At 39.9% G+C, this 144,179-nt stretch overlaps 3 protein-coding genes across 4 annotated transcripts; 1 reads left to right on the top strand and 2 right to left on the bottom strand.

The window, feature by feature from the left end:
- On the bottom strand, positions 1,149-9,718 carry PRPF38B (pre-mRNA processing factor 38B). 2 transcript variants are annotated; one of them, XM_013962575.2, is made up of 6 exons: positions 9,167-9,718; positions 6,239-6,307; positions 5,808-5,959; positions 5,667-5,727; positions 3,430-3,653; positions 1,149-3,181 (listed from the first exon to the last, which is right to left on the bottom strand). In XM_013962575.2, the coding sequence occupies exons 1-6, from the start codon at positions 9,440-9,442 to the stop codon at positions 2,332-2,334; spliced, it is 1,632 nt and encodes a 543-aa protein (XP_013818029.1). In that variant the 5' UTR covers positions 9,443-9,718; the 3' UTR covers positions 1,149-2,331. The 2 variants fall into 2 exon arrangements, with proteins under 2 accessions (XP_013818029.1, XP_017901332.1); XM_018045843.1 differs by lacking the exon at positions 9,167-9,718 and adding an exon at positions 8,697-8,994.
- HENMT1 (HEN1 methyltransferase homolog 1) lies at positions 27,083-38,003 on the top strand. The gene is made up of 8 exons (XM_005678010.3): positions 27,083-27,188; positions 27,974-28,042; positions 30,530-30,658; positions 33,336-33,448; positions 34,284-34,418; positions 36,021-36,200; positions 36,736-36,910; positions 37,425-38,003. Exons 2-8 carry the CDS (start codon positions 28,037-28,039, stop codon positions 37,833-37,835), a joined length of 1,149 nt encoding a protein of 382 aa, XP_005678067.2. The 5' UTR covers positions 27,083-27,188; positions 27,974-28,036; the 3' UTR covers positions 37,836-38,003.
- FAM102B (family with sequence similarity 102 member B) lies at positions 53,111-125,763 on the bottom strand. The gene is made up of 11 exons (XM_018045842.1): positions 125,520-125,763; positions 89,275-89,395; positions 83,135-83,164; positions 78,953-79,069; positions 72,920-72,966; positions 64,175-64,278; positions 60,513-60,608; positions 60,235-60,424; positions 60,011-60,138; positions 58,724-58,793; positions 53,111-53,232 (listed from the first exon to the last, which is right to left on the bottom strand). The coding sequence occupies exons 1-11, from the start codon at positions 125,657-125,659 to the stop codon at positions 53,190-53,192; spliced, it is 1,086 nt and encodes a 361-aa protein (XP_017901331.1). The 5' UTR covers positions 125,660-125,763; the 3' UTR covers positions 53,111-53,189.

Genomic DNA, 144,179 nt, shown 5'->3' with positions numbered 1-144,179 from the left:
GATAATACATGGAAAAGTGAAATCATTTTAGTAAATTGAGGAAACTGCATGGAGGCTGCTAATTATATTAAGCTCTATCAAAAGCTTTTTAATAAGTTTTCTCAAAAATTGCAAGAAACAATCCTGAGATGTCTTTCAGAGTCGCTTGTTTTCAGCCTTTTTGAAAGCTATTCTCCAAATTAAGTCATGCATATGTCTGGCATTAATTAGTATTATTTACATGTTCTCCTATATATCAAAATGCTCAAAAGCAAAATGACAGGAAACTAAATGCAGTGATACTTTCACTTCTATTTGTAATAAATTCTTCCCATGTTTTGCCAAAATACACCACCAAATTAACTATATTCAAAGGAGTAGCACCATCCATTTAGGTATGCTAAGTATTTGTTAAATCTATTGGCTTTCTTCAGGAAGTTTTCTACCTATCTAGTGTTCATTCACTTGACACTCAGCTTAAAAGATCATTGAAAAAAAAAAAAAAAGAAAAAAAAAAAAAAAAAAAAGATCATTGAATATTCTACTTTTAAAAGAAAGTATTTTCTTAGAATTCGTTCCATTTAATGAGATTTTTCTGAAGTTAAGTAAGTACAAATGTTAGTTAAGCCCACATATGAAGAACTCTGCCAAATGTACTCCTTTGTCCCATTTAATGTTTTTTTTTGCAAGGTGGCATCTGAGTGCCCATCTCACTGGCCAATATGAAGTGAGAGAAACAAATGTTAACATGGTCAGTTAATTCTGTCAGAAGACTCCCTTATAGTCCTGTCAATGACTGAACTTTGGGCCTCTGTTATAAGAATTGGAAGAGTTATTTTTAAAAGCTCTTTCAAGTCCAAATTTTAAATGATTCTAATATATAACCTAATTGTAAAGTCCTGCAATAAGGACCTCTGATGCGAAACTAATTATTCAAACCAAAAAACCACCTATTGATGCAGTAACACCCAAGGATAAAGGGAACTGTTATTAAGAACTCTAGCAAACATTGCTCGCCATCATGTATGTCTAATTCCATCTACACATTTAAAATTTACTTGTCATTTGGGCGCTAAGATATCCTTCTGCTCAAAGTATGACTCTACTAACATTGTATCTATTTCCACAATAAAAAATACTTAACAAAAGGGGGAAGCCAACACCCAGGATAAAGGATTTAATCCAGTAATTTATTCCACACTCATGATCGTTCTCTGTAATCAGAATACAAGTCATAAGAACAATCTATCAAATAATTTGCTGATAATCTTAAATAATGCAGCAAAGCATTACTTTTAATACTTCTCTCTTGTAGATTAAGTTTAAAAACTCAAACAGCAATCTTCATTTTCAATAAAAAAAGTTTTGAATTTAAAAAAAGGACACTATATCAAGCTGTTTCATAATTTAAGTATTTTCCATTTATAAAAACACTTTGGAAGCTTGAGGCTTATACCCATTTCTCTACTCACCTGCCCCACCCTCTCCCAATCTCACGTTAGTATAGGGTTGCTGCAAGAATGCTAGGCTTTAGACATTAATCTCTCCTTTAATATAGTACTTTAAAATCTGAAAAATTCAAGAAAAAGATTACATGTCATGTATTTTCTTCAAATAAAAAAGGAAAACTAAGTGAATTAATTTTAGGCATACTAACAGTGTCCCTTTGAGGTAGAATGCTAAAAGGACTTTTGATCAAATCACAGCCTAATTGAAACCTCTGCATCAGAAACTAACTTCTCATAAATTCTCTCTAAAGTTAACTGTAGAGACTATTAGGTTTAACATATTAACAAGAGCCTTCCAAGACAATATACAGTGGGCAAGAATGTTAATCCTAAAGCTGCTGCCTTCATGTACACTGAAAGCATGTAGTTCTCCTATAATAGACATCCTAGATCCATTTTCAAAGTCTTTAGCATTCTATTACGAAAAGCACAGCCATGCTAACTTCAGTACACAAACCATAATCCCACACCTACAAAACAAAAATAGAATTAGTGGCAGTTTATTGCCTTATACAAATTTAACCAACATGGCAACCATGCCAAAGGAATTAAAACATTTTCAGGACATATGTACAGACTGTACATCTCAAAAACAGTTGAACAATAAAATGCAAGAACAATCTGTGCATCATGTATCAAACTCAACAATTGGGTGAAGACATCAATGCAATAAATGGGATTACAAAGGCACTTCCCTACACAAAAGAGGAAATGAAAATGCAGCCTACAGGGAGCTTGAAGAGTGCGTAACTACTGCACAACCTCAACTTGGGAGGAAAAAGAAAAAGCAGATTTAATCCAACGTTTATAGGATTCAATGTGATCCACTTTTACAAAAAAACTGTCACACAGTCTCCTCCTTGTCTTTATGTTGTTTTTCTTGGCTCTCTGTTTCTATGCTTTGGCTCCTTCGGCGATCACGTTTGTCAGACTGGTCCTTGCTATCGCTGTGATCTCGTTTGTGGGAACGTTCTTTGCTTCCGCTGCGCTTCCTAGATTTTTCTTTGCTGGGGCTATGTTCTCGTTTTCTTTTCTCAACACTGTCAGTTCTTCCTTGACTGCCACTTCTACTTCGTTTGTTTGATTTTTCTTTACTGTCATTTTTATGTTTACTTGATTTCTCTTTGCTCCTGCTTCTACTTCGTTTCCCTGCGTTTCTACTTCTACTCCTACTTCTATGTTTTCTTTCTCTGCTTCTACTTCTACTATGTTTTCTCTCTTTCTTGGAATCTTTTTTGTCATCTCTGTGTCGCCTGTCATCTTTGTCTTCTTTATGTTTCTTTTCTTCTACCTCACCCCTACTTCTCCGCTCCTTGGACCGTTCTCGTGATCGCTCCTTTTCTCGGTCATTACCTCTTTCCTTATCATAGTCACGGTCTCGTCTTCTGCCTCTCTCGTTTTCTTTCTCTCTTTCCCGATCCCTGTCCCTTCTATCCCCTTTCCTATCACGACTCCGACTACGGCTTCTATGTCTTTCCCTACTCCTGCTATGTCTGCGTTCTAGCCCCCGATCAATACTCCGGGATCTTCGCCTTTCTTTCTCCCTTTCTTTGGCTTCACGCTCTAGTCGCTGGCGTTCTTTCTCTCTTTCTAATTCTCGGTCAAAACTAGAAGACCCATGGCCTTCTCGATGATGGCTTCTACTTCTGGATCTTCTCGGGGACCTTCGTGGACTCAGTGATCTCCTTGGAGACCTAATATTCAGGAAAAAAGAGGAAGGGGAGAAAAAAACTTGAATAAAACATAAGCGTTACACATCAAGAATAATTCAAGCAAAATATCTGCCTGTTCTCATTTACAGATGCATAATTTGTTGAACATGCCCTTAAGGGTAGAAAATGGGGGAAAGATGACAAATTATATGTAAGAATGTGATACTAATTTCCAAGAACTTTTGCATAAAGCACATTTTAAAGCTGCAGTAACTCAAGGGTTACATTACCTTGAGCGTCTGCGCTCAGCATGTCTGTCTATTTCCTCAGTGCCTTCCTTTCCGTCCTTCTTGATTTTCCTTGGCCTGGTTTTAATCTGTTGATCAATATTTTTCTGAACCGGAACCGGAATTCTCGGAAACAAAGTAGAAAACCACTCCAGTTTTGTGAGAAAAGATCGCAGCATTTCACCAATGGTCATTACGCAGCCTCCACCAGCCTTCACATCTAGGTCCTACAGAAACACAAAAGATATCCTGGCCGTCAAAAAATTTATCTCAATAAATATAAGAATACTATAAAAAATATAACCATCTTTGGAATCTCAAATACAAAAAAATTCTAACAAAAATTTCAGTTTGTGTACCTTTCTAATCTGGTAATGAATGATACACAGAAATATCTGGGCTCAGTGTGTGCATGCAGGTGAGAACAAACCCTGCAACCTCATGGACAGAAAGAGAAGTGACCTCTCTCAGCTAAAAAAGAATATGAAACACCCCCTTACATTACTAGACTATTTGGAACAATCAAATTTACATTCCACATACCTACTAACTATACATTTTATTTCTGTGGACACGTTTGCATACATTGTTCCTAGCAGCGTAACCTAGCTACATATGAACTACTTTAAATAGTTCCTGTCTACAGATTATCTTTTAACAGCTCTAATATAAAATGAAGCCCTAATAAAACTGGAAGCAATAGCAAACCAACTGCCATGAAGCAGTGAGGTTTCTAATTTAGAGTTACGTAGAAAATAAATAAATAAACAAATAATTGGAAACGCATAATCCATGATGACCATTGTCTCTGAAAAGGGTCATTACCGCATGAAGGCCTTCTTGCTATGCCCTCTCACAGCTCAGGACATGTTAGTCAGCTATTGTCAGTCCCAAACCTATAGTGCAAGCACACAAGGAAAGTGAGATTTGTTATCTAAACAGGAAAACAAGAGCTAAAGGTAAAACTGCTTGCACTCACACACATTTAAGTGTTCAGATATACAGTATTTCCAAATATAATCGCTGCAGATATCTAAGGAAGAAAACAATAAGTTAGCTGAAATAGAAAGCCTCAGATTTGTAAATACAATAAAAAACAGATTAAACAGAAGCATTCAGAAACAAACCTAATATCAATTTATGAAGTGGGACATGCTTTTTAAATATAGAAAGGAGAAGCACCCGAGCCTGAAAAATCTTATCTAAAAGGAAAAAACGATTGTGATTTATCATCTAACACACTTTTGGCCTCTTCTGAGATAATAAACAGACTGTAAATAGACTTTTTACCAAAAAAAAAAAAAGTACAGAGAAAAATTCTCCATGTCTATATGAGTAAGATTTATTTAGTTGTGCGTGTAGTAATAAAAACACACCAGAAAAATTTCCATTAGGACTATCCTTTAATACAACCAATTCTTTGGATACATTTTAAATAGGGCTACTAAAACACCACTCAGTTTTCTTTATGAACCTTAAAGTGTAATAGTGGGGACAGATGTATGGACAACAGTGATCATTATTAAGATCCTTCTGTGATCTTGGACTTTAATACATGTATGATTTAAATCTGACACAGTAATGTATTCCAAAGTACTTTCTGAACATATGTAACAAGTTCAACCTTAAGCTTGAATGCTAAGTTTTACATTAAAAAAAAAAATCTGAACTACTAAAGAGAGGTTTCTTTCTGTAAACATGTATAGTAAGAGTTAGAAAGTTGGGACTGCAATAGTCTGATCACCTTGAACAAGTTATCTAAACCCTCACCCTATTTAAATTCCACTCAGCTCTAAAATTCTGCATTTCTATACAAATGGAAATATTCCTATTTGGAGGAAATTATAGGGTAAAAATCCGAAAAGTCCCAGAATATATATATAAAAAAGCAATAATCACTATTTCTATGTGCATGTCTTACCACCTCAATCTTGAGCATGGCCAACTAAAAAGTCACTATCAACTGTACAAGTCAAGATCAATACACAGAACACAACTAGGAAGAGAAAACTCAATAGTTAGCAAAATAAATCTAAAAATTTGAAAACAAGACTTTAAAAAATTTAACCTAAGACATATAAAATCCACCCTAATTTTAGTAACAGGACATTAATTCCAAAAGTATGTGAGTGAATAAATTTAGGTACAGAAAATTCTGGAAGATGTTAAATCATCAATAAGTAAAAAATATTTTAAAAGGATAATCAGAAGAAAATTAATTATTACCCTTGTTGACATACCTCTTCATCATCAAGGAAGGATTCAAACCAGTCCCACAGATCTGTAGGGGGCTGTGTGTACCTAGAATCACAAAAGACTGATTAAGCTTAGGTCAATTAAAATAAGATATTTATTGAAAATGTAGAGAAACGTATGCTCACCTTATATACATAAATCCAAGGGCTCTAATATATGGAGAGTCTGTGTGTGTTATAAGACCCATCACTTGCTTGCGAGTTAATTTCAGAGTAAATAATTTGTATAACAGGCAAAAAGCTGTAGAAACAATTCCTCCTGTTCCAACACCTCGAACCTTTAAGGGAAAGAATTAAGACAGTGGTAAAGTAATTAACAGAGATACTTAATACCAACTGATTAATCCTATTAGCTATTAATACAAGATACAATCCAGAACTGAGAACAGACCATTAAAAAAAAAACCTTTTCTAACCCCAGGGAACACTTGACTTTAGATTTTTAAAAACATAAACTAACTGTAACTTGGTATGTAATTGACAAACTTTTAGTTTTCCAAACATAAACTTAGTTATTAGACACAGAAAAACTGAAAAATGCACGTACTTCTACTTACCCCTCCGCACATCCCTGTTTGGCCAGCTGTTTTCCTGCTTCCTTTCTCCCATGGTTCAACATGCGTGACCTGAAAATAGAAAAGAGAAACACAACAAACATTCATGCTTTGAATTTTTAAAAAATGATTCAAGTAAACCCCAATCCATAACAGAGCAGCTCTTCTAAAAGTTTGGAAGTTGGGCATTTTGACATGATGTATATATTTCGTTTACATACATTTTAAAGTATGTAAACCATCTCTGAAAACTGCTTAGATATTTCAAATAGCACCAATAAAGCAACCTTAGGGTTTAACAAAACCTCAACAACTTTACACAGCAGAAATCCCATTAAACTAGCTTTGTAGGGAGCAGATACAGGTGGAGATATGAAATTTCTAGTCTTACACACTTAAAAATTGATAATCAATTTTGTATTATGAATTACTTAAAAAATAAAAATCCTCATTTTAAAATGGATTTAAAGCCCCAACTTAAAGCAGAAAGTATTAACAAAGTTTAAGTATTTATTAAAAAAAAAAAACTTTAAAATACCCTTAATATTCCAATTTTGTGGTGATTTAAAATTCCACATTATAAAATAAAGAAAAAACAAAGTGTGCTAAAGTAGTAACAAATTACTTCTGAAGCAAAATCATCAAACTTGATATTTACACATTTTTTTAAAACCATGATCAAGCATTATGTTCATTTCTGACTAAAGATGAAATTACAAAGGCCAAACTGAATTCCAATAAAAATACAGATTAAAAAAAAAATTACAAAGGCCATACCTACACATAGATTATTCTAGTTACTGTATATTTTCAGCCTGATTATATGAACCAATTCAACTCCCCCCCCCCAAATATAAACTGGGTCAAAAACAGTAAGTATAACTTGCATTGTCAAGTATATTCAAAGATACAGATCTTTGCTAAAGTGGGGCACCCTATAAAAACAATATATTTCACCTAAAAACAGCAAAGAAAGATTAGCTGTACAACAGATAGAACAAAGGTGTTTTGAAAAAATAAGATCCGTATTAGTTTAACTTGAAACAAAACCAAATGGTTTTGAAATCCTGTTCTTTTACTACATATTTCTGAAATTTTACTTCCACCCATCCATTATTACATGAAATAGTCCTTGTCAACGTCTCAGACAGAAAAGCATGCATTTAAATGTAAACACTACACTATTTTGCTCAGTGGACTAAGCTGCACTGCTTTAGAGTTTTATTTCCTTCCCCCACCTTGCTGTGAAGAGATGTTTCAATTCCTTAAAGGCTAACCAAAGGGGTGGATGTCATACAAAATAGACTTACAAAATAGGAAGCCTATATATTTCAACGATTATTTGATCTGGATAACAAAACCCGAGTCTTCAATTTTATAACTAAATTTAAATAAATTGTAGTAGAATCTTAAGTGTTTCAAGACACAGTATGTAAAATTTGAAAGCAAACTTTTCCCTCAATCCTATTAACATTTGCCTAGGTTATTAAACAGAACCTGCCACAAAGAGCAGGAACCCGATCTCAACTGAATAAGGGTTAAATATTCACCACATTGTATCCACAATGAAAAAGGCCTTACCTTAAAAAAAAAAAAATCTAGTTCACAGTATTACAATTACTTACAATATTAAAAGTACACAGAAATTTCAGTTTACTTTATATACCCAAAGTTGAATTATATTCTCAAAATAAGATCTCCTATCAAAACCAACTGGTATCTCAAAATCCTTTAATAAGCTATTCACTTATAAGGGGAAAAGGTGGACAAAACGTAACCTGAAGGCAAATAAAGAAAATGTCCTCTCTTACCACCTCTACAGATATGTTCAGGTCAGGGAAGATAACTTTATGTGGTCTGTCAAGTGGTTTTTAGCAGTCAATACAGACAAAACGTATTATGTCAGATGTCTTAGTTTAAGTTTTTAAAGACCTTTAAGATTAACTGATATTCTTTAATAGTATAAGTTTATCTTAGGAGGCCTGGAAGATAATTTTTAAAAACTACATAATTTTAGGTAAATGGAGAAAGCCTACCAAATTCGTGAGGAAAAGACCAAAACCAATGGTCAAAAAAAAAAAAAAATCTAAGTAGCCGTTCATTTAACCAGGGAAATGCATTTATGGCGATTGAGCATGATTAATAATGCATACCTCTACCTGCGACCCTGGGCTGCTCCGAGCCTCGCTGCAAGACTGAGTCAATCCTGCTAACGAAACAAGAACTGAGACAAGAGTGCAGTGAGGAGGCGCCAGGTGAGCTCCCCAGCACAGCCAAGCCAGCACCGACCCTGCCGCAGAAGCCCAGGGCCCAGATAATTCTAAATAAGCCCAACGCACAGGTGACTGAAACCACTCACTCCTGACCTCCTGCTGCTAAAATTTCCAGGCCTTCGGTACATCTTTTCCACTTGCACCTCTCCACCCTCGACCCTCCCACTCCACCCGACACACACACTGACCATTTCCCTGTCCGGATCGGATAGTGAATACCAACAACACGAGGCCAACAATGAAGTCAATACACGAACTGGCCCGGGGTGAGCGGGAGAAGCACCAACAAGTTGGCGCTGAGCAGATCCACGTCAAAAGAAAGAAATTTAAACTGTAAACTGGAGAGGCTTCAGTTACTCGTTTCTCCTCTCCCCCAGTCCTCCCGTCCCAACTCCCCCCAGGGGCGGGCAGGAGGTCGGGGGAAGAGAGAGATCAATGGCGGCGGGCTCTCCCGGCCCTAAAAATCTGAAAAGGAAATGAGAGGGCGGCCCCAGTTTGACCCCTCCCTGGCGAACTACAAGCCACAGCTCCCCCTCCGTTCAACCTTTCCTCAGCTACAGATCATCAGACCTCGAGGGCCGCCTCCGCCCGTTTCCTCCATACCCCTTCCTCGGAACTTAACATCCCCCCCACCCCGCCAAGTCTAGTCGCTTCGTACCTTAAAGTAGATCTCGTCCACCACCTCGTGGTAGGTCTTGAGCTCGTACAGCTGCACTTTAAAGTAAGGCGACGACAGGATATTGGTCAAGATCATGGGGTTGAGGTTCATAGTCTTTTCGTTGCCCCACAGCGGCAGCACATTGCCCTGCTTGCCCGAGACTGCCGGCTTGGTGGTGCCGCCGCTGCCGCACTGCTGCTGCTGCTGGGCTGCGGCCGCTGCCGCCTGGTGCTGCGGCTGCGAGTTGCCTGTCAGCGCCGGGCTGTTGTTAGCCATGTTGCGGCGGAAGGAAGAAGGGAGGGAGAAGGGAGGGGGAGGCGGCCAAGCTCGATCTCGCTCTTCGGGACAACGGTCCGGGACCCTACTCCATGGAACACCGTCGAAGAGGGGGCCGCCTCGCTGTCCCTCAGCTGGGTGAGGGAGGGCAACCGGAACGTAAGAGACGGACCCCTGGTCGAGAGCAGACGCCGAATCGCGGGCCTCGAGAACTCCAAGCAGACACCGAGCCGGCGGCCTGGGAGCGCGCTCTCTTCCGCCAACTGCCCCTGGGAGCAAGATGGCGGCCCCGGCGGATATGACGCAACACGCCCCAGAATTCCAAGCTTAGCCGACGGCCAATCAGAGACGCCCAGGTGGGCTCGAGATTCCTCTTCCTAGTTCCGCGAGTTCGGCGCACACTGCGGTCGCGGCGGTGGCCTCTACTGCCCACCTCTTAGGAGACTTTAAACACTGGGGATTTGGTGGCCAGGGGAGGGGGTTGTCGGTTTGATCTGTATGTTGGACTGCGGCCCGGGTTTCTCCTTTCGGAAGCTGAGCGGGAAGGCGTTCGGAGGGCTGTGTGCTTGCAAATTCGTGACTTGATTCCTGTGGAGCCTCTTGGGTTCCCAGTTTTCGTATTCTCCGATAGGACCGCATTCATTCATGTGATACCGACGCAAAGTCGTCCGCCAGGCTGTAGTGTCTGGCCGGAGGTCTTATTATTGGAACCTAAATTTATTCAACAGTAAGGTCGAGATAACATTTCAGTGGACTGTTAAAAAAAAAAAAGGCATTTTTGCTTTAAAAGAGCTGCTGTACCTGTAGCGCCGTTTTGTTACGTGACTTCTATTTGAGTACTTCCATTCTGCCGATGCACTCTTGACTGGGGGAGGAAGAGGTGGAAGAAGCTGCTGGGTGTGAAAATGAGTCAGAGTCTCAGCTTTCAAAAGCTACTGTTAACCTAGAGAAGATTTATGGTGTTTGGGAGCTAAGAGAAGGCGAAAAAAGGCAGTAAAATTTGTGCAACTATTCATGAACTGGGCAGTTTTATAATCAGTAGCCTGAGTATCCATAGAAGCAAGGAAGATCAAGCTCAGTAGGGGGTAGTCTGGCCGACCGAGGGCAGGAAATACACTTATGGGGGAGTAACGACTGGATAGGAATTGGACCACAAAAGTGCCTGGAATCCCGAGATGAAACATTAGGAATTTAATGGCATTTAAACCCAAGGTTACAGCTATGACTCCAAAGTCACCTTCGATGCTAATATGCCAAATAGTCTCAGGTTCCAGTTCATTCTTAACAGTGTTGCCAGAGTCATCCTTCGAAAAGTGCCGCACTCCTTACTCAAAACCTTGGATGCTCAGTGTTATCCTAATTGCCAAAATCCAAGGACATTTTCCATTCTCCATCCTATTTGATATCTCATTGTGACACTTTATCATTTAGTCTTGCCTAGAAACTTGAAGTAGGAAGTTTGAAGGTGGGTTTTTTTTCTTTTTAAGTATTTAAACTTTTTATTATCGGAATATAGACTATTAAAACTGTCTCCTTTCAGGTGAACATTGAAGGGACTCAGCCATACATATACACGTATCCACTCTCCCTCAAACTCCCCTCCCATCCGGGCTGCCACAGAACATTGAGCCGAGTTCCTTGTGCTATAAAGTAGATCCTTAGTGGTTATCCATCTTAAATGTAGCAGTGTGTATATGTCCATGCCAAGCTCCCTAACTGTTCTTACCCCCTATTCTTACCCCCACCCCAAGCTTAAGTTGGTTCTCTGTGAGTCTGTTTCCTAAGTTCATTTGTATTTCTTTTTAGATTCCATATATAAGGGATGTCACATATTTTTCCTTCTCTGTCTGACTTAATTGGAGATCTTAAGTTCAGTGGCTTAGACACAGAGGAGGGGAAAAGGATAAGACAGAAACTTTGGGAAAAATCCACACTTGGATGAAGTTGAACCAGTAGGAGATAGTGGTATGACAATGCAAGGAAAGATGAATGAGAAATGAATGATTATAGTGATTAATATTTAGAGCTGAACAGTATGTAGGTGATCATCCTGTCTAGTTCCTTTATTTATACTGGAGAACTAAAGCTTTTAGAAGTGGTTTTTAACTTCTTAGTAGATCTTGTTTTTCATTAGTATAGACTTACTTCCCAAGGAAAATAGATGATTCTAAATTTTAATGAATTAGTTTTTTAAAAAAATATTTATTTTTATTTGTTTGGCTGCATAGAGTCTTAGTTGTGGCACGTGGGAACTAGTTCCCTTACCAGGGATCAAACCCAGCGCCCCTGTATTGGGAGCACAGAGTCAGCCACTGGACCACCAGGGAATTCCCTGAATTACTGTTAAAAATAGCAGGAAAAAAATTTTGAACCCAGTTCTTCCTTTATGTGTATTTTTTTTGCCTTGATAATAAGTTTATTAAGTTTACTCAGTGACATTAATTGCCAAATCCTACTAAATGCTTAAATCTTTTAAAAATTCATTCACCTCTAGACTTTGAGTGAAAAGCTTAGTAGAGAGATTGAAGTTTGATGTCAAAGTTTCAGTGGCATCAAACTAAGTATTAATATCAAATCAGGTATTAGGATAAAGTGCTTGAGATATTCAGTGAATCCCTAAAACAGCCTGAATGTATAACTATTACCCCCATTTAAAGTTATATTTAACTTAGGAATACTACACTGCACATAGATAAAGCTGGGAAGTTTGGTTTGCTTCATTTTGATACATGTACACTTATTGTCTTAGTCTTTGCAGGCTATAAAAAAAATCACAGACTGAGTAACTTATTAACAACAAAAATTTATTTTTTACAGTTCTGGAGTTCTGGAGAGTCCAAGGCCAAGGGGAAACTCTCTTCCTGCTTCATGGTTGGCCCCTTCTAGCTATGTAATCACAAGATTGAAGTGATGTGGAAGTTCTCTGAGATTTCGAAGAGCACCAACCCCCATTTGTGAGGGCTCCTCCCTCATGATTTAAGTACTTCTCAAAGGCTCCACCTTCTAATACCATCATCTTTGGGGATTAGGGCTTCAAATTCTAACTTCAAGGGTTAGAACTTTGAGAGGGACCCTTAGGTCTATCTCAGTACCCATTAAACCATCATCACAATCAAGGTAAAAATCATACATCACCCCAAAAGTTCTCTTGTGTCCTTTTGTAATCCAGTCTCTCCCTCCATCTCCATTCCTAGCAATCACCTGTCAATATAGATTAGTTTGCATTTTCTTGAATTATAATAAATACAATCATATACTAGGTTCCCTTTTTACCTGGCTTCTTTGTCTTGAAATAATTTTCATATTCATCCTTATTGCTTGTATCAGTTGTATGTGTGCTTGTTTTATTTTTTTACTGTGTAGTATTCCATGGTATGGAATTCCTACTATTTGTTTACTCAGTTATCTGCTGGTGGGCATGTGGATTTCTAATTTTTGTCTATTACAAATAAAGTCACTATGACTATGAACATTTGTGTACTAGTCTTTGTGTAGATGTTTTTCTCTTGGTGAATACCTAGATGTAAGACTGACTGAGTCATATGATAGGTATATGTTTAACTTTTTAAGAAACAGCCAAACTGTTTTGCGAGGTGACTAATATTTTACATTCACAGCAGCAAAGTCTGGGAGTTCCAGTTGCCCCATAAACTCATCAACACTTAGTATGAGGATTTTTTTTTCTTTAATTTTAGTCATTCTAAAGGGTGTGCAGTAGTATCTCACTGTGGGTTTAATTTACACTTCCCTTATGACTGATGATGTTCAACATCATTTCAGGTACTTACCAGCATTCATATACCTTCTGTTGTGAAGTTAACTTCAAATCTTTTGCCCATTTATTTATGTGGGTGGTTGTCTTATTGAGTTGGAAGATTTTTGTTTTACATGGTCTGGATAGAAATCCTTTGAAACATGCGTTGCAAGGATTTTCAGTCTGTTTCCTGCCTTTTAATTTTGCTAATGGTGTCTTTCAAATACTTTTTTATCTTAATGAAGTCCAAGTTACCAAATTTTTGTTTTGCTGATGATTTGTGCTTTTTTTGTTCTAAGCACTTCTATCTTTAAGACTGAAACGACTCTCTCATGTTTCCTAAAAGTTTTATAATTTGAGAATTGATACTTAGGTTTGTGATCCATTTTGAGTTAATTTTTGCCTATGGTGTAAGGTAGAGTTGATTTTCTTTCTTCTTTTTTTTTACATGGCTATTTAATTGATCCAGCATCATTTGTTTGTTTAAAAAAATTTTTTTTTAAATTTTATTTTTACTTTATTTTACTTTACAATACTGTATTGGTTTTGCCATACATTGACATGAATCCACCATGGGTGTATACAAGCTCTCAATCCTGAATCCCCCTCCCACCTCCCACCCCATATCATCTCTCTGGATCATCCCCGTGCACCAGCCCCAAGCATTCTGTATCCTGTATCGAACATAGACTGGCACTTCGTTTCTTACATGATAGTATACATGTTTCAATGCCATTCTCCCAAATCACCCCACCCTCTCCCTCTCCCTCAGAGTCCAAAAGTCCATTCTATACATCTGTGTCTCTTTCAGCATCATTTGTTGAAAAGACTTGTTTCCCTGTTGAATTGCTTTAGCATCTTTCTCAAAAATCAACTGACCCATCATGTATAAATTTACTTTTGAACTCTACTGTGTTCCATTGATCTATCTTTTCGCCAAAACCAAACTACCTTGATCACTGCAGCTTTATAGTAGGTTTTGAAATCAAGTAGGTTAGGTCTTCCAACTTCATTCTTTCTTTTAAAAATTGCTTTGGTTACTCTAGGGCCTTTGTGTTTCCATCAATTACTTAAAAAAGAAAAAAAAGTCTGGCATGTGGAAGGTGTTTGATAAACATGTATCATTTATGAACAATAATTTAAAAAATTGCCAAATGTAACTAAACATAATATTTTGAAGATTTTATTGTTCAAAACAAACTACAAAAACAACCACCACAGTTCTAAAGTAACAAAAGAAGCCATTGACTAAAGTACCCAAGAATAAAAATCCGATACTACCGGTAGGTTGTTATAGTCAAAAGTGTTAGACAAAGCTATCCCTGTTTCCTTGGTTATGACTTCAAGGTACTGAATCAGATGAAGTATGAATTGAGATTTAAGAATTATTAGGTTTGGGGAAAAATAGATACATGTATATGTATGGCTGAGCCCCTTCGCAGTTCGCCTGAAACTACCACAACATTGTTAACTGGCTATAACCCAATACAAAATAAAAATTTTAAAGTTTGGGAAAAAAAAATTAAAAGAATTATCAGGTGTTAGTAGAACCTGTCAATCGTTTCACAATAAACATAAGTCAAACCATTCTACTATATGCCTTAAACTTACACAGTGATGTGTATCAATTATTTTTCAACAAATTGAGTGAATAAAACAATTCCTGATCCGGGAAGATCCCACATGCTGCGGAGCGATGAAGCCCATGTGCCACGACTATTGAGCCTGTGCTCTAGAACCAGGAGGCTGCAACTACTGCGCCCATATGTGCCACAGACACTGAAGCCCGTGTGCCCCAGGGCCCATGCTCCACAACAGGGGAAGTCACCGCAACGAGAAGCCTGTGCACCACAACGAGAGTAGCCCCCACTCACCACAACCAGAGAAAAGCCCTCGGAGAAACGAAGTACCAGCACAGCCAAAAATAAATAAAAATTATAAAAATAAATAAACTGACTGCTTGCAACACATCTGACACCAAGCGTTAGCGGTTCCCCCACAAACCAACCAATTTTTCATCTCTTTGTACACTATGTGTCCTACAATTTAATTGCAGTCCTGACACTAATTACTTAGAGTTAGCACATACTGCACAGGTCAAGGGCTCAGTCCCGCATGACTTCCCAATTTAGGCATCAGTCACAAGTAGTGGTGAATGAGAGCAGGACCCTGTAGGGCTCTCCAGCTGCAAGTCCTTTCTGTGCCCCTTGTTTCTTGTTTGTAGAAAATAGGCTTCATTCAACCTCCCTGACCTTCCCAGAGTTCCTATCACCGCTCACAGAACTCAGAGAAACACTTTGCTTATTACTACAAAGGATATTATTAAGGAATAGCCAGATGAAGAAGTGCATAGGGTGAGGCTTAGAAGGACCTCAGTGCAGAAGCTTCTATCCCAGTGGAGTTTGGGGTACATCAGCATACAGATGCATGGCTGTCTTCATCAATCTGGAAGATCTCTGAACTCCATTACTTAGAGGTTTTGTGAGGTTCTGTTATTGATACATTGGGATGCTTGATTGAATCATAAGCCAAGGAGGTCAGAAAGAAAGAAAGTGAAGTTGCTCAGTCGTGTCTGACTCTTTGCTATCCCATGGACTGTAGCCCACCAGGCTCCTCCGTCCATGGGATTTTCCAGGCAAGAATACTGGAGCGGGTTGCCATTTTCGTCTCCAGGGGAGGAGGTCAGGATAGGGCCGAAAGTTTCAACCTTCTAATTACCTCATTTGGTTTATCTGGCAACCAGTTTGTATCTGAAGCTATCTAAGGGCCCAACCAGAATCACCTTGCTAGTATATAAATGATACTCACCAAACAAACAAACAAACAAACAAACAAACCCTCATCATTCTAGAGATTTGAAGGATCTTATAAGCTCTTGTTGGGAGTTCCCTGGTGGCCTAATGCTTAGGATTCTGGGCTTTTACTGCTGTGGCCTGGGTTCAATCTCTGGTTGGGGAACTGAGATCTTACAAGTACTGCAGCATGGCCCAAAAAAGAAAAAACAAGAAGCTCTTATTTTTGGAACTGAGGACTAAGAACCAAATATTATAACAAAAGATGCTCCTATTACTCCTATCACTCAGGAAATTAACAAGGGTTTTAGAAGTTCTAGTGCTAAGAACTGAAGACAAAGACCAACATACATATTTCTCAATGACACGGAGTTAACTGACTTCCTGGATTGTCCTCACATTTATTGAAGACTTTGAATTAGGCTTACTCTCCAAGTGGAACCAATAATTTATTAATTTGTTTCTTCAACAAATTAATAAATTATTGGTTCCACTTGGAGAGTGGAATGATGAAGTGGGATGCTGCTGTAAGAAAAGGATAGTCAGTTGTTAAGAACACAAACTCTGGGGCTTCCCTGGGGGCTCAGTGGTAAAGAATCTGCCTGCCAATGCAGGGGATACAGATTCAATCCCTGCCACCTGCAGCGAAGTTACGATCAAGTTACAATGCTATAACAAAACTCCTTTCAGATCTATCTATTTGTTTATATGAATGAGGTTTTTAGCACTTACATATATAAGTAGAAAAAAAAAATAGCAGGAATTCCCTGGTGGTCCAGGGGTTAGGACTTGGTGCTTCCACTGTGGTAGCCAAGGTTCAATCCCCGGTCACTGGGGAACTAAGAGCCTTCAAACTGCACAGAATCGCAGAATAAAGTATAGTATTGATATTATGCTGTGATTCATCTTTTTTATTTTTATTTTTTGCCTTGCTGCACAGGATCTTAGTTTCCTGACCAGGGACTGAATCCATGTCCCCTTCAGTGGAAGCCTGGAGTCTTAACCATTGGACCACAAGGGAAGGACACACGGGAATCAGCAATATTCATAAACAGCTATATGTACTAACTGTTTAAAAAGATATATCTTATTAAAAGATGTAGTTCTCATAAAATGTTACTTTCATGTTTAATAATCACATCAATATTTATAGTATGTGCCATTTTGATCAATTGTGCATTAATAGTGGCTCAGATGGTTAAGAATCTGACTGCAATGTGGGAGATCTGGGAAGATCCTCTGGAGAAGGGAACAGCAACCCACTCCAGTATTCTTGCCTGGAGAATTCCATGGACAGAGGAGCCTGGTGGGCTACAGTCCATGGGGTCGCAAAGAGTCGGACACGACTGAGCGACTAACACACTTTCAGTAACTGTTGAAAACAGTCATATAGAAGAAAAACATTAACACTTAGAGCTTTATAATCCTAGGAAATGACATTATTTTCTTTAACATATAGATTTATTTAGAGAGAAGTATGATAAAGTGATCACTAGAAGATGTGTGAACATAAATATGTCATTTGGAAAAAATTTTATAAGTAGAATGAAAATACTGGATAAAGGAGGAGTGATATAAAATTTCTTACTTCATATGGAGCTTTTTCATCTTTTTTTTTTAATTGCAGGATAATTGCAATGTTTTGGTGGTCTCTGCCGTACATCAACGTGAATCAGTCATAATCATATATACATCCCCTCTCTCTTGAGCCTCCCCCAACCCCATTCCACCCCTCTAGGCCATGACAGAGCGCCAGGGGGCTCCCTGTGTTTTACAGCAGCTTCTTGTTGGTTACCTATTTTTCACATCAGAATGTATACATGTAATGTTACTTTCTCAATTTGACCTGCCCTCTCCTTCTCCCACTGTGTCCACTAGTCTGTTTTCTACGTCTGTGTCTCCATTTCTTCTCTGTAAATAGGTTTCTCAGTACTATTTTTCTAGATTCCATATATATGCATTAATATACGATTTCTCTTTCTGACTTCACTCTGTACACTAGGCTCTAAGTTCATCCACCTCATTAGAACTGACTCAGATGCATTCATTTCTATGGCTGAGTCATATTCAACCACAGCTTCTTTGTCCATTCACCTGTCAGTGGACATCTAGGTTGCTTCCATGTCCCGGCTTTTGTAAATATACTGCAGTGAACACTGGGGTGTGTGTGTCTTTTAGAATTGCGGTTTTCTCAGGGTATATCTCAGTAGTGGGATTGCTGGTTCATATGGTAGTTTTATTTCTAGTTTGTTAAGGAATCTCCATACTGTTCTCCATAGTGGCTGTACCAATTTACATTCCCACTTCATGTCTTCTTAAAATGGCTATTGTATCAGTTAGCTACAGTATTAAATTTCATTGAATACTTTTTAAAAAATTTTATTTCTTGGTAGCACTGCACAGTATGTTAGTTCCCTGACCAGGGATTGAACCCATGACCCTTGTAGTGGAAGCACAGAGTCTTAACCACTGGACCACCAGGTAAGTACCACACTGAATACTTTTTAAAAAGCAGTGTAAATATTATTTTCAAACATCAATATTTATACTACATAGCAAATTAGATCCATTACAAACACTTAAGCATTTGGTGAAAATTTTGACATCAGTTAAAAAATGTGTGAATAGAGAACAAGTAGACAAGCCACAAACTGGGAGAAAATACCAGACATATATGATAAAGGACTTTTATCCAAAATATACAAACAATGAAAAATTCAGCAAGAAAATTAACAAGCTGATTTAAAAATGAGCAAAAGACCTAAGGTGTCTACCTTGCCAAAGAAAATATTGCTTCCCTGGTGGTTCAGTGGTAAAGAATCTGCCTAACAATGCAGGAGACACGGGATCAATCCCTGTGTGAAGAAGATCCCCTGGAGAAGGAAATGGCAACCTACTTCCGTATTCTTGCTTGGGAAGTCCCTTCACAGAGGAGCCTGGTGGGCTATCTACTGTCCAGGTCACAAAAGAGTTGGCTATGACTTAGTGGCTAAACAACAACAACAAAGAAAACATACAGATGGCCAGTAAAAATATGAAGGTCTTCCCCGGGAGTTCTGTGGTTAAGACTCTGAGCTTCCATTGCAGGGGGTGCAGGTTTGATCCCTGATCAGGGAATTAAGATCCCACATTCCATATAGTGTGGCCAGAAGTAAAAAAATAAATAAGCATATGAAAAGATGTTCAACATTATGTTTTTAGGAAATCCCACTATACACTTACTAGAGAGACCTAAATTCAGAACACTGACAACACCAAATGCTGATGGGATGAGAAGCGGAAACTCTCATTCATTGTTGATGGAAAGGCAAATGTTATAGCCACTCTGGAAGACAGTTTGGCAATTTCTTACAAAACTAAACATAATTAAGGATTCTGATTACCCTTTGCAATGTGTGTCGGGTGGATATTTCTCCACACCATCAAGCAATGCTCAAGACACCAACTGGGTGTCCTACAGTTCAAGTTAACTTTGACAAGGATCTACCTGGAGATTATGTCAGACCCCATAGGTTAAGGGCTCCTACAAGTCTGCCCAGCCCTTCCTCTCAGTTAGACATTGGTCACCAGTCTAGGTTGTTCCCTGTGCTGCTGCTTCTTTTAACATTCATTTCTTTACTTGGCTGCTCTAGGTCTTAGTTGCAACATGCGGGAAATTTTAATTGGGATATGTGGGATCTAGTTCCCCAGCCAGGGATCAAACCTGGGCACTCTACACTGGGAACATGGAGTCTTAGCCACTGGACCACCAGGGAAGTCCCTGATAACTCCCCAGTCATTTATTTCATGTTAGACACCCATACCTGGTGGAATAGTCAAGCCATAACAGAGGACCTCTATGTTTCTTTTTCACTCAAAACAGTACTTGGTCCAAAATAGGCACAACTGTACATACTTATCAAATAGATAATCTTAGTTATTTCTCCTTTTCCAACTGAAAAAAAAGTTGACAGAGAGGGTAAGTAAATTTCCAAAATTTAGAGCGTAATAGTCAAATTAGGATTTTAGGTCTATTTGACTTAAAACTCATCCTGAAAATGTATAACATGTCCTGTATCTCAGTGACACTTAGAATCTAGTGGAGGAAGCTAAGATTAGGTATGTTGAGAAAATGAGATGACAAAGAGTAAGCTACAATATTGGCTGTGGGAAGGAACAGATGCAACTGACAGCTTGAAAGGGTCAAGATTTGGTGATTGTCCAAATGTGCGAAGGGTGGGAATGAATAGAGCCAAGGATGATGATCAGGCTTTGAGAGAGTAGAAGACCAGGAGAATGATGAAACAGGAAAATTTGGAGCAGGAACTGGAGCTGGATATGAGAATTCAATTTTATTAATGAACCACCAGCAGGCTAGGCAAAAACTCTAAATCCAGGAATCCTATACAAATCATCTATTAATTTCTAAAAAAAATTTCTTTAAATGTTTCAAATTGTGGTAAAATATACATAAAATTACCATTTATTTGATTTAGGTAATTTTTTTGGCCACACCATGAAGCATGTGGAACTTTCCTGACCAGCCATCAGGAAAATCTATGCCTTTTGCAGTGCAAGCATGGAGGCTTAACCACTGGACCACGAGGGAAGTCCAAAATTGACCGTTTTAAAGTGTATATTAATAGTTCAGACGCATGAAGTACATTAATATTGTTGTGCAACCATCCCCATCATCTGTCTATAGAATTTCTCCATCATTCCAAATTGAAACCCATTAAACAGTAACTCCCAATTCCCTCTCCCAGCCCCTGGCAACTAGTATTCTCTTAGGTAGTTAGTCAGACATGACTGAGTCCCTGCCCAAGCCTGGATGGGGTCATCTTTCCATCCCCCACCTGGACACTGGTGATCAGAATATGCCCAGAGATCCTTCCTTTATTTAGTCAAGGACTGCTGAGTTTCCAGCCTTGTCAGGACCAAGCTAGATAAAACTTGACAGCATAGGCTGGTGCAGGCCCACCAAGACCTAAAAGGTGACTCAAAGTAACCTGGAGTTCATTATGCCATATTTATAATAAATGAGCAATGCAGCTTTTGCATTACTCGCCCCTCCCCCCCCAACACACACACACACAAACACACACACACACACACACACACACACACCCATGGGTTTCACTTGGGTGCTTATGGGTAAGTGCATGCACACGAGGAGGAAAATTATATAACCTAAAGCTGTCAATCAACTTGCCAGTCAAATGATGCAGGACCCAGGGAGGGACTTTCCACCACTCTGAAAAACCAACCTACCCCCATTGTGAGGCTGCTTCTGGTTTCCAGACAGCCGGCTCTTAGCTTTTCTTGGGAGAGTACTTCCACTTTGCCAATAAAACTCTTGCTCCTGAAGACTGTCTGAGTCTCTCATCTGAATTTTTTCCCTTGAGAGAAGAACCAAAGATATCATCGTTCCACTGGTGAGACTTCTACTTCCTGTCTCTATGAATTTGACTATTGTAGATATCCTGTATAAATGGAATCCTACCAAAGAGGAGGAAATTAACTTTTCCCTTACCTTTTTGAGTTCTTGCCTGAGATTCCTTGTAATAAAAGATGGATTAACAAGAGAAAAACAGATAGAAGCTTATTAACATATATCTAGGAAGAATGAGTTACTGAGAAGGCCCAAGCTACCATCTTACATAATGTCTTCAGTAAAGATAAAGGAAAGATACTGGGGTGGTGGTGAGAAGAGCCCAGTTATGGGAGGTCACCAGGAAAAGCATGGTAACAGGCGTAATGTTTGTTTTATAGATTTAAATCAGTATCTTCTTTCTCCAGTAAGATTTCAAGCAATTTAGTCATCTTTCTCTGCCAGATAGAGGGAGATACTCTGATAAATGAAGATTTCCTTTATAAACATATATTTCCATTTCAAAAGGAGATGCAGTCTTCTGCATCTGCTGTTTCTTTATTTTTTTAATTTTAATTTTTTAAAAGGACCATCAGCCTTTTCTTTCTTTTTAAAATATTACTTATTTGGTTGTGCCGGTCTTAGTTTTGGCACGTGGGATCTTTACTTGCAGCACGGGGTCTTTAGTTATGGCATGTGAGATCTTTAGTTGCAGCATGCAAACTCTTAGTTTAGGCACGTGGGATTAGTTCCTTGACCAGAGATGGAACATAGGTTCCCTGGACCACCAGGGAAGTCTCTGTCTGCTATTTCTTTAAACAATCAGCTAAAAACAGTCCTTATGTCAAAGAGGCACATTTTGGGGAGCCATTTCTGCTATCCTGCATTTGCACCTTCCCTGAGAAGTTTCTGCCTTTGAAACAGCCCCAGAAGATGATTTGGTACATTGCTCCATTTCTCATTGAATTAACCTCTTTATCCTGAGAATAGGTCAGCTAAATTAAAGTGTGCTATCTAATGTCAGGAGGCAGTGATGCAGGTTGGCTTCCAAAGTCACACCTATATGGTACAAGCAATCATGTATTCAGTAAGAGGCATTACCACAGAAACAGAAGAAAAACAAAGTTAATGGTTAGAAGAGAATATAAACAAAAATTTTGAGTCTAGGGAGCAGTTAGTCAAGATTTCTAGATGGTGGGCTTGAAGTGTCTTCAGAGTAAGTAGAGGCAGCAGTAATCTGATAGATTTTCCTGTTATCTTTGGTTGATGTCAGGTGTTCTAGTGAAATATCTGAGTGGGCCACAGAGCAAAAAGCACAAAGTTGGTCTGGATGTGAGATGTTGTGGCAATTTCTCTGAAGTTTATCTCAAGTCATCCAGCTTCAGCTTTGAGAAAATGGTAGTTTTTGTCTTTATGATTTCAAGTAACAAGAGTGGGAAAAATGTGGAAATGTTAGTTTAGTGACAGTTATTGGTGAAAACTAGAAGAATTCAGGATTCAGTCTAATTTGCAGGTAGATAACAAAACCTCTTGGCAGGAAAGCAATGACAAACCTACAGTGTACTGAAAAGCAGAGACATTACTCTGCTGACAAAGGTCTGTATAGTCAAGGCTATGGTCTTTCCAGTGGTCATGTACAGTTGTGAGAGCTGGACTGTAAAGAAGGCAGAACGCCAAAGAATTGATGCCTTTGAACTGTGATGCTGGAGAAGGCTCCTGAAAGTCCCTTGGACAGCAAGGAGATCAAACCAATCAATCTTAAGGGAGATCAACCCTGAATATTCACTGGAAGGATTAATGCTAAAGCTGAAGCTCTAGTATTTTTGTCATCTTGCGAACAGACAACTCATTAGAAAAGTTCCTGATGCTGGGAAAGATCAGGGGCAGAAGGAGAAAAGGGCATCAGAGGATAAGATTACTGGACAGCATCACTGATGCAGTGAACATGAACTTGGGCAAACTCCAGGAGAAGGTGAGGGACAGGGAGGCCTGGTGTGCTACATGCAGTCCATGGCATCGCAAAGAGTTGGACACGACTGGGTGACTGAACAACAACAACACAACCTCAAAGGCAATGAACAGGACTAGCATCCAGTATCCACAAATCCAGTTCTATTGAAGATTATTTTTCCTCCCCCACCCACAATACAATATTTGTCCTTCTGTGACCACCCTATTTCACTTAGCATAATGTTTTCCAGATTCATCTACGTAGTAACATGTCAGAATCATTCCTTGTAAAGGATATATATGCCACTTTTGTTTCTTCATTTATCCATTCACGGGCATTTGGGTTGTTTCTACCTTTTGCTATTTTGAATAACGCTGCTGTGAACATTGGTGTAAAAATATTCATTCCAGGCTCTGCTTTCAATTCTGTTGGGTGCATAAAGTTAATAGATAAACTGAGGCATGCTGGAATTTTTAAGATTTTGATCAAACAATAAAAAAGAATTTCAGCAAACATCAGTTAAAATCTGGTCGCTCCTAATCACTGTCAGGAACTAGAGGAAAGGCTTTTATAGGAAAGATGCCAAAGCAAGGCAGGAAACTACTTGACTGGATACCACTTGTCGACAAAGAAATGCAGAAGGGTGCAATAAGAAGAGTTCATTTGGGGTCTTAGGAATTACAACTCAGGAGACACAGATTTTGGTAAAACCCAGTATTTGGGGGAAGAGAAAGTCAAGGGTGTATAAAGGCAAAAGCCACAAGGTTGTTAAAGTTGCCTGCCAAAAACTATGACTGACTGGACACAAAAAAGGAAATATTTGTCTTTAAGGGATATCTTGTAAGGCGTTCTTTCAGGGTAGAGGTTCAATAAGTATCTTGAGTTTTAGAACACTGGGCAGATGGTCTGGATGCTTGAATTAAGAGAGTGAAGGGAAGTGAAAGTTGCTCAGTCGTGCCCGACTCTTTGCAATCCCACAGACTGTACAGTCCATGGGATTCTCCAGGCCAAAATACTGGAGTGGGTAGCCTATTCCTTCCACAGGGAATCTTCCCGACCCAGGAATTGAACCGGTGTCTCCTGCATTGCAGGCGGATTCTTTACCAACTGAGCTATCAGGGAAGCCCTGAATTAAGAGAGTAAGTGGTGCTAAGTTCAGACTCTACCTAGGCTCACATGTGCATGAGTCACACTTCTTTAGCGGTCTTCTGGCTCCGTTTTAGAGAGCTTAGCAATATCTATTCCATTTTGTTTTTTGCTTCAACAAGCTTAATCTGAAATATCAATAACCTCAGATATGCAGATAACACCACCCTTATGGCAGAAAGTGAAGAGGAACTAAAAGCCTCTTGATGAAAGTGAAAGGGGAGAGTGAAAAAGTTGGCTTAAAGCTCAACATTCAGAAAACGAAGATCATGGCATCTGGTCACATCACTTCATGGGAAATAGATGGGGAAACAGTGGAAACAGTGTCAGACTTTATTTTGGGGGGCTCCAAAATCACTGCAGATGGTGATTGCAGCCATGAAATTAAAAGACGCTTACTCCTTGGAAGGAGAGTTATGACCAATCTAGACAGTATATTCAAAAGCAGAGACATTACTTTGCCGACGAAGGTCTGTCTAGTCAAGGCTATGGTTTTTCCTGTGGTCATGTATGGATGTGAGAGTTGGACTGTGAAGAAGGCTGAGCACCAAAGAATTGATGCTTTTGAACTGCGGTGTTGGAGAAGACTCTTGAGAGTCCCTTGGACTGCAAGGAGATCCAACCAGTCCATTCTGAAGGAGACCAGCCCTGGGATTTCTTTGGAAGGAATGATGCTAAAGCTGAAACTCCAGTACTTTGGCCACCTCATGCGAAGAGTTGACTCATTGGAAAGACTTTGATGCTGGGAGGGATTGGGGGCAGGGAGGAGAAGGGGACGACAGGATGAGATGGCTAGATGGTATCACTGACTCGATGGACGTGAGTCTGAGTGAACTCCAGGAGTTGGTGATGGACAGGGAGGCCTGGCGTGCTGCGATTCACCGGTCGACTGAGCAACTGAACTGAACTGAACTGATGCCTTATTTGGGAAAGGCTTCTTGCTTATGATTGGTTGTCCTTAGGTTTCCATTACTCTCCCCCACTGTGGGCTAGCCAGCCGTGTGTAGGATCTTAACTCCCCACACTAGGGATGGAATCCATGCCCTCTGCATTGGGAGCTTAAAGTTTCACATACTGAACGGCCAGGGAAGTCCCTAGGTTTCCATTTCTTAACACTGAGACATTTGCATGCTTCAGTTTTGTTTATACAGGCTTTGCAGGGCATTAGAGCCACCTCAGTCCAACAGCTCCCTTATTTAATTGATTTAAAAATGCACAGACGTGGAATTAACTTACTCATGTTTAAGATCCTGTTTAGATTATATATTCTGTAATAGGGCATATGCTCCTTCAAGGAAGGCTGTTGGTTAAAACTCTTGTTTCCTAGAGCCAACAGGAACCTGCTGAAGCTTACCTTAAGTTATAAACTTTTCCATACGAGGCTAGAATCCTCAAAATGTCAAAAATAAAAACTGTGCAATGTATCTTTGTGATACCCCGAAGGGGTCAGCATTGTGCTTTGCATATAGTAGGTGTTAACTGTTTGAAAATATATTATTTCCCAATATATTATTTATGATGTACTAATGGGTAATCTTTACCAACTGAGCTACCGGGGAGTGGCTCAGAGGTTAAAGCGTCTGCCTCCAATGCAGGAGACCTGGGTTCGATCCCTGGGTTGGGAAGATCCCCTGGTGAAGGAAATGGCAACCCACTCCAGTATTCTTGCCTGGAGAATCCCATGGACTGAGGAGCCCGGTGGGTTGCAGTCCATGGGGTCACAAAGAGTCAGACACGACTGAGTGACTTTACTTTACTTACTAATGGGTAATTAATTTATTAGTAAAATCAGATCGAGTCTCAAAATAGGACTAAATTCCTCTCCCAACCGCAAAGGCAGCTTCGTTTCTCCTCTCCTCTTTAAGGTTTTCTCTCACATATTAGAAAGAAATAACTGTTGAGGTGTTAGGTTGAATCTCTGCAAGGGAAAGGGCAGACGATAAAGCAACTTTTCTAAGAGGTCAGACACTTGTGTCCCCAGCATGCGGTAGTTACCAGTTGGAGGTTTGCGGACTAAGGTGTCAAGGCTTTTCTGAGTTCAGATGTTACCGACAGAGCTTTAGGCAGCCCACGGTCCCCTTTAAGGTCCTTGTGGATTGTTCTGGGGATGGGAGTGTTGGCCGATTCAGACGCGAGCGGCTGCTGGGCTCGCGCTCAGCCCGGTCGCTCCTCTTGGCACCTTCCATTGGCCGGGACCGTTTTCGGCTCTTTGCCGCGCACGGGGAGAGCCACGAAGCCAACAGCCGCCGGAGCCCGGCGTCCTGCTCGCGGCCCCGGACACGCCGAGCGAGGTGCCGCCTCGGGCCAACAGTCGCGGCTCCTGGCCGGCTGGGGCGGGTCGCAGCTGCTCGCGAGGGGGGATGTGGCAGGGGCCGTGGTCCCCCCGCCAATGTGCGGATGGAGACTTAAGACATGGCTCTGGGGCATGAGCCACAGAGGCGGTTAAAAGACACAAACCTGATGTCTTGGAGCTAGGAGCCTAGAGGAAAGGAGCTGAATCCGGAGCTGGGCTCCGGACACCTCGGGCGGAGGAGTAGGGAGTCCCCGAGGCTGTGCCCGCGGCGCAAGTGTGGGCGGAGCAGGTGTGGCGGGGGGGGGGGGGTGGGGGGCGGGTAAAGTCACGTGGTGAGACCGCGCGTGCGCCAGTGTCAAGGGCCGGGCCCGGAGATAAATGCGGCCGCCGCTTTGAGGCACCCGCTCTTCTCCGCAATGTCCGCAGGTTGGCCGCGCGCGGAGGTGCTTTTTACAGAAAGGTAATAGTTGCATCCACTCATGCTCTCTTGAGGAGGGTTTCCGAGTTACGATTTAGAGAATAACTCAAGTTAGGAGATCGATGTGTCTACATTTTAGACTGAGTTCTAGTTGATAGAGGCAGATGTGCCATAGAGAACTAAAGATGTAAAATTCAAGGCCAATAGTGAATTGGGTATGTGCAGGAGCATATATACTTCCCTTGTGGCTCAGCTGGTCAAGACTCTCCCTGCAATGCGGGAGACCTTGGCTCAATCCCTGGGTTGGGAAGATGCCCTGGAGAAGGGAAAGGCTACCCACTCCAGTATTCTGGCCTGGAGAATTGCATGGACTGTATAGTCCATGGGGTGGGTCGCAGAGAGTCGGACACGACTGAGTGACTTTCACGTAGGACACTTTTCTCTTTAAATTTCATTTTGACCGCGTGTGAAAGAGTAGTTGAAAGCAATTTGAGTGACGTTGAGGGCTTTAATGAAATAGTCACAACTGATAGAATTGTTCAGTTTTAATCAAACTGATAGTAAAAGGAAAGAATAGGTGTTATTGCGTGTTTGGTGGAGCGGAAGGTTACTTCGGCTGCCGTACTTTCTTTGCTATTGCCTGAAGCAGTGCTTCCCGGATACATTCTTTGGGTTAAATGATACTTTAATGTGGATTAAAAGTAAAGAGAAGGGAGAAACCTCGCTTTCTTCCTTCCCAATGACCTAGGCAGCAGCTACTTAGTCCAGCTTTTGCTCTGCAAAAACTGATACACTGTATTTACAGCCTAGTCATTGCTGATTCCTAGGGGTTGAAGGAGACAGCTGCACTTCTGTTTCAACGAAACTTGAAAAGAGTGGAGGAAGACAACATGGAGGTGAGGCTTGCCCTCGTGCCCTGCTGTGTGACTCTGAAGAGTCATCCCCATGATACACTGTCGGGTACATTCCTCCCTCGCCAACCCTGGGATGCAGGTTCTAGGACACTTGCGTGCACACTAAAATTCCTCGGATGCCCAAGTCCTTTTTGTAAAATGGTTGTAATTCACATGGTTATTGAGTACTTAGGATGTGGCTTTAACAACTGAAGAAGGGAACTTTAGTAGACTTTAAAATTAATTAAAAGTATTTCATTATTGGAAAAAATGGAAGTATGTTTGGAATAACTTGGGTATGTGAATCTTTTGACATTCAAATACAGATAAGGCATTTCTGATTTTATCTTGAAATATTTCAGATATATTAGTTAATTATACCTTAAAACTATTAAAAATAGGCTATGAGAAGTTTGCATATTTGCATATTTTTTTGAACAGCAATGCTCTAGTGCATTTTGGATTCCTTTATAAGACTGTATATACAAGTCAAGAAGCAACAGAACTGGACATGGAACAACTGATTGGTTCAAAATTGAGAAAGGAGTATGACAAGACTGTATATTGTTATACCTCTCTTATTTAACTTCTATACAGAGTACATCAGGTGAAATTCCTACCTGGATAAATCAGAAGCTGGAATCAAGATCAGTGGGAGAAACAGCAACAGTCTCAGATAGACAGATGATACCACTCTAATGGCAGAGAGAGAAGAGGAACTAAAGATCCTCTTGATGCGGGTGAAAGAGGGGAGTGAAAAAGTTGGCTTGAAACTCAACATTCAAAACACTAAGATCATGGCATGTGGTCCTGTCACTTCATGGCAAATAGAAGGGGAAAAAGTGGAAGCAGTGACGGAATTTTATTTTCTTGGGCTCCAAAATTACTGCAGATGGTGACTGCAGCCATAAAACTAAAAGATGCTTGCTCCTTGGAAGAAAAGCTATGACAAACCTAGACAGTGTATTAAAAAGCAGAGACAAAGGTCTTAATAGTCAAAGCTATGGTTTTTCCAGTAGTCATACAGATGTGAGAGTTGGACCATAAAGAAGGCCGAGCACCAAAGAACTGAGGCTTTTGAATTGTGGTGCTGCAGAAGACGCTTGAGAATCCCTTGAACTGCAAGGAGATCAGAGCAGTCAATCCTAAAGGAAATCAGTCCTGAATATTCATTGGAAGGACTAATGCTGAAGCTGAAACTCCAATACTTTGGCCACCTGATAGAGCTGACTCATTGAAAAAGACCCTGTTGTTGGGAAAGATTGAAGGCAAGATTGAAGGCAAAAGGAGAAAGGTGCAGCAGAGGATGAGATGGTTAGAAAGCATCACTGACTCAGTGGATATGATTTTGAATTTGAGCAAACTCTAGGAGTTAATGAAGGACGGGGAGCCTGACATGCTACAGTTCATGGGATTGCAAAGAGTCAGACATGACTTAGCGACTAAAAAACACCAACAATAATTTAGGAACAACAGTAACAGTAGTTATGGATTAATCATGACATTATTTTGTAATGGGAGTCATGTCAAGGAAATTTTGACATTTGTAAAAGGAAAACTACTTAGGACTATTGCAGTAAGAGCATTGCTTTAGGGGAGAGAGGTGGGGCCCAACCCTATGCAATAGATAGCTGGGGATATATAGCATGTAAGCAGAGTAAGGGAATCAGTGGATGGAAAAGAGAGGAGAACCTCATCAAGGATATGGGGTTCATGCTAAACCTATTTGATAGGACTCTGAAGGTGGCCCAGTGTGATCACATATTGAGGTGGGGCATGAAGTGTGTGATCAGATATCACGTGTGGGTGACTTAGCAGGATACCTGCTAAAACTGTGGCAGGCCAGCCAAAGACAGGACAAGGTTCAGGAAGGTGTAGTCAAAAGAGGGCAGAGTCTAACTTCAGTTTGGTTAAGGAGAGTCTGTCAGTTACAGACAGTTTCTAGCCTCCTAACCACCTGGACCCCAGGGCTTCCCTGGTGTTTCAGTGGTAAAGAATCTGCCTGCCAGCGCAGGATACGCAGGTTCAATCCCTAGGTCCGGAAGATCGCCTGGAGAAAGAAGTGGTAACCCACTCCAGTATTCTTGCCTGGAGAATTCCATGGACAGAGGAGCCTGGTGGGCTAGAGTTGGACACGACTTAGCATGTATGCACTAGCTGGACCCCGGGCCTTGCAGTTCAGTGTGGCTAGGACACTTATTGTTTTATTAAATGAATTCATAAGTAATTTTCCCTTCAGCTGACCCAGAGTTATAGGGGGCATTAAAGTCAGATAATAATTTGAAAGACATGAAAGGAGGCTTAGATGAAATGAAGTGTGGAGGAAGTACAGTGCCACCTAATCTTAGCATTTGAGGTGATTCAAGGGCCTGTGTATTCTATGAAGTGGTTGGGGGAAATAAAACTTTTCTCTTATTTAATTCCTAAAGTCATGCATGATTAGAACACTTACCTTTTTTGTTGTTGTTGTTGTTATTTATAAACTTTCAGTGCAGTAGTGTGGTTGATGGAAACGTTGAAGAAGTTCCCAGTAAGAAGGTAATTAAATTTAATCCTCCATTATACAAACAACGTTACCAATTCGTTAAAAATTTAGTGGAGCAACATCAACCCAAGAAGGTAGGTATTTCTCTTTCCAGATATTTGCTAATAATGCCTTCTGTAATGCTTTGTCGAATAAAAATATCTTAATAAGGACCTAGCCAGTAAGCAGAGGCTATACAAAAGGACTTTTGCAAGGAGGGAAAGGGTTTGCAATAGGGAGAGCATCTGTCTTCATGGGCAAAAAGGAATTTTCTTAGAGAGGAGGGTGAGGAGAAGTCAGATAAAAGAGTGGTGTAATTGGATAGTGGAAGGTGTGAACCCTGAAACCAGCCTATTACCTGGGAGCAGTCTTGGCTAAATGCAATCCAATGTTCAGGGGCCTGGAGGGAGGAGAGAATTTCGGGACAAGTAGTCAAGGTAATCATTCTAAGCAAAGAATGGGAACACTAGGCAACATCTGTGAGTGTGGGCAAGATGGTACCTTCTGAAAACTTTTTGTGGAGACACAAAGCATGGGGGATAGGCACACAGAGCTCAGGTAAAATTCAACATTGCAAGTTTCAGATGTGAAGGAGATCTTGACATTTTACCACTGGATGTGATCTTCACGTGGTTCACATTTCTAGAGCATTTAGTCCGCACATCAGGTAGACAAGTCTTGTGGACATAGATACTGTGGTTCTTTTTAACTAAATAATGGTGGGGGGAGGCAAGGAGCACTTGGCATCCATCTGCTTTCCCTTTATAGCAGAGGTATGTGATCAGTGTTGGCCCTGGATTCTGTCTTGGTAACACTTCCCTTCTGTGGCAGTGTTTGGATTCTGTTTTAAAAAAAATATTTTATTTATAGATTTGGCTGTTCCAGGTCTGTCTTAGTTGCAGCATATGGGATCCAGTTCCCTGATCAGGGACCGAATCTGGGTTCCCTGCATTTGGGAGCGTGGAGTCTTAGTCACTGGACCACCAGGGAAGTCCAGTGTTTGGATTTCACAGGACCAGGGAAACTGCTAGCTCAGTGAACATCTGAAGTCTGTAGGGCCAGTTATAGGCTAAAGGATGAGTGACTTCTTAAGAAAATGGTAGCTTCTCTCATGAATTAAGTTAACCTCTACAGACTTCTCTCTGCTAGGTGGTTTACAGTTAGTGATAGGGCTCATATATAGTTAGTACAGTTTCATCTCTATTCTTTCTTTATACTATTCAGTTCAGTTCAGTCGCTCAGTCGTGTCTGACTCTTTGCGACCCCATGAATTGCAGCTTGCCAGGCCTCCCTGTCCATCACCATCTCCCGGAGTTCACTCAGACTCACATCCATCGAGTCCGTGATGCCATTCAGCCATCTCATCCTGGGTCGTCCCCTTCTCCTCCTGCCCCCAATCCCTTCCAGCATCAATGACCCTTTTCCAATGAGTCAACTCTTCGCATGAGGTGGCCAGAGTACTGGAGCTTCAGCTTTAGCATCACTCCTTCCAAAGAAGTCCCAGGGTTGATCTCCTTCAGAATGGACTGGTTGGATCTCCTTGCAGTCCAAGGGACTCTCAAGAGTCTTCTCCAACACCACAGTTCAAAAGCATCAATTCTTCGGTGCTCAGCCTTCTTCACAGTCCAACTCTCACATCCATACATGACCACAGGAAAAACCATAGCCTTGACTAGATGGACCTTAGTAGGCAAAGTAATGTCTCTGCTTTTGAATATACTGTCTAGGTTGGTCATAACTTTCCTTTCAACGAGTAAGCATCTTTTAATTTCAGGCTGCTATACTATTTAAAAATTAGTGCAGCTCAGTGCTTCTGTGATATGCTTTCTGTAGTTAAGATTTTCCTTTTTCATTTCTGTGTTCCCCTTCTCCCACCATTCCATAAATGTGCCTGCCTCAAAGAGGAAAGTTAGTGAATAATCATGGGTGCAACTCAGATAGTGTATCTTTTTGGGTATAGGTACTTTTAAGTGTTTGTCATGAGTTATCTTCATTTGCCCTTTTCATAAGTAGAGTTCAGAAATATATAGATAACTCTCTGTGGTTAATGAAGACTATTGTGTGATTAAGAAAGTCAGATATGATAAAAATCTTAAGAAGGTATGTGAATATAAATTAAGGGGATTAGATCAACAGATTAGACTATATCCTAGTATGTTTGGTCAGTATCCTTTTTTAAATCTTGAAGCTTCTCAGAGGCACAGACCCCTCTTGGAACACTTGCCTGTCATAGGTGCTGTTCCTATGCCAGGCCCCTAGAATTTTCCTTGAAAACTGAATTAGTTTATTTATTTCTAATTATTTGGTTTTGCTTGCGCTGGGTCTTCACTTCTGCGTGGGCTTCTCATTCGGGTGGCTTCTCTTGTTGCAGAACGCAGGCTCTAGACTGCGGGTTTAATAATTGTGGTGCATGGGCTTAGTTGCCCCTGTGGCATGTGGAATCTTCCCAGACCAGGGATCAAATCTGTGTCCCCTGCATTGGCAGGCCGGTTCTTAACCATTGGACCACCAGGGAACTCCATGAATTAGTTTGTTGTCCAAACACTATGTTAGGTCTTGGGAAGTTAGCAGGAACCTATTTTTTCCCCCCAGGTTTTCAATGTATCAGGTTAATTTCCTTTTTATTTTTCTACCAAAAAGATATGTAATTTTTCTATCAAAAAGATATTATGTAGTTTTTCTGGTACCCACCTCTTTCTGGGAAAAAAATGCTTGATCATATGTGATTTCTGGCTATAATGTCTTTGAAATAACATTCTTTCTCATCTACAGGTTGCAGACTTGGGGTGTGGTGATGTTTGCCTCTTAGCGATCTTAAAATACCAAAAGTGCATTGAAGAGCTTGTTGGAGTAGATATCAATGAGGGGAGACTTAAGTGGAATGGGTAATACTGAATTCTCTAAAATAATTATGCATTAATCTAAAACTAGTAGTAGTGGCACTATTAATTATAGTTAGATGAAGTGTTTTTTTTTCTTGGCCACGCCATGCAGTTATGGGATCTTAGTTCCCTGCCCAGGAAAGTTTGGAGTCCTAACCAATGGATTGCCAGGGAATTCCCAGATGAAGTGTTTACTTACACCAGCTCTATACAGCTTGTTTAAAAGAAGGCACTATGAGAGCTGCAGGCTCACCAAATAATGCCTTTACCATGACACTAATTGGTTGTATGTTGAGAATAATACCTAGAAGTTCTGTTCACCTATGTAGAAAGTATAGCCTCAATTCAGTAATTAAAGCCATCAAAGCACTGCAAATTCAGTTTCAAATGGCAAAGTCCAATGCTGAACACCAAGATAACATAGCAAAGGATTTAAATTGCCACAGCACTGGGGCAGAGGCCCAAGGCCTCCTTCAGTTTGAATGAGTTGCTTGGTCATATATGACTTCCACAGATCCTTTTAAGAATGTTTTTCTTCTAAAGAACAAAAAATTGAAAATCACTGATCCAAAGTGAGGAGAGAGAACCAAAAGTATTAATAATGAGAGCAATATCAAATATAAAAATCTTGTTCTCATCGGCCATTTAATGCCCCATGAGAGAGGAAGTTACCTAGGACCTTGTGCTTAATACAGCAATTCATGGAAATGGGCTATGTCAGACTTAACCAGTGTAGGCAGGAGATAATTGATCAGAGGATCAGAGTTTCTGTAGCTGGTAAGATATTCTAAATAGATTATATGTGTTCAAGTGTTCCTTCTGCAATAATGCTTTGCAGGTCAAGGCTGTCCCCATGTGTAGGGGATCATCTGGATCCCCGAGAGCTGGATTTAGCGATTACCTTGTATCATGGCTCTGTTTTAGAGAAAGACTGTCGTTTGCTCGGATTTGACTTGGCAGCATGTATTGAATTGTAAGTATGAAACTGGTTCTTACTATATACATTCATTTGAAAAATGTGAATTAATCAGTTCCAGTAAAGTTAGTATCCTAAATATTTGTCATAATCTGAGTTATTTGTGGAGAAGATTGCTTGTCACTTGGGCCTAGGTTTTCACTGGCTTTTTGTTTGGAGATGACTTTAAGTTTATAGGTTAAGATAGAAAATGTATATAGTACCATGAACACCCATCTCCTTTATCCTGATTCACAGGTGAACATTTTCCGTATTTTTTTTATCTAGTGTAAATGTGCTCTCTTGTTTCCCTCAGTCTCCCTCTCCCTCCACACATTTTTTTTTCTAAACCATGTAAGTGTAGGTTTTAATCTTTGCCCCTAATAAATTCAGTATTAAATAGCCAGTTCCCTTTTTGTTATTGGTGGTGCCTCATGGCTTGCAGGATTTTAGTTTTCTGAGTGCAAGCACCGAGTCCTAACCACTGGATCACCAGGAAGTTCCATGGTTCTCTTTATTTTTAATAGGAGTATTTTTCAGCTTTGGCTCTTAATGATTAGATTCCTGGAATACAGTAGAGCTCTGTATTTGGGTCCTCAGGTCATTCCATCTGGAGGCACTAATGTCTGTTTGTCCCTGGGGAGGTTAATTTTGATCTCTCCAGTCAAAATCTCTCCAGTGTGTTTGTGCTGCTTAGCTGTATAATTACTGCCTTCCAGCCCCAAATAAGCAGCGTGGAGACTGCACACCATGCACATATCTTGTTACTCATCCATATTTCCCCCCTAAACTTGCCTATAATATATGGTGGTAAATGTTTTTTTGTGGTTTCAGCAGTTCTCTGGATTTACTAGTCAGGAGCCCTCCCACCTCAGTTATTTATCATCAGTGTGAACTCATGAAGTCCTGTTGTTTTTTTTTTAATGGATTGTGACTAACTTTATTTTATTACTCAGATCTTCCCATGATTGGTCAACAGCAGTGGAGGGGTCCTTTCAAGCTGGCATCTGTGTCCTTGTGATATGTCTGTGTCCTTGTGATATATTACTTCCTGTTATAACAAGATGTACCAGACTGGTTGTCTACTTTTCCTTCCTAATCTGCCATTTCTGGTTTCTTTTAATGGGAAATGGTATTCAGAAACTAAAATATATCTCTAAATGACCTTTTAATAGTAGTTGAGTGTCTTATTCTAGGGTCAGTTTTTCTACTATTGTGTCCAGATTTCCAGTGTTTTAACGTGTTCTGTAGAGCAGAGTGTTTTTATTTCTTTTGTATTTCCTATTGCCTGGCATACAGTAGGTGCCTAATGTTTGAAATGACTGACGGAGAACATTAGAACATTGGTTGAAGAGCAAGGCGCAGTGATTAGTGTCATCCATGTGTAGCCTGGGTTTGAATGTCATTTATAAGATTGAATATTCCATTGTATATATCAGTTTGCTTATCCATCATTTGCTTATTTTTAACTGCCTTTTGGCTATTGTGAAAGACATCAAACCATGTTTGTCTTATCTGGTCTGAGAGGTCCATGGTTAGACATTGTTTTGCTAAATCACTTAGGGAGCTACTTGCAAATGAAGCTAGGTTTCATTATATCTTTCTCATTGACCACTTTAGAATAGAACATTTTGATTCAGAAGATCTGGCGAAGTTTCCTGAAGTTGTCTTTGGGTACATGTCTCCAGCCATGATTGTCATCAGCACACCAAATTCTGAATTCAATTCCCTGTTTCCATGTGCAGTCTTTAGAGATTCAGATCACAAATTTGAGTGGAGCAGAATGCAGTTTCAGACCTGGTGAGTTCTTACGTGTCTTTTTTGTGTGTGTGACTACACTGGAGTTTTAAACCATATGAAATCTTAGTATCTACGGTTACCATAATAAGTTATTTCTTACTTTACTCCAATAAAATTGATTCCCAGAATGCAACTTAGCATATAATCACGAAGGAACTACCACATTTGGGCATTTATTTTCTCTGTTGAGTGGAAAGTGTGTGGGCACTGGTGCCTTTCATGTGAAGGTATCGGGAGCTATCTCCCAGAATGGCGTGACAGATGGTCATGTTCTGGCAAAACTGCAAACCCAAATAGGAGCTGGGATTATAGCCCTTCTGGTTTCCTTGTCCCTGCACACTGTTCCATATTCTTACAGTTACTGGGAGACTGACACTCATTGCCTTAATGCTCTTTGCAGAAATAAGCAAACCCAGTGATACGGCCTTACGTGATGTAGGAATTGCAGTTTATTTTAACTTGTAATTTTTATATTCTTCTAGAAATGGTTGCTTTAGTTTAGAAAATCATCTTTTCTCTTTGTTTTGACTTTTAGGGCTTTAGATGTGGCCAGTCGCTACAATTACTCAGTGGAGTTTACTGGTGTGGGGGAACCACCTACAGGAGCTGAGGATGTTGGCTATTGTACCCAGATAGGGGTCTTCCGGAAAAAAGCAGAAGCAGCTGAAATGGCTGTTTTGGAGCATCATGGAGAACATGTTTATGAAGTTGTGAGTGTTCTTTGTATTCTCAGAGCAAGTTCATTTACTGGGATGGCGAGATGAGTCCCCTCTAGAGAGAAGTGTGAATGAGTTTTTTTGAGGAGAATCCCATGTCCCATGATCTCTCAAAGCATGTTACAGAGATGATCTCCTGGTGTCTTGGAAATACTTCTCCAGCAACTGCATACTCCATGCCCCCAACTTTGTCATCTGTTAGGAAAGAAGGAAAACAGCAGCAGTTTCTGTGTAGCTTGATTCAGGACATGACTTGAAATTGAGTCTTCAGGCTTGTCAGACCCATTTTGTTTGAGGAGGTGTGTATGGTAAAGAATATATTGAAGAATATCTATATGCCAGGAATTTTTGACCCTCATAATTGGGACATTGACAATAGGTAAGGTTTGACATGTTCATATGCTTAATTATATATACAGTTAATTCTGATGTGCTAAAAAGTTACTAGTGGTTTTGAAAGTTTTTCTTCTATTCCAAGTGTTTTTTTTTTTTTTTTTTGCTCCTTCAGGTTTATACAACCTCATACCCAAGTTTACAGCAAATAAATTACCGTAGACGTGTGGTGATTTATCTAGTGTACCGAGAAGTGAGCAGATTGAGACGGAAATACCAAGTGAGCTTGAGACAGGATGAACTGGAGGCTGAGTTCGTAGCCTCTGGCAACCAGACAGGAAAATTCACCTCAGGCCTTCCAGTTCCAGTACTCACTGAAGATGACAAAGCCATGGAGATGGCTCCCCAACCTTTCTGTATTGAAGATAAGTTTTACGTACCCCTGCAAAGAATCATTGCTTATCCCAGGCTGGGGCACTTATGCGGTAACGTAGAGAAGCTGAGAGAGTTCCTTGGTGACATGATTGAACTGAACTGTGATGGTTCTGCGGTGAAGGTTGACTTGAACGATTGTAGTGACTTTTGAGCCATCCTTACTTCCTGAAATTCAGGATCTGTGCAATAATTGGGCTCATTTAGAATTTAAACGTTGTGCAGTCATAACTGAGGTAGCTTTTCATTTTAAAATCACCTAACGTGTATGGTTTTTGGTGTGTGTGTGTTGAATGTTGATATTAAAGAGTTTTAAAGAAAACTGAATTATCCAGTAGTGTTTAAAACCTTTTTCCAGGGGGTTCAGTTCAGTTCAGTTGCTCAGTTGTGTCTGACTCATTGCGACCCCATGAATCGCAGCATGCCAAGCCTCCCTGTCCATCACCAGCTCCCAGAGTTCACTCAGACTCACATCCATCGAGTCAGTGATGCCATCCAGCCATCTCATCCTCTGTCGTCCCCTTCTCCTCCTGCCCCCAATCCCTCCCAGCATCACAGTCTTTTCCAATGAGTCAACTCTTTGCATGAGGTGGCCAAAGTATTGGAGTTTCAGCTTTAGCAATATTTCTTTCAAAGAAATCCCAGGGCTGATCTCCTTCAGAATGGACTGGTTGGATCTCCTTGCAGTCCAAGGGACTCTCAAGAGTCTTCTTCAACACCACAGTTCAAAAGCATCAATTCTTCGGTGTTCAGCCTTCTTCACAGTCCAGCTCTCACATCCATACATGACCACAGGAAAAACCATAGCCTTGACTAGATGGACCTTAGTCGGCAAAGTAATATCTCTGCTTTTGAATATGCTGTCTAGGTTGGTCATAACTTTTCTTCCAAAGAGTAAGCATCTTTGAATTTCATGGCTGCAGTCACAATCTGCAGTGATTTTGGAGCCCAAGAAAATAAAGTCTGACACTGTTTCCAATGTTTCCCCATCTATTTCCCATGAGGTGATGGGACCGGATGCCATGATCTTCGTTTTCTGAATGTTGAGCTTTAAGCCAACTTTTTCACTCTCCTCTTTCACTTTCATCAAAGAGGCTTTTTAGTTCTTCTTCACTTTCTGCCATAACGGTGGTGTCATCTGCATATCTGAGGTGATTGATATTTCTCCTGGCAATCTTGATTCCAGCTTGTGTTTCTTCCGCCCAGCATTTCTCATGATACACTCTGCATATAAGTTAAATAAGCAGGGTGACAATATACAGCCTTGATGTACTCCTTTTCCTATTTGGAAGCAGTCTGTTGTTCCATATCCAGTTCTAACTGTTGCTTCCTGACCTGCATACAGGTTTCTGAAGAGGTAGGTCAGGTGGTCTGGTATCTTTCAGAATTTTCCACAGATTATTGTGATTCACACAGTCAAAGGCTTTGGCATAGTCAATAAAGCAGAAATAGATGTTTTTCTGGAACTCTCTTGCTTTTTCCATGATCCAGCGGATGTTGGCAATTTGATCTCTGGTTTCTGTGCCTTTTCTAAAACCAGCTTGAACATCAGGAAGTTCATGGTTCATGTATTGCTGAAGCCTGGCTTGGAGAATTTTGAGCATTACTTTACTAGCATGTGAGATGAGCACAATTGTGTGGTAGTTTGAGCATTCTTTGGCATTGCCTTTCTTTGGGATTGGAATGAAAACTGACCTTTTCCAGTCCTGTGGCCACTGCTGAGTTTTCCAAATTTGCTGGCAAATTGAGTGCAGCACTTTCACAGCATCATCTTTCAGGATTTGAAATAGCTCCACTGGAATTCCATCACCTCCACTAGCTTTGTTCGTAGTGATGCTTCCTAAGGCCCACTTGACTTCACATTCCAGGATGTCTGGCTCTAGATGAGTGATCACACCATCGTGATTATCCAGGTCATGAAGATCTTTTTTGTACAGTTCTTCTGTGTATTCTTGCCACCTCTTTTTAATATCTTCTGCTTCTGTTAGGTCCATACCATTTCTGTCCTTTATCGAGCCCATCTTTGCATGAAATGTTCCCTTGGTATCTCTAATTTTCTTGAAGAGATCTCTAGTCTTTCCCATTCTGTTGTTTTCCTCTATTTCTTTGCATTCATTCCTGAGGAAGGCTTTCTTATCTCTTCTTGCTGTTCTTTGGAACTCTGCATTCAGATGCTTATATCTTTCCTTTTCTACTTTGCTTTTTGCCTCTCTTCTTTTCACAGCTATTTGTAAGGCCTCCCCAGACAGCCATTTTGCTTTTTTGCATTTCTTTTCCATGGGGATGGTCTTGATCTCTGTCTCCTGTACAATGTCACTAACCTCATTCCATAGTTCATCAGGCACTCTATCTATCAGATCTAGGCCTTGAAATCTATTTCTCACTTCCACTGTCTAATCATAAGGGATTTGATTTAGGTCATACCTGAATGGTCTCGCGATTTTCCCTACTTTCTTCAGTTTAAGTCTGAATTTGGTAATAAGGAGTTCATGATCTGAGCCACAGTCAGCTCCTGGTCTTGTTTTTGTTGACTGTATAGAGCTTCTCCATCTTTGGCTGCAAAGAATATAATCAATCTGATTTCGGTGTTGACCATCTGGTGATGTCCATGTGTAGAGTTTTCTCTTGTGTTGTTGGAAGAGGGTATTTGCTATGACCGGTGCATTTTCTTGGCAAAACTTTATTAGTCTTTGCCCTGCTTCATTCCGCATTCCAAGGCCAAATTTGCCTGTTACTCCAGGTGTTTCTTGACTTCCTACTTTTGCATTCCAGTCCCCTGTAATGAAAAGGACATCTTCTTTGGGTGTTAGTTCTAAAAGCTCTTGTAGGTCTTCATAGAACCGTTCAACTTCAACTTCTTCAGCGTTACTGGTTGGGGCATAGACTTGGATTACTGTGATATTGAATGGTTTGCCTTGGAAATGAAGAGAGATCATTCTGTCATTTTTGAGATTGCATCCAAGTACTGCATTTCAGACTCTTTTGTTGACCATGATGGCTACTCCATTTCTTCTGAGGGATTCCTGCCTGCAGTAGTAGATATAATGGTCATCTGAGTTAAATTCACCCATTCCAGCCCATTTTAGTTTGCCTATTCCTAGAATGTCGACTTTCACCCTTGCCATCTCTTGTTTGACCACTTCCAATTTGTTTTGATTCATGGACCTGACATTCCAGGTTCCTATGCAATATTGCTCTTTACAGCATTGGACCTTGCTTCTATCACCAGTCACATCCACAGCTGGGTATTGTTTTTGCTTTGGCTCTATCCCTTCATTCTTTCTGGAGTTATTTCTCCACTGATCTCCAGTAGCATATTGGGCACCTACTTACCTGGGGAGTTCCTTTTTCATATCCTATAACTTTGCCTTTTCATACTGTTCACGGGGTTCTCAAGGCAAGAATACTGAAGTGGTTTGCCATTCCCTTCTCCAGTGGACCACATTCTGTCAGACCTCTCCACCATGACCCGCCCATCTTGGGTTGCCCCGTGGGCGTGGCTTAGTTTCATTGAGTTAGACAAGGCTGTGGTCCTAGTGTGATTAGATTGACTAGTTTTCTGTGATTATGATTTCAGTGTGTCTGCCCTCTGATGCCCTCTTGGAATACCTACCATCTTACTTGGGTTTCTCTTATCTTGGGTGTGGGGTATCTCTTCATGGCTGCTCCAGCAAAGCGCAGCCGCTGCTCCTTACCTTGGACGAGGGGTATCTCCTCACCGCCGCCCTTCCTGACCTTCAACGTGGGATAGCTCTTCTAGGCCTTCCTGCGCCCGCGCAGCCACTGCTCCTTGGACGTCAGGTCGCTCCTCCCGGGTGCTGCCCCTGGCCTCGGATGTGGGGTAGCTCCTCTCGGCCGCCGCCCCTGGCCTTGGACGCGGGGTAGCTCTTCTTGGCCTTTCCTGCGCTGTCGCAGCCTGGCACTCTCGGCCACTGCCCCTGACCTCGGATATGGGGTAACTCCTCTTAGTGCACTGGTCGCAGCCGCCCACACTGGGTGAAGTAGCTTTAAAACCTCTCCCTCCTTTGGGCTTAATTCTAACCCGTGATACTTAGCCTAAAACGCATATACAACAGGAATGCAGGTATTTGAGAGAACAAAACCTCAACAGTCAAAATATTTGCCCATGGTTTCTGAGTTTCGCTCTCTGGAGCTTACTAGCTGGGATTGAGGGGGTAGCAGCAGTAGGAGAAAGAGAAATAGTTTCTTGTATTGGGCTTCCCTGGTGGCTCAGATGGTAAAGAATCTGCCTGCAGTGCAGGGAACCCTGGTTCGACTCCTGAATTTGGAAGATCCCCTGGAGAGGGGAATGGCTATCCACTCTAGTATCTTTGCCTGGAGAGTTCCCTGGACAGAGGAGTCTGGTGGGCTGTAGTCCATGGGGTCACAAAATTGGATACGTACGTAATAAGGAAAAAAGTTGTCTAAGTGAGACATTTTTTTCTAAAGCATAGGAGTGCAGAGCTTAGCCAACCAAGAGACTGCTGTACCACACACGGACCCCTGTGCAAGCATATGTCCATCTTGCCCTTCCACTGTACTTCATGTGCACCCTGGGGACAAAGATATTTGAGCTTTAGCTACCACTCGGCAGGTTCCAAACCAGTGAAAAAGAAAAGGGAAGGGACAGAGGGCACGTGCCAGCTGTCTGGTAAGGTTTTTTGCACTGCTCCTGATTCTTGGCCAGATGGAAGTCTCATGGCCAGGCCTTACAGCAAGGGATGCTGGGAAGTGGAGCCTTTTATTTTGGGATGCCATGTGCCCATGTGGTAGGCTTCTGCCAAGGAACTAGGGGGACAAGGGACATTGTGGCAACCTGCCAAAGCTGGAATGTCCTGAAACAAGCTGTGGCTAGGCAGACTGGGTACCTGGGAAGGGCTTCCTTGCGGGGGAGGGGGAAGGCTGTAATTCTCAAGCTGAGTTTAGAACGGTTAATAATAAGATGGAAAATGGATTTGGTGGGAGATGGTGAGTAAAAAAAAGGGATTCTGGGAGAGAACAGTATTAATTAGACTGTTCTATCAGATCCCCTCTGTGTACTTAACACTGATTTTACTCCCGGAGGCATGCAATCTAGACTTTGCACCCCTACCCTGCCCAAAGGGCCCTCTGTCCTCACCTTTCTAGGCCTATGCAGCTTTCTAGGGTTTCTTCTCATTTCTCTTCTGTTAGAGCCAAGATCTTCTAGCCAAGACTCCAAAAATCTACTTTGTTCAGGCTTAAATCACCTCCCAGAAGTGTTTAAATGCCCATGACTGCTGTGGGTGATGTTCCCCACAGCTCCCCCACTTCTCTGTGGCTCCTATACTTGCCTTCTTGATTTGTCTTTACCTCCGTATCTTGATACAAGCCTTTATTTGCATGTTGAATTGTTCTAAGTTGGGGGTCAGCAAATATTCCTCTGGGGACAGAGTAACTTTCAGTGTTGCAACGTACAACTGCATGAGTTGACTGGAAAAGTGAACACAATAATTCTACATGTCTTTCTACATGTCTTCCTGAGACCAAATAATTAAATGTCTGACTTAAAGAAAACAGCACTGGCAACCCTACTTGTATCTGTATATGTGATGAGTTGCATGGTACCTTGCCAGGTTCTAAGTGTCTGTGATACCCATGGAGTGTGGGTACCTGCTGAGATGCAGTATAGTCTCCTCCAGGCTCTCCTCTGTTACTCTTGCCTCCTGCTTGCTTTACAGTCATGCCCAAGGGCAGCCCTCAGCTCACTGGAAACCAGCTCCCCAGGGTGCAGTGCTGGAAGGCCTGTGGCTTTTCCTGACTCCCAAGGATAATTTGCTAGGAGGTTTCTGAAAGTGAAAGTGAGGCCCCTCCCTCCACGGGATTCTCCAGGAAAGAGTACTGGAGTGGGTTGCTATTTCCTTCTCCAACCTCTCAGGAGGTTTCTGAGAAGTGACATAATCTTATCTGAAATTTGACAATCATGTCTTGCTCCCTCCCCTCCCGATTTGTGGGCTGCATATTAGTAGGCAGTTTGGTGAAGTGTTTTATATAATTTAAAAATCTTTTCATTGATGGAATTTAAAGTAAACTTCATACAATTTTTTTTTTTTTGGCTATGTTGCATAGCTTGTGGGATCTTGGTTCCCTGACCAGGGATAGAACCTAGGACCTCAGCAGTGAGAGCGCAGAGCTCTAACCACTGGACCACTAGGGCATTTCCTAAACTTATTGACTTTAAACTTTATAAACTTGAAAATTTTTCCTAGTGCCTGCCTTTGGAAACACCGCTGGGAACCTGCTTCCTCTGAAATTCATTGCTTTTCTAAGACAGTCCACTATTCCTTAGAGAAGTCCAGTGGATAAAATATCTTCTGATATCAATTATTTCATATAAATGGTATTATATGTTTTTGATGCAGCTTTATCATTAGTAATACAAAATTCATTTTCATCTATTTTTATCCCATTCTTTTTAATGACTATATATGCTTTTTAATAAAGTGGAAATAGTACTGCAAGTTCATTTTGAAACCTAGACTGCTTATAAAGGTGTAAAGAAGAAATCCCTCAACAGTTTGCGCCCAGCCTTTTCATTTCACTCCCTAGAAAACTATTAAAGGTTTTTTTTTCCCCATTAAATTTAAGTACAAGTAAATTCCAGTTTTGGAAAGACTAGTGGCCTTTTAGTGGGGGCAGGTTTTTTTTCTCCTAGGAAAACCATTTGAATGGGTCACAGTTTTGTAACTGTGAAGGCCTTAAGAATAGCAAACTTTGCTCCCGGAATTCAAGTACACTATATGACAGTGAAAAAGGTTGTTCTGTAGGAGAAAGAGTTTTATTTGCAGATTTGCTTGGGAAGTTACCACTACTGCCACCATCATGGCCCACCCACCAGGTTAGATTGAAATTTATGGTACTCGGTATTAGCTGGAACTTACCGGCCCTTGTTCTGAGTGAAATTTGCCTGTAATTCCTATTTGCATGGTCTGGGCAACTCCAAAACCCCTTTAAGAATTTCTGCACAGCTCACAGCACTCCCTTGTAGTGCAGTTGAGATGTGAAACTGAGCCCCTTCAGTGTCTCAAGACATTCCACACAGCCCCAGTCTCAGCACCCTTCCCTTAGCTTCTCACCTCTTCACCCCTTTCCTTCCTAACCCCCCTGTCTATAGCATACCCAGCAGGTCAGCTCTCTTTAAACTGCTCTCAAGCCTCGGGGGCTCATTTCTGTCAGGAAGTTATTCCAAATGAAAGTAATTTCTTTGATTAGAGTTTGGGTACCAACAAAATCACCTCATTATAGCTGGTACTGTGGAGACAGCCAAGCAGCTGTAGGCTGGAGGCCAGGGATAGTGTCGCCAGCAGTGCCGTGGCGGAGTCTTAGTAGATTATACTTTCATGGAGCATGCAGGTGTTAACTATGGTCAACATGGTTTATTATTGAATGTGGATATCTTTGGGGATATCCAGAAGTAGGGAATATTTAAGAGTAATGGTAAGATCTAGCAAGCCAGCTGGTAGGAGCTGGAAGTCAAGTTTCTACAGTAAATGTTAATTTCACTTCTTTTGCAACTAGTTTTGATGCCACCATTACCCTAAGTTATATACCTGTCTCAACTGTCAATGGCCTCTACCCGTTTGCCTGTTGGGTTCTAAGTTCCTGTTAAACTGTATGTACTCTGTGCCAGCATTGCTCCCTATTCCATTTCATCCTGTAATATATGCTGTGACCAGACCTGAAACTAGTCAAAGTCTGGTCATTCTGTTCTTTCCTGGAAGTGCTGCATTGCTTCCTATTTCCACACCTCATCCCACACTCAGATATTTTGCCTTCATTGAATTGGCTATGTTTTCCCATGCCATGTCTTTGTCTAGCCTTGTCCCTCTGGAATCCCTTTATCATGCTGACCTCCCAGTCTTTTCTAGGAGGAATCATGTCATTGAACTTACTGAATCTTTGGTTAATTCCATACTAAAAACAGTTTTGCCTTGTTTAAGCAGAGTATGCAGTGCTTTAAAATCTTTTAAAACACGTGAAATTTTTAAATTTAGTACTGAGAACATATAAAATATGTTTTTCCTTTGGTCTTAATTCCAAAGAATATAGGAATATAGGAGAAAGAAGAGCCAGACACAGGCTCATGTAAGAGAGGCATTTTTGAACGGAATCACTTAAGTTCAATACCAGAAGGTGGCATACTTTTCCCACTTAAGAGTAAATGTATTCATTTGCTTTGAGGACTCCCTATAAATAAAATGCAAAAAAAATATTTCTAGTTATGGCTATTTTCTTTAGATGTTTGAAGCTTTTGCTATGCATATTCAGGAAAATCACTGCGGAAATGGTTTCAAGATCTATCAGTGGAGTCAGTTTCTTAAGAGAAATGGTTGAAGAGACATCACTTAGCTGAGCTGTAATGCATAGGGATGGGGTCTAAACTAATTCATACTGAATGGTCTTTGCATTTTGTTATTACATGGTCCCTATGGCATAGAGATCACTGATTGATGAGAGTGTCTAAATTTAGGCCTTTTCTATTTATGTTTCCTAAATTTGTGTTACATCTTGTGTAAAGTGGGATGAGTTAGCTCCACCAAAGACTGCATATGATGCAAAGGAAAAGAAAGGTTTCATTCCCTTATATCTGCTGCAACCAGGTATATGCTATGTATGTACAGGAAGGAAAAGGTAAAATAAGGTGAAAGAAGGGGGAGGATGTAAGGAGGAAGGGAGAAAAAACTAGGTGTTGAGGAAAGATGGGGTAAGTCATGAGAAGGCTGGGCCTGGGAACCCCATGCTTGAGACATGGGCAAGAACGTCTGAAGGGACAGGACACAAACAGATTGGAAGAATTAATACTGCTAAAATGACAACACTACCCAAGGCAATCTACAGATCCAGTGCAGTTCCTAGCAAGATACCAAGGACATTGTTCACAGAACTAGAACAAAACTTTAAGAATCTGTATGGAACAAAAAAGACCCAGAATTGCCAAAGCAATGCTGAGGAAAAACAGCAAAGCTGGAGGCTTAACCCTCCCAGAAATCAGGCTGTACTACAAAGCTACAGGATCAAAACAGTGTGGTATTGGCATAAAAACAGATAGACAGATTAATGGAACAGAGTAGAGTGCCCAGTAATAAATCCACACAACTATGCTAAATTAACCTATGACAAAGGAGGTAAGAATATATAATGGAGAAAATCTCTTCAACAAGCGGTGCTGTGAAAGCTGGATAGCTACATGTTATAATCAATGAAATTAGATTAGATATCCCTCACAGCATATACAAAAACTCAAAGTGGTTTAAATACCTAAATTTAGGACATGAGGCCATAAAACTCCTAGAAAAGAACACAGACAAAACATTCTCTGACATACTCATAGGAATGTTTTCTTAGGCCAGTCTACCAAGGCAACAAACATAAAAGCAAAAATAAACAAACGGTACCTAATGAAACTTAAAACTTATTATGCACAGCAAAGAAATCATCAGTAACAAAAAGACAACCTATGGAATGGGAGAAAATATTTGCAAATTATATGACTGACAAGGGGTTAATAGCCAACATATGTAAAGAGCTCATACAACTCAACATAAATAAAAAAGACAACCTGATTAAAAAATGGGTAGAAGATCTGAATATTTTCTAAAGAAGACATACAGATGGCCAAGAGGCACATGAAAAGATGCTCAATGTTGTTAATCATCGGAGAAATACAAATCAAAACCACAATGAGATAACCACCTCACACCAGTCAGAATGGTATCATTAAGAACTCAAATAACAAATGCTGGTGAGGATATGAGAAAAGGGAACTCTTGTACACTATTGGTGGGAATGTAAATTATGTGCAGTCACAGAAAAAATATGGCAGTTTCTCAAAAAATTAAAAACTACTATATGACCCAGCAATTCCACTCTTGGATATATATCTGAAAAGAAAAAACTAATTTGAAAAGATATGAACCCTGATTTTCACAGCAGCATTATTTATAAGATGTGGAGTCAATCTAAGTGCCCATCAACAGATGAATGGATAAAGATGTGGTATAGATACATTCAGTGGAACACTACTCAGCCATAAAAACAAGATTTTGCCATTTGCAACAACATGGATGGACTTGAAGGGTATTAAGTGAAATAAGAGAATGATAAATTCTGTATATTATGAATCTAAAAAACTAGTGAATATAACAAAGAAATTTACAGATATAGAGAACTTATATACACTTACAGAAAACCAACTAGTAGTTACCAGAGGGGAGGGGAAAGAGGGGAGGGGCAAGACAGGGGTAGGAAATTATTGTTTTTTAAGTATTTATTTATTTGGCTGTGCTATATCTCAGCTGCAGCACTGGGGATCCTTGATCCTTGCTGTGGCGTGTGGGATCTTTAGTTGTGGCATGTGGGATCCAGTTTCCTGACCAGGGATCAAACCTGGAACCCCTACTTTGGGAGCTCTGAGTCCCAGCCACTGGACCACCAGGAAAGGAGCCCCCCCCCCCCCCCCCGCCCAGGGGGGTGGTTCAGGATTAAAAATTCCAAATTATTAAGTATAAAATAAGATACAAGGATATATTGTACAACAGAGGGAATATAGCCAATATTTTGTAACTATAAATGTAGTATAAGCTTTAAAAATTGTGAGTCACTATGCTGTACACCTGTAACTTCAAACTGTACATCAACTATATTGAAAGAAAGAGTCTGAGGGGACAGATCAGAGGCTCCTGCCAGGTTCTGCTGTGATCTGGCACAAAGTCACCTGGAATGATCCTGTGTACTGAGGAGGAGGTTTGAGGGTTTCACCTAGAGTGGCCATAGCCCACCCTACTTCTGCCAGCAAGCAAGGTACTTCCTCCTTAACTTATGTAACTTTTCATAATCTGCACCATCCAGGGAAGTCATGACGGTCTGCAGGGATCTGGGTTCAAACTCATAGTGAACCATAGTTCTTCATTAACTTTAAATTGCTGTTATAATTTGATTATCTGCAGAGAGAATGTGTTGACATTGTCCCTCTCTGTGAGGACATTTTAGTCAAAAAGAACAGTCTGTACAAAGTTGTGGTGATCATGAATATCATTTAAAGACATGATTTTAATGTCTAAGAGTGCCACACTTATTGACCATCTTCTGTCTTAACACTAGAATTAAGATGTGTATGTAGATGCCACACAAAGACAAATTTTAGCTTGATCAAACACTTAAGTGCCTACTAAGTGGCATATTCCTAACATTAGCTTTTATGTTCTTCATCATAACTGGAAAGAGTTGGTGGTATTACCTCCATGCTAGATTAGAAAGCAGGTTCTGAGGGGAGTCTGAATTCAAATTCAGGTCTGTCTCATTCCAAAGTCCACGCTCACAGGACTGTAGAGAGGTCTATAAACCTGGTATACTACTTGGTCATAAATAAAGAGAAACCCTAGGGAGAAGTTATACACTGGTCCTTTCCCTTTGGTTTTCTTTTGTTGGCAAGAATCTGGTAGATTTCCGACAGAATCTTAGCTGAAATTTTAAAGGATAAACAACATTCTAAACTTTAAGATATGATTTTTATTGAACATGTGTAAGATTCACCTTTACATTACTCAAATATTTTACAATAAAAAATTAGTTTTGGTAAAAAAAAAAGGAAAACATTTCCTGGATTAATAGTTGGACAATTAACAAAAAATATAAATATGAAGGTCATTTTCCATGTATTAGAGATTAGAATACTAATGGAATCACTTCAATAAAATTTTACTCATAAGCATTTACATGATTACCCACAACTCTATCAACTTCCAGAGGACCAAGTAAATGTATAAGAGGAAGGTGATCCCCAAAATAAGACATATCTCCAAAAGAACCAAACTGAATATACCCTAAATGTCTTCCTGTACATGAGATTTGGTCAGTGAGTATCAGTAAGAGAATTCTTTGTTATATACATAGGATGAACATAAACACTTGTGAATGTGGAGTTTATTGTCCACATAAATTAAAAATGTTGCACATTTTGTCACATGGAGAGTAGTTAGAGATCACCCACATGACCATTTAAAATATACTGTGTATATATATTATATTCTAAAGAGTCATATATAAGGGAATAAGGCCTTTAAATCCAAAGCAGTCTTAAAACAGGTTAATATAGGCCTGTTTGATCCTTTGTATTTTTAGACTTCATATTCTTTAACATCTCAGCTATTAAGACTATGTACAGTACCTAAGCCAACATATGAGTAATGGCATAACCCAATTTCAACTATAGTATAGGTTATATTAACATGACGTACCATCCAGGAGAACTGACCAAGCATAATTTCTGAACTGTCCCAGTTAAAGATCTGTTAAAATGCAATCCTGTCATATGAGCCTAGTCTCTTTCAGAACATTATCATATGTAATGGAAGCGTAACATTTCAGAGAACTTCAATGAAGTATTTAATAATACTATTAGCATGAACTTGCAAGTAGTCTGTTAGCATGGAAATCTTAAAATTCTAAAAATACTTCTGGATGTTTTAATATATCAAAACTCATTGACAACTGAATCTGATTTGACTGGAAGCTAGAAGATTATTTTTCCTTCTAGCAACAAATGGGCTAAGTGGTAGACACCTGTGGCTCATGGTTTCTATTTAAAAAACAAAAAGCACATACAGAAGAATCTAGTTTGGAGAGCATTACTCTGATAGAATTTTGCTGGAATGGGTTGGTGGACTTGAGGATTCTTGGTCAAGACTTTCTCAGATTCTAAGTAACCAATCTCAATCAGTTGTCTGTATACAGAAGCCTTCACCACCACCATTGCTAAGGGGAGTCGACAGTCAGTGTGTAAATTAATGGCCCAGGGCCTCCTCTGCCCTTAGCGACCCTTCACATTCTCTCTAATCTTGGTCACCAGCACAAGTCACAGGAAGTGCCTCCCCACCAAGGTATTTAAGACACTTCATTATCTATCTGATCAGAAATACTTAGGTTTAAAAGATCATGAATCCTTTTTACGAGGGAAGATTAGAAAAAAAAATGTTATACATCTGCAAATTCTCCAAGACTAGGTGATATAAATATTAGATTTTAATATTAAAAAATAAAATTTGTAATATTTAAGTTAAAAATTTATTAACAGTAGGTTTTCAAATTTATTTTCTAAACTCAAAATGGAAACAAAAGTGGACTTGGTATTTAATAAGCAGGTTTTTTTGAATAGCTACATGGTTAAGATACTAATAGTACAATAGTTCAAGAAAAACTAGAAAGTAAGACACACAGGTCCTTCGACAAATATTTTCGAGGAATCTAAAGAAATCCAGTTGCAAAGTATGCTGACAAAACACAAAATAGAATAAAATAAATCCAGACTTTCACTGACTACAGAGGACACTTATCTTTTTTCTTCCTAATGTTTCTACTTATTAAAATATTGGTTATATTTACTACTACATTAATCAAGATATATCTGGTGACTGCTCAATCAAAGGCACGATTTTCAAAATCTCTCCACATTTTGTTTTTTAAAAATAATTCTCTATCATCTTAACTACCAAGAGCCAGTCTTGTATTGGGCCAAGGGCAGTCAAAGATGAGTAAGATGGGGGCAGTGTCCTAACCATGGCATCACTTACGTATCTGAAGAACATCCTCATGGAACCTAACTTACAATCTAGTTTTTATAATCACTTTTAAAACTGCAAAATCATCTGTAGAGATGCCAATAAAAAATATAGAACTAATACTTTGAAAATAGAAAAATACGTTTTTAAGACATCATACTAAATATCTCTCTAAACAATATCTTCACATCTCTCTTAAAAACTTTGATTTTCTTTTTCCCATAATATATAATGAATGGATCAATTCACCTGTTTATTCATAGACAGCAAGTCTTTGCCACTTAAGGTAGCATTTTCCTTGGTTAGACTAAAATGTTCAGGTCAATGTTTTTCTTCAAAACAAATCTTAACAAGAAAGTTTAACTAATAAGTCAGAAAATTCTATCTTTCAACATTCAAAATATCCCCAAATAGGGTGTTATCTCTTTAAAAAAATCAGCATCTATTTATAAAAGTAGTACTGAATTAATTTGGAATACCCAATCATTGAAATATTTAAAAAAAAAACCCTAACATGAATTATTCAAAAACTTTCAAACCTTTAAATTTGGATACTAAAATAAATTTTCTTTAAAAATAATATTTTTTCCCTTATTTTGCCAACATGGAAATACTAGACCAAAGTAACTCTAACACACTATATTTCTTGGACCTGGTTTTGAAAGTTAAAGACTGGGAATTACTGGTTCCATAGGAGCAACATTCTTTTCAGTGACTAATTGAGTCCAAGAAAACTGAGATCTTTCCACACAGAAACTGTCACGTAAGACCAGAAAAACTCTTGAGGTTTATCTGCTGTGCTATTTAACTGGATCCAGATCAGATATTCTTACTTTAAAAGCTCTACTTGATGTATGTTGTATTCTATTCTTGCCTCAAAATAACTAATTTCTGATGCAGCTAAGAAGAAAACTGAAAACAACGGGTCCATGTCCGTAAGGTCAAGCGTCTCTCCCTTGTTCTTTATCCATTACCTCCTTGGAATAATTTTCCGTTTCATGTAAGCTTGACTCTTCAGAGAAAAGGCAGTTTTGTTTCTGACCGCACCTCAATTTTCCTCCTGTTGTTCTAAAATTTGACTCCTAAACCCAGCAGATATTATGGTTAGTTAACAGGGCTCTTACGTTAGGGCATCTTAAGGAAGCTTAACATACTGAATCTTATACTTCTCTTAGTCTTTCATATAGCACTAATGGAAATTCTGCAGCCCATCTAATATTACCAAGTAATAACACGTACTGCATAATAATAGCATTATACTCATTCACGTATCTCAGACTTATAACACACACTTGTTTTTCAGTTTATGACTGATTCGTTTAGAATTAAGCATTTTACATATTTAAACTGTAGTAGAACACCTTCCCAAAGCACAAGCACCCACATTTTATATCAATTATTGCATCAAGAAGAGTGACTGAATTTAGTACAATACTGTAAGGAGTATATTATACCTTCCCAGGAATTATATCTATTCTTGGCAGAATTTATAGTTTAAATTATTTTCACTTCTTGTCTCGCAAACACAAAATTTAAAAGCTAGAGCCGAATCAGTTGAACATGTCTATCACAGGTTTGACACTTAAACACTAAAACTATACTCAGATGTACAGTGTTTTTTTCCCATTGGATGTTTTTACAGAAAAAGCAGGCTTTTCATTATTATGTGCACTGACCACAGAGGCCATGTCCCTATAAGCACACGTGGCACACTGCTCTGGTACTGCCATTCCGATGTTCCCTCTTGGTAGGTGAGAAAGGAGAGTGGTGGGCACCTTCAGAGAAGAAATCAGTGTTGACTTCCCTCTTGATAGATGAACATGCTTCATTTTTTAATAGGTTCATTTGCTCTAAGTGCTTGGATAAAGTGCTTTAATAGCTCAACTGCCCACATCTTAAACCCACAGGGAAGCGTCAGTTCACCAGCTTGACTTCTAGCGTTTGATCACAACTTGTTCATAAGCTCCAGACCCCACCCTAAAAATAGGGAAAAGACAAAACAAAACTTCAAACTTGTGAACTGCAGTGTTTGAGACTGTTCCGGTTAACCTTGTCCCCAAAGAGACAGTGCATTAGACATTTTCTGCTTGATTTGATATCCACAAGGCTTATAGGTATCACAGAGAGAAAGTACTTTTAAGTCTTACATGTTTATTAACTGCTGCACTGGGATTAGTCTGGTTCCTGATCACCTCATACTTATGTTTCCAAATTCTTACTGTGTCAACATACTGTGGCAAACATGTTTATATATAAATCTGAAATGTATTGGCTCTGGTGGTTCAGGTCTTGCACTGAGTTAACAGATGACAGTTTCTAGTAGCATTAGTAGTGTGGTGGTGTCTTTACATATTTAACTTGGAAGTGCAAAATTTATTTTAGTTAAATGCAAATGTCTTTGTAAGTGGTCCATATTGTAAATTATATCTATGTAAATGCAGATTAAAAGGGAAAATGATCTTGAGGAGGCATTTATTTCTTTACAAGCTTGGTTTGTCAGCCTACTGGTTGTCTCCCACATCTACCCTCCCCCTTTCCATGGTTTTAGCTAGGTACAGGTTGCTTGGCTTGAGAGCACATTTCCTAAACTCTTTTGTCTGTAAGTGTAGCCTTGTGACCAAGTTTCCCCCAGGGAACATGAATGGAGACATGCCAACTTCTTCCTCCCTTACTTAAAGGGAAATTGCTTGCGCCTTGGACGAGTAGCAACTTTGACAACACAGGTTAAGGAGAATGGTAAAGGACAAAACAGAGGTTACCTGCATCAATGAATCACTTCGGGGCAAATTTGTCCCTCCAGGCTGGCCATTTTATTTTGGAGTCTCTTTATTACAGCAGCTTAGCCTTTGCCCTAATATGCCAGGTACTATCTGACCTCTATTAATGAAATATGGAGAATACTAAAAGACTTAAAATTTGCAAGCTTTGTGAATAAAAGTATTTAGAAATAAAAGGCCTCATCAACAGATTTTTTTTTTTTTTGCGTTTTTTTTTTTTTTGCTATTTTTGATGCACCTGGTGCCTTGGCCTTATGTTACAATGGAATAAACATGCATGGTCCTTCTATTGTTTCTTGGTCTAGGATAAGGTTTGTGTGTGTGTGTGTGCTGAAGGAAAGCACAGCATTTATCACAAGGTACCAAGCAAGGAGTCCAGGGCAGGTAATACTTAAAACACCCAAACTAAGAATTCCCTGATGGTCCAGTGGTTAGGGTTGGACTTCCCAGGTTGCGCAGTTGGTAAAGAACCTGCTGCCAATGCAGGAGATGCAAGTTTGACCCCTGGGTCTGGAAGATCCCCTGGAGAAGGGAATGGCTACCCACTCCAGTGTTCTTGCCTGGAGAATCCCATGGACAGAGGAGCCTGGCGGGCTACAGTCCACAGGGTCACAAAGAGTCAGAAAGTCAGAAAGTGTCAGAGTTGTGACCACACACACTCACTCCAGTGGTCAGGACTCTGCTGATGGCATGGGTACAATTTCAGTCCCTGTTGGGGAGCTAAGATCCCACAAGCTGTGGGGTGCAGCAAAACACACACACACACACAAACAAAAAACTCACCCAAACTCCCCTACTAAAGGTTTTCTGTAGCACTGTAAACAGTGTCTTTTTGTTGGCACTGGATTTATTTTTGGATGAGCATCTTTCTACCCCTTCCATGATCCCTCCTGAATAAGTATGAGGGAAGCGAAAGTGGAGTTGCATGGACGGAGGGTATCACTGCTCAAAGTTAACACCAGGCTCCAGTCTCGTCACTGGTCAAGATAACAGGGGCTACTACCTGACATTTCACTCTGAGGATGCCAGAGATCAGTAAGACCAGAAGTAACTACCATGACTGGTCTCTGCCCTTAATGGAATTTTAAGAGGAAATTTTAAAATTATAAAAAATGGAAGTAGTAGTAACCACTAGTAATTGTGGTTACTAGTCCACTATGGGCTGAACTGGAGTTCTCAGTTGCTTGCTCAGGGACTTCTCTTCTAATGGATTCATTCTAAAGAAGAAATAGGAACATATTCAACAGAACAGTGGTGAACACTCTTTCATGTCTGCAGATAATCAGAATTTTAAGGAACCCTGGTAAGCACCACTACACAGTGGCTTTCAGATGTCCTAAAATGGTTCTGTTTCTTGAAGTGATGGAATAATAGGAACCAGAAAACTGGATAGAATATATGAAACAACAGTTTTCACACACTGGACAACAGGCAGCATGGGACTGGTCCTGAGATAAGGGAAAGAAAGCAAGCAAGCCAGACAAGCTGCCGCAGCATGCTGCCTGAAGCCATTTCCTTTTGGATCCTCCAAGCCTACAGTGCCGGGAGGGAGAACCCAATACAGTGAGGTGGTCTCTTAGAGTGGAGGAATCACGCCAGAGCTCAGGGATGCCACAAGCTAGAATGTGTAAGTCCAGAGTATCAGAAGAAGTGGAGAAAAATAATGGCTGGAGTGCTTCCAATTTTGAAGAAAACTGTAAACCCACAGATTCAAGAGGCTCAATGAACCCTAAGCAGAATAAATGCAAAGAAAAACACACCAAGGCACATCACAACCAAATGCTAAAAACCAGTGATAAAGAGAAAAGTGTAAAAGCACTCAGAGATGAGCGATAAATCACAGAGGAATGAAATCAGACTACTTGACAGAAATTAAATGTCCTAAGGGCAAGCAAGGAGGTGCATGCAGGGCTCTGTAAGCAGCTCTGAGCCAGCCCGGCTGTATTCGCTAGACTTATAAAGGATTACTGCAGACAGTCCTCCCCAAGTCTCTATCACTTGTTGCTCTGTTCTCTTCAATCTCACAGGTTCCCTGTTGGAACTTCGGTTCACTTGTGCCTCTTCTGTGCCCTAGGTAAATGATCGTGGTTTTATCCTGTGCTACTAGTTTATCTTACATAATATATCTAACACTAACACATTAGTGTCTCTGATGAATACCCACTATTTATGGACAGACCTATGTGTGCAAGTACTTGCTGGACAGTAAGTAGATTAACTACCATAGTAACTGTGAAAGACAGACCTTTAATTAGTAGGAGACGACAGAGGATGAGATGGTTGGATGGCATCCTCAACTCAATGGACATGAGTTTGAGCAACCTCCGGGAGTTGGTGATGGACAGGGAAGCCTGACGTGGGAGTCACAAAGAGTCGGACATGACTGAGCAACTGAACTGAACTGATTGAGTACTAAAGTGCTTACTGCGTGCCAGATTTTGTCCTAAGCATTACCGTGTCTTATATCATTTAAACAGTATAACTTTTATGAAGTTGGTTGTATTATCATCACTATTTTAGATGTGAGGACACTGAGGCAGAGAGAAGTGAAGTAAGTTACCAAAGACACACAGCTCATAAATGGTGGAGCTTGGGACTAAACCCAACCCAGGAAGCCCATGTGTGTTGGGCTGTGTGTGTTATTCTTCCAGGGATGCAGCTGTCTTCTTGGTAGCAAGTGAGAGATGCAATATGTCAAGATCACTACGGCTATGCTGGGCAATCATGGCTAAGCCAGGACAGTGGCACTAGTGGTGAAGAGTTTGCCTGCCAATGCAGGAAAACATAGAGATGCGGGTTCGATCCCTGGGTCGGGAAGATTTCCTGTAGTAGGAAGTGGCAACTACTCCAGTATTCTTGCGTGGAGAATCCCCATGGACAGAAGAGCCTAGCAGGCTACAGTCCATGGGGCTGCAAAGAGTCGGACACGACAGAAGTGACTGAGCATGCACAGGAACAGAACCCATATCTGACTCTGGCTCATTCTCCTTTCACCATGACACACTGTCCCTGATGTTCTCCAGCATGTAATATGAATCTACGTCAACCCCAATGGTCCCTTTAGGCTTTCGGTGATAATATTCTAGCATTCTCTTTATATTTGGTTTTAACGAATTAAAAGCATTCTTTAAATTAAAGAATTAAAAGCTAAATTCTTTCTCAACTAGAAATTAATCTTTTCTCTGTGTAACAACACAAATAGCTAGCATATATTGAGAGCTTTCTATGTGCCAGGTACTGTGTTAAACAACTTTACATCAATGATCTAACCCTCAAAAAAGCCTGTGAGTTAGGTAACTTATTTATCATCCCCATTTTACAGGGGAGGAAACTGAGGCTTACAGGGAGGTTATTAACACTGTAAAATCAATAGTGGCCCCTGGGCAGTCTAATGAGACAGCTTATGCTTCTGAGCATTTATTATTCTGGGTCCTTTTGGTTGCAACTGTGTCTTCTGCTGCTCCTCCTAAATAATACAGGGAAGCCTTAGTGAATATAATCTAAAATACTAATAGCTAGGGCTTAATGAGTATAATCATGCCATTTATATTTTAAAACAACTCCAAGAAGTGGGCATATGGCCGCATTTTTCAAGAGCGAAGTTCAATTGAAGTTAAATGGTTTACTCCGAAAGTGGCTGGTTAGGATGTGAACTTGTCACTTTAATTCAGAAATACATTTTTCTCTACCATACATGTATCACTGTCCTTATAAATTTTATTCTTCTGCCTGTTCCCGACTACTAGACTCTGCTTGCTCCAATCTACCTTCAAAATCATGGCCAGTTACTTTTCTAAAATGCCAATCTGCCAGTTCTCTGTTGAAGAATGACCAGTGGATCCCCAGTGTATACAAGAAGCTTAAACATTCTGTTATGGCAACAGAGGCCCTTTATAACCTGTCTTCAAGACACTTCCCAGCCTCATGTCTCAACTCCATTTCACATGCCCCACCTCCTCAGAAAAACCTGTTTACTGGCAATTCTTTACATAGGTTATATTAATCATGAGCCAGTAAGGTAAAATGATTAAGTACAATGAATGGACTTTAGACTCAAAAGAGACATGGATGAGTCCTGGTTTTACCACTTATTAGCTTTAAGGCTTTCTTTGGATAAATTACCTTAAGCTCTTTTTATCTTTTTTTCCCTCTTTTAAAAAACTAATAATGGTATTTTTTTGAGCATTGAAAGAGGTAAGACTTGAATGAAATATATATATGGTGCTCAGCACATAACTAGTAAATGCTCAGTAAGTACCACCTATAATTATTATATATTCACTACTGTATAGTTATATATTATAATTATTATGCCTGTAAGTCCTTTCTGTTTGTTCCTACCACCAGGAATATTTGTTTTCCACATACTCCCGGGTGACTGCTCACTTATTTTATTCTCCCAATACTCTACCAGTTCTCTACTAATACATTCTAAAAACACATCTAAGGAAATCAACAAATAAACTTACAAAATACAAATTGTATTTTATACATACTCAGGATAAGGAAACATACTCCGGATATGGAAAACTAAGCTACACTAAGAGCTGTAATTTTTCTCATGGAACTATTAACACTTTGCTTTCTAGACTCAATCTGATACAAACTTTGTAACTTTCATCTTCCACTCATGAGCATTTAAAAGAAAAAGTCATTCTACTCTTGAGTAAGATACGCTTTGGTCTACATACCTGTTTGGAAGATGTCGACTACCGAAGGTTGTTCTTCCTCCAGGACCCACAAATAACCTCAGTCCTTCTTCTGCAAGACACATTGACAATATTTGTTATACATATGGTTATTAGATTACTGTCAAATAATATTCATATTACAATAAATTAACATTTTACATTTCAGTTTTGTTAAAGAAATAAAAACTTAAAACAAGAGCTACACACATGTTTTAAAACAGGCAGTTTAAAAGAAATCCTAATAGTTACTTCTCATTAACTTTCTGTAAGCTATTTTTCTTAGGGCTGAGTAAAGAAGACAGCTGTTCCTACAAATTTCCTCAAGTGGGGTTTAATTATTTCTCTTCATAACCAGTTACATAATGAAACTAAGTCCATTGTTAACTGCTCTCTAGTCACACCAGCATGAATAATTATACTTTTCCAATCGGTGGCATGTAAATTTTCAGCTTCAGTGAAAATGCTAAGAAGGGAATGAGGGACTACCACCCAACCTCCCAAACTGCAGCAGTGACCTGAGGTACTCATGCCCCGTTACGACAAAGCAGATGAACATATCTATTATAAAGTGGACATTGATGCATAGCTAAAAAGTACGATAGAAGCTTCCTTAAAAATTGACATTTTTAAAGTTAATTCTTTCCCAAATTTAATGTCCATTAGCAAATAAACTATAAAGTGGTTGTTTAGTCACAAAGTTGTGTCTGACTCTTTGCGACTCCCCCATGGACTAGAGCCTGCCACGCTCCTCTGTCCACGGGATTTCCCAGGCAAGAACACTGGAGTGGGTTGCCGTTTTCCCCTTCAGAGGATCTTCCTGACCCAAGGAATGAACTTATATCTTCTACTTGGCAGGTGGATTCTTTATCACTGAGCCACCCAGGAGGCCCAAGGTATACAGTTATCTTCAGATTTTCAATGGGTGTGAAGTTTATTTTATAGATATGCAACACTCAGTATCGTGATGAACGGCCTATTCACTACTGACCACATGGATTATTCAAACCTGGATCACATATATCTATATATGCGTGTTAAATCGCCTCAGTCATGTCTGACTCTTTGCGACCCTATGGGCCATAGGCCTGCCAGGCTCCTCTGTCCATGGGATTTTTCCAGGTGAGAATACTGGAGTGGACTGCCATGCCCTCCTCCAGGGGATCTTCCCAACCAACCCAGGAACTGAACCCACATCTCTTGCATCTCCTGCACTGGCAAGCAGGTTCTTTACCACTGGTGCCACCCGGGAAGTCCATATTTCCATATGCTTAATGGCTATCTACACACCTTCTGCACTGGAATCTAGGCTGAAGTCTTGACTCTGTAATATTTTCTCCACAATATCATCTGCATCCACTCTGGTATCATCAACTCGCTTCAGCTGAGATTCTACAGAGTCTTGCTTCACTGGGCATCTTTGAAAATAATTTAAAAAAAAATTCCTCTCTTTAGTAGGTCATTAAAATGAAGTTGTCCCCTCCCCCCCATTTAAAATGAGTCCAAAATGATACCTGTTGAGTATTTCTAAAGCTGTATCTTCTTTATCTGCTGTATCAAGACTTGGTTCAGCTGTCTTTTGCTCAACTTCATCACACGGCTCTAGAATACTTTCAATTCCTGTTGATGTACTTCCCACTGAGGTATTTCTTCTGTGGCAGAGCTCAGAGAAACTAGATGACCGGGAGTGGCAGGAGCTATACCCTATCAGAGAAAATCATTCTGGTTGTTAACACTAGTATCAAATACACTACAAGCAAACATGCCTCCCTGCACCACTCTTAGCCTCTACCTGATACTTTTGATTGCTGGCTTGCATAGCTTGATGTTCTAGAATGTCCACAGGCACCAAGTTCATCTGGAACAGAGGCACTCTTTGCTGAGAGATCTGCAATACGTCATAACATGATGTTACTCTTATTGTCAACAAGTCAATGGTAGATATGTATTCTAATCTATGGATTTTGTTGTTGTTTAGTTGCTAAGTCATGTCCAACTCTTTTGTGACCCTATGGGCTGTAGCCTGCTAGGCTCCTCTGTCCAAAGGATTCTCCAGGCAAGAATACTGGAGTGGGATTACCATTTCCTTCTCCACGGGATCTTCCCAACGCAGGGATCAAACCTGGGTCTCCTGCATTGCAGGTGATTCTTTGCCACTGAGCCTCCAGGGAAGCCCAATCTATGGATTTCAGAAGCTGCTAAATTCATTATCAAGAGTGAAATTCCTTTAAATCATTACAATGTAAATAACTGTGTTGCAAGAAATACTGTACAAAAAACTTAAATACCTCAGTTTACCAAAGTGCTATGGTACCTTTCATAAGATTTAATAGCATTCTATCTTAAACTATTTCAGTTTTTATATTTAGTATTTCTCTGATAAAAAGGAGTCAAACGACTCTGGTGGTCCAGTGGCTGAGACTCCATGCTCCTAATGCTGGGGGCCCAGGTTTGATCCTTGGTCAGGGAACTAGATCCCACATGCCACAACTAAGATCTGGCACAGCCAAATAAATAAATAATAAATATTTTTTAAAAAGGGAGTCAGATGGGTTCTTCTAAATTCTCACAGAATTGCCAGGTTTTTGTGTGGTGTTTGAGGAAATCTTGCTTCCCAAATCTATCACAATGGGAGGCTAAAGAGTACTTTGTGACTTTTGCATTAGAGATGGCAGTGCTAGGCTATAATTTGTACAAATGTCTGTGGTTTAAAACAACACAGCATGTGATATACCACTGAGAATAAGGTTCTGCAGAAATTGATTATAGTATTCAGTTTCAAAGTAAATGTACAAAAAAAGCAGTGTCAAACCCGCTTCTACTATTTCCCTAATAATGTGCATATTCCAGATGCCAACTGTGTATTTTCAGAACTAGGCTTCTTCTACAGAATGCAGAACTGTGGCCATTTTCATTAGAGTGAAATATTTGGAAACTAGAACTGTTTTTCACTTACAGGCAAAATAAAACCCAACTGAGTAATATAACAATTATAACAACAGCTCTATAAATGATATTGAACACAGATGGGCCAACAAATGCTGCCAAATAAGTAAGCTACTAGAGTGACCTGGACCTTCTGCAAAGGGTTTTTCATTTCTGGACAGACTGTAAGGTACAGATGCAAACCAGCATCCCTAGTCCTGCTTGACAGTGGTCCTAAGCCCCAGTACTGCAGATTCTGAATGAAAAGAGTTGGTTCATATCAAGAATTATATACTTTACTCCTAGGGCTAGCTCAGATCTTAATTCATCCATTTACTGGTTTTCAAAATATGTTCATTCAATAAATATTTATTAAGCTCTTAGCAGGTCAATGCCCAATCCTGTACAAGATATAAGGGTACAAAATAAATAAAATATATGCTTCATGTGGCAAGTACCAAAATACAAGCACCAAAAAGAAGCTATCAAGAGCTCCAAAGGACAAACACATCGAACACTATGTGGTAATGGGGGAAAGACCTCTGTTGGAGATTAACTCCAGGTTTTTTAACAATATATAAGAGTTTCTTGGCTAGATTAGGTGGGAAAAAGCATGCCTTGTCTGTAGAAAGGCAAATAGTTCCGCAAAGCTGGCATATACCCAATTATGACTGAAGGAAAGAGAGATGAGCAGATGCTTGATAATGAAGGACTTAGCTCTATGAGTTTAAGGAAGGAAATAATCCAATGGCTTTAAGCAAGGGTGTGACTTGACTAAATTGACATTTTGGGAAGAATTACTTTGGCAGCAGGATGAATAGAAGGTGAAGGAGTGAAGATTTTTGTAATAATTCAGCTGAGAGATGCTGAGCAGGCACAAATGACAGTACTTCGTCACTAACTGGAAGTGTGTGTCAGGATAACTACAATACAAAATACAGGAGGAAGAGTTAGGAAGATGTGCTGGGCATGTGGGATTTAAGATACCTGAGGACACCCGTTCACTGGTCACAGATTTCTACTGTGTCCCTGGCCATTACGCTGTTGACCCAAAGATAAATTAAGACCTGATCATGAGGAACTTAGAGGCTTGCCGAGAAAAAAGTTAAACAGATGGGGTTCAGTCTAATGTGACATGAAGTGGATGTTTCCAAAAAACATTTGGAAACATGTGCCTGGAGTCAGGATGAAGTTTTGGAGGCAACACAAATTTGTAAATCAAACACACTTTTAACTCATATTTACATGATAGTTAAATTGAAGCTACAGATGACATTGCTCAGGGCGGGGTGAATGGAGAGAACCAAATCCTGGTGAGCATCCATATTTTAAGAGGAAGGAGGAAGAAGATAAAGGAGCCTCTGAGAAGTTAGAGAAGAGAAGCGGGAGCCAAGGGAAGAGAAAGTTTCCAGAAAGAATAAATGGCCAATTTATTCAAATGACAATGGAAAAAATGCCCACAAGATTTGACAGTCATATCCTTGGAGACATCACCAAGAGAGGGCAGAATGCAGAAGTCAGAATCTTATGTGTTTGGGAATAAGTGGGCAGTACATTATTCCTAGAAATTTGGCTATGAAAAGTGTGAGAGAAAGAGGGTGGGCATGGAGGAAGGAGAAGAGTATGAGCCCAAGGAGGAACAGGCGATAGAGAATGATATAGGGCTGATGACTGTTTGGTTTCCAATATGAGAAAGAATTCAGAATGTTTAAATACTGAAGAGAAGGAGCTAACAGGAGAGTTAAAAGTCACAAAAAATTCACTGATCTCAAATCAGGCAATATCATAATCCTCATTACGTATAAGAAACCTTATCTTTGCCATCTAAGGAGTGCTGAAAACATTAATTGTATCACTACACCTTTCTTCTTCTTCTTTCAAATAATAACCCTGGTCACATGGGATGGGATAAAAAAGGAAGCTCGTGAGTGCTTTTTCCCCAGCCAACTTGACATTCCCCTTGCCTGCTTTACACCTGGGGGGCAGCCTCTGACTATGAGTTTGTCTGGAGAAGTGATCCCAGCAGCAGCATCACATGGGAACTTAGCCATGCCATTTTCAGGCTCCAATCTGGATTTATTTAATCAAAAACTCTGGCTGCAGTGTCAGCAATCTATGGTTTAACAAGCCCACTAGGTGATTCTGATGTGCACTAATATTTGGGAACCACTGACAGAGGGCACGTGATTCATGGAAGAGAAGCACCACCTGAAGGGTGACTGGCAGAAGCTACTGGCAATGGGGACACTCCCGTAGTGTCCTATGGGATCTGTGGGCATCAGAGGCACACGACGGTGGGGCCGGGAGCGTCACTGCAACACAGCATTTAATTCATCAAAGCATGACATACCCTTTGGACAAAATGAAGCACTGGCTTAAAGAAAAATTGCATGATTAAAACTCTAATACTTGTTGGCTCATTTCAAGTCACATATACTCACAGAATTCAAACCTGGGAGGGGCTTTGGGAATCTTTTAGGGTAGTACCATTACTCACAACTAGAAAACGAGTAAGCGACACATCCATACCTGCTATCCCAAGATGAATTTTGAGAGTCTCTCCGCCTTTCCTATCTTCTTCCAGAGATTCAGATTCACCAGCAATTGGTATACACATTGATGTAGAAGGAGGCCTGCAAACAAACATTCCCAAGGATCAGAACTTGACGGACGGTGAATGTGAAAGTTTGAAATGTCGTTAAGGGATGGATTATGTAGTCAGTGCACAGCCTCCGTAAAGGTGCCTGGTAATGTCGCCTCTTTGAGGATGAAAGTGACAAAAATCAATAAAATAATGTACAAGCATTCCTCAAAACCTGATTAAAATTCGTGAGGGGGAAAAAAAGATTTTTACATAACAAAAGAAGTGAGACCAGAAAGGACACTGCCTCCACAGAGAAAAGAGGGGAGGTGTATTCCCAGGAGTGTGGTGCAGGGGCTCCAGCTGTCACCTCGATTCTCAGGCCAGGCAGGGATGTGTCTGTGCCGTGGAGGTGATGGCACAAGCCCCTCTGTAGCTGAGGCTGCAGGGGATTCCTCACGCCTCCGCTGCTAAGATCTCTTGTTGGCTCCATCTACTTAAATTATCTATGGTTTTATCTTCCATCTGCTTCTGTGTACAGAGGTCACCTGCTTGAGGGAGAATCAATAAAGAGCCTAGTTGTTTAGAATTGACTTTGGGGGCTGGATTCTTCGGGAGTAGGTGATGAATATAGTTTCATTCGTTCACTCAAGGCTCCTGTCTCCATATAGAAGCTGTGAAACAGGGAGGGGCGAGATTGACTTCTAAGAACAATTTTTTTTTTTTTAAAGAAAACATTCTTAATCTTTTGAGGTTGATATCTAGAGGAAAATCACATCTCTTTAGAGACTATCCCTTGGTGACCTGAAATAGGAAGGTAGGTGAAAGGGGATAGTGAAGCTGACCCATTAAGTGGCAACTTAACTAGCTTACTGTGTGAGTTCACAGGAATTCTCATGCTATTTAGGTCCTTGGGGATACAGACACTTAAGATTTGCATTCAGTTCACTTCAGTTGCATAGTCGTGTCCAACTCTTTGCAACCCTATGGACTGCAGCACGCTGGGCTTCCCTGTCCATCACCAGCTCCAGAGATTGCTCAAACTCATGTCCATCGAGTTGGTGATGCCATCCAACCATCTCATCCTCTGTTATCCCCTCCTCCTGCCTTCAACCTTTCCCAGCATCAGCGTCTTTTCAAATGAGCCATTTCTTCACATCAGGTGGCCAAAGTATTGGAGCTTCAGCTTCAGCATCAGTCCTTCCAGTGAATATTCAGGACTGATTTCCTTTAGGATGGACTGGTTGGATCTCCTTGCAGTCCAAGGGACTCTCAAGAATCTTCTCCAACACCACAGTTCAAAAGCATCAATTCTTCAGTGCTCAGCCTTCTTTCTGGTCCCACTCTCACATCTATACATGAATACTGGAAAAACCATAGCTTTGACTAGACAGACTTTTGTTGGCAAAGTAATATCTCTGCTTTTTAATATGCTGTCTAGGTTGATCATAGCTTTTCTTCCAAGGAACAAGTATCCTTTAATTTCATGGCTGCAGTCACCATCTGCAGTGATTTTGAACCCCCCAAAATAAAGTCTCTCACTGTTTTGTTTCCCCATCTATTTGCCATAAAGTGATGGGACTGGATGCCATGATCTTAAGTTTTCTGAATGTTGAGTTTTAAGCCAACTTTTTCACTCTCCTCTTTCAGTTTTATCAAGAAGCTCTTTAGTTCTTCTTTACTTTCTGCCATAAGGGTGGTGTCATCTGCATATCTGAGGTGATTGATATATTTCCCAGTAATCTTAATTCCAGCTTGTGATTTATCCAGCCCAGGATTTTACATGATGTACTCTGCATAGAAGTTAAATAAGCAGGGTGACAATACACAGCCTTGACGTATTCCTTTCCTGATTTGGAACCAGTCTGTTGTTTTGTGTCCAGTTCTAATTCTTGCTTCTTGACCTGCATACAGATTTCTCAGGAGGCAGGTAAGGTGGTCTGGTATTCCCATCTCTTTCAAAATTTTCCAGTTTGTTGTGATCCACAGAGTCAAAGGCTTTGGCGTAGTCAATAAGGCAGAAGTAGATGTTTTTCTGGTATTCTCTTGCTTTTTTGATGTGCCAATGGTTGTTGGTAATTTGATCGCTAGTTCCTCTGCCTTTTCTAAATCCAGCTTGAACATCTGGAATTTCATGGTTCACGTACTGTTGAAGCCTGGCTTGGAGAATTTTGAGCATTATTTTGCTAGCGTGTGAGATGAGTACAATTGTGTGGTAGTTTAAACATTCTTTGGCATTCCCTTTCTTTGGGATTAGAATGAAAACTGACCTTTTCCAGTCCTGTGGTCACTGCCGAGTTTTCCAAATTTGCTGACATATTGAGTGTAGCACTTTCACAGCATCATCTTTTAGGATTTGAAATAGCTCAACTAGAATTCCATCACCTCCACTAGCTTTGTTTGTAGTGATGCTTCCTGAGGCCCACTTGACTTGCATTCCAGGATGTCTGGCTCTAGTCCATTGATCACACCATTGTGGTTATCTGGGTCATGAAGATCTTTTTTGCATAGTTCTTCTGTGTATTCTTGCCACCTCTTCTTAATATCTTCTGCTTCTTTTAGGTCCATACCGTTTCTGTCCTTTATTGAGCCTATCTTTGCATGAAAGATTTGCATTAAACCTATTTAATTGATAGATTATTCCTATTCCAGGGTCTCCTAAATTCTACAACTGCATATTCTATTAGGATATCTAACTATTTATCCTGCAATTTTTTGTCCAATTAAACTCATATTCTTTTCCCAAATCTGTTTTCTTCTTATATTCCCTTTCTTTGTGAATGCCACCACAATCCAAAAGTCACCAAACTAGAATCTTAGGTTTTGCCTCTGTCTCCACAAAAAAACTATTAGAACTAATAAATTAATTCAAGAAGGTAGCAGGAAACAAGATTAATATACAGAACTCACTGTTTTACACTAAAAATTAAATATAGAAAACTGAAAAAAAATCCCATTTAAAATTGGATAAAAAACAAAGAAACAAACCTAGAAATAACTGAGGAAGTGAAAGAATTATTCACTGAAAACTAAAACATTGATAAAGGAAAATGAAGATGATTCAAAGAAATGGATAGATATACCACGCTCTTGGATTGGAAAAATATTGTTAAAATGGCCATACTACCCAAAGCAATCTACAGATTTAAAACAATCTGTATCAAATTACCCATAATATTTTCCATAGAACTAGAACAAATATTAATAATCTTTAAATTTATATGGAACCACAAAGAGTCAAAATTGCCAAAGCAATCCTGAGGAAAAAGAACAAAGGTGGAGGTGTAACACTTCCAGACTTTAGATCATACTACAAAGCTACATTAATCAAAACAGTGTTGTACTGGCACAAAAACAGATATATAAGTTAATGAAAGAGAACAAAGAGCCCAGAAATAAACCCATATACCTACAGTCAATTAACCTATGACAAAGGAGGCAGGAATATATGATGGAGAAAAGACAGACCCTTCAACAAGTGGTCTTGGGAATGCTGGGGAGCTATATGTTAGTCAATGAAATTAGAACACTCCTTCACATCACATACAAAGATAAACTCAAAATGTTTTAAAGACCTAAATGTAAGAAATGTTGTCATAAAACTCCTAGAAGAGAACATAGGTAAAACATTCTCTGACATAATAAGCACCCCAATGTTCATAGCAGCACTATTTATTTACATTAGCCAAGACATGGAAACAACACAAGTACCCATCAACAGATGACTGGCTAAAGAAGATATGGTACATAAACACAATGGAATATCACTCAACCAAAAAAAAAAATGAAATATTGCCACTTGTAGCAACATGGATGAACTTGGAGAATATAACACTCAGTGAAGACAGATACAGAAAGACAAACATTATGATATCACTTTTATGTGGAATCTAAAAAAATAAAACAAAATGAATCTATATACAAAACAGACTCAGAGACATAGAAAACAAATTTATGGTTATCAAAGGGGAAGGGGAGGGATAAATTAGGAGTATGAGATTAACAGATATGCACGATTATATACACAAAATAGGTAAGCAAGAAGAATTTATTGTATGGCAAGAGAATAATATTCAGTATCATAATAATCTGTGGGAAAAACTATATAATATGTAAAATAAATACAAAGAATGGAGTGTATAGCTATGGTCACTAATCACTGATGGTAAAGCGTCTGCCTACAATGTGGGAGACCCAGGTTTGATCCCTGTGTTGGGAAGTTCCCCTGGAGAAGGAAATGGCAACCCACTCCAGTAATCATGACCGGAAAATCCCAGGGACAGAGGAGCCTGGTAGGCTACAGTCCAAGGGGTCGCAAAGAGTTGGACATGACTGAGCGACTTCACTTCACTTCACTTCATGCCTGCCTATCTAAATTCTTATCTTTTTAAAGCCAGATCCCTTGTTTTGCCTTTCATAGGTGGCCAGCTTGCAGTATCTCCACCCCTCTATCTCTTAGACCTGCTTTCCAACCCTTCAAAACTCTCAGCCTGCAGCCTCTTCCCCTTCTCCCTCTCCATCAGTCTCCCTCTGGCTCTGCTCCTTCCTGTCCAGCCTGACTGCACAACCATACTATTTTGAGCTATTCCTTCAAGTTGGCACCACTTGTTCTGCAGTCTCAAAAAATCTGAAGACCCCCAACCCTTGATAATTTCAGCCATCTGTACCAACTGCCTTAATACTGGGGCAACTAGGCATTATGGAGAAAATTCATCAGCCACAGGGACTGACATTAAGGCAAATTTAGAATCTGAAATCTCAGTCTTCCTAGACAACTCAGTTGTGTTAAATCCGTAATCACTGAGTGCTGATCATGTGCCACATTTTTATTCTAAATTACCCCTTTTGGGTTTTTGTATCTCTCATCAAAAATTGTTTAATGTAGTTCAATTTAAGAATGAAAGGAATGGGATTATTTTGTGTGCTTAGTTGCTCAGCTGTGTCTGAATTTCAAGTAAGAGTGGGTTTCCCTGGTGGTTCAGTGGTAAATAATCCATCTGCCAATGCAGGAGATGCAGGTTTGATCCCTCTAAATTACCAGAATTACATTTGTGGAGATAATACAGAATATAAGATGATCTATTTTGGACCTCTTCAGTACTTGAGTTTCACAAATAAGTGAAATGGCAGAGAAAGGGCCAGAAAGGGAAGAGCTGTTAAAAAGCTCCTAAGAAAGAATAATGAATGTATTTTCTTCTACTAAATTTTGCTGCTCTTTTTCTCATTTCACTCTAAACTGATTACATTGGGAAAACATAATGTTACCTAAGAAACCAAAAATTGTTTAGTCCCCAAAGAGCAGTAAATAAGGAAAGAAGCCAGGAAATTATCATTTGGGAGAAAACAGCATAGGAAGGCTAAATTATTGGAAGATGCATAATTTTAATCAAGAACTGATTTGTGTTGTTGCTGTTCAGTCACTCAGTCATGTCTGACTCTTTGCAACCCCATGGACTGTAGCCCGCCAGACTTCCCTGTTGTTCACCATCTCCTGGAGCTTGCTCAAACTCATGTCCATTGAATTGGACTCTCAAGAATCTTCTCCAACACCACAGTTTAAAAGCATCAATTCTTTGGTGCTCAGCATTCTTTCTGGTCCAACTCTCACATCCATACATGACTACTAGAAAAAGCATTGACCATATGGACCTTAGTTGGCAAAGTAATATTTCTGCTTTTAAATATGCTGCCTAGGTTTGTCATAGTTTTTCTTCTAAGGAGCAAGTGTCTTTTAATTTCATGGCTGCAGTCACCATCTGCAGTGATTTTGGAGCCCAGGAAAAGAAAGTCTGTCACTGGTTCCACTGTTTGTCCATCTATATACCATGAAATGATGGGACTGGATGCCATGATCTTAGCTTTTTGAATGTTGAGTTTTAAGCCAGCTTTTTCATTCTCCTCTTTTACCTTCATCAGGGGCTCTTTAGTTCCTCTTTGCTTTCTGCCATAACGGTGGTGTCCTCTGCATATCTGATATTATTGATATTTCTCCCAGCAATCTTGATTCCAGCTTGTGATTCATCCAGCCCAGCATTTTGCCTGATGTACTCTGTATATATTTTCGTCTTTATAAAATATATATGGTATGGCATGGTGTGTGTATGCTCAGCTGCGTCTGATTCTTTGTGAGCCCATGGACTGTAGCCTGCCAGGCTCCTCTGTCCATGGAAATTTCCAGGCAAGAAATACTGGAGTCGGTTGCCATTTCCTTCTCCAGGGGATCTTTCCACCCCTATATATATATATATAATCTTTAGATATAAATGGCACCCCACTCCAGTACTCTTGCCTGGAAAATCCCATGGATGGAGGAGCCTGGTGGGCTGCAGTCCATGGGGTCACTAGGAGTCAGACACGACTGAGCGACTGAGCAACTGAGCGACTTCACTTTTCACTTTCATGCATTGGAGAAGGAAATGGCAACCCACTCCAGTGTTCTTGCCTGCAGAATCCCAGGGACGGGGGAGCCTGGTGGGCTGCCGTCTATGGGGTCGCACAGAGTTGGACACGACTGAAGCGACTAGCAGCAGCAGCAGGAGCAGAGAACTATATGGATGTTAATATTAAAAACATGAAGTTGATGCATACTGAAGTAATTGTTTACTTTCCTAAACATATTTTTCTCAGATATCTAAATGCTATCTGGTTAACTTTCATTTTTAATTATCAAGTGTTTTTAAGATTGCTAACAGGCATCCTACTGCCTTTTCCCATTCAGCTCACTCTCCTACTCCCTGAAAAGACTTTTACACATATCTTCCTCTTTCCTCAAACCCTACCTCCATCTTTCCCATCCTTGCTTTTCAATGATTACCTTGTTTCCTATATCATTAGGAAATCAGGAATAATTTGATAGTTACTTTTGTATGTTTCCACTTCTCCTATATCTGCATCTGTAGCCATATTCTCTGCTTTCATCCGTCTTGATAATCCAAGGACACTATCCTAGCAATTGTCCCTTTTCTCTTCAGAACCATGTTTCTCCTTGTCTACTGGACTATTCATGTCAGGATACAAGTGTGCTGCGCTATCTCCCATAAAAAAGAAACCAAACAGAAACCTGCCCTTAACTCCACATTCCTCTTATTTAGGACCCCATTTTTTATGTTCCTTTTTCGCAGCAAAAGTCCTCATAACTATTGCTTATACTATCTCCAGTGTTTCTCTTCCAAAACTTTCTTTAACCTCTCCAGTGTGGGTATAGTTTAAATACACTCCACCAGTGCTTGTCAGAGTTACCAGTAGTCAATTCTCAGCCCTCCTCTTCCTTGACCTACTTCAGTAGTGTGGGACACAGCCGATTATTCCTTCCTTTTCCCTACGTGCTCGTCACTTGGTTTCAGGACAGTACTCTCCACTGCCTCCTTCTTCCTGTCTGGTTGCTACTTTGCCGGTGCTTCCCTACCTCCCCAGCCTCTAACAGGCAGGAGAGTCCCATACCTCAGTCTGTGGTCCTTTTATTTCTCTAAACTCATTTCCTCTAGGTCATTTAATCGAAGCTCATGGCTTTAACTAGTATTTATGTACTGATGATATGATGATTTCTGAATTTATCTCTCTAGTCTGGGCTTCCCTACTGGACCCTGTAGTGATAAACCTAACTGCTTACTCAGAAAGCCTGGCTGGATATTAAATAGGGGTCTCACACTTAACACATCCAACATCCAAGCTCCCAACCTGCTCCTCTTGTAGGCACTCTCATTTCAATAAATGTCCACCATTCTCCTAGTTACTCAGGCCTCAAGCCTTGAATTCTGAAACAGCCTCCTAACTCATGAACCTATTTCTATCCTTGGCCCCTTTGCTGGTCCCACAAATTGTCTATTTTCCACCTAGTAGCCAAAAGTCTGATGCTTTTACTCCTCTGTTTTAAACACTCCAGTAGCCTTTTATCTCACTCAGATTATAAGTGGCCTATGAGACCATTATTTATAATGGCTACAAGACCTTTATCATCTGGTCTCATTTCCTATCATCATATTCTTAATTCACTCTGTCCTAGACATACTGGTCTCCTGGAAGTTACTTGAACCTGCCAAACACACTTCTATCTCAAGGCCTTTGTCCTTGTTACTGTTGTCTCAAATGCTCTTTCCCCAAATATCCGTATGGCATGCTTCCCACCTCCCTCAGGTCTCTGCTCAAATATCACCCTAACCAGGTAGATAATATATAAAATAGCAATGCTTCTCCTCACCATGGCCCTCCTATCTTGCTTTATGTTTCTTCAAAATACTCATTGCCATCTTTATATCATATATTTACTTGTTCACTTATTGTCTGTCTTCCCTCTTAGACTATAAGCTCCAAGATGTCAGGGACTTGATCTATTTTTTTTTTTCACTGCTGTTTGTCTAGTGTCTAGATTACGGCCTAGCACATGGCACCTAATAGGTATTTACTGAAGAAATAAGTTCACAGAGGTCAGATGAAAAATTCTGCTTTGTAATAATTTCACCCAAAGCCTGAAGATGACAAAAAACCCATAGCTTAATTAATTTAGAAAGTGGAGAGTTTGTTTGGTAAGAAGTAAGAGTAACTTCTATGAGGCTCAGGTCAGTCTCCTAAAAGAGGAACTATTCCTTCACTGGTATTAGTCTACGAACACTACAAAATATGAATGTGCAAATGTAAAAAAATATACGACTGTTACACTTTCAGACAAATAACTCATTTACTGAGCACCAACTTACGTTTTGAAACACGGGTCACCAGACATCAGTTGCATACTAATCCAAACCTAAACATCAGAAAAAGAAATACCGTAATTATAAAAATCTCAAGAGGAAAAGCCACATTCTGCTAATCTATGCACCTTCCCCAGTACCTAATCCAGTATTTCCTGTTTTAGAAACTGTTAAATGATTACTGAATTGGGTTATATCCAATATTCAATTGCTGCTTTATAAAGACATGGGTTATAAATAATTTTTAACATTCAAAACTTTGTAACTGCAAAAATAAGAGTGGAGAAGATAGAAATGGAAAGCACAGACTTCACAGAACTTCCCTAGACGTCCAGTGGCTAAGATTTCACCTGCCAATGCAAGGAGTGAGGGTTCAATCCCTAGCTGGGGAGCTAGGATCCCACAGACTTTGCAGCCAAAAAACCAAAACATAAAACAGAAATGATAGTGTATCAAATTCAATAAAGATTTTAAAAATGATCAATGTAAAAAAAAAAATTCTTAAAAAATGGCAAGGGTTTCACCAGTAATTATCCTCTGTGCTGTTCTGGTCTATTTTATATGTCTTTCCTCCCAGATTCCTATGTTGTTTAAGTGTCTAGAATGTTTTCCTCCAACACATTTGCCATATGATGCTTCTAGGGGTGCCTGTTGGTAGCCTGTTAAGAGAAGAATGCTTCTGGCCTTTGCTCTAGCTTTGCACCAGAATGAATGCATTAATGTACTTTAAAAAATTTTTTATTCATTCATGCAGCAATTATTTTGTAAAGCTTGTACATTATGTGAGGCTTAGAAATATCTGATCTTCCTGACACTCCAAGCTATTCCATGCTTTTCACCAACAGTAAAGATGATGCTATGAAAATGCTGCACTCAATATGCCAGCAAATTTGGAAAACTCAGCAGTGCCACAGGACTGGCAAAGGTCAGTTTTCATTTCAATTCCAAAGAAAGGCAATGCCAAAGAATGCTCAAACTACCATACAATTGCACTCATCTCACAAGCTAGTAAAGTAATGCTCAAAATTCTTCAAGCCAGGCTTCAGCAATATGTGAACCGTGAACTTCCAGATGTTCAAGCTGGTTTTAGAAAAGGCAGAGGAACCAGAGATCAAATTGCCAACATCTGCTGGATCATGGAAAAAGCAAGAGAGTTCCAGAAAAACATCTGTTTCCGCTTTTTTGACTATGCCAAAGCCTTTAACTGTGTGGATCACAATAAACTGTGGAAAATTGTGAAAGAGATGTGAATACCAGACCACCTGACCTGTCTCTTGAAAAATCTGTATGCAGGTCAGGAAGCAACAGTTAGAACTGGACATGGAACAATAGACTGGTTCCAAATAGGAAAAGGAGTACGTAAAGGCTGTATATTGTCACCCTGTTTATTTAACTTCTATGCAGAGTACATCATGAGAAACGCTGGACTGGAAGAAACACAAGCTGGAATCAAGATTGCTGGAAGAAATATCAATAACCTCAGATATGCAGATGACACCACCCTTACGGCAGAAAGTGAAGAGCAACTAAAAAGCCTCTTGATGAAAGTGAAAGTGGAGGGTGAAAAAGTTGGCTTAAAGCTCAACATTCAGAAAACGAAGATCATGGCATCCGGTCCCATCAGTTCATGGGAAATAGATGGGGAAACAGTAGAAACAGTGTCAGACTTTATTTTTCTGGGCTCCAAAATCACGGCAGATGGTGACTGCAGCCATGAAATTAAAAGATGCTTACTTCTTGGAAGAAAAGTTATGACCAACCTAGATAGCATATTCAAAAGCAGAGACATTACTTTGCCGACTAAGGTCCGTCTAGTCAAGGCTATGGTTTTTCCTGTGGTCATGTATGGATGTGAGAGTTGGACTGTGAAGAAGGCTGAACACTGAAGAATTGATGCTTTTGAACTGTGGTGTTGGAGAAGACTCTTGAGAGTCCCTTGGACTGCAAGGAGATCCAACCAGTCCATTTCGAAGGAGATCAGCCCTGGAATTTCTTTGGAAGGAATGATGCTAAAGCTGAAACTCCAATACTTTGGCCACCTCATGGAAGAGTTGACTCATTGGAAAAGACTCCGATGCTGGGGGGGATTGGGGGCAGGAGGAGAAGGGGACGACAGAGGATGAGATGGCTGGATGGCATCACTGACTTGATGGATGTGACTGTGAGTGAACTCCGGGAGTCGGTGATTGACAGGGAGGCCTGGCGTGCTGCGATTCATGGGGTCGCAAAGAGTCAGACACGACTGAGCGACTGAACTGAACTGAACTGAAAGGCATTTCCTCTGGAGGATCACTGTACAAGTTTATCCTGAAGACTAAATGCTTAATGCAAGTCTCCATATGCCTATTAGCAGCATCTGAAATATGAAATGTACAGGGTCATCTATGAAGTTCCCCATTCTAAGAAGCTAAAGAATAAAAGGGGTCAATATTTGGAGAAATCTGGATTCCCATATACTCTGGTGATGGGAATGTAAAATGTTTCAGCCACTTGAAAAAGTCAGGTAGTTCTGCAAAAAGTTAAAAGCAGAGTTACCATGTGACCCAAGAATCCTGCTCCAAGCACATATACTCTTGAATGTATGCCCAAGAGAAAAGAAAACATATGCCCACACTAAAACCTGTATATGAATGCCCACAGCAGCACTGTTCATAACAGCTAAAAAAGTGAAGGACCATTAACCAATAAACAAAATATGGTATAGCCATACAATGGAGTATTACTTAGCTATAAAAAGGAGCCCCGTACTGATATATACTACAGCATGGCTGAACTTTGAAAAACATTATGTTAAGTTCAAAGAAGCCAGACACAAAATACTACCTATTCTATAATCCCATTTATATGAAATGTTCAGAATAGGCAAATCCAGAGAGAGAGTAGGTTAGTGGTTGCTGAGGGCTATGGGGAAGGGCAGAGAGTTGGGGGTAAAGTGGGAAGTGACTGCTATCGAGCACATACGAGGTTTCTTTTTTGGGGTAATGAAGATGTTTTAAAACTGATTATGGCAATAGTTGGACACACCTTTGAATATACTAAAACCATTCTACTGTGTACTTTAACTAGGTGAAATGTATGGCCAGTGAATCATAGCTGAATAAAGCTATAAAAATTTAGAAGTATTCAAAGTCCCTGTCTACTACCAGCTGGATCAGCTTCTCTTTCAAGGTACTAAGTGACTTAAACTAATGTTCTTGCCACTTTCTGGAAAGGAGCAGTTAGCATCTTGTTGAACATCCACCTTGTCCTGAAGCATACCATGAGGCTACTATTGCAAACACATTTTGGGAACGTACCAGGCCAAGACCTTTCAGACAAGGTCTCTAAAAACAGCCTCCTCCACGTCCCATATTTTGCTGACATCATAGCAAGCCAATGCCACTTAGCAGCTAAAGTTCTTAGGAAGGCAGGGAGGCTGTGAGTAAGCACAGGAAGCTGGTGTGCAGACAGAAATTATAAAGCAGAGAGCCAAGAACAGTCCCTAGAAAGGTCCTTCAGTTCCTGGAAGTTCAGGTCTGATTGTAACCTCCCATCCTAGGGCTCTGTGAAATGTCCCTGCATTTGACCTAAAGCTCTCTTTTATAGGAGCTAACCTAAGGGATTTCTATTTCATACAACTAAAGAGTGTTGGCAAAATCACATACAGTAACTCTTTCAGAACTGAGGATCAGCCCCCTTGGTCCAACTACTGAAATTCCCCTTTTATAGAGGAGGAAACAGGGGCAGAGCTGAAGTGCTTACACAGGGCTCCAGAGATCTAAGAACAAACACAGAGCCCTGATGTCACAATCCACCCTCCTGCTATGTGGCTGTAATTATGTTCCTTAAGCTCCCTAAGCCTCTGGCTACTCAAATTCTGGCTGAAAGCTAAAAGAATGATGGAATGAATACCTAGAGTACTATTATTTGGAAATGGTGTTTTTTGTTTTGTTGGACCAGAACTTAAAGCTTTGCTAATGCTTTTTGAAATGCTATTCCCTAGTTGCTGACCGCCTTTTAAGAATCAGCCATACTGCTATCAAAAAGTCTACAAACAATAAGTGCTGGAGAGGGTGTGGAGAAAAGGGAACCCTCTTACACTGTTGATGGGAATGCAAACTAGTATAGCCACTATGGAGAACAGTGTGGAGATTCATTAAAAAATTGGAAATAGAACTTCCATACAACTCAGCAATCCCACTGCTGGGCATACACACTGAGGAAACCAGAACTGAAAGAGACATGTGTACCCCAGTGTTCATTGCAGCTAGATGTCCATTGGCAGATGAATGAGTAAGAAAGCTGTGGTACATATACACAATGGAATATTACTCAGATATTAAAAAGAATGCACTTGAATCAGTTCTAATGAGGTGGATGAAACTGGAGCCTATTATACAGAGTGAAGTCAGAAAGAAAAAAAAAAGACCAATACAGTATATTAACGCATATATATATATATGGAATTTAGAAAGAAAGATGGTAACGATGACCCTATATGCCAGACGGCAAAAGAGACACAGATGTAAAGAACAGACTTTTGGACTCTGTGGGAGAAGGTGAGGGTGGGATGATTTACGAGAATAGCATTGAAACATGTATATTACCGTATGTGAAACAGATCACCAGTCCAGGTTCGATGCATGAGACAGGGAGCTCAGGGCTGTGCACTGGGACAACCCTGAGGGACGGGATGGGGAGGGAAGTGGGAGTGGGGTTCAGGATGGGGGACAGATGTACACTCATGGCTGATTCATGTCAATGTTTGGCAAAAATCACTACAATATGGTAAAGTAATTAGCCTCCAATTTAAATAAATAATTAATTAAAAAAAATCAGCCATAGGATTTTATTATGTTCTTCTGGAAATACCGGTGATAACGGTAATAACAACAATAACCTTAACAACAGTCATGATTTGAGAATCTATTCTGTGCCAGGCTAGATGAGTTTGAAAACTGTCAGGTATAGGTAATTAATTCTTTGTCTGCTAACTTCTGAGTATTTAGTTTTACTCAGGATTATTTTCCTTTCTTATCATTCGGGAACTTACCATAAGAGGGTAAACCTAACTAAAATACAGCGGAAGTTTCATCCAGTGGGTTTCACTAGATCCAAGCACTTTCCAAACATTTTCTCCACTGGTCTCATTTAATACTGGCACCAACTCTCTGAAGTGTGTCTTCCCTCTGGGTTCCCCAGGGTATAGAGCTTCTGAAGGTACTTGGAAACAGTAGGGCAGATGTCCAAAGTGAGTTCCATCTGTCATTTCACTTGTCAGAGAACCCAGTGACTTCCATATATGCCCACCACAGCTGTGCTGGCAATCACCTTTTGGGAGCTGGAAACACTGTAAGGTGTTCATTTATGATGTTCCTTCTGCTCAGTAAGCTCTCATGCTGTAGCGGTCGTATGTATTCTTACCTGAATGTTCTCAGCACCAAAGAGAAACACCTTGGGATCATGAAGGTGAACGTTTGTTACTTTTCAGTGCTTCTGTAATTTTGATAGTTTTTTCCTCCTACCTGCTGTGTATTTTAGTGGTGTGGCCAGCTTATGATCCTAGTACTGGTTCCCATCTTGACCTTATATTGTTTGTTGTTGTTTAGTCGCTAAGTCATGTCTAATTCTTTGCAACTCTGGGCTGTAGCCCACCTGGTTCCTCTGTCCATTGGCTTTCTCAGGCAAAAATACTGGAGTGGGTTGCCATTTCCTGCTCCTGGGGATCTTCCCGACACAGGTAATCAAACGCATGTCTCCTGCCTTGGCAGGAGAGTGGCTCAGAGGTTAAAGCGTCTGCCCGCAATGCGGGAGACATGGGTTCGATCCCTGGGTCGGGAAGATCCCCTGGAGAAGGAAATGGCAACCCACTCCAGTATTCTTGCCTGGAGAATCCCATGGATGGAGGAGCCTGGTGGGCTACAGTCCACGGGGTTGCAAAGAGTTGGACATGACTGAGCGACTTCACTTTCACCTGAGAAGCCTGACAATATACAACTATGATTATTTAAAGGCAGAGAATCTCATTTGTTGAACATGTAAATCTGGAAATGTGCTTACTTTAAGAATGGAATTGTCCTGTCTTGTATTTTTGGTGTCATAGCCTTCCAGTAAACACCGACGAGTGGTATTTCCTGATCCAGCAAACTCTGCCAGGTTTAGATCTGCAAAGCCCAGCTATGAAAAGAAAGGGAATTATATTAATAGAATATCTAGTAGGCTTCTATCATATTCTCTTTAAATAAGACATTCAACCCATATTCTACCCAAGCTGTCTCAAACTTCGGTTATTTGCAGTTTTTGCCAACTTAACAACACCTGTTTTTCTTTGCCTAATATGCCTTAAAAATTGGCTCACTTTTTGTAAAATCATATGGTTGAGCTTGTAAAGAATCCGCCTGCAATGCAGGAGACCTGGGTTCGATCCCTGGGTTGGGAAGATCCCCTGGAGAAGGGAAAGGCTACCCACTCCAGTATTCTGGTGGAGAATTCCATGGACTGTACAGTCCATGGGGGTCACAAAGAGTTGGACATAACTGAGTTTCTTTCACTTTCATTACCTATTTAACTCTTGTCTTGAGTAATATGATCTTTGAAATAATAGATTTGTTTACTCCATATATTTTCCTCTACCCATTAAAACATATAACTGTTGATGTAACAATCTATATTAAACAATGGAAATCACTGCAAGTAGCACACCACATTATGGGAAATACTAGCAGACCAACCTTGATCACTTGCAGACAGACAGAGAAAACTGATCAGACTTGCCTCTCCCTGTTCTGGTTTGGCTCTATTCCCAGTTAACCACTGGTGACTACAGATAGTTGCAGATTATTAAGTTCTCACTCTCCACCTGACAGCAAAATGACTTAAGTGCACCACACACTTTCTTTGGTACAAGCTCCCACTCCTTCACCACCTTACACAGTATTTGCCTCACTGGTCTCCCCTGAACTAGATCTCTCTTTATGAATGAAGCCTTCTTCTTTCCTTCCCCACACTAGCCTTCTCTGCTGTTAACCCAAAAGCTTGGCTCAAACCCATTCCTCCTTTTTATTACTACTCAAGTTTGGGCCCCATTTTCTGCAGCTATCAAAGATTACTGTCTGGTCTTTCCTCTGATGTTGCTCAACTTTATTTCTCATTCCCAAGTGGTAAAAAAAAAAATTATTCCCCTTATATCATTATTTTTTGAACAAACTAAATTGATTCTGTATCACTAAGTGTATATAGTCTTTTATTAACAAAAAGTGTTTTGAGTCTGTAATTAAGCACATCTCCCTGAATATATAATAAAAAGTATTATACATTTCAAATCCTACTGTGGCTTTTTTAAAAAAGGTTCCCTGGTATGGTACTGGCACAAAGACAGACATATAGATCAATGGAACAAAATAGAAAGCCCAGAGATAAATCCACACACATATGGACACCTTATCTTTGACAAAGGAGGCAAGAATATACAATGGAGTAAAGACAATCTCTTTAACAAGTGGTGCTGGGAAAACTGGTCAACCACTTGTAAAAGAATGAAACTAGATCACTTTCTAACACCCCACACAAAAATAAACTCAAAATGGATTAAAGACCTAAATGTAAGACCAGAAACTGTATCTCTTACACTCAGAGTAGTGCTAGGAACAATGCTTAGCCCATGGGAGGCAATCATAGATGTATCTTTGAATGAAAAGCAGCCCTAAGGCTTACCATCCACTGCCAGAATGCTGGTATTACAATAAGCATAAAGCAAATTAGAAAAGAAAAGAATCTGGTCAGTTCCATGAAGAAAAGCACACCAAGGTCAACGTTTACTGAACACTTTTTATGTGTCTGGCTTTGCTCTAGATACTGAACACCAGTCATGAACAACATGGTTAAGAACTGTCCTGGGACTGCTCTAGCGGTCTGGGCTTTCACTACAGGAAGCAGAGGTTCAGTCCTCGGCTGGGGAACTAAAATCCCACAAGCCGTACAATGCGGCCTTAAAAAAAAAACAACCCAGCTGTCTTGAAAGAGCTTACATTCTAATGAGATACGAGAGTCCATATTTCCTTGTGATTTTCTCTTTGGTTTCACTGAGATAACTGACTCATTAAAATGGCATAGATACATACATTCTAGGTATAACTGCGATAGATCTTGTGCTGGATAAAGGAAGGCACAATTACAAGAAAGAGAGTGAAAAAGAACATTTCTCAGTGGGGAGGGATGACTAAGCTGAGTTCTTAATGATACATGAGTTGATAGAAGCACGTGCATGGTAGGGAGAACACCAAGTCACAAGGCACAAATGCCAGAACAGCACAGCTCACCTCAGGAACGCTCTGAGGGCAGTATGTCTGAAGCATAGGATGAGTGAGTGTGGGTGGGTGGGTGCACGTATAGATGGAAGATCTGTAAACCAACACGAGTCTAATATGCTAGATTGAGGACTTTTCATTTTGTTGTCCTTACAGGCAACAGAGAGCTGCTGGAGGGCTAAAAGTGGAGGAAGGATATGGTATCTTTGACTTTTAGAATGATCCCCCTGGTGATAATACAGAGAATGAACTGGAGAGAGACAACAGAGGAACAGAACAAAAGATAGGAGGCCAATGCGTGTTTTAAATGAGAAATACTGAAGGCATAATCTAAGGCAGTGGTCTTGGGACTAGACAGAAGAGATGGTTTCAAAAGCTTTTTATAAGAGAGAAATGAAGAAGATTTGGCAATCACAGCAGATTCTCTCTCTCTTTTTTTGCCTACCCACCATTTAATGCCTTGGTATTCCTTGCTAGCAAGCCATGATTTTATTCAAGTATCCACTCTTAGCTCATCCATGTGCACAAGGAAAGCAGCCCAACTCCAGATGACTGTTCAGTTGTGACTAGTCCAAGCTAACCATGGCAATCCATTCCTACTACCCATGACCAGTTTAGGAGGGGGTGTATGATCCGGCTGTCGCCAATCCGAGGTACGGGACAATCCTCTAAGAAGTTTTCTCACTCAAAAAAGACATAAGTGGAGAAAGCAGCTGGGCTTTGTTATATGTGAATATGTTGACTAAAACCTGAGCAGCTAGCTACCTCCTGATCTTGAAGGGACGAGCCAAGGACAAAGCCATCACATAGAGAATGTAAGAAAAAAACAAAAATAAAACAAAAAGTAACATGGGTTCTTGATGATATTCTCTAGTCAGTGAATCCTGGAGAAGCTCCATCTCCTATCTGCTTGTTTTGTGAGATTAAAAAAGCCTCTATGTGAGGGGACTTTTCTGTTACTTGTAGCAAAGAGCATCTGAATTGACATTGCAACCAACCAGTTTTAGGGAGTTAGGTAATTTGACAGTTGAAACTAGTGCCCTGGTTCTTGGCTTAGATGACTGGATTGAAGGAAACACCATCACAGGGGCTGGAAATACAAAAGGAGAGTGGGGAGTTCCCTGGTTGCCTAACGCTGAGGATTCTGGGCTTTCACTGCTGTGGCCAGGGTTCAATCCTTGGTGGGGGAACTGAGAACCCACAAGCATCATGGTGTGACCAGAAAAAAAAGAGGAGTATGTGGTTTAGAGAATAAAGAGGTTTAGAAATAGAAGAGAGTATATGGGTTTCTGGTAGTATTATTAATTACTAATTCCTTCTATCTAGCAAAGAGTGAGCACATTCATTAGTAATTCCATATAAAAGTATAAAAGACAGTATGAAGTGAAGTCGCTCAGTCGTGTCCGACTCTTTGCGACCGTGTGGGCTGTAGCCCACCAGGCTCCTCTGTCCATGGGATTCTCCAGGCAGGAATACTGGAGTGGGTTGCCATTTCCTTCTCTAGGGGATCTTCCCAACCCAGGGATTGAACCCAGGTCTCCTGCATTGCAGGCAGATGCTTTATCCTCTGAGCCACCAGGGAAAAGACAGTATAGAGAGTGCTAAACGAGCACAGAGTTGGGAGTCCTATTCCACTGGGGGTTGGGTGGGAATGAGACTACCTCCCAGGGAAACCAAATTAACAGTTGCTATTGTTTAATGCAAACCAGAGATTGTCTTCTAGCAAGGAAGTTTAAACTAAATGACATCCCATAATCAGCATTTAGAATATGCCTATAATTTATTGCTGGATCCAACTATTCAATCTCCAAACTGCTCATTTAAAAACATCCATGCTTGAACAGCAATTAGAAAAGCAAACCACTTAATTTTTAGGCTTATAAATAGCAATGAGGGATATTACAAATTCCAAAAGAGTTAAAGAAGACCAACTTACCTTTGCATAAGCTTTTCCACCTTTTAATTCCTGCCAAAGAGAAAAAACACTATAAGGATATCACACGACTAATGATTTAAAATTAAATATATGTCAAATAGTTTTGAGGTAGGTATTTATTTATATGCTGGCAAATCCACTCCAGTATTCTTGCCTAGAGAATTCCATGGACAGAGAAGCCTAGTGGACTACAGTTCATGGAGTCACAAAGAGCTGGACATGACTGAGCAACTACACTTTCACTTTCACTTCAAGTATAAAATTCTGATGATCTTAAATCCAACGATTTGGATGTCCCCGACCCCACTCTGGCAAGTAACCAGAGTTTTTATTTAGAATTTAACTTAAATTTGAAGGAGACAAATGGTGGGGAGACAAATGGTGAGAAGTCAAACTAACATTTAATCTATTTGCTGAAGAAGAAACTGCCAAAAAGTGTTCTGGACACATTGGAATAACCTGAATCACCAAAGAAAGGTTAAATTATTTACTTAATCATATTAATAATACATTGCACAAAGATTTCAACAAGAGTGGAGATCCCCACTCCAGAGACAACCACTGTTAGCAATTTTATATGTGTGTGTGTATATATATATTTATCCCCCCTTTACTCAGATAATAACATAATACATATACCTTACTTTTTCCCACCTAAAACATATAACATTGTTCCATGGTAATATAGTAGAAACTTCCTTATCTAACTCTTATCTAATGTGAACAAAACTGGCAAAAGTGAAAAATAATAAAAAAATATATAGATGTCTTAACACTTACTTTAAAATACATAAACTACATTAATTTGCCAAATCCCTCCATTTGGGACATCACACAGATACAAGATTTAAAACACTTAGACACTGCTTATCACACAGTATATACTCCGTACATGTGTTTGCTGAATGGAGTTATCTTTCTTTCATAAACCAAGATGCATAATGTATTATGTACCATCTTCATCTTTAAAGGGGTGACTCGAAATAAGCAGAGAGCTAATCTACGGTAAACCCTGTTGTTCATGAATATCTGCTACCCCTCCCCTTCTCTGCTCCTTTAGTCATGCCACCAGATGTACCCCATTATGAATTACCAAGTTTTCCTTTATTATAAACATACTGTCATATCTTTAATAGTGCCTTTCTTTAACAAGGCAAAACAAAACTTTGTCTAGATAATCCTAGTCTCTACTAGATAATTCTTTTCTTTGTTCCCTTCTACAGCCAGATTTTCCAAAAGACTTACCAAAAATCGCTGTACCCCACTCTCTCTTCAAAGTAACTCTAATTGGGTTTTTGCTCTCATTTTCCCTCTGCGATGGCTCTCAAGATTACTGATGAACTCCATTTCTATTAAAGCCCAAGGCTTTGGCTTCATCTTCCTTAATTCCAAAACAGCTCTCTGCCTCCTTCCTAATAAGATTTTTTTCTATAAACTTCCAAGGTGCTACAATTGTCTACTTTTCCTCCTACTCCCTGGCTACTTCTCACTCTCCTTTGCAAGACCTACTGCTCTTTGCTTCAACCTCTGTAGAAAGTCTGCTAGCTGCATCCTAAATATCCATTCTTTCCCTCTCCATCATAACAGAATCCTCTATTTTTAGCTGGGCTTTGGCTACCCAAAATAAAGTAACTGACTACATTTTTCACTTTCTTTTTGAACTATAGCAGTGTGACTAAGATCTGGCCAAAAGTATATGAGAAATGATATATACGAATTCTTGCTCCTTTCTTGTACTTGCTAAGCAATTTAATACCACTTCTAAGTGTTTGGTCTAGGGCCTCTTGTTTTCTCTATCTACACTTTCTCACTGACCTATCCCATTCTGGTCTATGGCTTTAAATAAGAATTGTATGCTGACGACTCAAATCTTTAGTCTGAACTTCTCCTCTGAGTTCCATATTAGTATTTTAAATGCCTACATGACATGTCCACTTGATGTCTCATGTGTGCTCAGCCACTTCAGTCAGCTTCGACTCTTTGTGACCCATGGACTATAGCTCGCCAGGCTCCTCCGTCTATCGAACTTTCCCAGCAAGAACACTGGAGTGGGTTGCTATGCCCTCCTCCAGGGGATCTTCCTGACCCAGGGATGAACCCAGGCCTCCTACATTGCAGGCAGGCTCTTTACCTGCTGAGCCATTGCGGAAGTCCCTGATGTCTCATAGACACTTCAAGTTTAACGTGGTCAAAATAGGTCTACTGATCTACTTTGGCCACCTTATGTGAAGAGTTGACTCACTGGAAAAGACTCTGATGCTGGGAGGGATTGGGGGCAGGAGGAGAAGGGGACGACTGAGGATGAGATGGCTGGATGGCATCACGGACTCAATGGATGTGAGTCTGAGTGAACTCCGGGAGTTGGTGATGGACAGGGAGGCCTGGCGTGCTGCGATTCATGGGGTCGCAAAGAGTTGGACACGACTGAGCAACTGAACTGAACTGAATTGATCTCTATCTGCCCCCCCCCAAATTGCTCCAATGGATGTCTTTGCCATTTCAATAAACAGCAGAATCATCTACTCATATGCTCAGGAAAAAGATCTAAGAGTTACTCTCAATTTTGTTTCCCACATTCACCATATCCAATCCATTAGAAGGGGCTACCTCCAAAATACATCCTGAGTCATACCACCTCCACTGTTATAACTCCATGCCAAAACATAAGCATTCCTCATCCAAACTATCCCAATCACTTGAGTGGCTTCTGCAATTCATCCTCCACACAGCATCAAAAGTCATCTTAGAAGATCATGTCTCTCCTTTTTAAAATCCTCAAATTGCTTTCAAATTTCTAACAAATTTATCCCAAATATACAACTGGAGTAAAACCTAAACTCCTATAAAGCCCAACCTGATCCAGTGCCTCCAAATCTCATCACCAAGAACTTCCACTTCCACATGTTCCATGTTCCAGCTAGGCTGGTGGTCTATCTTTAAACATGCCATGGTGGTCTATCTTTATCCTGCATGAGGTTCACAAGACTTTTGAATATGTGGCTCAATATCTTTCATCAGTTTTAGCAGATTCTCAGCCACAATCTCCACAAACTCTCACCTCTCTTTTCAGGGCTCCACTGATATATATATATATATATATATATATATATATAGTGTCAGACCTTTATATTGTTTTCTGTATCTTACACCCTGTTCTGTGTGTCCCACACTTATATTTTCTTTCTTCCTTTATAATTTTTAAAAACTCTTTTATTATGGAAAATTTCAAACATACACAAAAGTGGAAGAAGTAGTATAATAAAACCCCATGAACCCATCAATTAGCTTTAAAAATTATCAACACATGGCCAATTTCATCTTATCTGTATCATTCCTTATCTATCTCTTGTTGTCTCTCCATTTTTTTTTTGTTGGGTTATTTATTTTAAATATAGCAATGTGTACAAGTCAATCCCAAACTCCCTACTGATATTTTCTTTTGTCTTATTTTCCAAAGTGTTCTTCAGTTGTACAAACCTGCTGTTAAATACATTTGTTGAGATTTAGTTTCATTTACTTAGTTTTAAATTTTAGTTACTGTATTTTTCAGTTCTAAAATTCAATTTAAGTTTTAAAATGGTTTCAAATTCTCTTATTTTCCATACTCTTGACTAATTACAATTATTGTATAAAGTTTATTAGATCTTCTCCAAATCTGTATTTTCCTTGGTTTGTTTTTATCATCTTGTTTTCCTTTTGATTTTGGTCATGCAGTCATGTCTTTTCGTATGCTTGGTAACTTTTTGTGCATGGTAACTTGAAGAAATAATTTTAGGCTCAGAGTAATGTTATTCTCCTCCAGAGAAGATACACATTTTTTTTCTGGTGAGTAGAAAGGTTAGGACCTATCACTTTCATTTAAGCAGTGACTAAGCTGATTGGAAGCTGAATGTCAATTTTTGTAAGGGTTGATCTACAGCCACTATACTCATTTTTCTAGGCTGAAACTCTTACAGAGTCCCAACTACTCAGGGTATTTACCAAGGCTCCTTCTGCGAGTGGGCTCTGGACTCCATTTTTGTCCCCTTTGTCCTGTAAAATTGCCAGAATCTCAGCTCAGCTTCCTAGCCTCTCCATCACTGCTTTTGGCTCAGTTCCTTAGCTGCTACTTACAAATTGGCAACTGCTTTGAGGGTTAAACCAAGGCCAAATGTCAGGCTCATCTCTTTATGCTTCCCAGGTCTTTGATTCGAAACCTCTTAAATCCTTGCTGAAGGCAGCTTCTAATGCCTTCAAGCAGCTATTTTTAATTTTTTGTATAGTTTTTCGGAAAAGTTCACCCTTCTCAGAGGGAAGGTTGGCCTGTAACAAGCTAGTCCATTAATCTTCGAAGCATAAATCCCCAAGTTTATTATAATTTTAGGGTCTGTTATGGATTTAACTGTGCTCACCCAAAAGAAATACTGAAATCTTAATATGCAGAACCTCAGAATATGACCCTATTTGAAAACGGAGGAGGCTTTACACAGATAATCAATATGACTGATGTCCTAATAAAAACAGGAAATTTGAACACAGACACGCACAGCAGGTGGATGATACAAAGACTCAAAGGGAGAAGACAGCCATGCAGCTGCAGTGATACAGCTCCAAGTCAAGGAAAGCCTCAGACTAAGAAACTAAGAGAAAGGCATGGAACAGTATCTCTCTTCTTGCCTTCAGAGAGAGCATGGCCCTGTTGACACCTTGATTTTGGACTTCTGGCCTCCAGAACTGTGAGACAGTAAACTGTTTCAATCCACTCAGTTTGTGATACTTTGTTATAGCAGCCCTCACATTCTAACAAAGGGGCTTTTTACTTTCAGGGCTTCCCTGGGGGCTCAGACGGTAAAGAATCTGCCTGCAATGAGGGAGGGTACAGGTTCAATCCCTGGATTGGGAAGATCCCCTGGAAAAGGGAATGGATACCCACTCCAGTATTCTTGCCTAGAGAATTTCACAGACAGAGAAGCCTGGCGGGCTGCAGTCTATGGGGTCGCAAAGAGCTGGACATGACTGAGTTACTAACAAACAACCTGTGACAGTTAATTTTATGTGTCAACTAGACTGGGTCATGGGGTGCCCAGATATTTGGTTAAACATTATATCTTAAACTATGTTTTGCAATGCAGATAGTATTTATACAGTTGGCTTTACTAATTTTTCTTTATCGGTTCTCACTTTTACATAATAATTAGATAGAATAAGGTATAGTACGTTCAGTAAGTACTTCCATATACCAAGCATGGTAAGAGAATACTAGTGGTTCACCAGTATCTGTTCTTTCCTTCTTTAATTCTGGAATCTGACAGTCACTCAGCTAGAGACTACATTCATAGCTTTTCTTCTAGTTCGGTGTGATCATGTAACTAAGTTCTAACCAGTATGAGCACTTTTGAGTCATGCCCTAAAAAGGAATGCATTTGTTCTCACGTTGCTTCTCCTTCTTTCTCACTGGTGGAGAGATAACAAGACTAGAGCAACTTCCTTGGATCTAAATATGGGCATCATACAGTGAAGATGGCACAGCCGCTCTGCCAGCCCTGGGTTCCTTGGCTATTACCTGAGAGAGACATACACTTCTATTTTAAGTTTACAATGTATTATACTGAAACAATCTGAGATGACAATTTTTATAGATTATTGGTAATATGCTTCAACTTAGTAAGTAGAAAGGAAATTTAAAAAAAAACATGGGTTTAAAATCAGAAAGATTTGTGCTTGAGTTCCTAATTTATCATTTATTAGCAAAGTGAGTCTGTGCAAGGCTCTTTGAGCCTTGGTTTTCCTGAAAATGGAAAAGATAACACATTTTCAGGGCTATTATGAGACACAAAATATGTAAAGTCCCTAAAAAACAGTGCCTAATAAAGAAGAGAAACAATGAATGGCAGGGTAAAGACCTATTGTGGCCCCTAAACTAATAGAAATAAGATTAGTAATTATATGCATAGTGATAATGAGATGAAGGTTCTTGATGATATTTTATTTCTTCAGATTCCTCATCATATTTATCATAGCAATTTAAATTATGCTGCAGGTATGAAGTGAAGTTACATATAACAGTTCTAAAAGCAAAGCAGAGCTAACTAAAGTGAGTCAGTGACTATGGAACTAACCACAGTTTCTGAGAGGAGAGAAGGAACAGGCTGTTTCTATACCTTCCTCACAGAGACTCTGTAGATACAAGGGTCCAGGACACCCGTGGTGGCACTAGCGCTCATTTTGCACATAAATGAGAACTTCTTCCTCCAGTGAACACAGTTGGCTTGCACCACCTCCCTGAGGGGGGGGAAAAAAAGAACCAGTTAATTAACTATGATAGTACTAATGACATGTTAAAACACACACACACACTATTTCATGCAAGTCCATAATGTAAATATGTGGTAACAGTGAAAAATGAAGAAAACAAATTCCTAATCATGTCATCTGAAAATCTTCAAAAAGTTTTAATTATACACAGGCAGCTGAAAAATAGTGAACTTACTTATCAATTCAATCAATATAGAATGATGCTTCACCATTCATTCAACACACAATATACATTTGTTTATATTAGATGTGATGAGTATATGCTAGGTGATTAAAATATGAAGATCAGAATAATTGTTTTTTTAACCTGATTGGGCTTAGAGTTTAGTTAGTGTAAAAGATAGAAATATAAAAATACTTATTCTAAAACAACTACTGTCACAGCTTTACTTCTATTCCAGTCACAAGAGCAACAGCAGCTACCATTTATGGACAGTTCACCACATGTCATTTAATCTCACAACAACCCCAGGGGTAACAACCTCGGCAGCTGGCACTATCCTCACATTATAGGTAAGGAAGTGAAGAAGAACTAAAGAGCCTCTTGATGAAAGTCAAAGAGGAGAGTGAAAAAGCTGGCTTAAAACTCAACATTCAGAAAACTAAGATCATGGTATCTGGTCCCATCACTTTGTGGCAAATAGGTGAGGAAACAGTGGAAACACTGACAGACTTTATTTTGGGGGGGCACCAAAATCACTGTAGATGGTGACTGCAACCATGAAATTAAAAGATGCTTGCTCCTTGAAAGAAAAGCTATGACCAACCTAGACAGCTTATTAAAAAACAGAGACATTACTTTGCCAACAAAGGTCCGTCTAGTCAAAGCTATGGTTTTTCCAGTGGTCATGCATGGATGTGAGAGTTGGACTATAAAGAAAGCTGAGTGCTGAAGAATTGATGCTTTTGAACTGGGGTGTTGGAGAAGACTCTTGAGAGTCCCCTTGACTGCAAGGAGATCCAACCAGTCCATCCTAAAGGAAATCAGTCCTGAATATTCTTTGGAAGGACTGATGCTGAAGCTGAAGCTCCAATACTTTGGCCACCTGATGCAAAGAACTGACTCACTGTTAAAGACCTTGATGCTGGGAAAGATTGAAGGCAGGAGGAGAAGGGGACGACAGAGGATGAGATGGTTGGATGGCATCACTGACTCAATAGATATGAGTTTGGGTAAGCTCTGGGAGTTGGTGATGACAGGGAAGCCTGGTGTGCTGCAGTCCACGGGGCTGCAAAGAGTCGGACACGACTGAGTGACTGAACTGAAATGTGCATAAGGAGAGATGTTAACTCCAGGTCATTTAGGTAGGAAGCAGCATCACTAGCATTCAAACCAGGCTCATTTAACTCGAAAGTCCATGTGCCCATTTTTTTCAACAACTCTGCCCTTTCAAGTTTCCAGGTCTCTCTGTACATGCTGTTCCCTCTACCATTCTCTTAGAAAGGAAAGATAATTAATCTTCTAACTTCAGAAGAAAAGAAAGACAGTGGGAAAAAACAGAGCTGGAGAAAGCAGAAAGGAAAGGCAAGAGAGCTCAGGTTAAATTATTTTCTTAGGAAAATAATAATGAGGTGACTTCTATAGGATGATAGTAGCTGATGGGTGACTTGTTAGGCTGAGGATGGTAAATGTGACAGGGAGTCAACTTGTAGTTGCCTTAGTGAATAAAATGAATTTGTACTGGGACCAATTGATTTGGTTTTATAGATTTCTCTATCAATGCACAGACATCCAAAAACAAGAAGTGCAAAAACAAATATAATTTAAAAGCCAACTATGTGTTTGTGTGTGGTATGTGCATGTTATATTTAAACAGAGATGAGGGGGTGTATTTTATCATAGGTTTAACTGTAGGAACTTTAGCTTTTTTTTTTTCCCATTAGGAAGCTTTAGCTGATTTAAGAAATTATGAAGAGAATGCATGTGTTCTTAGGGGAATTTCCCTAGAAATCCAGCAGGTGTGCAATTTATCGGTACAAATTTATCTACATACAGCACAGGCAGAATGAGAGCTGCTTGGCAAAGGATAGGTCTGAAGGTATTTGTCAGGCAACCTGAGGCATCCCCAGTAAGATGAGAAGTAGCTAACCCATATACTCAAAAATAAGTGAATTTGAAAAACAGTGAATAATGAGAATAACATGCTTTCCTCTAACCATCTCTTAGCCTAAAGACTTGATCAAGGCATCAGCCATGGTCTCTGGAGCTTCCCCCTTAAGGTATGCAGATAAACAAGTCCCAGTACTCCTGGACTCTTCAGGAATATTTTGAGCTTGAAGGCTTGGTAGTTCCTATCATTGAGACCACTGATAAATGATCAAGAACCAGAAATAACATTAAAAAAACACCTGTTACTTTACTCTTCTGATAAAATTAAATAAAAACTTCTGGTCAAGGATGGCAGTATGGGTACCTGTATTAGCTTCAGCTCTCTCCCCAAAACTTTCTAAATTAAAACAAAAAATTTTTAAGTCACCATCATACAAGGACAAAGAAAACCAGACAGGAGACAAGGAAAAAAAAAAAAAAAGGCAGTGACAGAGAAGTGATCACTGATTAAGCAAATCAAGAACCTGAACTAACTAACATTGAAGCAAGAAAAGCTGTAATCTATCATTGAACCACTGAATAAAGATCAAGAACAAAATAACATAAAAATACAAAGTTACTACTCTCGATAAAATTAGAACTAAAAACTTACTGGTCAAGGATGGCAGTATGGTACCTGTATTAGCTTCAGCTCTCTCCCAAAACTTTCTAAATTAAAACAAAAATAAGCACATATAAAGACAAAGAAAACAAAGAACAAGAAAAAAAAAAAAAAAAGCAGTGACAGAGAAGTGATCACTGATTAAGCAAATCAAAGAACGCTGAACCTTAAGCTGGTAACATTGAAAGCCAAGAACAAGAATTTAAAATTGATCTTGAAGTAGAATGAAGGACAAAAGGCAGAGTCAATGAGCACCCTCCACATGCACAAAGCTTTTACTCAACTTTTAGTGCTCGAAGTTAAATATGAACAGATACTTAAGGAAAGTCCCTTAATATGAAAGACAGATCAAAAAATAGCAAAGGAAAAAAAAAACCCAAAACAAAAAACAACTTGAACAAAACAAAGTCTACACTGGAAGAAGAAAAGAATATCAGAGAGAAAGAAAGTACATCTACCATACAGGAATAGCATGCGGTTTTTAAAAAAGGAACATACAGGAAACTAACATGGTAACAGATAGGATCACCCAGAGGAAATCAGTAAACTCCTAGAAGCACACAAATTACCAAAACAATCAAGAAGAAAACTTGAAAAAACCAATACAAAATCAGATTGAGTCAGGCAATCAGTAGTCAAAAACCTCCCAACAACAACCAAAAAGCCCAGGACCAGCCAGCTTCAGGGGTGAATTCTACTAAATATTCAAATAATAATACAAATCTTTCTTAAACTTTTCCCCTCAAAAAAACAAAAAAGAAGGAACACTTTGAAACTTATGTTATAAGCAGCATCATCCTGATACCAAAGCCAGATAGAACCACCACAAGAAAATGCAATTATGGACCAATATCTCTGATAAAGATAGATATAAAAATTCTCAATAAAAATACTGGCAAACTGAATTTAACAACATATTAAAAGGATCAACGCATACAAAATCAACATGATATATATATACCACAGTAACAGAATCAAAGATTAAAAACCATGATCATCTCAGTTTAGTTCAGTTCAGTCACTCAGTTGTGTCTTGACTCTTTTTTGACCCCATGGACTGCAGCAAGCCAGGCTTCCCTGTCCATCACCAACTCCCAGAGATTACTCAAACTCATGTCCATCACGTCGGTGATGCCATCCAACCATCTCATCCTCTGTTATCCCCTTTTCCTCCTGCCTTCAATCTTTCCCAGCATCAGGGTCTTTTCCAATGAGTCAGCTCTTCGCATCAGGTGGCCAAAGTATTGGAGCTTCAGCTTCAGCACCAGTCCTTCCAATGAATATTCAGGACTGATTTCCTTTAGGATGGATTGGTTGGATTTCCTGGCAGTCCAAGGGACCCTCAAGAGTCTTCTCCAACACCACAGCTCAAAAGCATCAATTCTTTGGTGCTCAGCCTTCTTCACAGTCCAACTCTCACATCCATACATGACCACAGGAAAAACCATAGTTTTGACTAGATGGACCTTTGTTGGTCAAGTAATGTCTCTGCTTTTTAATAAGCTGTCTAGGTTGGTCATAGCTTTTCTTTCAAGGAGCAAGCATCTTTTAATTTCATGTCTGCAGTCACCATCTGCAGTGATTTTGGTGCCCCCCCACAAAATAAAGTCTGTCAGTGTTTCCACTGTTTCCCCATCTATTTCCCATGAACTGATGGGACCAGATGCCATGATCTTTGTTTTCTGAATGTTGAGCTTTAAGCCAACTTTTTCACTCTCCTCTTTCACTTTTATCAAGAGGCTCTTTAGTTCTTCTTCGCTTTCTGCCATAAGGATGGTGTCATCTGCATATCTGAGGTTACTGATATCTCTCCTGGCAATCTTGATTCCAGTTTGTGCTTCATCCAGCCCAGCATTTCTCATGATGTACTCTGCATATAAGTTAAATAAGCAGGGAAACAGTATATAGCCTTGACGTACTCCTTTCCCAATTTGGAACCAGTCTCTTGTTCCATGTCCAGTTCTAACTGTTGCTTCTTGACCTGCATACAGATTTCGCAGGAGGCAAGCCAGGTGGTCTGGTATTTTCATCTCTTGAAGAATTTTTCAGTTTGTTGTGATCCACACAGTCAAAGGCTTTGGCATAGTCAATAAAGTAGAAGTAGGTGCTTTTCTGGAACTCTCTTGCTTTTTCGATGATCCAACAGATGTTGGCAATTTGATCTCTGATTCCTCTGCCTTTTCTAAATCCAGCTTGAACATCTGAAAGTTCACAGTTCATGTATTGCTGAAGCCTGGCTTGGAGAATTTTGGGCATTACTTTGCTAGCATAGGAGATGAGTGCAATTGTGCAGTAGTTTGAACATTCTTTGGCATTGCCTTTCTTTGGGATTGGAATGAAATGGTTATCTCAATAGATGTAGACAAAAGTATTTCACAAAATCCAACATCCATTCATGATAAAGACTCTTTTAACAAAATAGGTAGACCAGAAACTTACCTGAATACAGTAAGGACCATATATGAAAAGCCTATAGCTAATAGCATAATCGATGGGGAAAAACAGGAAATGTTTCCTGTAAGTACAAGGCAAGAATGTTAACTTTCTAGGGCTTAAGACACTACCCAGACACATGAATATAACCTCCCAAGTGGCAGACTGACATATGAACTAGGACTCTGGGTCAGGTTCTCATGTGAGAGTAAGAAAGTCTAATAATGAGCCAAGAGACCAGGATGGGATGAAATGGGCTATGAAAAGTATACTCACCTATTAATTAACTCACAACAAGGCACAACAAAGAATCCTTATTGGAGGAGAAATCCAAAAACGAAGGCAGAGTAAGAACCTCGTATAATACTCTGCACAATATACTGCCGACCACAGTAAACACTCAATAAACGTTTGTGGACTAAACACATAAATGTCCTTCATGGGCCACAAACAAACAGTCTCAATTACCAATTCCTGTCTATATTACTTCACAGCTATTCCTAAATCAATCTCTTTCCTGTGTCTAGTCCTGCTACCCTAATTTTGTCCCTCAACAATTCTTCGCTGAAATATGGCAACATTTTCCTAAATGGCCCCCACTCAAATCTACCTTCCTCATGTTACCACAGGAGAAGGCACTGGCGACCCACTCCAGTACTCTTGCCTGGAAAATCCCATGGGCGGAGGAGCCTGGCGGGCTGTAGTCCATGGGGTCGCTAAGAGTCAACACGACTGAGCGACTTCACTTTCACTTTTCACTTTCATGCATTGGAGAAGGAAATGGCAACCCACGCCAGTGTCCCTGCCTGGAGAATCCCAGGGACGGGGGAGCCTAGTGGGCTGCAGTCCGTGGGGTCGCTAAGAGTCCCACACGACTGAGCGAGTTCACTTTCCCTTTTCCTTTTCATGCATTGGAGAAGGAAATGGCAACCCACTCCAGTGTTCTTGCCTGGAGAATCCCAGGGACGGGGGAGCCTGGTGGGCTGCCAGCTATGAGGTTGCAGAGAGTCGGACACGACTGAAGCGACTTAGCAGCAGCAGCAGCATGTTACCACAGAGCTCCTCCTAAAATACAGAAGGTGACACCCTTCCTCTGTTTAAACTCTGTCACTCTTTCCCCATTTCAGATTCGGCCCTACCTCCTTAACATGGCATCTCCATGATGAGACCCCTTAGGCTTATCGCTTTTGATCTCATACTGATTGTCATTCCCCACTTCCTTCACACTATTTTTCATTTGTATGCCTTTGTTCATGATGTTTTCTTTACCTAGTCCACCATCTACTCCCTTTCAACTACCACATTCCCCAGTTTAATTCTAACTCACTTAGACTAGTCATTATCCCCTCTAGGAATCTTTCCCCAACTCAGCCTCCAGGTGAAAGCCTGGCGTCCTGGCTGACCTGGCCTGCCTCGGTCCCCTGAATACCTCAGCGTCCACCATTCTCTCCTGGGGCACTGCCACTCCATGCTCCAGGGTGGCAGAAACTGGCTGAGTTGGCCTCCTCCATCATTCCATTCAGTCCTCATCCCCCAGGATGTGGTCCTAATTTCCTTTATCCTTGCTTTGTTTCTGGCAGATTCTCCAACAATTAATCTATATTTGAAAGGAGTCAATATTATAAATGAATTTTTTAAATTTATAAGCCTAAGGTACCCCTGACTATGCTCTTTCTTAATAAGATTTCAAATAGAATATATTAATTTAAATAATCTTTTAGAGTTTATACTATACTACCAAAACAATAGCCTTGGAGTTTCAAACAATTTCTCCAAACAAAAAAATTTTTGTGTGCCTTCAACAATTATTCAATTTTTTGTGTGTGATAATCTTTAATGAACACACACACAGCTGTCAGAAAATGGTCCAGACCACACAAACAAAAAAAAGTAGCCAAGTTAGTAGTGACAGTTTGTTATACTGATGAGTTACCATGGAAACAAACTCAGACTACTTGACAACTGAGACAAAAGTCACATTAGTCAACGCTTTCCGTTATGTGACTCATTAATTTCCTATGAGTCTTATATAGTTGCTTAACCATTTTCAAGAAACAAAGCAACAGAATATGATTTGTGTTGATACTGTGGAAAACCAAGTATTTGTAAGATAAAATGATAAAGCTGCTGATTGTGAAATATGTAAACAGGGGACTTACTTAACGGAAGATAAACGTTGCTATGGCCATTGTTTATGCTTCAAAAGAGTCAAAGAAAATCTAAAAAGTCTTAAACAAATACAAATAATATAAAATGAAATGAACATTATGGATCCATTTTTTATGACTACTTAGAACTGCATTACTTAATATTCTAAGAATTACTTGCACACGTGTACTCTAGGCACATACTAAAATTATGCCATATTTTGGTACCTCAAAGCATTTTTGACTTGTTAAAAACAGTAGTAAAAAACAGTCATGAAGAATGCAAGCTTTCTGCCAGACAGCATTACTGCATGGATGTTAAGGGCTTATCTCCAGAGCCAGTCAGACTGGGTTCAAATCCTATGCGTTCTTCTTGCCAGATATTACCCTGACACAGTCCTTAAACTCTGCATTTCCATTTCCTCCTTTATGAAACAGAAATGGTAACAGTAGTTATACCTCATGGAAATTTTGGGAAACCAAGTGAATTATTACACTTAGTATTTGGAACAATGCCTGATTTATAATGGACCTCAATAATAGACGGTAGAAATTGTTACTATCAAGGATATAAGTGGTTCAAGTCCACTTACATTTGCCTTCCAGAGAGAAAGAAATAATGGTTAAAATTTATAGAGAATTTTCTTCAACAGTAATGGAGATTTCTATTTTATAAAAGATACAGATTCCTGAAAAAATGAACCAAGGTCAAAACAGCATTTTGAGACTCCAAGGATAAATTAGGTCTATAAAGCTGTGACTTTAACATACAACACTAAGGATCAGTGAATGTCTCTTACCCCACAAGTACTTTTGAGGAGCTGAGGAGCTGAGTATACTGTACTATCATTCAGTGGAAAAAACTGAACACAAGATTTTTTTCATTCATTCATTCACTCAATTACACATTCATTCATTCTGCTAGTAATGTCAGTGAGGGAAATGACAATCCAGATTTGGACATCTTGAGGCTGAGGAGCCTGAGAGTCCCTGTGATCACATAACTTAGTAGAAATATATATTTGTTCAGATAACCAAAATATATTTCTCATATACAGTTGGTCTTCATCAACTGTTCCTGGCTCGCAGCTCCCCAAACCCTTGTAATTTCCTAATTGTTGATAATAAAGATGTCTTTTGTTATGTGAATGAAGTGACTTTTAGATCTCGCCCTAGGGTGGGGGCTGGTAGCCAGGAGAACCAACCATGAGAATAGAGGATTGGAACTTTCAGTCCTACCCCATGATTTCTGTGGAGGGGAGAGAGGCTTTAAGGTTGAATCAACAGCCACAGACCAGTGATGTAGACAATCTGGACTAAACAACGAAGGCTTCGTAAAAACCCAAAAGCATGGTTTTTTGGTCCTTTTTCAAAGAGCTTCTACATCAGGGAACCGGAACACTTCCATGTGCCACCATGCTAGAGTCTGGAACTCTGTGGAGCACTGATGCAGAAGACACAGGAGAAGTCTGCTGCTGCTGCTGAGTCGCTTCAGTCCTGTCCGATGAGTGACCCCATGGGGTGCAGCCAATCAGGCTCCTCCATCCATGCGATTTTCCAGGCAAGTGTACTGGAGTGGGTTGCCATTGCCTTTTCCGAGGAGAAAGGGGGACAGGCAAAGGAGACTCCAGTGTCAACAGAGAGAAACAAAGGAGATCGTGTTGTTACCAAAAGATTTTTAAGAAGGAAGAGTTCAACAAAATCAAATGTGGCAGAGAGGTCAGGTAAGATGAAAAAGCAGCAACAATGAAGTCACTGATAATACTGTGCAGTTCAGTAAAAAGGTGCAGGTGAAGGCAGATGACTATGGGAAGTAGATACAGGGAACACAGACAATTGATTTCAAATATTTTAGCAATACAGTGGAAAAAATTGGGGTGGCAGCCCATATGGCGTAGAACAAGGATTTCATTTTAACTTGCTTAGTGTTATAGGAGAGAACCAATAAAGAGAAAAAGTCAGAGTGGAGAGGGTATGAAAGATGGTGCCAGAAAGTCAGAGGGGATGGGATTCAAACAATAGCTGGAGGGAGTGGCCCTGAATAGATGAGGCTCCTCCTGCATCATGAGGAGGGGCAGAGAAAGGACCAAGCTCTAATGCTGGCAAGTCTGTCAACAGATCACTGTTCACTGCCAGAACTGTTCTAGAGAAAAATCCCATGTAAGAATTATTCTGCCATGTAAGAATTATTCTGCCAGAACTGTTCTAGAGAAAAATTTCATGTAAGTACTATTGGATATATAGTAGTCAAATGTTTGCCAAATACTTGCTTGTTAATAATCTGCTATACACTGGCAGATTCACTGCCAGACCTGTTCTAGAGAAAAATTCCATGTAAATACTAATAATCTGCTGTATACTGGCAGTAAGTACTATTTGATATATAGTAGTCAAATGTTTGCCAAAATGTAAGTACTATTTGATATAAGTACTATTTGATATATAGTAGTCAAATGTTTGCCAAATACTTGCTTGTTAATAATCTGTTGTACACTGGTAGATTCACTGCCAGAACTGTTCTAGAGAAAAATTCCATGTAAGTACTAATAATCTGCTATACACTGGCAGTTCACTGCCAAAACTGTTCTAGAGAAAAATTCCATGTAAGTACTATTTGATATATAGTAGTCAAATGTTACCCACTCCAGTGTTCTTGCCTGGAGAATCCCAAGGACGGGTGAGCCTAGTGGGCTGCCATCTATGGGGTCGCACAGAGTCAGACACGACTGAAGTGACTTAGCAGCAGCAGCAGTCAAATGTTTGCCAAATACTTGCTTGTTAATAATCTGCTGTACATATTACAAAAAACTGAAAGCTCATGCAAAAAAGACTGCCATTCAGTGACCTGGCAGATGGCCTAATGAGAAATTTCATTTTTAAAAAAGTATGTAAAGTTGCTGCTGCTGCTGCTGCTAAGTTGCTTCAGTCGTGTCCAACTCTGTGCGATCCCAGAGATGGCAGCCCACCAGGCTCCCCTGTCCCTGGGATTCTCCAGACAAGAACACTGAAGTGGGTTGCCATTCCCTTCTCCAATGGATGAAAGTGAAAAGTGCAAGTGAAGTCGCTCAGTCGTGTCTGACCCTCAGCGACCCCATGGACTGCAGCCTTCCAGGCTCCTCCATCAATGTGATTTTCCAGGCAAGAGTACTCGAGTGGGGTGCCATTGATGCCTCATTTTTATAGTATGATAATTGACTTATAATTGTTTTTATGAGTAAAAAGTGTTTAAACTAAAAAATATGAATTGATGTTTATCTAGAGAGACATGTATTCTTTAAGTTCCCTCACATAAACTCACAGGTCATTCTTTCTACATACTTTTGGATCATATTTTTAAACAATGAATACAATTAGAATAACATAAAAAAAGAAGACTAGCACCCAGGTCACCTCTCAGTTTAACCTATAGTTTTCTTTCTTTTTTTAATTGAAGTGTATAGTTGATTTACAATGTTGTGTTACTTTCTGGTGTACAGCAAAGTGATTCAGTTATATATATACTTTTTCATATTCTTTCCTATTATGGTTTTACATTATACTGAATACAGTTCACTGTGCTATACAATAGGACCTTGTTTATCCATTTCTATATATAATAATTTGCATCTGCTAATCCAAATTTCCTAATCCACACCCTCGTCCCACCCCCAGCAACTACAGATCTATTCAATAACATATACTTTTCTATTCGTAACTTTTCAGCTTATTAGCCAGCCAAAGGAAAGCTGGATGGCATAATGGAAAGAGAAAAAGATAAAGTATCAAGACCTTTTCTAGTATAAACTACATTGACTTTGGACAAGTCATTTAACCTGCTGGGACCTCAATTTCTTCACTGAGAAACAAGTGTTGACCTAGGTACTATGTAGAATCAAAACAAAAATTTCTGACAAACCTTTTATCATACATGAAAAATAGTTTATTTTTTTGTAACTACAGAGCAGCACTTCTTTACTTTTAGAAAGGACAGTACAGATGAAAATGGCACAATAAAAACATGAAATAATAGGGAAAAAAATATTAATTTAAGGAAGGACCTATACTAAAAATTTAAGAATACACATAGTCTAGGAAATGTTAAAGAAAAGAAAACCACACAAAACTTCCCAATTTTCATCAGGTAAAAGTCCTTTGAGATAGCGAAAATTGAAATCAAGTTATATACACAAGAATGAAAATATGTCCTCCACAACCCTTATAAACAAAGGGACAAGGGACTAACTACAGAATTCAGAAGCCGATGTGAACTACTGATTCTGCATTGAGCCAAAAAACTGTATTGTGTATGAAGGAAAAATAAATATTTTGTCAAGCATGCAAGGAATAAACTAAACAAAAAGCAAAAAACTATCACAGGTACCATTTCTGATTAAGACATGAAGAGTTGCACAAGAAAAAAAGAATTAAAAGTTGTATCTTCAGAATAAAAAAAAAAGGCCAGAAACCAATTAAGAGGCTACCTGTTCTCTATAAAATATTTTACTTTGAACAAGAGGACTTTTTTCCCCTCTTTTGTCTAAAAGCATATGTGAAAATAACAGATACAGTTTCTTTACTCACTTATTCAATTAGCCAGTTTCCAGATCAAGAAATGAATGGCTCGTTTTAGTTTCCAGATCAAGAAATGAATGACTCCTTTTTGTCTGAAGACCAGACGCCAAATTCTTCAACTATGCATTCATCCCTCCAAGGTCTATCTCTCAGCCTCTTAAACTTGACCGGCTCTGATTACCTTCATTAACTTCACCTAACTGAATTATACACTACTCCCTATCCAAGCTCTATGCATGTACACCTGCCTAATGCTGTTCTATTCCTTTAGGATGCCCTCCTAAGTGCTTTCTATCCTTTTCCTATGATCCAACCTCATCCACATAATATAGGAAAGGGAACCAATTTTAGACTCAGAGCACCTAGGCTCAAGTCTAATTTCAACACTGAATGATGTTGCACAAATTACTTTCCTTAACAGTTTTCTCTTTTATGAAATGCTTTGATTTTAGCTAAACATATTAGTATAAATTATACCTATCTAGATATTTATATATTACATAAATTGGCAAACAGGTTGCCTGAATCTATAAAATCTATGAAAATTTACAGTAAGGGGTAATTTAGAAACACAAAGGACTCAGGCACACAGAAAGAAGCCATGTGAGAACACTACAAGAAGGCAGGGATCTGCAAAATTGGACCAAACTTGACCACACCTTGATCTTGAACATCCAGCCTCCAGAACTGTGAGAATATAGATTTCTGTTGTTTAAGTGATTCAAAAAACATAGTAATTTATTTATTTATATATTTATTTATTTTCACGAGCTACTCTACATGAAAGCAGCATTCTCTTTTAATAGAAAATCATATCGACCAAATAAAACCTGTCAAAGCTACATCATTTAAAATATATACAATATCAAACATAATATTACAACTTTAAAGAAAATAAAACATACTTTTTCATATGATACAAAAACATGCATCTGAAAATCACTGCTTTAAGAGAGAGCAACACAGGTGAAATTCAGTTAGAAGGTTGACTTCTTGGCAGTCCTGTAGCTGGAATGAGACTTGCGTCACGATCAGCTTAGTAATCTGTATCTGTCTTCGCAGACTCACTTGACAAAAACAAAACTCAGAAAGAAATGCCTTTTGAAAAAACATAGTAATTTAAATACACACACACACACACACACACACACACAGTTGTTGTGGGGTAGTCACTAACTCGTGTCTAACTCTTGGTGGAGTATAGCCCGCCACGTTCCTCTGTCCATGGGATTTTCCAGGCAAGAATATCGGAGTGGGTTGCTATTTCCTTCTCCAGGGGATCTTCCCAACTCAGCGATAGAACACGAGTCTCCTGCATCACTGGCTCTGAATCTGCAGGCAGATTCTTTACCGCTTTATATACATCTGTGTAAACTACAAAGTGTTAACAAATCAAGACTTCACTCAAAAACTTATTCTATGATGCATTTCCTGAGCCCTGGACAAAATTATTCTCTTGTTCCTATAAACTCCTGGGACATTTTACATCCACGTTTGGAGCTGCCTTGCAAATGAAAGATATTGAGAGCAAGAGAAATAGGACTTTAATGAAGTTTTGCTGGGTGTTAAAAAAGTACTCTGATATTTTCATAAGCGTAATTATTGAAAGGGAACTCTAAGGTATCAGAGGAGGTTTTCTGGTACAGTGATATTAAATAGTGAATCCCAAAGAACATGCATTGGCCATCAAAACCTATTTGGAGACATAGATAAGGAGGAGAAAACTGCAGAATGTTTACATTCTTGAGATCCAGAGGGAAATAGGCCAGTGACTCAGCTGGTATGTGACAAAATGAAAAAAAACCTGAAAGTGTTAAAGTCACTCAGTCACGTCTGACTCTTTGCGACCCCAAGAACTACAGCCCATCAGGCTCCTCTGTCCACTGAATTCTCCGCATAAAAGCACTGAAGTGGGAGTGGGCAGCCATTCCTTACTTGAGGGCACCTTCCCAACCCAGGGATTGAACCTGGGTCTCCTGCGTCTCAGGCAGATCCCTTACCATCTGAGCCACCAGGAGAGCCCCTGTGTGATGAAATAGTACAAAATAATATTTAAAATGGACTTTGAAGGCTCTCTTCTGGCTCTCTTGATTATCTTTAATATAATGCCACAACAATCAGGAAAAACTCATTCAAATGAAGTAAATTAAAATCAAAGGCACAGCAACACACTCTGGCTAACTCCACTTGAAGGGAGGTCTGGGGGATAGAGTGGGAGAGATCTGTGCAGCACTGAAAAAATGAGATTACAAGGAGGTTGCCTATGAAAGGACTGTACTGAGAATACACGGTGGGATATTTCTTGAGTGGCAGAGACCTGCTGCGGTATTTCCTGATGACTCTGATCACAGCCAGTGTAAGCTTCATGTTTATGCATCACATTGCATCACTTGACATGTCTGACACCATTCCTCACATAGAAGGAAACCACAGTGGAAGCAGAGTAGCTGAGTTAGAGAAACTGCCATAAATATTTAACACAGCCTCTCAATTGTTTTGTGTGCTGGTTTTTAAGGATTACCTTAGCAGATTCTTGACTTACTATCAGTTAGTACTAATTTACAGTTTCTCAAATTAGGAAGCAGCCAGTGCTAACTAACAATGTAGTTATTACTGAGTTCCTGGTTGCTTCAGGAAGCCTTACACTATACAAGGAGAGAGTTTACAATTCTCAACTGCATATAATTACAAATTCATATTATCTACATTGTTAACAATGATTGCTTATTGTTCCATTAACAGAAATTATGAAGATAATTTATAATTGCTTATAAAACATTCTTTACTGATTTAGCCTACAAGCAAAATTTTAGAACCAATCCCCTTGTTAGAAAAGGACCATGAACAATCTTTTCTAACTATCTTCCTGGGGATGTTATTTCTAAAACTGCTTCTTCCTTGTACGTAGTGTAAATAATAACATCCACAGGACAGACCAAGTAAGATATTTATTTGAATTGAAAGTCAATCCTCAACCATAAGGAATGACCAAAATGGGGCATGACCACCTTCATGACCAGGTGGTACCCAGAGCTAATAATAAAAAAATACCTTTAGGGACTCTGAATTGGCCTCAAAAGATAACAGAAGATAAAATGTTAATAACTTAATGCTTAAACACCAGCACCAGAGAATTTCCAGAAACTGCTATAGAAATGTGGCTGCAGTCTACGAACAAGGAAATATATAAAATTATAACTAGAGAGAAAATGTCACTAAATAAATTCACTCGAAAGTGACGTGAGTGATGACTCACTATGAAGAAATGAAGCAAACATGTAAAGTCCAAAATCAAAACTATGGGTAGTTTTTCATTTGATTAAGATAAATCTTGGGTGTAAGCTAGTTTCTAAGCCACAATGCTTAGAGATAGAATTTGATTACTAAAAGCCCTAGAATTTCTTCTGAAACCAGCAAAATAGGTTTCAGGACAGAAAAAAAAATAATTTTCTTTAAGACAAAAGAAAGACTTTCAGTCTTGGGTTTGTTTTTAATGTTTGTACCCCTATTGTCTTTTACACTATTCTTTTGAAAATGATTCTATAATCATTTTCAAATCTCTATCCTAAAAATAAAAACATAAAATTGTTTGTTCCTGTTTCCCCTCCTTTATCTAATTCCACTTTTCTCCTCTTCATTAACAAACTTCGCAAAAATAAAAAAAATTACACTCACTGCTTCCAGGGCTTCACCACCTGCCTACTCCCTAATCCCTCAAAAGTGAAAGTGAAAGTCGCTCCACAGACTACAATCCATGGAATTCTCCAGGCCAGAATACTGGAGTGGGTAGCCTTTCCCTTCTCCAGGGGATCTTCCCAACCCAGGGACTGAACCCAGGTCTCCCGCATTAGGCGGGTTCTTTCCCAGCTGAGCCACAGTGGAAGCCGTGTAAGGGAAGTCACAAGGCAAGCCGCAGGGAATCCCTTAAAACTTGGCATCTATTCCTGTGACTCCAGTAAAACTACCCTCCCAAGTTTATCACTGGATTTGCTGTGCTTAGTCGCTCAGTCATGTCCAACTTTTTGCGACCCCATGGACTGTAGCCTGCCAGGTTCCTCTGTGCATGGGATTCTCCAGGCAAGAATACTGAAGTGGGGTTGCCATGCCCTCCTCCATGGGATCTTCCCAACTCAGGGATCGAACCCAGGTCTCCTGCATTGCAGTAGGATGCTTTACTGTCCAAGCCACCAGGGAAGCCCAAGAATATTGGAGTGGGGAGCCTATCCCTTCTCCAGGGGATCTTCCTGACCCAGGAATCGAACTGGGGTCTCCTGCATTGCAGGTGGATTCTTTACCAGCTGAGCTTCCAGGGAAGCACTGGATGCTGCTGCTGCTGCTGCTGCTAAGTCGCTTCAGTTGTGTCTGACTCTGTGTGACCCCATAGAAGGCAGCCCATCAGGCTCCCCGTCCCTGGGATTCTCCATCTGGAGTGGGTTGCCAGTTCCTTCTCCAATGCATGAAAGTGAAAAGTGAAAGTGAAGTCGCTGTCATGCCCAACTCTTGGCGACCCCATGGACTGCAGCCTACTAGGCTCCTCTGTCCATGGGATTTTCTAGGCAAGGGTACTGGAGTGGGGTGCCATTGCCTTCTCCGAAGCACTGAATAGTCACATTCAAAAGAAGGCAACCAGACCACTATCTTACACCATACATAAAAATTAACTCTAATTGGATTAAACTGAATGTAAGACATGGAACCCTGAACATTATTGAGGAAAACAGGTGGTAAGCTCCTTGTCATTGGTCTTGCCCATGACTTTTTGATTTAACACCAAAAGCAAAAGGAAATAAAAGCAAAAATAAGCACATGGGACTACATCAAACTAAAAAACTTCTGCACAGCAAAGGGAACTATCAACAAAATGAAATGACAACTTCCAGAATGAAGAGAGAAAATATTTGCAAATCATATCTGGTAATGAATTGATACCCAAAATATAAAACACACACACACATAATCTGATTAAAACCAAACAATCCAACTAAAAAGTGGGCAGAGGATCTCAACAGACATTTTTCCAAAGACATCCAGATTCATGAAAAATGCTGAACATCACTAATCATAAGGGAACTACAAACCAAAACCACTGTTAGAATGGCTGTCATCAAAAAGGACAAGAAATAACAAGTGTTGATGAGTGTATGGAGAAAAGAGAACCTTTGTGCACTGCTGGTGAGAGTGTAAACTGGTACAACCACTATAGAAAACAGTGAGGAGTTCTTTAAAAAATCAAAAACAGAACTACCATATGATCCAACAATTCCATTTCAGGGTATTCATCTGGGGAGGAGGGAAAAAAGGAAATACTAACTCTCAAAGATATCTGCATACACAGTCCCCTGTCATGTTCATTGTAGGATTATTTACAATAGACAAGATACAGAAAGAACCTGTGTCCATCAATAAATTTAATGGATAAAGAAAAATGTGAAATACACACACGCACAATGGAATATTAGCCAAAAATAAGATGGAAATATTGCCATTTTTTGACAGCATGGATGGACCCCAAGGATATTATGCTAAGTGAAATAAGTCAGAGACATATGGACAAATAGTATATGCTCTCACTGATATGTGGGTGGGTGACATTGGTGAGGGGATCAAAATGTACAAACTTTCAGTTACAAAATAAGTCATGAGGTCATAGTGACTACAATTAATAATACTGTATTACATATTGGAAAGCTACTAAGAGAGTAGGTCTTAAAAGTTCTCATCACAAGAAAAAAAGGTTTTCTGTAACTGTATGAGGATGAATGTTATCTAAACTGATGTGGTAGCATATACAAATACCAAATGATTATGTTGTACAGCTAAAGCTAATATAATGTTATATCAGTTATGCCTCAATAATGTATAAAAAAAGTTCACCAAATACTTGCTGACCATCAAACCAAGAGTACAGCTCTCACATGACTCTCTCTCTCCACTCTAGGACAGGGCTGAACACCCTCAAGTTTTTTTTTTTTTTTTTTTTCTTGTTTAGCTTCTGTGATGTTAAATCCTGTCCAGTGTTTTGTTCTCATTTGTCTTCATTATATCTTCTTCTACCAAAGTTCTATCCTTTGACTCTTGTGTTTTGTTCTATAGGCTATCTCGGGTTTTAATTATCTTGCCCATATGGATTATCCTAAGATCTAGGTATGAAAGAACTTCTGACTACTGTGCTCAGTTTTAGACAAATTCTTAGCTGCCTATCACACACCTTGCTTGCACCTCACATTCAGATATTCACAAGAAAGAACCTGGTACTGTCAAGAGAAGGCATAAACTGGAACTAATAGGAATATCCGAAACAGAACTGTTACTTAATATACAGCCCATTCATAAAAGAATACAATGTATGGCACTACTAAAATAACATGCTTAAGAGTTTATTTTTTTCTAGAGACATTTCATAACAAGGAAAATGCTTATAATGTTCAGTTTAAAAAAAGTGGGATAAAAGACTGTGTATGTAATCTGGCTTCAATTGTGTAAAAAGTGAATTAGAAGAAACTAGAAAGGTATATTTCAAAATGTTAACAATGATTCTCTCTGATGGGTAACATTTTCTCCTTCATAGTTTTAAGTATCTTTCCAAATGTTCTACAGAAATCTTAATTTTAGAATCAGAAAACAAGGGGGATTCAGGGTCATATTGCCAACAGAATAAAGCCTAGTCTTCACAGAATGGCACCCCAGGCCTGCCAAAATCTGACCTCCAAAGCAGTCTTGTCCTTAAATACAGGCCCTGAATGTGTTCTGTTCTGCTCCACCACCTAGCCACCATGTTCTTAATACGATCCATATTTATGGTTCTGTGGTCCTGCTTCTCAGGTCCATTCTTCTCCTACCACAGAGCAGGATATGTTGTTGACTTTGAACATTTTCGATCCCTAAACCACAATACAAAGTGGGAAAGTAATGCTCAAACTTTTCTGTTCTATTAGCTAAGAAAGAAAAATTTTACAAGTCTTTTCTCCAACTCATAATGAATACTAATGGTAGCAACAATATAAACATAAAATTAGCTAAAATAACTCACTGGCTAAATAACACAAGATAAAGACTGTTCTTGACTGTAAATTGCCACAAAAATTAAAAATTCTTAAAATTTAGATAATGTAAAATCTGATCCTGAAAATTTGGGACTTAATAAAAATAACAGCTACTATACAGATTATGGCAGATTAATATAAATTAAGATAGCTATTATAATTTTTGCAGTTGATTTCTACCTCATGTTCATTGTAAAATATACAGAGAATAAATACCAAAGAAAATAATTTCACAAAATAAAAAGTGAAGTAAGAACAGAAACAGTTCAATTGCATGGAACAGTGCTTGGCACACACACCCAATAGATATTTGTTAGATGAAAGAATAAGCTGACATAGAAAACTGTCTGAGGAGTTAATTAGATTGGCTTAATGGAGTTTTGTCAGAAAATGCTTTTAAAAACACCATTATTGAAATATAATTCACACACTATGCAATTCACCCATTTAAAAGTACAATTCAATGGTTTCTTAGTATAGTCATAGAGTGTGAAACCACCACTAAAATAAATTTTTGAACATTTTCATTGCTTAGGGAAGAAAAACCTCACACCCATGAGTAGTCAGGACTCATTTCCCTCCAACCTCCCAAACCTAGGCAACTTCTAATCTACTTTCTGTCTCTGCAGACTTTGCCTATTCTGGACATTTCATATAAATGGAAACATATAACAGGTGGTCTGTGACTGGCTTCTTTCACTTAGCACAAAGTTTTAAAGTTTCATCCATGTTGCAGCATGTACTGGGACTTTCTTCACATTGCCAAATAACATTTCCCTGTATGGACAGTCCACGTGTCACTTATCTTCATCAGCTGACACACAGTGGAGATATTTGGATTTTTTGGTTATTATAAATAATGAAAAATTCATGTATAGTTTGGATAAGATGGTTTTGAACCTTGTGAGTCCACTGACACACACGTATTTTCAACAGTAAATACTACAGTACTATACAATCTATGCCTGGCTGAATCTCAGAATGTAGAGCTGTGGACATAGAGGATAAGGAGAGCTGACTAATATAGGTGGGTCTCTGGCTGTGCAGACTCTGCATGTAATAGAAAAAAAAAAAACCAAATCTGACTCCATATTAGATCTGTTCCTTCTGCTTAAACGCGCGTGCTTTGTTGCCTGTGCTTAGTCATGCTGGCTCTGCACCCTTTGTAAAAAGCATGCTGCCTGTTACCTAAAATATACAGGATAGCCCATTCTTAGGTACTGATCTTTAAGAGTCCATTCATACAGAGATAAAAAGTTGCAGAATAGAGAATAATATTTGTTTTGTCCTAGGTTTACAAAAACATTGCAACCCAACCTACCTGGACAGCTTCAAGAACAAAGGATTTCTATACCAAGAAGTCTGCAACAACTAACCACGCCCCTCCCTCACTGAACCTTTAGAAAGGCTTTGCTGAAACCTTTGGAGGAATTTGGGGTTTGGGGACATGGGCCACCCACCCCCTTACATGGCCCCTCAATAAGCCCTTTCCTGCTTTTAACTCAGAGTTTCAGTTTGGCCTCATTGTACACAGGGCAAGCACTCCTAACCTTCATGCCCCATGTTGTTCAAGGGTTCACTGTACATAGTATTTTAGAGAACAAACTTGTGTCGACATGTTTTCATTTCTCTTGGGGTACATTAGTGGAACTGTTAGATCATATGGTAACTGTTTAACATTTGAGGAATTACCAGTGTTTTTTAAAGCAGTTGCACATAAAAATGCTTTCTTGATGAAGATTCAGTATTGATGTGTGTGTGTGTGCGCTGAGTCCCTTCAGTCGAGTCCGACTCTTTGCAACCCTGTGGACTGTAGCCCAGCAGGTTCCTCAGTCCATGGGATTCTTCAGACAAGAATACTGGCCAGGGTAGCTATTCCTTTCTCCAGGGGATCTTCCTAACCCAGGGATTGAACCCGTGTCTCCTGTATCTCCTGCACTGCAGGAGGATTCTTGACTGTGGAGCCACCGGGGAAACCCTCGGTATTGCCCAGTATTGATGTATCACTCTTAAAAATAGTTTTTGATAATAAACACAAGTCAAAATATTATTAAGAGTCAAAATGATATTTTCATCCCTTTCTCTCCACTCCTGTTGGTTAAATCCTACTAATCTTTCAAAGCTCAGTGCACATGCTACCTCTTCTAAGCAGTCTTCTCTACCTTCTCAGTAAGAATTAATAGCTCCCTTTCGCCTCTGAACTGCCATACAATTTTATTTACTGTATTTACTGCTACTCTGGACTTTTGTTATTCTGCCCTATATTGCATGTGTCAGTATTTCCCACTAACCTTCACACTCCTGGATGGTAAAAATTATACTTTATCCCTATGTTTACAGTAATGATTATTATAAAGAATACATTATTTGAAATGATGAAAAGTGCTAACACAAAAGATGAAAGTAAGCATTATACATAGTATTTTACAGAATTTTTTTTCTTGTAAAATACTACGAGCAACAAGTAAGATATATCTTTAAGACTTATGAGCAAAAATAATGGCTTAAATAAGCAGAAATCCAAGTTGTGGGGGGGGGAGAGACTTTCCTAAAACTGTTAGATAAAAATTACTATATAACCCCAGGTCTGTATTTTGTTAAATCATGTTAGTTGGTAGAATGGTTGAACATACTCATCAATGCTATTGCAGAAAATTCAGGGCGCAATTTCCCTAAATTACAAATTTTTAAAAAGAGAAAACCTTCTTTTTAATACTTTCAATTTGAATGTGTGCTCAGCTGTTTCAGTTGCGTCCAACTCTTGCAACTCCACAGACTGGAGCCCTCCAGGCTCCTCTGTCCATGGGATCATCCTGGCAAGAATACTGGAGTAGGTGGTCATTTCCTTCTCCACTATTTGAATATTTTTGTTGCTCAGTTGCTCAGTTGTGTCCAACTCTTTGCGATCCCATGTACTGCAGCACACCAGGCCTCCCTGTCCCTCACCATCTTCCAAAGTTTGCCCAAGTTCATGTTCGCTGCATCAGTGACGCCGTCCAGCCATCTCATCCTCTGATGCTCTCAATCTTTCCCAGCATCAGAGAATTTTCCAATGTGTTGCCTGTTCATATCAGATGACCAAAATACTGGAGCTTCAGCTTCAGCATCAATCCTTCCAGCAAATATTCACGGTTGATCTCCCTTAAGATTGACTGGTTTGATCTCCTTGCTGTCCAGGGACTTTCAGGAGTCTTCTCCAGCACCACAGTTCAAAGGCATCAATTCTTTGGCGTTCTGCCTTCTTTATAGTCCAGCTTTCACAACCACTTGTGACCACTGGAAAGACCATAGCTGTGACTAAATGGACCTTTGTCAGCAGAGTAATGTCTGCTTTTCAGTACACTGTCTAGGTTTGTCATCGCTTTCCTGCCAAGAAGCAACTGTCTTCTGATTTCAAGGCTGCAGTCACCATCTGCAGTGACTTTGTAGCCCGAGAAGAGGAAATCTGTCACTATTTCCACTTTTCCTCTTCTACTTGCCTTGCCCATAAGGGGGCCAGATACCATGATCTTAGTTATTTTCAATATTTAGTCGTAAGCCGGCTCTTCCAGTCTTCTCCTTCACCATCATCAAGAGGCTCTTCAGTTCCTCTCCGATTTCTGCCATTAGAGTGGTGTCATCTGCATAGCTGAGGTTGTTGATGTTTCTCCCATCTATCTTGAGTCCTGCTTGTAATTCATCCAGCCTGGCATTTCTCATGATGGACTTAGTGTATAGGTTAAACAAACAGGGTGATAGCAGACAGCCCTGGCAGAGTCCTTTCTTGATCTTGCATGGATCAGTTCTATGCATGGTTCTAACTTGCTTCTTGACCCACACACAGGTTTCTCAGGAGACAGGTAAGATAGTCTGGTATTCCTGTCTCTCTAAGAGCTTTCCACAGTTTGTCATGTTTCACACAGTCAATCACAGTCAAACTACTAGGCTAAAGCCTTTGACTGCGTGGAACATGGCAAACTGGAAAGCTCTGATTTGAACGTACTAACATGTAAGTAATCAGCTTGGCCTAATAAAAATGGGGGGGGGAGGTGTAAGATATTTATTTATGTTTTTAAAGTGTGGAAAAATATGTAACAAAATGTACTTTCTTAAACACTTTTAAGTTCAATAGTTTCAAATATGTTCATACTGTTGCACACCAAATATTCAAAAACCCCTTTCATTTTGTAAAACTGAAATCCATATCCATTATACAAAAACTCCCAATCCTCCTTCCCCGCAGCCCCTGGCAACCATCATTTTACTTCGTCTCTGTAGATGTGACCACCCTAGGTACCATGTGAGTGGAATCACACAGCGAATGGCAGGTGAATAGATAAACGATGGTATGCCAAGAAAACAGAATATCATTCACTGGGAAAAAGAAATGAGCTATCAAGTCATGAAGACATGGAAGAATCTTGAATGTGTATTACTAAATGAAAGAAGTTTACTTACTGAATCTGAATATGGCTACCTACTATATGACTCCAACTGTACACCGAGCTGTTGCTGCTGCTAAGTCGCTTCAGTCATGTCAGACTCTGTTCGACCCCATAGATGGCAGCCCACCAGGCTCCTCTGTCCCTGGGATTCTCCAGGCATGAACACTGGAGTGGGTTGCCATTTCCTTCTCCAATGCACGCAGGCATGCTAAGTCACTTCAGTTGTGTCCAACTCTGTGTGACCCCATGGACACCAGCCCCACCAGGCTTCTCTGTCCACAGGATTCTCCAGGCAAGCATACTGGAGTGGGTTGCCATTTCCTTCTCCCTATACATGAAGAGTGAAGCCTAATTCAAGCCATAGACTTTGGGTGATGATAATGTGCCAATGTAGGTTCTTCAACTGTAGCAAATGTACCACTCTGGTGTATGCCATTTACAGCAGGGAAGGCTGTGTGCATGTGGGTATGTGTGTGCATGCATGGAGGCAAGGGATACCCAGGAACTCTGTACTTTCATTCAATTTTGCTGTGAACCTAATACTGCTCTTAAAGTTTGCTTTTAAAAAAGGAGGGTAGGTAGAAGTGCCCTCACAGAATTCAGTGAAGGAATCAAGAGAAATAGGAGGTTAAAGTAGAAAAAAAGGTTCTTGGATACCAAGATCGTCAAGTTTTAAGAAACAGCTAATTATCACAGAGTTGAGAATGAGAAAACAATGACTAGATATTAGACATGGTTGATAAAACGAGCAAGGATGATTTCCGCTAAGAGCTGGAGTAGAATTAAAAGTGTGGGGTTAAGGGGAGAAGAACACTTAAGAGATGGCAAATGCAGATTATTCTTTTATAAAGTATGGGTCAACTCAAGAGGAAAGGGATATATGTATACTTATGGCTGATTCACACTGTTGTATAGCAGATACCAACACAACATTGTAAAGCAATTATCTTCCAATTAAAAATAAATTTAAAATTAAAAAAATAAAATCTGGATCAGGATTGTACAGAGAGGGAGAGAAAAAAGTTAGATGAAGATAGGCTCAAAGGGAAATGACTCGGCATCTAAAAGAAAGAACAGTTTGTTCTCTGAAATCAGAGTGAAAAGATCAGTGTGGATGAAGACTAAATTTTTATATGGAGGGTGTCAGACAGAGACGCAGACAATAAAAGCAGGCAAGGACTCCTAGGTAGTAAAAGGCATGACCTAACACGCCTCATTCTTGCTCTCCTAGAAGGAGAAGCTGGGGAATGTGTCCTGTATTACCTCGTCCTTGGATACAATCCTAATTTATTTTATATCCATATTGGAAATCTTAAGGCCATTCCGTTCTGTGTATACCTTTCATTCCTCTAATCCACAGGGAAAGACTACAGTGCAAGTCCTGGTCACTTTATTCTCCCTACATCTTCAGAATGTTCTCTCCCCCAACTCATTCTACCACATCACATGAAACCCTGGTTCCAGGGCTAAACAAACTCCTACATTCTCTCCACTTAACAGTCCACTGCCTCACTGAACCCTGGCTGTCTCCTGAGCACACCACTTGTGTGGAAGCCCTATAGGGTAGATATTTCTTCTCCACTCCCATCTTCCACAGGGAGCAGTGTGAGCATTTTCCTAAATCCTTGGTGCCACTTACAGGCTCCAACTCTACTACTTCCAACATGAGGCACATGACATCTGGCTGTGTAACACTCTTATTCTCTGGCTGTTTTAACATTATGCCAATAACCTAACATCCTAAACCCAGCATCCTTTGCCTTATGCCTAGCCTCACACCATTTCAGTAACACCTATACACGGGAGCTTGCCCACTCTCTAGACTTTCTCCAGAGAAAGATGCACGAACATGCATGTTGCCATCACTAAAATTCATGTTTGAAATTTCAGCTGGACCTTGTCTTTGATCATCTACCTCTCCTATTCCTTATAGAAGCTTTTCTGGTCTTTAATCATTATCCTCATATCCCTCATCTTTTTGGATTCCTACTGAGAAAGCTAAGGTCATCAGATGAGAATTCTCTTAAACTCCAGCCCTACTAACTTTGCATAAGTCACTCCTCTGCTCTTGGTTCCCTGGACCTTGCAGTATCCAAGCAAGCCCACTCTCTCCTGCTTCCTATGTGGCAGCAGTAATAACCACTATACGCACAGGGCTTCCAGCACATACCATGCTGCTGTTCCTTGCCACTGTGCACAGTGCTCCTTCTACTGTCCCATTTATTCTCCAGTGAGACTGTTTTCAAAATCTTGCTAAGGAATTATCTTCTATGATACTTCCTCTGACACTCCCCCCACCCAAAACAAAACCAGGTAAACACTCTTCCTACCCTTTCTTGTATTTATTTCTACTAAAGAGATGGGAACGTGTAAACACACATTTATTTCTACTAAAGAGATGGGAATGTTAAACACACATCTACTTCTGTTTCATTGACTACACTAAAGCCTTTGACTGTGTGGATCACAACAAACTGGAAAATTCTTCAAGAGATGGGAATACCAGATCACCTTACCTGCCTCCTGAGAAACCTGTATGCAGGTCAAGAAGCAATAGTTAGAACCAGAAGTGGAATAACAGACTGGTTAGTACGTCAAGGCTGTATTTTGTTACCCCTTTTATTTAACTTATAAGCAGAGTACATTATGCAAAATGCCTGGCTGGCTGAAGCACAAGCTGGAATCAAGATTGCCGGGAGAAATATCAACAACCTCAGATATGCAGATAATACCAATCTAATGGCAGAAAGAGAAGAGGAACTAAAAAGTTTCTTGATGAGCATAGAGTGAAAAAGCTGGCTTAAAATTCAACACTCATAAAACGAAGATTATGGCATCCAGTCTCAATACTTCTTGGCAAACAGAAGAGGGAAAAGTGGAAGCAGTGAGAGATTTTATTTTTGGGGGGTTCCAAAATCACGGAGGATGGTGACTGTAGCCATGAAATTAAGACACTTGCTCCTTGGAAGAAAAACTATGACAAACCTAGACAGCACATTAAAAAACAGAGAGATTACTTTGCCAACAAAGGTCTAGTCAAAGCAATGGTTTTTCCAGTAGTCATGTATGGATGTGAGAGTCAGACCATAAAGAAGGCTGAGCGCTCAAGAACTGAGGCTTTTGAATTGTGGTGCTGGATAAGACTCTTGAGAGTCCCCTGAACAGCAAGGAGATCACACCAGTCAATCCTTAAGGAAACCAACCCTGAATATTCATTGGAAGGACTGACGCTGAAGTTGAAGCTCCAGTACTCCGGCCACCCAATGCAAAGAGCTGACTCACTGGAAAAAAACCCTGATGCTGGGAAATATTAAGGGTGGGAGGAGAAGGGGGCAACAGAAGATGAGAGGGTTGGATGGCATCACTGACTTAATGGATGTGAGTTTGAGCAAACTCCAGGAGATAGTGAAGGGCAGGGAAGGCTGGCATGCTGCAGTCCATGGGGTTGCAAAGAGTTGGACACAACTTAGCAACTGAACAACAACTGAATATTTTACACTTCATAGAACTCTTTATAGGTAATTAAAGGAATGAATTTGGGTGAAATGAATTGTAGAAACAAGAACTACAGGAATTGAGTTAGAGGTGAAATCATATTGGGGATGGTGAGAAAAGATTTTATTTATTCAACAAATAATAATTATTTATTAAGAACACAGTACGTGAAATAAGTATTGGAGAAAAGCAGTAGGTGGACTGTAGTCTGGAACAGATGTGGGCATAAAGCCGATGAGATATTTGATATAGATCTTGAAGAAGGCCTGGAATTTCAATCAACTAAAAGAATGGTAAAGAAGAGGTGAAAATAGGAAAGAGGATCAAGGAGACAGAAACACACACACATTTGGCACACATAGGAAGAGCAGTTTATCAGGAAATAAAATTGAACACTTAATCATATTGGGTTGGCCAAAAAGTTCCTTTGGGTTCTTCCATAAGATCATACAGGACCCTGAACAAACTTTTTGGGGTCCTGTATGATAGAAATCCTGGAGTTAGAGCTGTAAGAATCATCTAGGGTCACCCATCCTTCTAATGAAGGATAACGTTCCTGACAAATGGACAAGGTAGCCTATTCACTAACTACTGTATTCCTTTAAATGATGGAGATTATATTTTCTGTTATTATATTGAATAGACACATGCCGTCTTTAACATTTCCCCACTGGTCCTTGGTTCTCTTCTCTGATCTACCCAGTGTAAGTCGGTTCTCTCTTTATGGGACAGTCTTTCAAATAGTTTTCATTTAATTGATGTGTGACCTTGAACAAATTAGGTTGCTTTCCTGCAGATCAACTTTCTCTTCTTTAAAAGAGAAGAATGGCAGAAGCTAACTGTCCCCTGATAACTGTCTTCCCCTTCTCTTTATCATAACTGAATCTTCAGCTGGGTAAACAGACACCCAGCAGAGATGACATTTCTCAACCTTCTTGGGGCTGGATGTATCCTCCTGCTCAAGTTCTGGTCAATGGGCTATGAGCAAAAAAGACCTCCCCTTCCCCTTTCCCCCTTCCCGGTGGCTGGAATTCGGATGTGGAATGAGCCAACTTAGTCCCTGTGGAAGAGAACAATACCCTGGACCTGAAAGAGCAACAGGATAAAGAGTCAGGGCCCCTGGTAACTTGACAGGTCAGAGCCACACATTAGCTTGGACTTCATATGTGGAAAAATAAATTTCTAGATAGTTTAAGCCACTTGTTATCTTTCAAATATACATGTTACAGAACTTGATACATCTCCTAACCCAGTAGGAGGCAAAAAGGATTTTACCTCTATAAAAGGGATTTTGTAATAAATAAAATTAGGAATGTAAAATATATAAATATACATGCTCATTTCTTAGTATTTGAACACCATCATTTTCTCCTGAAACTCGCTCTCAGAATCTTAATATAGTTCCCTGGATCTCAACCTGATAATGCCCCTCAAAGGGTGACACCCCAAAGTGAATACTAATTCTTATAAGCTGTGTATAGAGAACAGCGTTTATTTCCCCATCAGTTCAGTCAGTTCAGTCGCTCAGTCGTGTCCGACTCTTTGTGACCCCATGAACCGCAGCACGCCAGGCCTCCCTGTCCATCACCAACTCCCGGAGTTCACTCAGACTCATGTCCATTGAGTCAGTGATGGCATCCAGACATCTCATCCTCTGTCGTCCCCTTCTCCTCCTGCCTTCAATCTTTCCCAACATCAGGGTCTTTTCAAATGAGTCTTCACATGAGGCCTTTCAAATGAGGCCACTCTTCACATCAGATGGCCAAAATATTGGAGTTTCAGCTTCAACATCAGTCCTTCCAATCAACACCCAGGACTGATCTCCTTTAGGATGGACTGGTTGGATCTCCTTGCAGTCCAAGGGACTCTCAAGAGTCTTCTCCAACACCACAGTTCAAAAGCATCAATTCTTCAGTGCTCAGCTTTCTTTCTAGTCCAAATCTCACATCCATACATGACTACTGGAAAAACCATAGCCTTGACTAGACGGACCTTTGTTGAAAAAGTAAGGTCTCTGCTTTTTAATATGCTGTCTAGGTTGGTCATAACTTTCCTTCTAAGGAGTAAAAGTCTTTTAATTTCACGGCTGCAATCACCATCTGCAGTGATTTCCCCATATGACTTCCCTATATATATAATTTGGGAATCTGTGTATTTGTCATTCTTAGCAAAGTTATAATTGATTTTTTCTCCAAATATCTGCATTCTTTCAATATGAGTATTTATAAACTGCCTAGTGTGCAAGACTCAGTGATACAATAGTGAATATTAACTTCCTAGTGTAAAATGGCATTAATAACAATTTTACAACTATCCACTAATGGAACAGTTTTGAGGATTTATAGCTGGAAAGTCACACCTTGAAAAAAAAAACCAGTATGTGTCTGAGTACTATGTCTCTCATCTTCCACATACAATAACCTTGGGCAAATCTAAACAGCCAGGTCTAAAGACTTGTTTAGAGGTGTGGCATGCTGGAACCAGTTTTCTGACACTAGCATTCAGAAAAGATACTATATATATTATTACTGATTTGTTAAAACTTAAGATGTTTAACACATAACATAAAAATTGAGAGACAGCAGAGTTCTGTGCCTAACAGCATACCCTGAAGCCAGACTGACTCCCTGCTTGGCCACTTAGTAGCTGTGTTCATTTTCAGCACCTCTTTGGCTTCTGTTTCCTTAGGAATAAAACAAGAGTAATAGCAGTAGCAATAGTGATAATGGAATAACAGTACCTTCCTCCTAGGATTATTTTGAGGATGTGTGTGAAGGCTTAGAAAAGTTCTTGTGTGTGTGTGTGTTAGTCGCTCAGTCATATCCAACTCTTTGCAACCCCATGGACTGTAGGTCACCAGGCTCCTCTGTCCATGGAATTCTAGTCTTGGCAAGAATACTGGAGTGCGTTGCCATTCGCTTCTCCAGAGGATCTTCCCAACCCAGGGATTGAACTTGGGTCTCCTGCATTGCAGGCAGATTCTTTTACCATCTAAGCCACCAGAGAAGTCCAGAAAAGTTCCTGACACATAAGTAAAGTTCTAGCTACTGCTATAAAGTTAATAGATAATCTCATTTCTGGTCAGCGTATAAATAATTTTGTGCCAGAGGGTCAAAGAACATTTTCTAATGCTGGTTTTTTTTTTGCATTTGCTACTTATTAGTAATTCTTTCATCTTAAAGTCAATTTAATGTACCAAAGGGCAGGTTAGTAATATATTGATATATAAATCAAAAGCCTTAAAAGTGCCTTTTGACTCAATAATTTCATTTCTAAGTGTTAATCCTTAAAAAATAATGATGTGTGCAAAATTTGACATTAAAGATGCTCAATTTAGTGTGTTTATAAAAACGTTAATTAAAAAAAAGCAAAGAAGAAAGACTTTCAAAAAGGGCTTAGTTCAGCAAACTAACTGCACACATTTATACAATGGAATGGTAAACATCTATTAAAAATAAATTAATTGAATATTTAATGATATGGGAAGAATCATTAAATGAGAAGAACGTAAGAATGGTATGACTGTACTTTGGTTTTAAAAATAAAGTATGTGATAAGTGTGTGGAGGGTGTGTGTGTGTGTGTGTATATGTGTGTGTGTGTGGATCAATAAAGACTCCTAGGTTATACATCAAAATACTAATAACAGTGATTATCTCTAGTTGGTTCACTTATACGCAATTTTTGTTCTTTTTCTCTTCTATTTTCTAAGTTTTCCACATGAGTATGTATTATTTTTGCAATAAGGGAAAAGTTTACTAAAAAGAAGTACACAATGTGCAGAGAACTAAAATCTTGAAAACATGAAAATATACTCAGGCCAAACAGAAAAAAACCCCTTCAGTTTGTTTACAAAGTAAAAGATCCAATACAGATGTGCTCATTGGCTTCCCAGACACTCCCTGGATTCACGTGGTTTTCTGCCGCAAGTTCATGTGAAACTTAGAAAAATATTTAGCTATGAGCACACACACACACACGCACAAAAGAAAAAAATTAAGCAAACTTGGAAATCCTAAAACATACAGGAAAATTTTCTTATTGTATTCTTTATTAAAGCAGACCAGAAATTAAATCTGTTCTGATAGTCTCAGTAAACCTCAAAAGTGATTTGAATGCTTTTACAAAGTTAAGAGTGTTCTGAAAAGATTTTAATGTAATATTCTGTCTTTTTGAAAGATCTTCAAAAATATTTTATTAGGCAATAATTTGGCTTCAGTTTATTAGATCACTATAATCATACAATGTATTTTTATAGTATATAAATTTTATAGTGATCATTATACTGATCATTTTAATAACATTTATTACAAATAAATACCTTTTAATCTTTGTATTTTTTCCTAATCTCTTCACTGGATGATGTTGTTGCTCAGTCGCTAAGTCATGTCCAACTTTTTTATGATCCCGTAGACTGTAGCTCGCCAGACTCCTCTGTCCATGGGAATTCCCAGGCAAGAGGACTGGATAGGTTGCCATTTTCTTCTTCCAGGGATCTTCTCAATCCAGGGGTTGAACCCGGGTCTTCTATGTCTCCTGCAGTGGCAAGTGGGTTCTTTACCACTGAGCCACCTAGGAAGCCCCTTCACTGGATACACCTTCTTTAAGAAGCTGGATCCTTTTAAGAATAATTTTTGATAACAATCTTTTTTTTTAATTGGAGGATAATTGCTTTACAGTGTTGTGTTGGTTTCTACTGTATAACAATGGGGAATCAGTTATAATTATATATACATATATATATACACATAATATATATATACACACACATATATATACACATATATATATATTTCCTTCCCTGTTGAGCTTCCCTCCCTGCTTCTATTCCACACCCATTCCACAGAACACAATAATAAACTTTAAAAGGGCAAAATCATGTTAAGGGAATTCTAGATGAAAAATTCAGTAAGAAGGCTTACCAGAACCTAAGAAATCCACACTAAAAATGTCTCCAACTGCTTATCAGGCTGTCACTCAATATAGTATGTTAAACATACAACTGACCTCCTCCTTAACAATATATATATATATATTCCTCTCAACAAAATGAAACAAAATTTTTCTTGACTTCTTTACTCTGTCTTGTTATCAAGTCATTTGCCATAGCGTTATCGTTTCATCAGTGATTTATTAATACATGAGAAGCCTCCACGTTCATTTTCTTAATCACTTTGCCTGGGTTATTTTAATAGACTTGTAATTTGTCTCCTCATTTCTAATCTATTCCTATTTGAATACAAAGAACATCAGCCCAACAGCCAGCTTAAAAGCACTTTAAGCACATTACAACTTAGTGTAAGAATCTTAGATCGACTTTTATTCTACGAGCAGTGGAAAGTAAATTATTTATAACGGCACTCAAAGTCTCTATATTCTGCTAGAACTTTAATGTGAACTCTGAGCAGTCAGGCTGATCTATCACCAACTCCTATCCTCAACTTGCTCAATCAGTCCTCCCACCCACACTTCCTCAACAGTCATTCATCCTCCCAGCATGCACAACTGAAAAGCTGATGTGGTTTTCATAACCTTTACCTTTCTTTACCTTCAGAATTTCAACAACATTCACATACTGTCTGACTCATTGATTAGGCACTAAATCATACGGTCTCCTACTGCCAAGCAATTATACATGTATGATCTAATTTTCTTAAGTAGAGGTAACTGCCTTATGGGCCTTTATATCTGTTGTACTTTTCATAGCCCCTGACAGCTAGAAACTCGTTAAAAGCAAAATTAATATTTGGTAAACAATGAATGATCTACAGCTTTAATTTTTGCAGAAAACCAAGTATATTTATAATTTGCTGTGTACCTCCAAAGCTTTTCTTTAATAAAGTGAATTATTAGTTTATGTAGGTTCATGCATCCCCACAACCATCTCCAGGCTCAATGATCCATTAGGAGGATTCACAGGACTCAGCATGTAGTCATACTCATGTCTACAATGAACTATAGCAAAAGGATACAAATGGAATCAGTAAAGGAGAAAAGTGCGTGGAACAAAGCCCTGAGAAGCCAAGTGCAAGCTTCTAAGAGCTCTCTCCCGGTGGAGTCACCAATAACCAACTTCTCAGGTATCAAACTGGGACAACACATGTGTATACCAAGGAAGCTCATTAGAGATGCAGTACCTAAGGGTCCCCCCTGCCCCCCTCCCCTGAGCTGGTCATGTGGGCACCCTCTGCCCAGCACAGGCCAAAAGCCCAGACTCCCAGAAAGTATTCAGCGCAAATCACACTGTAGTTCAGGCACAATGAGCCACTCTAAAGTTTTATGTCAGTGTAGGCAACTATTGATTGTTGAGGTTCCCAGATGCCAACAAAAACACTGTAAGCAGGCCTTTCTACAGAAAGCAGTCATGGGTCTGCTAAGTTAACCCTTTTCTATGTAATTCAATGAATATTTTTATGGTAGAAATGTTAGATGTTAACTATATTTGATTTTTTCCAAAGCACAGGTAATGTTTTAAACAATTAAAATCTAGCATTTATTTAGAGATTCACTGCCTAGACTGGTATCCACGAATAAAAAGTTACACAATTTTAAAATAATTCACATCCTTTAAGTATTCTTGGTTTTCTTTCTTTTTCTTCTAAAATGAGGTTATCTTTTTCAAGTCAACATTTTCATAGTCGCCAGGAGAAAAGAAGTATTACAAGTAATGGAAACAAACCCTCTTAGATAAGCTCCTTGTCTTCTCTTTAAATGTCAGTTAGGTGCCAGAGCATTGTGGTAGCTGTTTTAGGTGCATCATCTTACTAAATCCTCCCAACACCCACATAAGCCAGCGATGATTTCTATTTTATAGATCTGCCACGGTGGAGCTAGGATTTAGGTTCAGATCTGCCTCATTCCATACTCTTGGTCTTAGATTTATATCAGCTACCTCTACCTAATAAGGAAGAGGCTATTTATTATAAATCGCTTCCCTTCAAACTACATGGGTGTTGTCTGGTTGGTTATACACAGCATTATTTTTAATCTAACTGAATTTGATTACAGTCACATTTTAGTTGGAAAAGAAGGGTAAATTTCATACAGGATACTCTACTTTTTCTTTTCCGATCTTGCTAATTCCAAATCAAATCACATCCCTTGCTTGTTAACTACAATGGGAAACTCCCTATTCAGCACAGCACACAACTTTGTACTTTATCTGACATTAATCTGCTTGAAACCTGAATTTCAATTTTGGCATTTCACTTACCAGATGTGGGGACCTCGGGAAAGTTATCTCAGTTCATTCATCTACAAAATAGGGATTCCTACCTCACAAGCTTGCAGTGAGAGAAGACAATATATTTAAAAGGTCTGCGTGCGTGCTTGCTCTTCGCTTCAGTTGTGTCAGACTCTTTGCGACCCTATGGACTGTAGCCCACCAGGCTCCTTTGCCCATGGGGGTTCCCCATGCAAGGCTTCTGGAGTGGACTGCCACACCCTCTTCCAAGGGATCTTCCCGACACAGGTACAGAACCTACTTCTCTTATGTCTCCTGCATTGGCAGGCAGGTTCTTTATCAGCCACTTGGGAAGCCCATTTAAAGGGTTTAGCCTATTCATATTTGCCAAACAAACGACTGCTTACAATACCTGGATAACTGATACATAATTGGCGTGAATCAAGCCAAAGAGGGAGATAGTAGGGAGTAGAGAACTACCCTGACCACCAGGTGTCACCACTGGGCCAGGAGAGCTGGTCTAACTGCCAGGAGCCAGGGGTGGGACTGTCACAGGACAGGGTAAAACTGTCACTTGCACCTACAGAAACATTCAAAAATTGGCTTTGGCTTTCAACCTTAAGAACTGGTACAGTGTTTATTCCACCATTCTGAGTAACACTGTTCTCTTACCAGTGTGTTCAAAATGACTGCAGCGGATGTATCATCATATTAGTTTAATTTAAAAAAAAAACAAATGGGGCTTCCCTCGTGGCTCAGACAGTAAGGAATCTGCCTGCAATGCAGAAGACCTGGGCTTGATCCCTGGGTCCAGAAGACCCCTGGAGAAGGAAATGGCAATTCACTTCAGTATTCTTGCCTGGAGAATTCCAAGGACAGAAGAGCCTGGCGGGCTACAGTCCATGGGGTCACAGAGCTGGACACAACTGAATGACTAACACATACACACAGTTTAAAAAACTCCTCAGCTGATTTTTTTTTTTAATTCTGAGAATCAATATTGCTTCATAACTCTCTTGCTTTAGTCAACAAGACAATTACATTTTCTGGCTTTCATGGGCTTCAATATTGCCATCTTGGACAATTTTCTCATCCCAACTCCAAACCCATGGACATTATTTCCATTACATAATTAATGGAGATGACAAAAGGAAAACAGTATGTTTTAGGATAAAGTCCATGTACAGCACTAATGACAAAATAAGCATTAACTAAAAGCCTTATTCCTTAAAAGTTCATATTTTAAAATTCTGCAAATTTTCTCTTTTCCTAAGGAACACTTAACCTACAGGAGATCTGTCAACCTACAAACAGTCTGACATGACTCAAGGAACACTACCACTCCTGACTTCATTCTGTAATCTGCCAATAACGCTCCCTGAGAGGCCCAGGGGCGCGTTTCAAAATGAGAGCAATAAAACGAAAAAAAAAAAAAAAAACCCCCAAACAGAAAAACCCCAAATGAGAACAGGGTCTGGGCTGTGCTTCTGGTTCTAACTCCTCCACACAGAGCAACTAGCGGTCACTTCAAGACCGGTCATTCAGTGAGTGTTAGGGCGTAACTGGACACGCAGCTCTGAGATGAGACACAGACTTGTCCTGTCTCCAGGGAACACTTGACTCAAGTCTGACCAGGCCTGGGCATCCTGGGCACCCGAGCCCTCCAGAAACCGACAGGCATAAAGAGAAAGGCTAAATAAATGCACAGGCAGATTTTGTTTAGAACCGGCGCTCCTGGAACTCGAGCAGTTTGGGTTATTTTTGTTCTAACAACAGCTCAAGTTCCACTCTGCATCTCACAAACATGGAAAGGTCTGAAGAGAAACCAGAAGCATCCTCTCCCTTCTGACCATCGCTCCCATTCCTGGAGAACTGAGGAGGGAAGAGCAGATACCAGGAACCATCTGGAATCATGAGGGCAGGTGGCTACCCCAGCCGAAAACCCATTTGCGAAGCACTTTATGCAGATCGATACACTCAGACTGGTCCCTAGAGAAAAGAAAAGCTCACGAGGCTGGCCGCCCTCCTGGAGTAAAGGGGCTGCGTCAAGAGATGTTGCCCTTCCAGCTGCTCCGGAGCAGCGGGCGGCGCGGCGGGCGCGTTACCTGGGGGACTCGGCGGTGAAGCTGCCGCCGTCCAGCAGCCGCATCTTGCAGAACAGGACCCCGTTGACGAAGGGCACCGAGGAGAGCTCCTCGAGCTCGAAGTCCACCTTAAACTTAAACTTCTTCTTTTTCATCATCATGAGAGCCAGACGCCGGCGAGCGGGGTGCGGGGGCGGCCCCAAGGGGCGCGCGGGCCGGCGCCGCCGCTTCAACTCGGTCGAGCCCCGGGCCCGAGCAGCCCCATGGCCCGAGCAGCGAGCTGCGCGCGGGGGCGCGGCCGGGGGGCGCCGAGGTCCGGCCGCCGCCGCGTCCTCTTGCGGCAACTTGGGTCCGAGCGCGGCGGCGGCCGCAGCGCGGACCCCGCCCGCCCGCGGGGAGTGGTTGTGCTGCAGCTCGCCTGAGCGTTGGGAGCCCTTTCCGTGTGCAGCTTGCCGCCGCCGCCGCCGCCGCCCGTCTGGGAGGAGAGGCGAAGCTGGGAGAACCGCCGCTGCCGCCGCCTCTTCAGTGCCACGGGCCCAGAGGCGCCCCCAGCGGCCGCTGCCGACAGCGCACCGCCGGGCGGAAGTGGGGAGGGCGGGCGAGGCAATTCGGGGCGGGCGGGCGCTTCGCCGGGAAACTGACCCGCGACGGCAGTTGGGGTGTCACGCCTCTCTGGGGTTTAAAAAAAAAAAAAAATCCTACCAAAAAGGAACTTCCTTCTACACCTTCCTCTCGGCCTTTCTTTAGTTATTTCGCTCCGCCTCCTTTCTCCCCCTCCTTCTTCAGCGATATTTTTTTCCCCTTGGGCTTGAGAGTCATGGGTTAATAGAATGAATCAGAATCTCCACGACGTTCTTTTCGTCAATTTGAAATCCTAAAACTAAAATTCACGAGCCTCCTCATATAAAATGAGGAAGGAAAAGAAAGGATTAAAATGTGCTGAGGACTCAGGCACTGACTGCTACAGACGTTTTCTCTTGTTTATTCTTTAAATCCTGTCATCCAGGATAAAAGAGTACAGAAAAGATTAAAATAATACCTTTCTTTCTAAAATTTAATCTGTCCAAACCGAGACTAAAAAGCCTAAAAATAAAGTGTCCATAGACGCATAGCAACTACCTGCCCTCTATAGGCATGTGTATGTTGTTGCAATGTGTCTTGCCTGCTTACTTACATAATATTCCTGTTTTCAGTCTAAATTATTAACCCTCGCAGTAATCTCTCTGAACGGTTTCAACTGAAAAGATCCTCGTTTCCAGTTCACTCATTCATCCATGCATTCATTCACATAAAAATATTTTTAATCACCTAAAATGTTGGTCGCTATCAAGACCCAATGATTTATTAAAACAAACAAAACAAAACAAAAAACCACATAAAACCCTGACCTCAACGGTTTTATGATTTAGTGAGAGAGATATTAAAAAAGAAAACCTACCACGTGTGTTTGTTTAGCATGAAGACTCAGTTTGTCTGGAAATCAGAAGGGAAAGCAATTAAAGTAATTGATATTAACTAGTGTTCTGACTGCAGCCATGAAATTAAAAGACGCTTACTCCTTGGAAGAAAAGTTATGACCAACCTAGATAGCATATTCAAAAGCAGAGATATTACTTTGCCGACTAAGATCCGTCTAGTCAAGGCTATGGTTTTTCCTGTGGTCATGTATGGATGTGAGAGTTGGATTGTGAAGAAGGCTGAGCTCTGAAGAATTGATGCTTTTGAACTGTGGTGTTGGAGAAGACTCTTAAAAGTCCCTTGGACTGCAAAGAGATCCAACCAGTCCATTCTGAAGGAGATCAACCCCGGGATTTCTTTGGAAGGAATGATGCTAAAGCTGAAACTCCAGTACTTTGGCCACCTCATGAGAAGAGTTGACTCATTGGAAAAGACTCTGATGCTGGGAGGGATTGGGGGCAGAAGGAGAAGGGGACAACAGAGGATGAGATGGCTGGATGGCATCAGTAACTTGATGGATGTGAATCTGAGTGGACTCCGGGAGCTGGTGATGGACAAAGAGGCCTGGTGTGCTGTGATTCATGGGGTCGTAAAGAGTCGGGCAGGACTGAGCAACTGAACTGAACTGAGTGTTCTGAATTTCAAAGAATGAACAGAATTTGGGACAAAGTGGGCTGTGGGAATGAGGTGTGTTCCAGGCAGAGGAAATGAAGGTAAAAATCCAGGGGCAGAGTTTAGGAGTCTGGGGTTGGGAGTTGGTAGTGAATATAGCTGGTTGGCCATCAGGACAAGGAAAGGCAGTGGGAATAGTTCAAGGGAACTTTGCAGCTTGTAACTTGGAAAACTAGATGGAAGCAGAAGAGGACAGATTGGGAATGGAAGAGATAATGAGTCTTTAAGCTGTGACACATCAGGGAGAGAAGGGCAGCCTTAGCCCACGGGAAAGGTAAAGCCAAAACCATGTATTTGGGAATTAGAGTATGCCTTGATGGCTGAAGCCCCAAGAATGGATTAAAAATGAGTTACTCTGAAGAATGTTTAATGGGTAGATGGAGGAAGGGGAGCTTGTGAAGGCACACCTGAGAACAAAGAAAGAGGAGATCAAGGAAGATAAATGGCCTGGAAGCCAAAGAAGAGTTTTAATTATTTAACATTCATATGTATTAAGACCTACTGTGTGCCAGGCACTGTGCTGGGGACTAGAGATACAAAGGAACAAGGCACAGAGGGGCTTATAATACAGATGAGCAAGCAGATCAATTAGAGAGAGGGAGAGGGAGGTAGGTCTATGACCTATGGAGAGCGAAGGAGGGGAGTCTGTATTGCTGCAGAGCAATCCTGGAGGATTTGGACTGAAAAGAAGCTATTAAATTGCAGTTCTAGGAAGTTATTGGTAATCTAGGCAAGTGAAGCCTCCATAAAAGGTAATAGCAAAGTAGGATTAAAATGGTCTTATAAGCAGATAGGGTAGGGAGTCCCTGGAGAAAGAGAACCAGGCCTTGTTTTCTGGACATAAGAGAAGACTTTTTTGGCCTAAGTCATTTCAGGATCTAAGCCTGGCTATACTTGCCTTTGAACAGATGTCAGTAATTAATGGTCTTAAGGGAAGTGAGGGAATGTAAGAACAAAGGGAAAGCAGTCAAGAAACAATAGTTCAGCAATAAAAGAGAGTCTTAGTTCCTCCTCAAGGGATATATGTTACAATCTAATACACATTTTTGCGTTGGGCAGGACATAAGCCACCCCACCCCCACCCCCACCCCTCCCCCACTGCCCGCACCCAGGTGGAGGACAGTAACTACATTCTGGGACCCCAGACTGATCAGAACCTAAGGAATGATGACATAGACTTTTTCTGACTTCAACCAAGTAAAGCCTGGACTCTGATCACCTTTGCCCCAATTCTACACTAAATTCTCCTCTGCTCAAGCCCCTTCATGAATAAGCGTATACCCTTAGCTTAAAACTTCCTCAAATTTGCTATTGGAGAGGCACTGCTTCAGGAAAGATCCCCCGTGTTTTCCCTAATCGTTGCAAGTAGTAAATCCTTCCCTCTCTTTGTGTCTTTTGGCTTGACATCTCCAAGAAGCACACCCAGTTTTGGGGGAGCAGTCTGGGAAGTGAATGGTAGGTAGCAATGAGGAATGAGTGACAATTTTTTTCCTGATTTTTGCCGGTGAATGAAAAGAGAGAAGACAGTAGTAGCTAGGAGAGGAAGATGCAAACTTTTTAAATGACATTCTGGAACTAGCCAACATTCGTCAAGTGCTTAGTATGTGCCAAGCACCTTTGTAAGTCCTAGCTATCTAAGATGCAGTTTCTATTCCAAATCTCAGAGTCTCTTGGAGGACACAGGTAAGTAAGCAGGCTGTTGCAGTACAATGTAATGTTGAAATCTGTCTTCCTATGACAGTAGGTATGAATAGTGTCTTCTGTGGGAATGTTGTTCAGTGGTCAAGTTGTGTCTGACGGTGGGAATACAGTACATCTAACAGGATAAGCAGGGTTGTGGAAAACTTTCTAGGGTAAGTGACATTTGAGCTTCTGTCAGAATGGTGAGAGCGGGGGGTGGAGAGCAGTTTCCAGGAAGAAGGTACCGCATGTGCAAAGGCTCAGAGGAAGAGAGACCGTGTTTTAGGAGGAACTGAGAGTAGTTCAGTCTGGCTGCGACTTAGAGTTGGGGTGTGGTGACAGGGATATAATAGGGAGCCACTGAAGTTTTAAAATGGGAATGATATACTAGAATTTGAAGTATATAAAGATCTCTTTAGCTTCACTAAAACTGAAGGAAGGAAGAGAGCCTAGTATTCTTATTTAGACTTGATTATTAAATACTGTGTGTGAGTCAAGGTCCAGACAAGAAACAGACATCATACTTAAAGTGTTTAAATGAGGAAATTTTAATGAAAGGATTCTTTACAGAACTGCAGAGTAAGGAAACCACAGACTGGTAGGGTGTTGAAAAGAGGGGGTTAAATATCCTGACCTCTTTCATCTCCTGCTTTCTGATCTCCTGCTGCTTACTTCCCATGATCCAAAACCAACCAAAGTGAGAGGGCAAAGAAACCTGGAAGATGCAGTTGGTAGAAGATGGCCACCTGAGGCACAGAGGAAGGCACCAAAGAGTGATGGAGTTTAGGGGATAGAAAGCTATCAGTGCACACCTGGTTCGGCCAGGGTTCACTGCAGAAACCTGAAATAAACAGCTATCAGTCAAGCAATTCAGAGTCCTTGGAAGGGCTGGTGGAGTAGAAGTTAACAGACTATTGAATTCATTTGTGGCAAACATTATCAGATGCCACTATTATCTGGTCCTTTTTTACTTCTTGGGCATATGGGAGTTTACATTTCCAAATCCCCTTGGAGTTCAGTAGGGCCATGTGACTAGCTCTAGCCAATAAGATGTGAGAAGTAATACATCATTTCCAGGATGAGACGGTGACAAGCATTTCTCTAGCCTTTCTCTGCCCTGCTACAATTGTCATGGAGGAAACCTTGTGCTCAGATGTAGTAGCCACAATATTGAAGCAGCCCAGATCACTGAGTCAGCACCTGGAGAACAGCTGCCCACATTTGCAACAAATTTTTGTCCTTCCGTTTTATTGAGATACATGTAACATTGTATTAGTTCAGGATGTACAACATAATGATTTCATAGAGGTATATATTGTGAAACGATTACCATCATAAGTTTAGTTAACATCAATCACCTCATATAGTTACAATTTTTGTATGTTTTTAATGAGAACTTATAAGATCTACTTTCTTAGCAACTTTCAAATACACAATACAGTATTATGAACTATAGTCATGATATTGCACACTACAACCCCAGAACTTATTTATAAGTGGAAATTTGTACATTCTGACCCTCTTTATCCATTTTTCCCAGCCCTCCAAACCTTTTCTCTGTCAACTACCAATCTGTTCTCTGTATCTATGAATTTGGTTTTTTTCAAGTTCCACATATAAGTTTTTCACTGTTTGACTGATTTACTTATGATGAATAAGTGAATTCACACCTTAATGTTCATCCATGTTGTTTCAAAAGGCAAAGTGTCCTTTTATATGACTGAATATACATTCATATACATGTATGTATATGTGTATGTGTATGTGTGTGTAAGACATATGGCTTCCCAGGCAGTACTAATGGTACAGAATCTGCCTGCCAATACAGAAGATGCAAGAGATGTGGGTTCAATTCCTGGGTTGGAAAGATCCCTTGGAGCAGGAAATGGCAACCCCACTCCAGCGTTCTTGCCTGGAAAATTCCATGGACAGAAGAGCCTGGTGGACTACAGTTCATGGGACTGCAAAGAGTTGGACTGAGCATGTTTTTGTCTGTTTTTTTGTTTGTTTTCTTTATCTGTTCATCCACTGATAGACACTTAGTTTGTTTCCATGAGTTGGCTATTATAAATAATGCTGCAATGAATAAGTGGGTGCAGATGTCTCTTCAGGGTGGTGATTTTCTTTCCTTCAAATATAGACCCAGAAGTGGGTTCACTGGATCATATGGTAGATCTATTTTAAATTTTTTGAGGAATATCCATACTGTTTTCCATAATAGCTGAATCAATTTACCTTCCCATCAACTGTGTGCAAAGATTCCCTTTTCTCCACATCCTTGTTACACTTGTTATTTCTTGTCTTATAATATTCTAAGTGTGAGGTGATATCTCATTGTGCTTTTGATTTGCATTTCCCTGATGATTAGTGATGCTGAGTACCTTTCCATGTAACTGTTGGCCATCTGTATGTCTTCTTTGGAAAAATGTCTATTTGATTCCTCTGCCCATTTTTTTGTTTGTTTGTTTCATTTTGTTATTTGCTATTGAGTTGTATGAGCTCTTCATATATTTTGGATATTGACTCCTAATCAGATACGTGATTTGCAAATGTTTCTCCCATTCCATAGGTTGCCTTCTCATTTTATTGATGGTTTTCTTTGCTTTGCATGCAACTAACTTTTGCCAGTGAGAAAGAAACTTTTATTGTATTTAGTCACTGAGATTTGGGGGATTGCTTGTTACTACAGCATTAGGCTAGCCAATTCTGACCAATTTGCAATGTAGCTGGAATGAGAAGCTGACAATAGGACACACTATTGCTGCTGCCACCACTATGGAGCCCATGTGAAGAGCCTGGACGCTGCAAACACATTATCATACCTTGCTTGCAAGTGGCCACAGCAGCAGGAAAATAGCCTCCAATTCGCTTGCACCTATTTTTTTCATAAGTGCATCTATTTGGCAGACCTTATTTGCACCTAGAATTCAAGCAATAAAGGAGTCTTAGGAATGTAATTTTTAGCTTTTCAACTTCCTCGAATAGAATAATGGAATGAACATTGAAGCAGCAGATGTAAGTATCTACCCCAACACCTATAATAAATTTCCTCAAAGGCAGGAATGGTTTGTTAATCATCTTTGTATCTCTTCTGTCTAGCCGGATACCTGGCATTAGTTGGTGTTCAATAAGTGTTTCTTGAAATGATATGAATTTCATTTCTGGTGACTCAGATGGTAAAGAATCTGCCTGCAGTGCAAGAGATCCACGTTCGATCCCTGGGTCGGGAAGATCCCCTGGAGAAGGGAATGTCTACCCACTCTAGGATTCTTGCCTAGAGAATTCCATGGATAGAGGAGCCTGCTGGGTTACAGTCTGTGGGGGTCACAAAGAGTTGGACACAACTGAGCGACTGACACTTTCACACTTTCAAGTGCTTCACTTCTCAAGTAAAACAATAAAGTTTCCAGACATGTGCTAAGACTACTTGTATCAGAGATTTGACAGGTCTTATAATATCCTCTACTATGAGAAGGGAGTAGTAGTAGTCTCCAACTAAAAGGAGTGGGCAGAAGAAAAAGTCGCCATACCAAACAGTTAAAGAATAAGTATGTAAGTTAAAGTTAGGTTCAGCTCCAAATAAAAGAAAACTTGAAACAACAGATGCTTAAATATGACAAGCTCATTTCTCTCTAAATTAAGTAAAGACAGAAGATGAAAGTCCAGAGCTGGTAGAAGAGCTCCACGAGCATCAGGAACCCAAGTGCTGTTGCTCCATTGTCCTTAACATGTGGTTTTCACCCTATGGTCTAAGATGGCTGCTCAACCTCTAGTCACCTCTCAATTCCAGCCGGCAAGAAGATAGAAGGAAGAAAGGTGTGCTCAGAAGGAAGAAAGATAGAAAGGTATGCTCCCTCCCTCTTGAGAACACTTCCTGGAATATGTACACTCTACTTTTACTTAATCCCATCAGCCAAAGGAATGTGATCAGAAGTTATGGCACCAATTCCAGGTCTGGCCCATAAAGCCTCCCACATATGATTCTCCCTCTTTTCTGGCATCTGCTGTTTGGAATTTGATGTCAAGGGAAACTTCTGAAGTTATGTGTCGAAGATAACAGAGCTTGTATAAGAGCTTGTATAAGCCTACGTCCCTAGGTGATAAAATGGCAAAGATTTAGACTCTTGCTCCTCCACCCCTAAACAGGAACACTGACATTGAACTGTTATGTGACCAAGAAGCAAACTTTTGTGACCTTTGAGGTATGTTTGCCACAACAGCTAGTTTTACCTTAATTCAGAAATTGTTACAGAAGTAGAGCACTATTGTTTAAAACTAGTCAGGCGGGCAGTGGGCAACAAGGAAACTATGGTTAGGAGCTGGAAAATGGAAACCCATGGCAAAACGTTTGGTGAAAGAGTTGCCTGTGATAATTCAGAAGGCAAATAAGGTTGCTACAAAGTCCATAGTTTTGGAAGAGGTTGGAAAATGAAATGTTTGTAGGTTATGTTTGAGCCAGCTGGGCAGAGCTCAGTGTAAAGAATCTGCCTGCTATGCAGGAGCCACAGGAGATGAAGATTTGATCCCTGGATTGGGAAGATCTCCTGGAGAAGGAAATGGCGACCCACTCCGGTATTCTTGCTTGGAAAATCCCATGGATAGAGGAGCCTGGAGGCTTATAGTCCATGGGGTCGCAAAGGGTGGGACACGACTGAAGCGATTTAGCATACACAGGCAAAGGTTATGTTTCCTGGCTGCATTTAGCAAGGTATTAGAAAAGTGAGACACACTCATGCAATAATAAACAGGTTTGCAAGCATAACTGAAGAGGAATATAGAGAGTACAGCCATTTGGAGACCCAAGGGATTGGAAAAGTTTTCACCTCTGTACTTCAAAGAATAGGAAATAAGACTAAAAAAGCTTTTGAGCAACAAAGGCCCATTAAAACTCAGCACTGCAGCAAAGATTAGACAGGGTGTGGCCTCCACATTTAGGTCTGATGGCCTCTCATGTTGAAAGGAAGAGAAGCATGGGGTGAAAAAGCAAGGAGATCAATTAGGATAACAAATTATCTCTAGGAAAGAACTTTAGTGTTAGTGGCATTATGAAACTGATTGGAGGCAAACAGATCAGAAAGTCTTTCCATTTTTGAGGGATTGTATTGCTAAATAAATCATGAGCCTGTATTAAAAGCTGTAATTTCCACAAGGAAGTCATAATTCTGGACACTCGCTTCCCATGTGGCCTTAGAAGAAAAACTTCAGAGGGCAGAGTCGGTGACCAAAGAGGACAATGCACAGGGGAAGTGGGCTCCTTGCAGAAAAGAGTAATATGGTCCAACCTAGGAGCTTTACCTTCTGCCAGTTCAGGGCCATCACAAAGTCTCCATGCAGAATTTCATCTTTGCAATGGGCCAGTGCCTCCCCTTCTGCCCTTTTCCACCTGGAAGTATTTACTGAAATACATTTGTTCTATCATTATATACTGGGTGTGACTGGGGAAGATTTCTTATTATTCTGTAGGTCACAGTGAGTTTCTCATCACTATTGACATGTTGGACCAGACAGTTCTGGGGTGGGAGTGGTGCTGTCCTGTGTATTGTACAATTTTAGTAGCATCCCTGGCCTTTACCCACAACACGCCAGTAGCATCTTCCTCCTTCCCAGGTGTGACAATCAAAAATTTCTCTAGAGCTTGCCTAATGTTTCCTGGGGGACAAAATCACCCATGGGTGAGAATCACTAGGCCACAAGATGATGTGGAGTTATATCCAGATCTGATGGAGAAGCCTGTGTGGTTACCTGGAGATCCCATACTTTGAATTTGATGAAGTTGAATTTGGTGAGATTTGAAATTATCTCTCTTGGAGATTATCTATTTGGGGAAAAAGGATGAAATGGATATCTTATGACCAAGTGGTGGGGCTATGGCCTAGAGTGCTAGGTCATCACCAAACCTATTTTCTCTTCTTCCTGAGTATTTTCCAGTCTCCTTTGCAATGAGACGCTGCTGCAGACTGACTCCCAGCCAATGAAATGAGTGCATTTTCCAGACCTGGTCCATACAAATCTCCTGAATGTGATTCTTTCACTCCTAACCCATCTGATAGCTGGATGTTGATTTAAGCTAGCCTTGGAAGCCAAGTGCTGCAAATGAGAAAGCCTCTATCAGCCTGGGCATTTCTATTAGCAGCTATAGCAGAGTCCCTCACTCCCTGTCCCAAACCCACTGACCAGGATATTGGTTTGTGAGGTGTGAGAATTTAACATCTAATTTGTGTGTGTGTGTGTGTGATTTTTAAAAACTATTTTAAAAAATTGTGGTAAAATACATATAACATAACATTTATCATCTTAATCACTTTAAAGTATACAGTCCAGTGATACAAAGTACGTTCACATTGTTGTACAACCATCGCCACCATTCATCTACAGAACTTTTTTGTCATCCCAAACTGGAACTCTTTACCCATTAAACAATATCTCCCCATGTTCCTGTCTCCCAGTCCCTGGCCACAACCTTTCTACTTCCTGTATCTATGAATTTGACTCTTCTAGGTAGCTCATGCGAATGGACTCTTACGGTATTTATCCTTGGGTGAGTGGCTTATTTCACTACATTTAATTTATAAAACCACTGAAATTTGGGGTACATTTGTTGTGCCAGCTAGTATTATATACTCTGTGTCTGGAACAGAGTAGATTCTTAAATAAATGTTTGCTGAATGAATATTCAACTGTTGTCATTAATTTGAGACATTTGTTTAGCATATTATGATGCATTTCATTTGTAAAGTATGTTGTTTTATAGTTATATAAAGTTACAAGATCTAATTTTATGTTTAAAATACATTTATAAAATCTTTTAATTATAGAATACCAGACCACCTGAACTGCCTCTTGAGAAACATGTATGCAGGTCAGGAAGCAACATTTAGAACTGGACATGGAACAACAGACCGGTTCCAAATAGGAAAAGGAGTATGTCAAGGCTGAATACTGTCACCTTACTTATTTAACTTATATGCAGGATACATCATGAGAAATGCTGGGCTGGAGGAAGCACAAGCTGGAATCAAGATTGCCAGGAGAAATATCAATAACCTCAGATATGCAGATGACACCACCCTTATGGCAGAAAGTGAAGAACCGAAGAGCCTCTTGATGAAAGTGAAAGAGGAGAGTGAAAAAGTTGGCTTAAAGCTCAACGTTCAGAAAACTAAGACCATGGCATCTGGTCCCATCACTTCATGGCAAATAGATGGGGAAACAGTGGAAACAGTAGCTGACTTTATTTTTCTGGGCTCGAAAATCACTGCAGATGGTGATTGCAGCCATGAAATTAAAAGATGCTTACTCCTTGGAAGGAAAGTTATGACCAACCTAGACAGCATATTAAAAAGCAGAGACATTACTTTGTCCACAAAGGTCTATTTAGTCAAGGCTATGGTTTTTCCAGTAGTCATGTATGGATGTGAGAGTTGGACTGTGAAGAAAGCTGAGCTCAGAAGAATTGATGCTTTTGAACTGTGGTGTTGGAGAAGACTCTTGAGAGTCCCTTGGACTGCAAGGAGATCCAACCAGTTTATCCTAAAGGAGATCAGTCCTGAGTGTTCATTGGTAGGACTGATTTTGAAGCTGCAACTCCAATACTTTGTCCACCTGATGTGAAGAGCTGACTCATTTGAAAAGACCCTGATGCTGGGAAAGATTGAGTGCAGGAGGAGAAGGGGATGACAGAGGATGAGATGGTTGGATGGCATCACTGACTCAATGGACATGGGTTTGGGTAGACTCCAGGAGTTGGTGATGGGCAGGGAGGCCTGACGTGCTGCGCTTCATGGGGTTGCAAAGAGTCGGACATGACTGAGCAACTGAACTGAACTAAACTGACTGAATTTAGATTACCATTGAGAGTTCGTGACATCTTTTTTCTATATGTTATCCATTTCAGGGAAGCACTTCTATACTGGGTTGTTTGCAAAAGCATATATTCTAAGAATGGTAGATCAAATACTTGCCTTAATTTTCTGATGTCTAAAACAAAACTATACTAGCATTATTGAGGAGTGATTATAGGAGAGTATGACACAGGAGTTTGGGTAATAACATTCCCAGCCAAGCAAAATGGTCTTAATTTCACTTCAAAGAAAATATGGCAATAAAAACACATCCTCCTTTTTTGGTTCTGTGGTTAAATATTAAAGTCATTATTGATACCGAAGTACTGACATTTGACTGTCTTGACTACTAATCTGCCTGATGAAAGGATAAAAACTTTTAATGAAAGAACCAGATTACTTCCTGAAGTGCTTCCTTTAATTCTAAAACTTGATCTCATCAGTAGTTCTTTTTACCTTTTTTTGAGTTTCTATGGAAAGATAGCAAATTGCCTTTGTGGTTCTTTTAAAAACAAGAGCTAGATTATACACTTTTCTATCAGAAACTACAATGTTTGCTCAACAGCTTCTTTCCAGGTAGAACATAACTAGAGTGGATTGAGAAGGGTTCTTTAACTGAGCAAGTGTGATAAGCCTAAGTGTCCTAAACTGATAGCATTTGGGGACTCCTTAAATTTTCATTTCGTCCTTCCTTTCCTTGTCGCCTTGATAGTCTAATGTTAAGGTAAGCACATGAATGATTATTTCCTCACCTCTTTATAATTATTCCTACTGGGTAGAACTAGATTTCTCTTTCCAGAGAACACTAACCACTAATTTCACAAACAAATACATTATGGAAGTTATAGAAAATAAGTTTCTTTCTTTAGAAATTACTCATGCTCTTAAAACAGGTGAGAAAGTTTTCTAAAAATTCAAGACAAATCAACCTTAAATCTTAAATCTGAGCAAATTTTATTTTTTGATTTATATCCCAGTAATTTTTATAAATTAGTAAATCAAAGAGGAATGCTTAAAAGAAATGAAACCAAAAAGCAAGCATTAAACCAGAACCTATTCAATGCATTTTCTGATTAAATTGGCATAGGACCAGAATATTGCATTTTGTTTTAGATAGGCACCCAGAAAACATTTTAAAAATTGGTGTTATTTTCTCCTTTATGTCAGAGATATGTAGAACTTCCAGGTACAGTTTTGTTTATAAAACCTGCAAACTGATCAATTACAATACAAACATCTAATAACTTCTATGACAACCATAAGTTAAAGACTATGCTTGCTGTATCACTGGCCCTAAGTTAGAATGGATCAGAGTTATGACTTAACAACAATGAACAGTGATTTAGGAGTTTCAGATTTTAATCCCAGTTCTGCTTCTGATGGTTTAACTTCCCTGAGCTCATTTTGTTCTGCAAAATGAGGGAAATAGTCTGGACAAGCATAGTTCAATAGAACTTTCTGCAATGATGGAAATTTCTCTGTTCTATTCAGTAATGGTAGTCACTAACCACATGTGGTTACTGAACACTTGACATATGATTGGGAAGATTAAGGAACTAAATTTTAAATTTTATTTAATTATGCTGCTACTGCTGCTAAGTCGCTTCAGTTCAGTTCAGTTCAGTTCATTTCAGTCGCTCAGTCAAGTCCGACTCTTTGAGACGCCATGAATCGCAGCACGCCTCCCTGTCCATCACCAACTCCCGGAGTTCACTCAGACTCACGTCCATCGAGTCAGTGATGCCATCCAGCCATCTCATCCTCTGTCATCCCCTTCTCCTCCTGCCCTCAATCCCTCCCAGCATCAGAGTCTTTTCAAATGAGTCAACTCTTCACATAAAAGGTGGCCAAAATACTGGAGCTTCAGCTTTAGCATCATTCCTTCCAAAGAAATCCCAGGGCTGATCTCCTTCAGAATGGACTGGTTGGATCTCCTTGCAGTCCAAGGGACTCTCCAGAGTCTTCTCCAACACCACAGTTCAAATGCATCAATTCTTCGGCGCTCAGCCTCCTTCACAGTCCAACTCTCACACCCATACATGACTACTGGAAAAACCATAGCCTTGACTAGACGGACCTTAGTCGGCAAAGTAATATCTCTGCTTTTGAATATGCTATCTAGGTTGGTCATAACTTTTCTTCCAAGGAGTAATTTCAGTCGTGTCCAATTCTTAGTGACCCCATGGACTGCAGCCTCCCTGGCTCCTTTGTCCATGGGATTTCCCAGGCAAGAGTACCAGAGTGGGTTGCCATTGCCTTCTCTGTTATTTAATTACAGGTAATTTAAATAGCCACATGTGGCTAATCGCTGCCATGTAGGGTGTCAGAGGTCTAGATTCACTCTTATTCACTCGGCAAGTATCTGAGTGCCTACAACCTGCCAAGCATCAGGCTACCTGGGGAAGGTGGGTCATCCCAAAGTCTTTGCCTTCAAGGAGTTAACATGGAGAAAAGCTAAATAAATACTTGCTAATACTGTGCTTCAATAAACTATGCAAAAAGCACTGGGGCACATAGAGGAAAGAGCAATTACCAGAAAGCAGATCATCTCTAAGACCCTTTCCAGCTCCAAAGTTATATTAAGTGAGTGAGTGACTACATGAAAGTTAGTCAGCCATGTCCAACTGTGCAACCCAGGGACTGTAACCTGACAGGCTGCTCTGTGCTTGAAATTCTCCAGGCAGGAATACTGGCATGGGTAGCTTTTCCCTTCTCCAAGGGATCTTCCTAACCCAGATCTCCCACATTACAGGTGGATGCTTTACCATCTGAGCCACCAGGGAAGCCCAGAAATATTAGAGTGGGAAGTATATCCCTTCTTCTTCCCGACCTAGGAATTGAATCAGGGTCTCCTGCATTGCAGGTGGATTCTTTACCAGCTGAGCAACCAGGGAAACTCCCATATTAGTTAAACTCAACAGATATTTACAGAGCAGCTATTTTCTGTTCAGCTTATTATTGACTTGACTTCTGAGTATAGCATTATCATTCAGAGTTAGTAGCTGACAAACAATGTTAGCACTGTAATTTTGAAGATTCATTCATTCAATATTTAGCGAGTGTTTCTCTATGTACTAAGCTCTTTGCTGGGCATACGAGGAAAAAAGGAATTTGATGATGTTTTAAAGGTGATCTCAAAGGTGTACAGTAAAACAAAAACAGACTTTGACTCTATTTTTCAGGAAATAAATGACCAGGCGATGGGTTTGGTTGTATTTGGATTGATAGTGTTTCAATTCAGTTCAATTCAATTTTGTGCTTATTGGTCTCAATATGAATTGATGATGTTTCAAATGTTATTTCAACTACCTAGAGCCAAATCAGCAGTGCTGGTTGGTATTAATAATAAAGAAAGTACAGAAGTGAAGAATTAGGCATGGTTGTCCATAAAAACATTTCATAAATTTTACATCAGTTAGAATAAATACTTTGAGGAGATATTTCTTAGAAAAGATTACTGTATATTACTGCTTAGATACAATTTTTTATAAAGACTTATTTATTTTTATGTTTTTTGGCTGTGGTGGGTTTTCCTTGCTGCGCTCAGGCTTTCTCTACTTGTGGTGAGCAGGGGCTACTCTTGGTTGTGGTATGCAAGCTTCTCCTTGCAGTGACTTCTTTTGTTGAAGAGCTCCAGTTCTAGGGTGTGCATGCTTCATTAGTTGTGGTACCTGGGCTCAGTAGTTGTGGTACTGGGCTTAGTTGCTCCATGGCATGTGGGATCTTCTCAGATCAGGGATCAAACTGATTCCCTTGCAGTGCAAGGTGGATTCTCAACCATTGGGGATCACCGGGGAAATCCTAAATGTAAATATTTATTCCTTTTCAATGTTCTTTTTTTTTTTTTTTACTGGTATCTAGCTATAATATTGTCCAGTGTTTTTCTATGCATTAGATCATGTCTTCTTTTACATGAAACTCGTGCTTGTCTTAAATATGTCTTTTTTATTGGATATATATATATTTCTTCAATTTTTATTTGTTTAGTTGACCAACGTGCAACCATTCAACTGGAGTACTAAAAATCAAATAAGAATTGGATCTTCTCAAGAGTTTAGAGTAGGCAGAATTAAAGCAGACCAAAGTTGAGAAAGAGGCATTTTCATACCTACCAGTGTACCTCAGAGGAAGCAATTACTTCCGGATGAGACATTAAGAGAAGGCTTTGTGGAGGATGTGGCAATGAGCTAGACCTTGAGCCTTGAAGGAAGCGTAGGACCTGCAGATGCAGAGGAGGAAGGAAAGGCATTTCCGACGAGCCAATGGAGAGAGGAAGGGAAGAACAAAGTTAGGGAGGAGAAAAGTCTGAGCTGAAACACATAAAAAAAGTAGCTATGAAAAGGAGTAGGGAAAAACAAAACAAAATGGGTTGAAAACACAAACTGTGGCCAGAACCTGGTTTTATTTTATTTTATTTATTTATTTTTTTTGCTTGATCTCTTTTTTTTTGTGAATAATTAAATTTATTTATTTATTTATTTATTTTTTTTTTTAAATTTAAAATCTTTAATTCTTACATGTGTTCCCAAACATGAACCCCCCTCCCACCTCCCTCCCTATAACATCTCTCTGGGTCATCCCCATGCACCAGCCCCAAGCATGCTGTATCCTGCGTCAGACATAGACTGGCGATTCAATTCTTACATGATAGTATACACATTGGAATGCCATTCTCCCAAATCATCCCACCCTCTCCCTCTCCCTCTGAGTCCAAAAGTCCGTTATACACATCTGTGTCTTTTTTCCTGTCTTGCATACAGGGTCGTCATTGCCATCTTCCTAAATTCCATATATATGTGTTAGTATACTGTATTGGTGTTTTTCTTTCTGGCTTACTTCACTCTGTATAATCGGCTCCAGTTTCATTCATCTCATCAGAACTGATTCAAATGCTAGGCTGGGTCATCTACACTTCACTTTGTAGACTGTGAATCATTTGAAGAAGGATGTGAAAAATCAGAGTTGCTCATTAGGAACATTAAGCTGACAGGCACAGACAAGATAGATTGGAGTAGGGAGGGACTAATGCAGGGGCCAATAGAAGGCTAGTAACTACAGCAGTGCAGACAATAGGTTATGAGGCTCTGAGTTAGGATATTAGCAGAGTCGTTAGAGAAGAGAAGTCTCACGAGAGGTTATTGTAAAGCTAGAATCAGTAGGACCTGGCAACTCATTGCACATGGTGATGGAATAAGGAAAGAAGTAAAAAAATGACTAGGGTGTTATAAATCTACTTGACAGAGAAGATGGTGATACTTTAAGCAGATTTAGGGAAGGAAATATAAGATTGATATAAAAATATGTTCTTGTAGGAAATAAATATATATATATTATATTCTGGAAATTTACATATTCAACTCATTTTAACTGAGGCTAGTGATGAAAATGTGAAGTACACTATGGGACACCTTGAATTTTGCATTATGGTAATAATGAGTGTCTAGGTTACTTATATTCAATGTTGTTTCCTTATTACTTAAGTATATTTATGTTCTCAGATTGATGAGTTGGAGAAATGTCTCTTGCAACCTTAACCTGACCTTCCTGGTTAGCCAAGTGTCTGCGGTGTATAGATTTTTCACTGTGTTCAAAATATTTAACCAAGGAGATTCTTAAAATAGCACGGAAGATTTTTATTTTTAACAACAAAAGAATCACCCGTCTGTGGATGGACTGGACATAGATTTTAGCTTATATATTCTTTGAACACTTAAACTCAGGGGCTTTCTAGATTAAATGTCATGTGGTTAATATATTTTAAATAAATAGCCCCCAAACAACTACTGTCATTATCATGACTAATGATATCCAATTTAATTTCCCAGTTGGAAAGTGTAATTTTTATTTGTATAATCTAAGAAGGAATATTCAGGTTTCAATATAATTTAAGATTAAAAAAAATATTTTTAAAGGCTTTAGCAATTGTTTTCCCAGAGTACCTCCAAAGAATGTGGATAAGGAAGATCCATCATGAGAAGTGCATCTATTTATAGCACAAATTGTTCTAAGCAGAACCTTACTCCCTATCTGGTTTTTCACTTTCAAACTGAAAAGAATTACAGTAAGAATATGCAGTGGGCCCATTTAGTCTGATATTTTAAAGTTATATTTATCTTTACTCTTTTAAAATTCTCTTTTAAATCCTAAAAGCTATCTTTATAAAAAGCCCCTCTTATTTTTTTCTGAGGGGGGAGCCAAGATTTAAGATGCATTGAGACACGCAGTATCATTTCCTTTCTTTGGCACTAGCTAAGAGAAGATGGGAAGTTGCATTGTAGGAACAAGAAGACTGCTGCATACATGACAAGTCAGTTTGGCCAAAGGAGATTGTGTCAAAATCTCACCCAGATGGTTTTATTATGAAGCAAGCAAAACAAAACAAAACAAACCCCTCCCTCAAACAAACCCAACGTAATACTGTGGACAATAAAAAATAAAATAATTTTTTTTTTTTGCAATAACACAAAAGAAAGGAAACTGAGGTGACTGCACAAACAACTGATTTAAGAGCAAGTTTTATCAAAATTATCCAGTGATTTGCTTCAAAGTTTGGCTTCATCTTTAGAGCAGATGATTTCTTAACACATATCTTAACTAATCAAGCACCTGCAGTTGTGGAAACCCTGTTTTGGGTCAAATATATCAGCTGTGCACTAGTTTGATAAGCCTCAGTTACAGTAAGAATGATGGTGCTGACTCCTAGATAGAAGTCGTCAGTAGAAGGGGGATATTGTGATTGTGTGGTATAGAGGGACAGGGGCAGGAGGGAAGGGCTCCCATCTGTCTTTGCTGATTAGAGGTGCTTTGGTATTGAAAAACACAGATGTGCTTGAACTTCACACTGACGTACTCTTGAAAAGTGGCATATAAACTGATTTTTGGGCTATCAATCAAATCTGAATGGCTATATTTTCAGAGTTCTTTTACTTTCATTTCTGATTAATTTTTAATTGGCAGAGCTTTCTAAGACTTTAAATTTCTGTGCTATTTCTTACCTCTTCCATAGTCAAATCCATGTTTATTGGTTATG

Source organism: Capra hircus, chromosome 3 (genome assembly GCF_001704415.2).
Source record: "Capra hircus breed San Clemente chromosome 3, ASM170441v1, whole genome shotgun sequence".
Taxonomy (NCBI): domain Eukaryota; kingdom Metazoa; phylum Chordata; class Mammalia; order Artiodactyla; family Bovidae; genus Capra; species Capra hircus.
The sequence above is the reverse complement of the archived record's forward strand: the minus strand, read 5'-3'. Positions and strand labels throughout refer to the sequence as shown.

Excerpts from the sequence above, each read along its gene's own strand:
- PRPF38B (XM_013962575.2), bottom strand. The coding sequence starts at position 9,442 with ATGGCTAACAACAGCCCGGCGCTGACAGGCAACTCGCAGCCGCAGCAC. Across the intron at positions 5,960-6,238 it reads AAACAGGGATGTGCGGAGGG|GTTCGAGGTGTTGGAACAGG; the intron begins GTAAGTAGAAGT and ends TTTCCCTTAAAG. Across the intron at positions 5,728-5,807 it reads CTTGGATTTATGTATATAAG|GTACACACAGCCCCCTACAG; the intron begins GTGAGCATACGT and ends TTGTGATTCTAG.
- HENMT1 (XM_005678010.3), top strand. Across the intron at positions 33,449-34,283 it reads GGGAGACTTAAGTGGAATGG|GTCAAGGCTGTCCCCATGTG; the intron begins GTAATACTGAAT and ends AATGCTTTGCAG. Across the intron at positions 34,419-36,020 it reads TTGGCAGCATGTATTGAATT|AATAGAACATTTTGATTCAG; the intron begins GTAAGTATGAAA and ends TGACCACTTTAG.
- FAM102B (XM_018045842.1), bottom strand. The coding sequence starts at position 125,659 with ATGATGATGAAAAAGAAGAAGTTTAAGTTTAAGGTGGACTTCGAGCTC. Across the intron at positions 79,070-83,134 it reads GTGGAAAAGCTTATGCAAAG|CTGGGCTTTGCAGATCTAAA; the intron begins GTAAGTTGGTCT and ends TTCTTTTCATAG. Across the intron at positions 60,609-64,174 it reads AATTCATCTTGGGATAGCAG|ATCTCTCAGCAAAGAGTGCC; the intron begins GTATGGATGTGT and ends GACGTATTGCAG.